Raw genomic sequence first — 144,179 nt, 5'->3', positions numbered from 1 at the left:
AATTCTGCAGGGACACTGCAATATGCACACATTTAGAGTAAAATTAGGGAAGGCAAGGGAGGGGTTTTGAGGTTTCCTGGTCTAATATTTTGTTCTATGAATAAGTCAAAGGTGCAGAGATTATAAACGAGCATAATATGATGGCTATCTGAATAAAATATTAAAGAGCTTGCGAAAACATCGGACATTTAGAGTTAGCACCTAAAATGCTGATGATTAGAAAAAGATGTAAAACAATAAATTAAAATTCAATAAACATACTTAAGGTATTATCCACAGGCCAGCACAAACTGATGAATGTCTATTAAATGGAAGAGTTTGTGTGAGCCTATAACAGAAGGATAAATAGCTTAACCACTAATATTGTTTGGGAGGCAAACAGCAAATACTACTCCAAGCTAATAAAGACCGGATTTTGCTGGTCTCAAAGGCAACTAGGTAGAAGACAAGGGACAAAGAGAGGTGGAAATATGCCAAATTCAGTCTTAAAACATGTGTTTCTAAAGAGTTCAGGTTAACTACAATTATTCTACATGCTAGCTAAGCATCACCATAGAAGAAGGTTTCTTTCATTGTTCTCTTGTAAAAAAATAATTAGAAATACTAGCTCTTGGGAGCAGCTTAGCAGATACTTTTAAAATGAAGTTAAAAACCCCTTTTTGTTATCTGCACAATGAAAGATTTTTTTTTACATGGTGAAAATTTAGGCAAATAAGACCTAGCTATGTTATAGTGGCCAGTCTTAATCTAATATTACTGGTATGCTATATGGAACTAGTGCCCCCAGGTGGAAATATATTTCCATCTAAGTCAATAGATAACATCTGTAAGGTTCAAGGGAATTTGAATGGGCATCACTTGAGGGATGCATGCCCACTTCTAAATGCACATCCAGATTCACATCAACTATGAATATGGATTTACCCCGGCAGATTACCATTTTCTTTCTGAAGCAGAGTTCAGTTTTTAGCAGATCACTGGATTTCATAAGAACATGAGTTCTTCCTTATTGGATCAAACCAAGGAGACTTCATTTTCCATCAACAGAACAAAACTTCCTTGCCTTTCTCCTCCCATTTCAGTCCAATGACTGCCACAAAATGCTATTCTAAGGGGTCTACAGTGGGAAGTGGGAATTGGTGGCAATTGCCAAATTGGTTTTAATTAAACCTGTTGTCCACAAGTCTGCCATTCTTTTTCCAATGATGCCAGCCAGATGCCTCTGGAATTCTTTGAACAGGGCATAATGGTGTAGCCATTTCATGAAATTTGTTTCCACTGTTGGAAATGTCCAAACCTTCCAGTTTGCTGTAATGCTAGTTAGAAATATTCTCTGCTAGCAGTGCAAACAATATAAGTTCAAGACACATTGCATGTTGTTCCAGTCAGCACTGGCTTGCAGGAAAACATTTATGTTAAAGTAGAACTTAAAGACATCACCAATTGTTGAGAAACCATCTCCTATTTAGTCTCCTCCCTTGCCAACTTATGGTGACCCTATGAATGAAACAACAACAACAACATTTGATTTATATACCCCACCTTCAGGACAACTTAACACCCACTCAGAGTAGTTTACAAAGTATGTTATTATTATCCCCACAACAATCACCTGTGAAGTGGGTGGGGCTGAGAGAGCTATGGAGACCTGTGACTGACACAAAGTCACTCAGCTGGCTTGAAGTGTAGGAGTGAGGAATTAAACCCAGTTTTCCAGATTAGAGTCCTCTTGCTCTTAGCCACTACATCAAACTGGAAATATCCCCAAAGCTCAGATCTTGCAAACTGGAGGATGTGGCTTCAGGAATTAACCCCAGTTTCCCAGATTAGAGTCCTGCCACTCTTAGCCACTACATCAAACTGGAAATATCTCCAAAGCTCAGATCTTGCAAACTGAAGGACGTGGCTTCCTTTTGCTGAGTCAAGCCATCTCATTTTTGTCTTCCTGTTTTCTTATTGCCTTCTACCTTTCCTAGTATTATTGACTTTTCCAGAGAGTCCTGTCTTCTCATGATGTAATCAAAGTACAATAGTCTCAGTTTTGTCATTTTAGCTTCTAGGGAGAATTCAGGATTGATTTGATCTAGAACCCACTTACTGTCTTTTTGGCAGTCCATGGTATCCACAAACTCTCCTGCAGCAGTACATTTTAAAAGAATCAATTTTCTTCCTGTCAGCTTTTGTCACTGTTCAACTTTCACATCCATACATAGTAATGTAGACTACCATCATTTGGATTATCTTGATCTTGGTCCCCAGAGAGAACCGACCAATGGATATGCTTTTTTTCTGGTTGTGTTAGTTTCAAGACAAGAGGTTCTTACTTTGCTGCTCGCTAGTCTGTGTGTGGGGTTTTTTGTCCTAACCTGGATAACCCAGATCTCAGAAGCTAATCAAGTTTAGCCTTAGTTAGTAATTGGATGGGAAACCTCTCAAGAAGACCAGGATTACAGAGACAGGCAATGGCAAACCACCTATGTTAGTCTTTTGCCATGAAAACCCCACAACAGGTTGCTATAAATCATCTATGACTTGACAGCACTCTCCACCACCACCAGTGTTTCCTTATATATTACTAAGAGTTGTTCTTGTGGTAGTGGTGGGGTTGCTTAAGCAATTGCTTGCTGTTTATTTACTTGTGTTTTTTGTGAGGGGGAGATTGCTTAAGCAGTTTCTTGCTTGCTTGCTGTTTATTTACTTGCTACACTGTCCCTTGCTTCAGTTTGGTTTTGGTGAGATTCTCTGGTTTGACACTGGTTTGTGTGGAATTCTCTGGTTTGATGTTACTTCTCTTGCTTCAGTTTTGCTGGCTCTGTACTATATATGCAACTATTTAATCTAAATGGGAGAAATGTCATAGTGACTCTAGACATTGGTTGTTTTCTGTCTTCTCTGGTTTGATGCTGGGTTCCCTTGCTTCAGTTTGGTTCTGTTGGGCTTTGTTGGTTCAGCTTCCATTGGGACTTGCATAGTGACTTGCTTTTGGCCAGGAATATCAGGAATACCAAATATTTATAGATTCCTGATATCCAAATTGCTCCACAAAGAGAATGGCACCTGTCAGTTGGGCAATTGAGTATGCCGAGAGAGGCACCTGTCCTAAACTCCATCTGAACATGGTTGCAGAATAGCCCTCAACCAACTTGTCTTTATTAGTAGATTGGTCCTTTGCATGTTTGTGTTGCTTGGCCTTAGGGAGGCTGCAAAGAATTAGGATCCTGAAAATCATTGTGACACTGGATAGCTATTTAAAGTGGTGTGATGTTATACAAGACAAGTCAGTGTTGAGCCTGATGCAGGCAGTATGTAAATGACAGTCATCTACAGCATTAATTGAATGGGTCCGCTGCAAATCTGGTACACTGTTAGAATTGCCTGATTGCACCAATCAGCTGTGAAACTGATCTGGGAAAATACATTGGTCCAGACAAGATCTAAGAACTGAAAAGTAAAAAGCAGCATACAAAAAAGATGATTGGCACAATAGAGAAGAAACAGGCAACTGCACACACAACATTTATTAAAAACAATTTGAAAGTCCTAAAGAGAGTATTGTATATTAAGAGCAACTTCTCTCCTTAGCATTGCCACTTCTTGAGTTGTGAGTTGTAGCTGTCCCTTTTACCAGCAGGTTGATCTTCAGCTATTAACAAATGATGGTGTACATCCATGCAGTGAGAAGCTTCATTTGCTCATTCTGCCAGACAGAAAAGATCACTGATTATTTGCATATATTACTTATTTCAGAAGCATGCAAATTTAAATGCTCTGCTCATTAAGAAAAAAGTGCAAGAGGAGATCAAAGAACCATACACAACTAGATACTTAGAACAAAATAGGGGGAAACCCCAACTCTTTTTCATTTTACATATAGTGGACATTCTAACCCAGTTTATGTATACAGACTTCTATGTACCTCCTGTACCATAGGAAAAAATGGCTCTTTATTCAGAACAATTTCAGTACTTTGGACCTCCTCCCAAGCTTTTGTGCTTGGACAAATGTTGCAAATACAATGGTAACTATAGAGAAGGCACTTGTCCATAATACCTGTCAATCACCTAGGTACACTGTCCATTTATTTAGACAGCCATCAAAGCAATTTTCCTTTTGTTAGTTGCAGATGCCATACAAAAATCTACAATATCTCATTTGCTGCTAAAATATCTTATTTAGTACACTGTATTGTGGCTTCAAATTAGCCTTATTAAAAGTAAAATGTATGTGTGTGCAGGGGAGAAGGGAGTACAAAAAGGTGATGTTCTGAACTATGCCCAGTAGATAATGGCAATGCACTTAAGGTACACTGCTGAGCTTGGTGTCCTAGAGAGCTTTGTTAAACTTCCTTCAAGCACTGAGGCAAGGTAATGTTAGAACATGCATGCCACTATATCATGCTGTGGTTGCATTCAGCTTTGCCTTGAAGGTGCTGGACTTTGTCTTTGATGGTACATGAGGTGCAGTGCTCCACAATGTCACTTTCCAGGAAGCTAGTCCTGCAGCAAATGAATTCCTTTGTTTACATGTCTAGTAGCCCTGTGCTGCATTCACATGTGCCTTTTGTTTGCTGGAGCCAATACATTAAGCTTTCAACCAGAGCAGTATTTTTCATGATCATTCACATGATTCAGATGTTTTTGGACTAGAATTCTGAACCACAATAGTTTCATCGTGGTAAGAGTGCTACCTTGGGATGTTCTGCAGATGTCTATGTGAAAATATACCAACAGCTGATGCAAAACCATCTTCAAACCACAACATTGTTTTACCTTTATGAGTTACTTACCACACTGCAATCAAATATCACAAGACATCTAATAAACAATGAAACAGGATTGTGAAATAGGATTTGATTACAAAGAATTAAAAACAAGGCAAAAAAGTATCAGACACGACGTGTCAAGCAATGCAGAAAACAACTGCAAAAGTAGAAAACCATGGAGCGAGAGCAAGATAATACGTACAATAAACAGATAGCCCTATTACATTTATAGAAAGGCCCTCCTGAACAGTTCCATTTTATGTAGTTGGTAGAATGCCTTCCTAACCTCTTCCACAAGGCGAGGTCTACAACTGAGAATGCACAAGTAGCTATTGATCTTGCCCATTTGCAAGGCAGCACCTTCAGAAAGCATTGCTCAGGGGATTAAAGTTGTCATAGCAGAGCACAGCAAAAGAGGTAGATTTGAGGGTTTAAGGCCATGAAGGGCTTTATATGTGATAACCAGTAGTTTGACTTAAACCCAGTAACTGTTAGGTAGCCATTGTGTGACAACAGAATGGCAGTAATATGCATCTTCTGCCTAGCTCCCAATAGTAACTGACATCTGGCATTCTGCACCAACTGGAATTTCCAAGTTGTCTTCAAGGGCAGTTGCACATAGAGTGCATTACAATAGCCTTTTGCCTGATGATGAAGCAAAAGTCTTTAGCCATTGCCTGACTGCTGTGGTTAAATGGCTAAGAGTGAACCAGCTGAAACTGAATCCTGACCAGACTGGAGTCTTGAGAAAGTTGAGGTTTCGAAGGACACTGTACTTCATGTATTTAATGGGGTTCAGCTGACCCTTGCTGACTCAGTTAAAAGCCTAGGGGTGATACTGGACCCAGCCCAGCTGAGTTCCACTACCCCGTAGCCCTTGTTGCATGACAGTCCACTCAGCAGGCAATTGTTCAAATTGATAAGTAAGTGATACATGAATGCTGTGTTTTAACATAATCCATCTAAACATTCCCTAGTGATGCTAATGGCTGTGGATAAGTTTGAATTGGCACCATATTTGCACATGCTGAGTTTTGCAAAAAAACCCTATGCATACCTGTCTGGCAGGTGTTTGGTTGTTATCATGAACTAAACGGACTGAGTGATTGGCTCACATCTGACTGACATGGTTGAATGTGGTAAATTCAGTTGCTGAACTTTCATTCATGGTGAAATTTGTATCATTCCATAATGAACAGAGATACAAATCAAGATGATATGCCAGAACATGAGAAGTACTGTCTAATTGAATAAAACTGGTCCTGGCAATAGAGGTCTTTGTTCAATGAAACAAAAGATAACTGATATTTTGTCAAAGTCTTTCACAGCTGGAGAACGTTAGTTGTTGTAGATTTTCTGGGCTGTATGGCCATGGTCTTGACATTGTAGTTCCTGACGTTTCACCAGCAACTGTGACTGGCATCTTAAGAGGTGTAGCACCGAAAGACAGAATTGAGGGTCTTGATGGCATTCCTCTCCTTGAGTGTTATATTGCTGGTGGAAAGCTTTGCCTTTCATAGAATCCTGGCCGTCTCTCCTCTTATTTCCTCAGCTTCCTCTTCAGGTAGATGATAAACGCGCAAGGAGAGGAACGCCATCAAGACCCTCAATGAAGATCCAGACATCATTATTCACCAGCTGACAAAGGCAATGCCACAGTGATCATGAAAACAGAAAATTACAAAAGGAAGATTAAGGAACTTCTAGATCCTTCCACATATACAAAAAACTAAAATGAGATCCATGGTTGTTGTGGATTTTCTGGGCTGTATATCCGTGGTCTTGGCGTTGTAGTTCCTGATGTTTCGCCAGCAGCTGTGGCTGGCATCTTCAGAGGTGTAGCACCAAAAGACAGAGATCTCTCAGTGTCACAGTGTGGGAAAGAAGTTGGCAGGTAATTTATATCTACTCAAGAAGGTAGGGTTGGGCTGAGTCATCCTATAAGAGTTTCCCAGGGTGTGGAATGCTAATGGAGGGAGGGTTCACTGTATCCTAAGAAGGTTCGTTTGCATCTGGATTGGTGCTTGATATGCTAATCTTCTCTGCAGGGCTATTGTTGGGTATAGAGTATTTCATTAGCCTGGTGTTTTTCAGGACTGGAAACCTTGCTCTATTCATTCTTAACGTCTCTTCTTTCCTGTGGAAATTGTGCTTATGCTTATGAATTTCAATGGCTTCCCTGTGCAATCTGATGAAGTAGTTGGAAGTGTTTTCCAGTATTTTAGTGTCCTGGAATAGGATACTATGTCCTGTTTGAGTTAGGCTATGTTCAGCCACTGCTGTTTTTTCCGGATGGCCAAGTCTGCAGTGTCTTTCGTGTTCTTTTATTCTTGTCTGGATGCTACGCTATATGGTCCCGATGTAAACTTGTCCACAGCTGCAGGGTATGCGGTATACTCCTGCAGAGGTGAGGGGGTCTCTACTGTCTTTTGCTGATCGTAGCATCTGTTGTATTTTTCTGAATACTGCTTGAAGGTTGTGCTTTTTCATCTGCTTTCCCATCTGATCAGTGATTCCTTTGATATATGGCAAAAACACTTTTCCTGTGGGAGACTATTTTTCCTTGGTTGTTTGATTTATCCTTGGTTTAATTGCTCTTCTGATTTCATTTATGGAGTAGCCATTTGCTTGATGTGCGTGGTTTAGATGATTAGTTTCCTCATTGAGAAAGTGCGGTTCACATATCCGTCTTGCGCGGTCTACTAATGTTTTTATTATGCCTCTTTTCTGTAGATGGTGGTGATTGGAGTTTTTGTGTAAGTACCGATCTGTGTGAGTTGGTTTCCTGTAGACCTTGTGACCTAACTGAAAGTTTGCTTTGCAGATGACCAAGGTATCTAGAAATGGAAGTTTGCCCCCGATTTCTTTCTCCATGGTAAATTGTATGTTCAGGTGGATATTGTTGAGGTGGTTTAAAAACTCCATCAATTCTTCCTCACCGTGGCTCCAAATGATAAAGGTATCATCTACAAACTGGAACCAGACTGTTGGTTTGTGGGGTGCTGATTCTAGAACTGTTTTTTCAAAATGTTCCATGTAGAAGTTTGCTATAACTGGGCTGAGAGGGCTTCTCATGGCCACCCCATCTGTCTGTTCATAGAATTCGTTATCCCATTGGAAATAATTGGTGGTTAGACAATGGTGGAATAAGGCTGTTACATCCTCTGGAAAAATCTGATTAATAAGTGTGATTGTGTCTTTTACTGGAACCTTAGTAAACAGGGATACAACATCAAAACTGACGAGTATGTCCTGTGGATTTAGTTTCAGAGAAATGTTGATGAAATGTGCTGAATCTTTGATGTAAGGCATGGTTTTCCCAATGTGGTCCTGTAGAAGATTGGCCAGGTGTTTAGCTAATTCATATGTTGGTGAACCAATGGCACTCATGATGGGTCAGAGTGGGACTGAATCGTTACAAATTTTAGGGAGTCTATATAGTCGTGATGGCTGTGCTTCCATCTTGCATAGTTTTCTGTGCATGTCAGGATGAAGTGAGGAATTGAGATCCAACCTGCAAAATCACCAGGCTAACAAACACGCTGATCAGGAATTCCTCACTTCATCCCAACATTCTGTCTTTTGGTGCCAGTCACAGCTGCTGGTGAAACGTCAGGAACTACAATGCCAAGACCACGGCCATATAGCCCAGAAAATCTACAAGTAAAAGATAACTGCACCAGTAATACAGATCTTACATGGATTATCCACAGACTAACTATAATCTGCGAAGGAGGCCTAATTTTTATAGCAGCAAATCATATGTAGACCATGTATATCACTCATAAAAAATTATTTTATGTATGTATGTATGTATGTATGTATGTATGTATGTATGTATGTATGTATGTATGTATGTATGTATGTATGTATGTATGAGCCCCGTGGCACAGAGTGGTAAGCTGCAGTACTGCAGCCCAAGCTTTGCTCACGACCTGAGTTTGATCCTGGTAGGAGCCAGGTTCAGGTAGAAGGTTCAAGGTTGACTCACCCTTCCATCATTCCAAGGTCAGTAAAATGAGTACCCAGTTTCCTGGGGGTAAAGTGTAGATGATTAGGGAAGGCCTAACCACCCCATAAAAAGTCTGCCAAGAAAACATCGTGATGCAATGTCCTCCTTGGGTCAGTAGTGACTCGGTGCTTGCATAGGGGACTACCTTTACCTTTTTATGTATGCATGTAGATTTTTATACTGCCTCTCCCTCAAATGAGGCCCAAAGCAGTAAACAATTTTTTTAAAAAAAAATAACAATAAGTATTATATATTTAAACTAAAAACATCACTACAATTAAGGTGTCCTACAAGTACAACCAATAGTTTTTTTTAAAAAAAGAAGCCAATAAGTTGGCAAAGATTCCATGATATGAAAAAGTGTAACAAATTTTCCTGGGGGGAAAAGTCAAAATCTGACCTTTTGTTTTCCTACTTTATCTTTTTTTAGCCTCTGTTTTTTATCAGAAATGTCAAAATCACTATTGAGACCATTGACATAATGCTGAGTTTTTAACATTTTGACATTTCTGATAACTTTGGGACAGCTTTAAATATTTCAAACTTTGAATGAAATTTTTAAAAATGCAAAGACCCATTCGAGGCTGGCAGAGATCAATTGTGTCATGAAAGTGAATCAGCTCAGAAAGTACCGGGTCCTTCCCCGTATATGGGATATGAAGGGCATGCCTTCAAGAGACAGCTCATCCCCATATCATTAAATTACAGCTTGCTATGTGCTGCAATCCATCAAAAATAGAAAAACATCAGTAACCAAAAGTGCTGCTTTGGGGGCAGCAGGAAAAACATCTGGGTTTTTTTATTCATCTTTGAATTTCACTTCTTGAAACTTAAAAGAAGAGGTTGATTAACAATACATAATTTCAGATGAAGCAATTAAACCATTTTTTAACCAAGACTAAAGGAGAATAGACAAAAACAATAGCTCCTCTGGGACTACAATATGAAAAACAGCAAAATAAGTTAAGGGAGAATAATGAATACATGTAGCAACTACAATGATCATCAAATAAATGTTTGATCCACTTTAAGATCAAACTTAACTTAGCGCCTCATTAAAATACAGCACAATATTATTCCATTTTTAAATGAGTGATATCTGGTGAAAAAGGTACACTATTTTTGATCCTCTCTACTCATTATAGAATAAATACTGATTGTTTTCCATAAATTGTTCTAGGAAAATGCAACATAAATATGAATTGATTGTTCATTAACATAGAATATATTTTGCAATTAGATCATGCATTTGTCTAGAATAACTTGTATTTCTGTGTAAAAGGAAGCATAGCCCACTGCTCAAAGTTTTGGTGTTTAATCATTATTGTTGGATTGAAAATCTAAGTATTTGTTCTAACAAATCAAGCCCCAAAAGGCCATTTATTTTAATGGGTATGTTTTTACCCACAAAAATATTTTTTATTTGATTTGATTTAATTGTAGTCCACTCTCCCCACAACCAGACTCAGAGTGGATAGACAACATAATAAAATACATACAATATAAAAACTTGGTAGCAATCAATAAATGCACTATTTAAAACATCCTGATACAGAGTACATATTGCACCCCATTTCTCAACAACAGGGTCCACAGGGTGAGATCGCCAATGATCTAATAAATGCAGAGGCAGACACATATCCCCTCTCCAACTGGCTGGAGACTGGTAGGATGACCCACCCACCTCAACCATCATACACCTGGCAGAACATCTCTGTCTTACAGACCTGGTAAAATGATAACAGGTCCTTTTGAGTTGAGGCCTCCATGGACAGAGAGTTCTACCAGGTAGAGTTCTACCTTGTCAGGGCAGAGCTAATCTCTTTAGGATCAAGGATCACCAGTAGCTGTTTATCTGCTTATTGGAGCATCCTCTGGGGAATATAAGGTGAGACCAGTCCTGCAGGTATGCCAGTCCCAGTCAGCTAAGGGCTTTAAAGGTTAAAATCAAAACCTTGAACTTGATCCAGAACTCCATCGGGAGCCAGTGCAGCTGGCACAAGACAGATGTAACATGGGACTGGAATGGAGTCCTGATCAAAACACATGCCACTGCATTCTGGACCAGTTGTAATCTCTGTTGCAGGCCCAAGGGCAGCCCAGCATGGAGCATGTTACAGTAATCCAGCCTGGAGATAGCCATTGCATGGATCACTGCAGCTAGGTCATGGGTCGCCAGGTAGAGGGCAAGTTACCTGGCCTGATGAAGATAGAAAAATGCAGTCCTAGCAACTGCCATGACCTTGGCCTCCATTGATAAGGACTGGAGGCATGCAGGACAACACCTAGACTCCTCACTGCTAGCATTGGCACACGCTGACACAAGTGAGGAATGGGAGCCAGATTCCCAAACCCAACAGCCCATGGCCCAGGTGCAAAACCTGCATCTTCATGGAATTAAACTTCAGTCGACTCTGATTCAACCACCCAGTCACGGCCTCCAAAGCCCTGGATAGATCATCCAGAGCAGAGTTGGTCCATCCATCCATCAACCTTCCTTTATGGCTTTGTAATGAAAGGCAGCCCTAAGGTGAAAACAGACTAGTGTTCCAGCAACACTGAGGTATAACTTATGAGAGGTTTTCCCATTACATGGTGGTGGTTACTAGAGATGGGCATGAACCAAAATACAACCCCCCCCCCCCCACAAAACAGGCTGTTTTATTGGGTCGTATTTACAGGGGCAGTTTAAATGGCCATTTCCTCAGGGAAATGGCCATTTAAACTGCCCCTTTAAGGGACTTCCAAGGGCAGGTCCCTTTAAACTGCCCAAACCCCAGCCCCCCTACCTCCTAACCCCCCATCCCCAGCCCCACACTTACCTTGAGGACTCCTGTGGCCCACAGCATCCTCCCTCTCCTCCTGTGAGGGGTGGCAAGGCCATTTTTGGCTGTTTTCGGCCTCCTCTACCACTGCGCAGCCCCGCAGAGAGACAGAGGAGGGATGGAGGCACGGCATGGCCATTTGAGGGGCAGCAAGGCCATTTTTGGCCTCCTCCATCACTCTGCGGACCTGTGCAGGGGCGGAGGAGGCTGAAAACAGTCTTGCCACCCCTCGTGGGAGGAGAGGAAGGACCCCGCGCCTCAGGGGAAGGTAAGTGTAGGGCTGGGGCAGGAGTTGTTGTTGGGGGCTGGGGGAGTGGGGGAGTGGGGTGGGGGCTTCGGTTAGGGCAGTTTAAAGGGCCCTGCCACCAGAAGGTCCCTTTAAATTATCAGCGGGCAGTCAGTGGGGGGATCCCCCCTGCCATCCGCCAGCTGATAGTTTAAAGGGACTTGCTGCTTGCAAAGCAGGAAAGGGCCTTTAAACTGTTCCCCTGCTGCTGCTAAGTGGCCGGAAAGGGGCATTTAAACCACACGAACCAAAAAATGGGTCATAACTGGCCCCAGTTCCATTCCAGTTCGTGGGTTTTGGTCCATTAAAATCCACGAACCATGAATCTCATGGTTCGTTGTTGTTGTTTTTTGGTCCGTGCCCATGTCTAGTGGTTACACAAGCATCATGATGAGTCCAATCACAATCGTGGTCTTTTAACTTGGTATGTCAATGAAAATTACAGTGGATTCATCAACCATCTCCACAGGGCAGTGACAGTTTTTATAAACAGCACATAGTATAGTATGAGACTGAATCTTAAGGACACATTTGGGGAGTAAACTCCATTGAATAGACCTGAGTAGGATTCCAAGTGGACCAATTTAGGATTACTTTACTAGATCTACTTCTCAAAAATGGTTGGTTCCATTTGCTGTCATACTTTCTCAGAATCACTTCCAGAGTGGATGTACTTTGAGTTCACATTTACGGACTTGTGCTTTAAATTCCTGCAGATGAACACAACCATGCAGAGATTGCAGCATATGAATTAGCACTTCTATAGTCTGTAATCTGCCTGGAGTCCCAGAAAGAATATAAGTGAATATAAATAAATAAACTTTCTCCTACATTCACAAATCATCATAGGAAAGCTCAGCCCGTCAGTGTGTTGGCCCAGGATTGGGTGATGTGACCAACTTCCTTGGGGCTTCTTGTGCGGAGGGTTTTAGAACCTCTGAACTTGCCCGTAAGTGTGGGTCTTAAGTAAAGATGGGCACGAACCGCATTACAAACTTCAAAAACCCATGAAATTGGCGATCGTGCGATCACGATCCAGTGGTTTGTGATTGTCCATGGCCAATGAACCAGCATTTGGGAGACGCCTGGTTTGGTGTGTTCGGCCACAGTTCGGGAAGCCAGACAGTTAGGCGCCAGCAATCAATTCCCCTGGAAATGGAGATGGGGTAATGCCTGAACTCTGTCTGCACTCCTTCTGTCGCCCTGGAAACCCAAATGGAAGCCCAGCTTACCTTGATCAGCAGGTCTTCCTTCCAACCACAGAGCTGCAAAGTGGTTACAAGTTGGGAGAAGACACCCAGGGGAGGGAGGGGGAAGGGGTGTTCTGTAGCCATGGGCACTCCAATCTCATCCCTGCAAACCCTGATAGGCAGCTCTGATGGCCAAACACGGACCTCCTATGTTGCTCAATGGGACCTGTGCTTATAAATAGCCGTGGTCTCCCAGGCTGGGTTTCACTTTCTGCAAGCAGTGGAGTGGGACAGAGCTCTTACTTGCCACTTGCTAGCCTTTGGGGAGAGAGACTGAGAGTATAATTCAGCTTGGATTTTTGTGGGAGTTTCCTGGGGGCCTTGGATTGGAGAAGGTATAACTCCAAGATCCCTTTTGCAATCTTGTCCAAACTTGGGTGATGACTGTAGGAGAGCCTGCAAAAGACTCCCCGGGAATATGGGCTCTCTAAGTGCCACAGGGGCAAACCGGTTCTGCAATGGAAAATGTTCGTTGCGGTTCTCTATCTTGGGATCGTCGTCTGCACCAAACCACGAACTGCTGGTTCATTAAATTTTTTTGGTTCATGCCCATGTTTACTCTTAAGTATCTTGTTCTGCTAAATTGCTTATTGAGTTACTTATACCTCAAGTACTTCCTTGTTCTGCTCCTGTCTTGCTGTCCTTCCTGGAAGCATGAAGGCCACAAGAGCAAGGAACTGAAATTAAGCTAAATAGACCTCCAGGGAAAGTGTTGTAATGGTGATTTAATGAAGCAAGAGCTTCATTATCATGTCTGTAGCCCAGTGTCAAAGCACAAGGTGTTCATTCACTCTGCTCTCACAATGTATGGCACTATAAATAAGTAACTAACTAAAAAAAGTCTTACTGAAGCACTGATTTTCAGCTTATGAGTGCTCTCAAATTAAAAAAGAGCATCTAGATAAGAAATTTCAAGAGGGGACTTGATGCAAGATTGTCATTCTTCTGAGGGAATGGATCTTCCTTTAGGATAAAAAGAAGCTAGTCCCAAGGAGAATCTGTGTCCTCCTAACCCTTACTTCAGTAACAGAGAACTTACATTGACTTCTCCCTGCTATTAATAGTTAATCTAGTAAAATTGATAGCCACTGACAGAGGGAGGTAAAGGGGGGAGCAAAGGAGGGGGAATTTAGTCCAGGTTTAGTATGGTTAAAATAGTAGAGTTTGACTTTTCTGAATCAATTGGAATGATATGTTTGCTCAAGCCAAGAATGGTCAACTACTGAAGTTCTGGGACTTACTCTGTTTGGTTTTGAGACCAGAAGGGTACTTTGTTGCATAATCTGACTCCATTTTGAGTGCCCTCAAGCAGTAAGGGACTTATAAGTATCAAGGCATATATTTATTTATGTAGCTTATTTATAGCCTGCCTTTTGTACTCAGAATCAAAGCAGATTACAGAATAAAGAAAGAGGGGGAAATAATATCGTACAGTATAGGAGAACCAAACTGAATGACAATGTGATGTAGCATCTTGCCAATCATGGGACTTTTTAGAATGAATGTGTTTTTCTTGCAGGGGAAATAATATGTAAACTTTCTCTCAGATCTTGGTTAAAATTTGCTTGGGCTATTAAGGTCCAGATAAATTTGCTTCACAAGTTGAATCCAGGCCATGACATGCCATTTTAGCCATTCCTGATTTAAGCTGTGAAGACCCTGTTTTGCCACAGGTTTAGCAAAATGACAACAGTTCTTTTTGGATTTGCAAGCAATAAGTCACAAGGCAGGGTTTGTTGTAGCCAGAAAGGGGGGTTATTAAATATAAGCAAACAGAAAACAATGCTTTAACATACCAGCAATTTAACATAAGCAAAAGAAAGAGAATGCTTATGCATCAGCAGATCAATAAACAAGCACACAAGCAGTTCAGTACAATAAAAGGATACAACATGTCAGGAACTTGATAGTGAGTAATAGCAAACCACCTTTTCTAGGGTCCAGTCAACAGAGCTTTCTCTGATCCGGCTCACCCTCTGGCTCTCCCAGATATATAATAAAAGGGGGTAGTGTTCTTAATCTGCCATTGCTAACCTTGGGAGGCATACACTTCCAGTTTACTTGTACGAAAAAGAAAATAGCTCCTCATGGCATTTGGTTTGGAGACAATGGAAGAGAATTGTGCCACCTAACTCATTGAGATAATCTTCTCCATTTTCACTACTGGCCATTCAGCAGGGATGCAGCTGTTTCTGAATCTCCAGTTTACTAGTTAATTTGTTCACCCTAATTTCATGGATCTTTTGGCTAGTGGTGGAAGATCCAGCTTAGTTAGTAACTTAGAATTGCCACCAATATTCTAACACAAGATTTCAAGTGAATATTGGGGTTTCTCAAATGAAAAAAACTTTGGAGAAAGCCAAAAGAGTTCTAATAAAATTATCATAATTTCTTGAGGAAATTATCTTGCCTGTATGCTAGTAAGTCCAAGTATTCAGCTCAGGTGCTCTGAGCAAAATGACATATCAAGCAAATGGCTCAGTCAGCATTCAACCCAATGCAATACTTGCCTTGTGGCTGAAATGTGTTCTCTGTTACTTATCTGTGGTACTGAATAATGCAGAAGCCTCACACAAAGAGCACGGTATACATGTAAATTATTGCCTTGGGTTTCTTGAAAGTGCATTACTTCCTGTTTTTGAAATACAGTGCGCCTCTGCTTCTATAGTTATTTCATGCTGATCGCCCCTCAGTCTATCTGTTCCTGGTACATGACATCACGGGAGTTTGCCCTGGAAATGAAATCATTAGGTGTTCAGATTTTTCTCCCTGACTATCCATGGGCCATCCATTTTCATCACTATTTTTGTGCTGAGAACTGATTGATTCATACTGTGCCATTTTCTGCTCCTGTTAAAATCCATGGAAAAAGAATAAGACCCATTCACGCACATACATGCAACTTGTATATTGGGAGAGAGACAATAGTCAGCATGCTGTTTTTTTAAAACAGTAACCATCCTATATATTCTCTTTGCTGGCCATTTCCTATCTTTCTTCTATAAGCTGCTGAGATGATAAAAGAAAGAATAAAAATGGTCATTCTGTGAAATCATAGAACATTGAAAAGATCAAAGTACTGAAGTTTATAGTTATCTTTCAGAGAATATAGGAGGCAATGAAATTCCAATACTTCATTCCAGCAACAAAGATTGTAACAAGGACAGAAAAATAGCAGAACGTAAATCCAATCTTGTGGCTATGATTGTAACAAGAGTAGGATACAGATGGTGCAAATGTAATTCAGTTGTCTTGCAGTTTTTGAGACTGTAATCTTCTGGTTAACATCTATAAAATGTGTGTGTGGGGGGATCTGTTTCTACCATGTTCACAGTGAGGATATTAGCATGGGGAGCACATTTGTACAGATGTATCTGAGAATGAGCTTTGTGATCTTGGAAGTCACTTGCTTTAATTTCACTGCAACAATGTACTGACATGAAGCTGCCTTATACCAACCACTCCGCTGCTTTATAAAACCCAATATCATCTATTTTGATTGCATGCAGCACTCCAGAATCTCAAACACAGGTACTTTACATCATCTGCTACTTGGTCCTTTAGCTAGAGATGTTGGGGATTGAAGTCAGGATCTTTTCCAGGAAAAACAGATGTTCTGCTAATGAGCAATGATTCCTCCCCTCCATAAGTTAGCCTTAGAGTCTCTCTACACAAGACATCTTACATTGGAACGCCAAGTGAAAGATCTTACACTTATTCTCCCTTTGTGGATACACATGCATTGCTAAGAAGATAGAATATGCTTGAGCATAAGACCGCCAGAAAGTAAGTCACTTGAGGGTTCCAGAGTAAGATGTCTTGTGTAGAAAGACTCACAGACACCAAAATGCCTCATACTCCACTCCCCATTTGCAATATGAAGGGTATAATTATATAATTTGCCTAATAGACAAGAGTTGCAAGTAGTCATGCTGGTCCACAGACAAATTTCAGAACCAAAGTCTTATCTTATCTGTCATAAAACTGTGTGCATCACAAACCCAGTATACAAGCTTTTGACTTCAATGGAACTCTTCACAGAGCTGTTGTAAATGTTGTGTTTAGCATTGTTACTTACTTGTACTCCGCCTGTTGTATTCTTTCTCATTCTCTTTCTCTATTATATTTGTACATACAGTTACAGCTAGATGTGCACACAAACGGGAAAAAGAACCCGAACAAGCTGTTCATTGTTCGTTGCCATCCACGAACAATGAACAATGAACAGTAACAAACATGACCCTGTTCACTTAACGAAGTGAGTGAGTTTTTACTGTTAGATATATATACATATATATGATTATATCTTTTATGTATTTACCCATGTTAAATATTTAAAAACTGTTCATTTTATCTGCATTTTACTTGGTTGGTCTTGTGACCGTAATAAACCCTTTGATTGATTGACCCTGTTCACAAACATGGTTGTTTAAAGGGCCCGTTCCTCCCACGTGCAAGGGGCAGGCCCTTTAAACACCCCAACAAACTGACCTTCCCAATGTCCAATACCTCCCAAATTTTCAGAGGACATAGTCCTCACTGTCCTCTGAAGACCCCCCCCCGACAAGTTTCAGAGAGATTGCACTCCGTAAAAAGGCATGATCCATGTGTCCCTCCCCCCTTTGCTGTCATTTTCTCTTCAGTGGCAAAAACGGAACTGCCTGTTAGAAGGCAGCTACTTTGAGGGGTTACAAACTGACCTTCCCAATGTCCAATACCCACCAAATTTGCAGGGGACATAGTCCTCACTGTCCTCCAAAGACCCCTGCCCCCCCCCAAGTTTCAGAGAGATTGCACTCCAGGAAAGGCATGATGCAAGGGTCTCCCCCTTTGTTGTCATTTTCTCTTCACAGTGGCAAAAACGGGACTCTCTGCTGGAAGTACTTTGAAGGGTTAAAGCCAGAAGGAAAGCCAGAAGGAGTTCAGACAGAGTTCAGTCCCTGCCATTGACAGAGGAATTGATTGAAAGGCCCCAGACTGTCTGACAAACAGCTGACGAAGGCAACGAATGAGGCTTGTAACAACTATTTGTTCGTTTAGAATGGAGCCTCACAAACAGCTTGTTCGCGAATAGACGAATGTGCTGTTCATGGTTTTTTTCCATTCATAATGCTGTTTGTGCCTATGTCTAGTTACAGCATCCCAACTTATTATACCAGTATAATGTCTGGTGAGCAGAAAAAATCAAGTTGTGTGGGGTTTGCACAAAAACATAACTCTCATTGATATACCACCTCTTCAGAAACTTACCCAAGGTACCTTACAACTAAAACAATAAAACAAAATCATTAAAATCTAGTAATTAAAAGCAAAACAAAGGCATTGAATAAGGCAGTAAAAAAGCTGATGCCATTAAAAGTAGCCAGGACATAACAACAGAATAAAATATAAACTGAACAGTCTACGATCCATGTATCCAGCCCCTGACAATGTGCATTTTGGAATAACTGAAGTTATCAAGGTTTTCAAAGGTAGCCACACAGAAAGCACTTTATGATAATCTAACCTTGATGTGATCACAATATGGATCTCTGTGGCCAAATCATGCATTTCAGGGAAGAGACATAGCTAGCAGATCATCTGGAGCTGGTAGATGGTGCCACATGCCACAGAAGAAACCCCAAGAATCCAAATGTAGGCCAAGATCCAACAGCACCCTGAAACTACCAACCTGCTCCTTCAGGAACAGTGCAACCCCTTCCAGGACAGGATGACTCAGAATCTTTGAGCAGCATAAAAGAACTATTGACACTTCTGTCCTTAGCTAATAGTTCTTCCCTTGTCTTCAATTTACACTCTTTTTCCAAAAACACTACTAAGTCTCCCTAACAAGATCATTTGATTTATATACCACCCTTCAGGATGACTGAGGGCCAAGCTACAAGTGACGAATGACACTTGAACGGCAAGTGGATCGCGTGGAGGGCAAGTGAAGAGGGAGAAATACACTTGCTGTTCAAGTGTCATTTGTCACGTGTAGCTTGGCCCTGAGCCCGCTGATGCGGGGAGGGCGGAACATAAATGTAATAAATTAAATTAAAATTAAATTAACACCCACTCAGAGCAGTTTACAAAGTATGTCATTATTATCACCACAACAATTATTATCACCTGTGAGGTGAGTGGGGCTGAGAGAGCTAGAAGCTGTGACTGACCCAAGGTTACCCAGCTGGCTTCAAGTGGAATCAACCAGTCCTGTTTTGTTATCATTTCCTTTCTATAAAAGGCTTCTTGTGGTGAAATCCACAATGGTGTCTTCGGGCACAATCTTGGTTTGTACTTATTCCATATTCTCAGAATTGCTCCTCTTATATAGTGACTTTTAAAATCTGCATTGGCTTTTATCATACCAAATCGCAAGTCTCATGACCTCCTCTTTCAAGGCAGTCACCCTCTTGCAGTGAGTTGTTTATTATTATCTCCTGGATCCACTTGACCAACCCAGTCTGGCTCGATACACAAACATGGGTGAAAAATTAAGAATGAGGTGAGCCATGAAATGAACAAACACAAGCCAAGACTTGTCTGAATATATCTGCTGCATCAGACTGCTTTTACCCTTCGTATCATATTACATTTCCACAACAACAGGCAGAAATCCGCAGGTGGGGAAATTTATACTATCACATGATAAATTCGTGGGAAACCAAGAAGAATCCCTGTTTTGAAAGGAGAAAAGAGAATGAAAAGAACCGTTTGCTGTATCTTAAAAAAAAAATCCGAAAAAGAAATTCCACCTCCTGTAACAACCCAGATAGCCATGCTAGTTGTGGGAATTAACATTCCACACATCACTGAGTAGAATTGTCCACAGCAAAATCCAAAAACAAAAGCCGTGTTATGCCTTTTATGAAGACTATCCAAAATACAACAAAACAGTCAGTAAGTTCCCTGAGGCAAGCTAGATGTTTTAAAAAATACAGAGAGAAAAGGGAAAAAATGTTGCTCTTAAGGCCTTTTCTCTGAATCCTGTGTGGAATGCCAGGCAAATTTGAGCATAGGTTTCTTTTTGCCATTGACTTCCAAATGTGTGCCAAACTTTCCACACCACCAGGTAGCATTGCCTTTTCTGCAGAATAAACTATAAACTGCTCATCTATGCTGCCTTCATAATAAATATGTTCTTCCATGTAATGATCTTATTTCTGGTAAGCCTTTTGAAGTCTACTACTATACCTAGTCCTTGTTAAAGCTGCAATGAACAAGCACAAGGCTGATCTACCTGGTACTGTGCTCATGATAAACTTCATCAGGGAACATAAAGGTGATTAGGAGCTCACCTTATCTATTATCCAGGGAGTTTTAAAAAGGTATGGCCTTCTGGCAAGCATGGCTGAATATAAAATTCTCAGCACATCTAGTGTGTATGTGTGTATAAGTATATATATATGTATATATGTATGATCCAGAGAATCATATATATATGTATATATGTATGATCCAGAGAACGAAACATAAATTAGAATTTTTGAGATGAATGTCACAGGGAAAAGATTTTTTGCTACATTTCAGGGGAGGGGACAGAAGTAATTATTAATATTATGCAGAATTTAAAAGTAATATTCAATCATTTTGGCTCAAAAGTGCTAGAACTTTTGCTGCCTGAACCCTTTTGAAATTGAACAAGAATACAGGAAACACATATAAGCTAGCAATGCTTGGGGGATTTTTACAGAAAACTTGGTTGAAGGTGTTCAGTGCCTTGGGGACCATATTTGAGTGGAAAGTTGGCAAAGAAACATTTAAAACAAACAAACAAACCAAGTATTGAATCGTTGGTATGGACAATCAGCCATCTAAGTATCGATCAATTAACTAACATTTTCAGAGAAAGATAGTTTGCTAATGTCATTTGGAATTTGTTTTCAGATATGAAACAGTAATAGGTTAGCTTTAGAAGAAAGGACTTTGCCATATGCTTAGCTGCATATCATTATATTAACAACTTCACCCTGTGTGCTTAATTCCACTGTTTTCAAGAGCTTGTTAACCTTTCTCATTAGATTTGTGCTGTTAATTATACTTAACAAGGAACTTTTTAATCTATGCTTTTTATTTTCCTTTCATTAACTCCATAATTTATTTTAGGTGCACTTGTAATGCTATAACCACAGGCACTGATAAAATACCCTAGAGGGTTTAAAATGTACCTTATTTTGTCTTTAGAAAGATAGCCCTTTGGTTCTTCTGTCAGAACAATACATTTAGTTGATGCTCTCGCCATGTTTGATGTTAGCATTTGATTTTTTTTTCGTTTGAATAGGGCTTCTGAAAACGTATCACTATTAGTAGTGGAATGTCTATCATGACAGACAAGATATATGTATGGTGAGAGAGTATGAATGTTACAAAGACCCCCCCTGAGAAGACTTTTCTGCAGGATCTCCAGGACTTGCTCTAATTTTTTAATGATCCTTGAGTGACAGGATACAACTGGAACCCACCCCCTCTTGCCTATTGGTATCAGCACTTCCCCCTTCAACCATGCCTCATTCTCAAATTGCCCCTTCTCCTTTGTCTCTACTCCTCCTTCTCTAACCACACCTCTTGCACCTAAGGAGGACTGAGTAGGCTGGTGAAAGGCAGCAACCTGCTTCCTTCCTCCATTGGTGCCCAGTATTGGTAATGGCAGAAGTGGGCTCCCAGGCAACTTCCTGCCCTGGCAACTACCCAACCTCAACAACGGCTGAGGATATGTGTAAGTTCATGGGGTGTTTGATGACACCATTGGGAAAAGGGTGCTGAACAAATTCACTGATACCTACCTCATCTTGTGAGACAGAAGGAGATTGCTGGAGAGGGAAGAAAAAGGCACTCCCTATTATGCTTATATCATTAGAAGTCTCTCAAATTGTGTGGTATGCCACAGGGTCTTGTGAGAGTTCAGGCTAGAGGCAAGGTCTATAAATAGTGGTATTCCTGCCCAACCAAATGGTTACTTGGGCTAGGCAAGCAGCATGACTCATATTTGGACAGAAGAACAAATCATTCTTTATGGACAGATATTCTTTTTAAAATAATCCTCATTCACTTTTGGTTTGGCAATTTTTTTACCTTTCCTATGGTGTTCCTTGAATTGAATTTTCCTATTTGCTATTTAATTTCTTCATAAGTTTGGCAGAAGGATCAGTCTACATGTGGAAGAAATTCTACCTCTAAAGAGAGAATGGGAACCTGTCTGAAAGGTTCGTCCAAGATATAGCTGAGGTATAACTCATTATATCCTTGAGCTACACTTGGTGAGTTACATCCTGTGACGGAAATTCTGGTGTGAGGAAGATTCCTCCTGCATCTCTTTTGGTTGTGCCTTTACTTCACTGCCATAGACAACAGTCTCATTCATATCCTGCACATATTGATGAGAAGGGATAGAATTATACCCTCTTCTGGTCTTAACAGATCCATATATTCCTTTAATTAACTTGTGGCCTATTTAATTCCATTTATCCTCTCACCTACATTTCCACTGTTTCTGCCCAGCCTAACTTCTATCTTCTATCATACTGTAATGTGATGGAAAGTTGGGAGCTTACTTTTATATATAAAATGCTTTCTTTTTGTAGAGGGACACTGAAGTGGGATCAAGACATCCATGGAGAATGGTTTCACAAAGGAACAAAACAGAACAAAGAGGGACAAAAAGGTAAGTAAAGAACAAAAGACACCAAATTGGAATGTAAAAAAAGGAGCATATTTTTTAAAGGGATCAATCATTACTTTTTTAAAAAAGAAGAAATTTAGAACAATGTAAATGAGCTAGATACTTATCTGGCCCACAATGACAAAATGAAACGCACACAGCAGTGGGGTGGGCTTCCGTATATTCTTCACTTGATCATTATGACCTGAAAAAAGTACTCCTGATTATTATACACAAATTTGTGTGCCTGTATATTCTGCCCAGTTGAGAAGTGAACATACGGATGAAGTCAAGTGAGGAAGATAGAATTTGTTTATATAACAAGGAAGAAAGCACAGGTCAGGGCAAAAAGGTACCGCAAGAACCAGCTGCTCTTCCTCAGAGCTCTAAAGTAATGACATGAAATTTTATACCTTCGGATTCATTTGCAAAAATTACAATAAAAGATGCATAATTGGCTGAGAAGTTTACACTTATCAATGATCTGGCATAATTCCATTGGTCAATCGAACTTTGGGCTGTCCATTCACACATTGGTAATTATTTATCATATCAAAGAACATTCTAGCCATCCTTGACATATTAGTTCTTTGGGAGATGTGTGCCTTACCAAGTCCATAGGATGTCAGTTCTCAAAACAACCAAAGGTGATTACCCTCCATAAACCTGTCTGTGTACAATAGGGGGACTTTCTCTCATGACCATAATTTGATTGTAAATTACTGAGGATGTTTTGTTTTGACAGGTCTTGCCCTAATCTATTGTGTTTGCGACCTTGGTACCAAGGAAGGTCTATTAAAGACCCCTTTGTATTATGTATATGTATATGTATATGCGTGCATGAAGCTGGAATCAGATGCGTGTATATATTTGATTGTACTCTGTGTATCTGCTTACTGTGACCGTCAGAATATATTTGTTTACTATGCAAGCATGAATAATATGCAGATATGCTAAATGAAGCTGGCTAAAGCTATTCATATCTATTGGGATAGCATACGCTGAAAATATGTCAGAAATATGTGTCCCACATTATCATTGTTAGAAAAAAGAATGCCCTTCCTCCTTGATGGTTCACACAAAAAACACCAATATGGTGGCTCTGTAAATACAATTACTTGGAGCATGATTCATGTGGCAAGTTGTTTGCACTCAGATGATTATCACGCAGACCATGGCCTTTTCACCATGCCATCACAAAGTTCCCAAGAAGGGCTTTTTCATGTAAATGTCCAGATCTATGCAGTGAGCAGTTGCACACTAGGGTTGTTATGAGGGTGGAATTTCTTTTGCTAAATTTTTCTTTTTAGATATAGCAATTGTTCATCTTATTGTCTTTCAAATCAATTCCTCTTTCAATAAAGACAATACTTAAAAAACATTAAATGTAAATTTTAGTGCATACACTGCCCCTTCCCAAGGCTGGTGCAGGATGAGGGAAAGAATGAAAGAAAAACCCAGCTGGGCTGTAACTGTGGCTGCTTCCACACACATTGGATAATCCACTTTCAATACTCTTTAGAGAACATTTGAAACTGATTTTCCATGTGTGGAACAAAAAATCCACTTCAAAAGGATTGTGAAAGTGTATTGAAAGTGCATTATTCAACGTGTGTAGAAATGACCATTGATGCTTCCATAGCATTTTAAACTTCTGGCAATAGAGTTTACCTTAAGGCTGAGGAACATTCTCTTACTTTCCCTCATCCAGCATTGCTTTGCCTCCTGCTGCCTCCCCAAACCTGAAACATCCCTGAAATGCTGAGATTTTTTTCATTTTTCCTGAAATTTTGGGAGTGTTTTGGTTTGTTTGGAGTATTCCTGAAAACAGGCCGTTTCGGTCATCACTTCCATTCAGAAATATCCAAGTGCACACCCCTAGTTTGTACAGAGGGAGAAATTAGTTTGGAGGGTAGTTAATAATAATAGTATTGTTTATATTTATTAATGTTGTCTAGCTAAGCGCAAACATTGGTTTCTTATTTTCTTTACATGGTTTTGGGGCTGTATGTCTTGATAAAGGGCAAGTAGCTTTCAGAAACAGATAAGCTTACAAGACAAATGGGTTTGCATTTTGAATTTTTTTTTAGAAGGGTCAGTTGCCTTCTCTATAAAGACCAGAGACAGAGCACTGCTAATTGGGCTAATGAGTAATGGGATTAATAAATGTAACAAAGAGACTTTGTGGAGGACATTTACCTAGGAATGCAGAGCATGAATCCATTTAAAACATTATGTCACAATTATTGGTAGTGCAGTGGCTATTGAAAAAGAAACATATATGCTAGGAGTGTACAAAATACATTCTGATTTATTTCTTCTTTTATGTCTTCATTGCCCTTGGCCTTATTTGTCCATGCTGCTATTTAACCTGACTGATAGTCTACAGAATTATGTCATGATGTTAGATATACTTCCATTAGCAATAATAACTTGTGAATCACTAAACCCCTTCAGATTAAGGCAGTGATGGCAAATGAGGCTGAGGGCAGTGAAGGCAAAGAAGGGCAGAGCCACAGAGAACAGCACTTTAAAAAGGTGAATATGTGTTGAAAATGGCTGGTGCTAGGGACACTTTTTGACAAAAATGAACACAAAATGTGGCAAGTAGTTTTGGCTCAACTTTAACTCGTTCTTGTAATCTAATGGTTATCATAGATTGCCTTTTATTTCATTTAGAGATGTCACTGGAATTTGTAATAGGGGGTGTGCAAAACAAAAAATGAGCCAAGAGACTATACCAATGTGGATTATCCCTGCAGAAGTAGTAAATCCAAGAACAGAATATGCAGGGGAAGACCGGTTGACATATAAAGAGATTCTTGAGATAAAGCAGAACAATTATTTGCTTAAAGGCAATGATGAATTGCCATTCCAATATGGATGGTTTCAATATATGCAGATAAAAGATTTGTATGAGAAAGACAAAAGGAAAAATGGTTTTAGACTACAAAACTTTGAGATTGAGAATTGTTTGCTTCAAGGGGGGGAGAAAATAATTTCTAAAATATATAAGATATTATTGAAATGGTTTACAGAGGAGGAGGTTGTTAAAGTTCAGATGGTTAAATGGGCAATAAATTGTAATAGGGCAATTTCAATGGAAGCTTGGGAAAAGGCATGGAAAAATGTAGTTAAAATTTCAGCATGTACCACGGTGTGTGAAAATGTTTATAAAATGATGTATAGATGGTATTTAACACCGAAGAAGTTGGCCAATGGTAATAGTCAGATGTCTGATAAATGTTGGAAATGTAAACAGCATGAAGGTTCATTCTATCATATGTGGTAGACTTGTGATAAGGCAAAACGGTTCTGGGGGGATATAGTAAAAGTTATGTCGGATATTTTACAAAGGAATATAAATAAAACCCCGGAATTGCTGTTATTATGCATGAACCTAGAAGACTTTGATAAAATGGACAGAGTTATGGTGTTTTATATGATTATGGCGGCCAGAATGTGTTATGCACAGCTGTGGAAGACTCAGGAGATACCATCTATGGAAGATTGGATTTTGAAAGTTTTGAATATGGCAGAAATTGATAAGTTAACAAGGAAATTGAAAGAACAAGGAGAACTGGAATATACATCAAGTTGGGAAAAATTTAAGAAATATGTGGAGAAAAAGTGGGACATGAAGGGGAAATTGTGGTCTTTGGATAGTTGTTAAAGGGGAGATAGAAACTTACTTAAGGTTAAAAGGGGATATATTATTATATTTTACTGGATTAGTACAGAGTTATAGTATTATAGTATTATAAAGTTAAGAGTAAGTTAAGAATAATAAGGTTGTATAGGTTATAGGGAGTATATATGATATTTTAGTGATGTAATAGAAGTAATAGAGCTATAATATAGATAATAGATATTCAAGGAATAGTATATTACACATATATATGTATTATTATTTTTTTAGTTAGTATATGTACTTACTATATACTTATATAATTTTTATACTTTTAGTTTAGATAAGTATTATATTAAGATAGTTAAGATAGTTAAGACAAGTAAATAGACTAGATTAGTATGTATTATATAGATATATATTATAGACTTTAAGAATTTATATGATATATTCTTTAGCTTAAGTTGCGTATGGAAAACTGTTGGGAGTCACTAGAAAAGGGTGGGGGAAGGATGGGGAAAATGCAATGGGGTGGAAAATGTTAATGATTTTTATGTTTATGTTTGTAAACCCATCCCATTTTTTTTTAATTAAGTCTGTTGGTGGGAAGGGGGACTTACATCTGAGTAAACCTGTTTAGGATTGCTTCAGTCTTTCAGGGCTGTCTCTTTTTCAAACGTATAATTACTCCACCCTTTCAAAAACAATCCTGACTGTCCGCACATCAAAAAGAAAACTTATGGGGGGAACATACGTCTGTTGGGGGTGGGGGGAGGAATTCAGACAATCATTTTGCCTGCTTGCCTGAGTGCACTTGGGAAATGGAGAAGATTGGCAGTGAGAATGTCTAATTTTGCAGCTAAACACTGAGTATCAAAAGGAAATATTTGGATTCCCCCATCATTGTGGGAAGAAAACGACAAAGGAAACATAGCAGCACAGGTAACTCCAGAATGCAATGGTAATAATTCATAGGCGCTATAGAAAAAGAATACAGTGGACATGAAGCAGGATTGCTTTAATGTTGTTGCACTACCTGACTGGAGTGCTCTCCTGCTTGGGAGCTGCCCCACTGCTGCAGCCCCTTTGCAAGTCAGTCTCCTATCATAGTGTGCTCCTGCCAATACTCGCCTTCTACAGGGTCCATTGTTGTGTGCGTGTGTTATTGTGCTTGAGGAAAAACCTAGTGGATCGATGGTTCAGATTAAGAGAAGGACTAATGGTTGATGTGGTTTTTGGTTAAATCTTGTTTCTCCACTACCACCCCTTGAAAAGAACCGTGTGTGTGTGTATGCGCGTGCACATGCAGCCTCCTCACACTCATCTTGATGTCTTCCAAAACTCATGATAATTGATTAGATTCGAGACAGCAACACCTCAGTGAGAAAAAAATAGTAATGGTCTGATGTTGAAAAACCACATGGAAGAATGGCAAAGTAAACCACTGAAGGTAAAGTTGACAAGAGCAACTAGAAATGGTTAAGATAATAGAAAAAAATAAACAAAAGGACTTATATTAGCCACACAAGAACAGACATTAAGAATGAACTGTATGAAAGCAAAAATTGAAAAGACCATGAATAACAGCAAATGTAGACTGCATAATGAAGCAGATGAAACAGGTGACCATCTCATCAGTGGGTGCAGTGAGATTACACAAACTGACTACAAAAACTACCATAAGAAAGTGGCTGCAATGTTTCATTGGAATTTATGGGGAAAGTACAGGCTGTCATCTGCAAAATATTGATGGGAAAATAATCCCAAGAAAATTGTTGAAAATGAGAAAATTTAAATCTTGTGGCATTTCAAAATCCAAACAGATAACAAGTTAGAACAGAATAATCCAGATATTACTGTGGTTGAAAGTAAGAAGGTCACACTGTTCGATGTGGCAATCAAGATCTAAGATTTGAAGTTCAGCATCTCTGAGAGAAATATACAATGATTATTCCATTAGTGATAGGAGCACTAGGTGCAGTTTCTGAAGGACTAAGTAAACAGCTAGGTCATATGGACATAGACAAGGTAACAATGGATAGTTGCGAAAAGCTGCACAACTTGCAACATGCCACATACTAAGGTGATACCTCACTGACTCCTAGATTCTTGGATAAAATGAGAGTCAGTGAAGGAGCAAAATATTTGAGCTGAAACATCTGGTGGACTGTGACAACATAATAATAATAATAATAATAATAATAATAATAATAATAATAATAATAATAATAATAATAATAATAATACCGTTTATTTTGGGATCCAGTTCAAGGTACTAGTACATATCTTTAATTGGACCCTTCATGCAATGACACAGACGTACCTAAAGGACTGCATCTTCTCGCATGCTTTCCTGTGACAGCTTTGCTATCCCTAGAAGAGCCTATTGTCCGTGCCCCCTCTGTCTCTGGCACATTCATCAATATTTTTATTTAGTTTATTAAAACATGTTTACCCAGCCTTTCATCATAGTTCAAGGCAGCTTACAATAATAGATTTAAAACATTGACAATGAAAAGAAAAATAAACAATGTCCAAATCCCTCTCTCCCCCCTTAAAAGATGCCATTTCAACTTCCTCAAAATTCTGACAGACAAACAGGTGATTCTTGGCCTCTGCTATATATGGACTGCCAGTATCAAAGAGGTGGTGATACACCACCCCCAAAATCTTGTAGTTCCCTGATGCAGGGTAAAGTTGCCCTCCCACCCCAGCTTGTTCAAGTAGAACAAATATTGTTGGTTGCTATTTGAATAGCATTTTTCCAGCCAGGTGCAAGTGAAAGACAGCAAGTGCATAGCACACTGCTTGGAGTTCAAAAATACATATATGGAGATGAACTTATCTGGGGGGCCATTTTCCACTGGCTATGTTATATCCAGAATGGGCTCCCAACCTATCAAGGAGACATCCATAGTCAAGGTTATATTGGTAGGATAATGCCAAAGGGAACACCTTCTAAAGGAAAGAAACTTGATGGGATGATTCTGATATGATTGCTTTAGCACAGTTGACACCAGCTGAGTATAGTCCTTCATCAGCTTAGAACAGGAGGACAGGGTGGGGGTGGGGTATGATTTCTTTCACATTAGACTTTCTCTATTACTAGATACCATGTGGTTTTTTATTGTGTGTACCAGAGACATTGGGTACCAGAGACAGGGTAGAGATCCTGTTTTTGTACCATCCACCTAGCTTACCAACAGGGTCTCTTACTGAGCTGACAGGGGTGCTGACAAACTTGGTGCTGAGGCCCCCAAGGTTTATCTTCCTTGGGGATCTCAGCATGCCAAGGCTGCCTTGTTAGGTCACACTCAGGACTTCATGGCTGCCATGACAACCATGGGCCTATCTCAGATTATAACGAATTCTACACATAAAAAGGAAATACGCTGGACTTCCTCTTTTGCACTGAATAGCTTGCTGGTAATTGATTAGGGAACTAGTGGTTCAGTCCATGTTGTGGTCAGATCACTATTTTCTGAAGGCACAATTGAGCTTGCTGACTCCTCCCTGCAGGATCTGTGAACTGATTCAAATGGTCTAACCTCAGATATTAATGGATCCTAATTGTTTCCAAGTGGCTCTCGGGGATTTTGAGAGCCTCCCCAGTTACTCTGTGGAGGCCCTAATAGCTGAATGGAATGATGAACTGGCTGGGGGCATAAACAAAGTTGCTTCTTGGCATCCTTTTCCATGTTCTCTGAGGCCCACAGCTCCTTGGTTTACCATGGAGCTAGCCGATATGAAGCGGACTGGATGATGACTAGAACACCATTGGTGGAATATTCGGGACGAATCAGAAAGAGCACATCATAGAGCCTGTTTAGAGGCTAATGCGGTGGTAATGATGCCAGTGAAGAAGACTTCGTTCTCTGCCACCATTGTGTCAGCAGAATCGCATCCAGCTCATTTGTTTAAAGTGGGTGCAGGGAAAGGCTGCTGCCATTGTGTGAGGCCCAGCAGCTCCTCTCCAGACAGGGATAGGCAGCAGCAGCTTCCTTCCACAGCAAAATCACCTTATAAGATCACCAGACAGGACTTACAGGCCTGGACAGCAGGAGAATGCAGATCTTGTGGCCAGCTTTGGAGTGCTTGGCACAGGCCTTGTAAAGCCTCTAGAAGTTGGCGATTTTACCCTTACGTAGGGCTGCTTTAGTTCAAGGGGATTGCTTTCCATCTAAGTGCTTAGGGTTAACTTTTTTGCACTCCTGTACGTGTTCAGATGGGGTGTCCTCTGGAATTCAGTGGGCTGACCCCTCCAGTTTGTGTGCATAGTACAATCTGGTATGAGACAATGGAGTTGTGGGTTTCACACTCTTTAGCATAGAAGGCATTGGGGTCGTCTATTGAAGACCTCACAGGGAATGGACCCTTGCTCATTGCCTTCGTGCGTATAGGTATGAATGCTGCAACATGTGCCTCACTGTGGGATTTTGAACTTCCAGTCCTTTCTCACACTTTCTTTGCTTGGATCCTCTTATGCCAAGGAAAGGAGTGGCATGAGTTTGGAAGGCCAGACCAGGGCTCCGAGGGAGGAAATTTTCCGAGATTCATTGGCATTTGACAAACTCCTTTTGTTTTGGTATCTCAGCATTGGTAATGAAAAGCACTTCAGCCAAAGGATCACCTACAATTGCTAGGCATTTTGCCACGGAAATTTGTTCCATAGATGGGAAGGGAAGCAAGGATGCAGCAGCATTGATGGCAGTTAGGTGATATTTCAACCTCTGTTCAGTAGAGGGGGACCAGGGACCATCAACATAGCACTCATCTTTTTTTTTTTTTTAATATATATATATATATATTTATTTCAATTATTAACAAAACTGTTTACAATATGAAATACAACATGGGTAAATTGTTAAAAAACTACATAACAGAGAAGGGTAAAACATGGAAAGACAAATTCAAGTTGAATGATCTGATATATTTTGGATTATAGATTCAGGATTGTTTGGTATATTTTATTGGGAGGATATAGATTTAACATAGCACCCATCTTAAACAGGCCACCCCCATACTCTGAGTGGACCATGAGCCTCGTGCGTGTGTTTGTATCAGGAAGTGGTATGCTAATGTGTTGTTTTTAGACTGGTAGGAGCAGAAACTGGTAGCGGGGCCTAGGACATGGAAGCAGATGTTCTTTAGTTTTGCATGGGATGTGAGGAGAAGCCCATACCTGTTCCTAGGGGAACTGGAAGGACTTCGTTATACTCAACAACGCCTCGGTTGCTTTCTGCACTCTACAAGCTGTCTCTGCCACAGCTTTTTTTTTTTAAACTTCGGCAGCATGCGTAGAACAGCCTCCTGGCTGTAGGGGCCATGGCTTTGCGTCTCAGACCTCCTTGAGGATGTAGGGCTTTATCTCTGGGGCCACAGGCCATCCACAAGCATGAGAGTGGCCCCAGCTCAGTAGTATAGCATCAGCAAGGGGTGCAGACGCTTCCAAGCTCAGTCCTTGACACTTCCCTGGGAGCATTCCATGGGAGCAATGATGTTGCACAGGGTCTTCAGGACCTACCAGGTTTGGGGGTGGTCCAGACCAACCAATGCGGTTGTGGGGCATTTGTCTGTGGTCAGTGGTGGGGTCTCCTGGTGCCCTGTTTGGGCCACCATGGTTTGAACTTCTGTCCTCAGTGCAGGGGTCATCCTCTCATCCTCCCCCCCACCCCCCAGTGGTAATTTATTTCCATTTCTATGTTGGTTGAGCTGTCACAATTCTTTTGCTGGCACAGGGATGGGAAGGGATGTGCTGGGTGTGACTCAGCTCCCTCCAACCTTTTCATGTGTACCTAGGGTAACGTTGATCGCATTGCTGGGCTGGATAACCACTGGATATTCTATGATAGCCTATCACACCATACGGATGTATGTAGGCCAGGATAGTCATGTAGGGGTTAGTTGGGCCTCAGCTCTGATGACCCTGCCTTATGTCCCACAGGAATGCCGATTACCATTTTGGGAGTCAGAAAGATTTTTTTTCCTCCAGGCAAGATTGGCTGAGGGTTCCTTCCATTCCTGAATGTGAATGAAAGAATAAATGGACTTTATGCAATGAGTGATGCTGACTGCATCTCTTGAGGAAGAATATTTGAGGAAACAAAGTTCAAGCCGGAACTTTGTTGAGCTGCATGGCTTTCACAACTTGATTTGTTCTATTGACTGGCCCTTGAAGGTGTCTTTCTGAATTGTTCCATCAGCCTGTCAAGACCATCTGATAAGGAACAAGTAACAGGGAGACATTACAATGATCTATGGACTGTAATGAGTTTACTTACATGTAATCATCGGGTTGAGGCTGTGGAACTGGAATACATTTAACCTGGAAACAGAGTAGTGAAAGAAATGTTCTGAACTATGTTGTTGTTATATTGAAAATGGATAGAATGACATGTTTATTTCTGTTATAAGTTAGTATACCGTGAATTTTGCACCTAGCACTTTCAGTAAGCACTTTTAAAGTACATTACATGCAGGGCATTTTTTTCTGGGAAAAGAGGTTGTGGAACTCAATGGGTTGCCCTCGGAGAAAATGGTCACATGGCTGGTGGCCCTGCCCCCTGATCTCCAGACAGAGGGGAGTTTAGATTGTCCTCCGCACCACCCGGCGGTGCAGAGGGCAATCTAAATTCCCCTCTGTCTGGAGATCAGGGGGCGGGGCCACCAGTCATGTGACCATTTTCAAGAGGTTCCAGAACACCGTTCCATCACGTTCCAGCTGAAAAAAAGCCCTGGTTACATGGTTATTTGACATCAGTTTTATTGTGGTGGCCTTTTAAATTCCAAAAAATTGTCTGTGTATTCTGCTGCCTTGCCCTCATCCCTCTTGGCTTGGGTCCACAAGTGAGAAGCTGGCATGGAGGAGGAGTGCACTTCAGACGTTTAGGAGCTTCTGCATTCTACATGGCAGGCCTGCACAAATGCAGTATCCATGTGCGAGCACACGTGACTCTTCTGTAAACCCCAGTTACAGGTGAATGAAATCCTGTTTTCTAACACGTTCTAGGAATAAGATGCCTCTTTGCCTGATTCCCCTGGCTTACAAGGCCTGTATAACTCATGTGAATAATTTATAAAAAGTAAAAAAAAAAATCTGTTTGCTTTTCATTCTCAAGCACATGAGCATGCAATATACTTTTTTATAAAGTCATATGTGGAAGGAAGACTGCAGAGTGATTGCAGCAAATGAACAAAAAAGGCCACGAGTACAAGTAAAATAAATTTCAATTGCATATTTGCTGACAACATGTTGCAGTGTTTGCTCACTTCTAATGAACTTTACCTAGGCAACTGGCATAATGAGCTGCTACCGTTCCGTATCTTTTCATTAGGTGGTGATTGTGTAGTTCTGTATGAGTCTTCTGTCACTTTAACCTTCCAGTTCTTCTGAGTCATATTTGAAAGGTGCTGGAAGCTGTTTCTCCAGAAAAAAGCTTATAAAAATTAACAGTTCTACTTCATGCATCCATGCTTTATGTTACTTAATTTACTGACTGGTACTCAAACTCTTGCTTTTAACTAGGTATGTGCATTTAGAAAAGTTCCTTTGTGATTTTAGATCCAGAGCTGTTGAGTGAAATGTTTAGCATGATTGGGTAGTTTTCCAGTGGGGCATTGCTGGGTTGGATTTGAAATGTGTTTGTTTTTTCCATTCTTACGATTTTTGTGAGCATTGGTTGTTGTGGGTTTTCCGGGCTGTATTGCTGTGGTCTTGGCATTGTAGTTCCTAACTACAATGCCAAGACCACGGCAATACAGCCCGGAAAACCCACAACAACCATCGTTCTCCGGCCATGAAAGCCTTCGACAATACATTTGTGAGCATTCTTTTCAATGGGAAAGAGGAGGAATGACCAACCAGAGGCTTTGGGGAAGCTGTTTTTGAACTTAATGGCACAAAAATGACACAGAAGACAGTCTCCTCATTTAAAGAACCCCTAAGTTTCAAGCAGGTTGAACAAAAGGGTGCTTTTACTGAGCTCCAAGGCAGGTTCCACTCTGTGCAGCCACACTAAATTCTCTCCACTACTTCCAAAAATGGTTGTCAAGCAGCAGCCAGCCAGCACAAGACCTCATTCAGTATTAGGAGTCAGATCCCCTACCTCAAATATCAAATGCCAGCCTGGTAAGAGCCTGGGAAAATATTTCAGAAGGAGAGTGGCTGACTGCTTAATGGCCCCTTCCATGCCCTAGAGGGACCATAATTTAGGACAATGGGCCTCCGAAAAAACTCTTGACTAATCTCATCAAAGTCAAGCCTCACTTTCCCTCACCCATTTACCCAAATCAAGCTAACCTGGTAGCTTTTCCCATCCAGTACTCACAGGGTCATCAAATACCATTTACACCTGTAGTCTACCCCAGATAGACCCATCAAGCCTCTCCCAACTCATTATCCACCACCAGAAAACTCATCAAGTTATTATTTCTGGGACAAATATGTCAGCTTGACCCAGGGAGTCTTTAGCCACCAGTATGTGTCTGCGTGTGTGTGTTCTGGGACTCATATATATATATATATATATATATATATATATATATATATATATATATACACACCTCCAAATCCGTCTGGGCTCCTTCTCTTTGTGAAACACTGGTCATTTCACTGCTGCCTCTGCAAACTTCCATCTTTGAGACTGGTAACTTTAGCCTTCCTTGAAATTGATTTCTCCCCTTTCCTCCCTGATTTCCTCTTAGCTAGCTTCATATGTGTTCTGTGTGTGATCGTATATTTGCCCTTTTATTTCTCTTTTAATAAAACCCTTTCCAGTTGAACATCTGGCTGGTTTATTTCTAGAGTTCTCTAAGGGAAAAATCCCCATAAACATTGATGGAGAATGCTGGTTACTCCTTCTCACCTTGTCTCCTTTAAGCTAATCCCCCCCCCAACTAATTAGGAGACTGCCTATTTTGATAACACCAGCTACCAGCATTTTTTTTAAAAAGCCATTTCTGCATTCATTTAATTTCACTATTCTTACAGTGACTAACATTTTTTTTAATAAAAATTACCTTCCCATGGAAAACTCTGCATTTGCGTTCCTTCCTTGTTGTGGTTTGTTTATTTCTTTTCAGAAAGTGAGGATGGCTTCTAAAGACCTCTAAAAATCACCCAAGTTTCCAGGATATTGGACCCCAGGGGCCACTTTATGCCCCCCCCAAAGGTGCCCCCAGTCACTTACAATCTTAATTATTCCCTATGAGAATAAATTTATGCCAACAGAAAACAGAAACACCAACAAAACAACAGGAGAAAACAGCACCACCCCAAAACTAGCAAAATAAATATTAAGTAAAAGCCAAACCAAAGCACCCCCCAAAAAAGTCCAACCAAAGCTCCCCCCAAACAGCAAAAAAAAGAAAGAAAAAGAAAAAAACCCAAATTACCCACAATAGGATAAAACAGCCCCCCCCCCAGAAGAACAAGCAGTGAAAACTGAACACCAAATCAGACTTCTGTGCCAACAAACAGAGCCCCAAGTGGACCTGCAAAAATTAACAGCATCTAAATGCCAACCAACTATGCCAAGAAAATAAAGAAAACACCAAAAACAGGATAAAACTAAAGACTCTCCCAGAAGCTTAAAAGGCAAAATGAACAGTAAATATAACCAAGTTCAAAATCCAGAAACCAAAGCGCCCCCTCACAAAACCCAAACCAAAGCACCCACCCACACAGTAAAAAAAAGCAGTTTTAAAATGCAAACTAAAAAAAAAATCCCTCTCAGACACCAGGGTCTCTCCCTCTCAGATCTTAGGTTTTTGTCTCCCTCAAAAGAGAGAAAAACCTAGTGAGTCCAACAACTCTCAAACCAGGCAGCAGCAGTCAGCAGAAGTCCTCCAGGTGTAGCACATCTCAGCATAGGCAGCAGCAGCAGCTAGGAATCCACTCACTCCAGATCAGGATATAGTTGCAATCCAAAGCAGGCCAGAGTCCCAGACCACATAGAGATCCAGCAGCAGAAGCAAGCAGGTACAGACTGTCTCTCAATTTCCAGGCCAGAGCAAACTGGAGGTTGCTCTGAGGTGAGCCTTTGAATTTAGCTCCTTGCAGCAGTTTTAAAAAGGTGCATCTCCTTCCAGAAAATCCCATTGGCCAGAGAAGGAGAGCTCCTGCAAGGATTGGCCATTCCCTTCCCCCTCCCTTTTGCCTCTGCCTCACTCTCCCCTCCCATCTGGTTAAAAAAGGTGGGAAGCAGTGTTTCTTTGCTGTTTTTTAACAAAGGAACATCAAGGCACCACCCAGCTGTGATTACTGAATTTTAGCAAATTTTATGAAATACATTTGATAAACTTAGATTTGGTATTATGAATTTATTTGGTATGCTGAATCAAAGTTTACTGAATGTATTCAGTAATATAGAATTAAGTTTGGTAATACCAAATTTTACCGAATCAGGTACAACTCAGTATTTTTTACCAAATTCTGAACCAAAATTGCACTCCCCTACATCAAACATTTGCATGGGAATACGCAAATCCTACCTATCTAGATACTCCTCAAATTGATGGTAATATCTCAGCAATTTGATTCCTTTGTAGTCGCAAATATACGAAAGGATCTCCCCAGCATTTAACAGTGACATGTGAACATATCAGTCTCCTAGAATGAAACTTTTATTCCTTGCTTAATGTTTTCCCACTGGTATTTTTTCAAAACCAAGGGCTCAATATAACAGTTTATTTTATCTTCCTGAATTCTCTTTTGATCAATGAGAACTGCCTCAATCAATTTACCCAGAGCTGTTGCCTTTCCCACTTGTGTCTCCAGAAATCATTTAAATCATCCATTGATTTTCCCCCTCTTTAAGAAGGTACATTCTCATACCAAGCCATTATCAGGGAGATACCCAATTTGGTTCAGAATTTTTGGTTCCAGTCCAATCCCAATGGATGTATGTCCTCATCCCTCAACATCCAGGTACTTCAGGATATAAGTATAACCTCTAGACCATCTAAGTTCAAATACCACAGTGATTCTGCATTATCCTCCATCACAGAACACACCTTTTAAAGACCACTAGCCAATCTCTGGCTTCATGTCATTTTTCCTTTTTTGTTTTTCCATTCCATTCATGTCAGTTACATCCTTTGTATGAGCATTTCCTTACCTACTAACACTACTCAGATTCAGGCCCCTGGTATGTGGTCCCTTTTAAGAAAAGTTAGCCCATCTGCATATGTGTATGCACTTGACACACAAGGAGAATGCTCCAGGTGTTGAGGGAGAGCTCCTGTAGGCCATTTAGGTAATGGGGAAGAGACCTTAGACTTGTTCTTCTTTAGTGCTTAGGGCCTAGTGTAAAATATAAGAATTGTTGTTACACCAATTGTAAGCAGCAATCACAATGTTATGTTAAACATTTATATGAATGTATATCACAGATTAGGAAAGGTACCACCAAATCTAGGAGGATGTCAGTGTGGTGGATAAGAAATTCAAAAGCAAAATTATTCAAACCTCTAACAAAAATATGTCACATTAAAATTGACCTCTTCCAGAAAACTGGAAAGTAGCAAACATAACAACAGCTTTTAAAAAGGAGGTCCAAGAAATTATAGACCAGTTAGAATAACTCCTGTTCCATGTATATCAGTGGACATAGAGGAATAGTCCTACTGAGAAAGAATCAACATGGGTTCTTTAAAAAGAAATCCTGTGTCACCAACTTTTGAAGTTGTCTGAGAAAGTTAACTGCCTGTTGGATAATGATGATCCTATAGATCTGGGCTGAACTACAGCCTGTAGATATGCCATATTGGCGTCCCATAATCAGACCACCTAGAGGCAATCAGAATGCCATGTCCTGGTTGACAGAAGAGCTGAAAGGTGCCATGGAAACTTCTGCTGCATCTAGAGCTGGCATACAGCAGATGATTTTGAGCAGGAGGCAGAATGCCATCCACCAGATGATAGAACATTTATACAAAATACACCTTTCTGAAATATTATCGATTAAAAGGACTTAGATGGTAAAACTTGTTTTAAAAATGCAGTGTTTATTTATAACATCTACCACTGTGAGGTCATTGGGAGATTTGGGCTGGGTTGTCACCAATATACAATGACACTCAGCTCTGTCTCTTGCTTTCAGTGAACCTCTGGAAGCAGTTCTGCAATGGATGAAGGCCAAAAAACTAAAGCTTAATCCTAACTAGATGGAGTTTCCACAGATTGTTGGAAGGACTGGCCCAGGAGGATTTGAGGTGTCTCTTGTTCTGGATGGGGCTGCTCTTTCCCTAAAAGATCAGGTTCAAAGTCTGGAGGTTCTGCTAGATTCAGGCCTTCCATTGGATAAACAGGTGGTAGCAATGGCCAAGTGGGCCTTTCACCAGCTTAGGCTGGTGAAGCATCTGTATCCTTTTCTGAATAAGGAAGATTTTGCCACTGTGGAACACGCTATGGTACATCTACTTTAGATTGCTGCAATGAGCTCTGTGTGACTGTCTTTGAAACAACGATACAGAATGCTGCAGCCAGATTGTTGACTGGAGGGGGTCATAAGGATCATATCACTCCAGACTAGTTTAATCTTCACTGGGTTCCAGTCTGCTTCAGGGCCCAGTTCAAGGTGCTGCCGTTGCCTTTTGAAGGCCGATACAGCCTGGGAACTGCATATCATAAGAACCACCTACTCTCATATGAACCTACCCAGCCATTACAATCATTTTCAGAGTCCTCATCTCAGGTGGCCCCATCATCTGGAGATAGGCAGAGGGCAACTCAAGAAAGGGTCTTCTCATTTATGGTACCAAAATTATGGAATTCATTCCGTAGGAAGATTCATCTATTTTGCTTGGTCTTCTGACAGTGGATGAGGTCTTTCTGTTTCATCTGGTGCAGCTTTTCTTTCCTTCTTGCTTTAATTGCTCATTCTATATACATACTCTTCATAAATGATGGTTTTTAATTTCTCTTAATTGTTCACTGCCTTGAGAGCTCTAGTTTGACAGAAAGGCAGCATACAAACGTCATGTGTGTGTGTTATGCGCTCTCAAGTCTCTTCTGACCTGGCAACCCAAGGAATGAAAGACCTCCCAAACATCCTATCATTAACAAACTTGCTCAGATTCTGCAAACTGGAGGGTGTGGTTTTTTAATTGAGTCCAGCCATCTTGTTTTAGGTCTTCCTCTTTTCCTACTGCCTTCCACTTTTCCTAGCATTATTGACTTTTCCAAAGAATCTCATCTTCTCATGAGCGACCAAGTACAATAGCCTCTGTTTTCTTATTTTAGTTTCTAGGAAGAATTCAAGCTTGATTTGTTTGTCTTTTTGGCTGTTCATGTATCCACAAAATTCTCCTCCAGCACCACATGTCAAATGAATCAGTTTTCTTCCTGTCAACTTTCTTCATTGTCCAACTTTCACATCCACACATAGTAATGAGGAATTTAAAACATTAGTCTCATTGAAAACCCTATGGTGAGACAAATATTTTAAATAAACAAATAATCACTGGCTTGCTCATTCTATTTAGCATTCTGTTTATTCATTTTGCTGGTAAGCAGTGACTTCTAAGCAGTGACTCCCATTATGTATGAAACTTTGTTCATTGTACTGTGTTGTATACTGTTGAATACACAGAGAGTAATCCATAAAATCTGTTCAATGTGTTCATGAACTTTACAGTGAAAAATCAGCTCTCTGTTTACAACTGGCAAGCAGAATGTAGCTGAACTGGTAGGTTTCCAATAATCCCTAGATATGATAAGAGATTTATAAAATTATAAAATAGAGGTGGAGATGGTGTATAAAGATGTTTTTCATCCTTTTTATTTTTTCAGTACTATAACTAGTACATAGCCAAGGAAGTAGATTAATCAGGACACACAAAAGGGAACCCCTACAAAAAAAGGAAACCCTATTCAGTTCAAGAGTAATTAGTTGGCTGGTAATAGTTGGTAATTTAGTTAGGTTTAAAATGAGATTCATCAAATTCGTGAGGGATATGTCCATCCATGGCTGTTAGGTATGATGAATAGAGATGGGCACGAACCAAAATACAAACCAAAATTAAGCATGAACCAGGCCGGTTCGTGGTTCGCGGACCACGGTTCATCAGATCCCATTTCTGACGAACCGCCATGAACTTTAGGCTGGTTTGGTTGGTTCGTTTTTTTGGTTCGTCACTGCAGACAGCCTGGTGTCAATCAATCAGTTTCCTAGGCAACAGGGGATGGACTTCCTGCAGACCTTCTTCTGACCCGGAAGTGAACTTCTGCTGGCCCAGAAGTGACCTTCTGCTGATCCAGAAGTGGTGATTTTCTGGCCTGGATGTGACGTTTTCATGAACCAAACGAACTGGTTCATGAACCAGGGGCAGGTTCATGAAAGTTCATGGTTTGTGGTTCATGAAATTTGACGAACCACGAACCACATGGTGCAGTTTGTTTCCACTTCGTGCCCATCTCTAATGATGAATAAATGAAGCTTCCATATTCAAAGGCAGTAACTCTCTTAATACTAGTGCTGAGAGGCAGAAGAAAACAATGGAGGAGGCTTTAGCCTTCATGCCCTTTTCACAGGCCTTCAGTGGTATCTAATTGATCACTGGCTGAAACAAGATGCTGGACAAAATGGACCACTAGTATGATCCAGCATGGCTGCTTTTATGTCATTATTTCCCAATATATGTGTAAGCAACACTCTTTGAGAATTAGGTGATGATAAAGCAATTCTTAGGACAATAAAAACATTTTATTTATTCAGTAGTTCTTGGAGGATGTCCCAACCTTAATTTGTGTTAATTTGGACAATGTACAGAGTTACAAGAGAGTGGCCTTTTTATTATACTGTTTTCCTTTTAGGCTTCATAGATCAATAAATTATTGCTAAGTAAGCAAATAATGCATTATAATTTTGGCCATGTATATACTCCAAAGGTGGTATTTGTGCAATTACTATGTTAAGTTATTTTGTTGCAGTTAAGACCACTGATGATATAGAATGAAGTAATAAAGGAGAAGCACAACTCTTCACCCGTTTTCCAGCATTCCTAAAATGGGATCATCATATGGCTCATTCTCCTGTCCTCTTATTTTTGGATTGCTATAAAATCCTGGCAGTAACAAAATGCTTGTGGAAGAGATGTAGAAGAGTTAAGGATGCCAGCCTTCCTCCTTTGTGGAGGGGGGGGGGCTCTAACAGTAATTCCCTTTGATGCCAACTGGTGCCTGAGGAGGAAAGACCTGGCATGCCAGTATGCCAATGTCACTTCTAGATTAAATTTGAAGTGACACAAAAACTCTATGTTTTTTTCAAAATAACCAGTGTCCCCTGTGTCACTTACAGTGGCATCGGCACACTGGTGAAACACTGGTACACCAGGCCCCACTGCTATTGCTCCTAGGGGTTGCCAGCTGTAGCCTGGTCACCTTATATGAGCAGCTGATGAACAGAGATCCAAGCATCTCTTTGCATGATTGATGTAAGATTAAGTCTTGGATCTGAGCCAAAGTAATCACTGTGGTCTCTCAGTTGCAGTTCCAGGGGTTCTGGAATAATTCCATTCCATTACTAGTTTGTTCCAGGTGGGCCGATACAACCTGGAATCTGATCCATTTTGGGGTTCCCCCCCCTCATTTTCATGAGTTTCAGACTGTTGTGCATGTGCAAGGCAGGTATTGGCCACACATCCACAGATGTACGCTGTTCTTTTCAAGGAGGTAGGGAAATGAGGCTCTGAGGTAGCTGTTTTCACACTTAACCAAAGACAACATGAAACATTAGTCCTCCTCCTAGTCTAAACCATTGATCCACTGAGTTTTCCCTGAAGCAAATAACACACACAAACAACAATGGGCCTGTAAAAGGTGAGTTTCAGCAGGCAGGGTAGGGGCAGTGGGTCACTCTCAAGCAGGAGAGCACTCCAACCAGTGCAGTAACATTAAAAACAATCCTGCTTCATGTTCACTTATTTCTTTTTCTACAATGCCATTGTATTGTTGCCTGTTGCTGCTGTTTCCCTGTTCTTTGTAGTTTTGTTCCCACAATGGGGGCAAATCCAAATTCTTCCTTTTGATGTTCAGCATTCCGCTGCAAAATGGGAGTGTTCTTGCTGCCAATTTTCTCCATTGCCCAAGTGCAATGGAGGCAGGCAAGCAGGATGATTATCTGAATTCCTCCCCCCTCCCCTGTCCAAACAGACCTATGTTTTCCCCATAACTTTTCATTTTGCTGTGGGGGCAGTTTGAGACAGAAAGGGAAAGAGCCCTGAAAGGCTATGGAAGCAATCCTAAACAGGTCGACTTATATGCAAGATGCACACATTTGCTCTGTGCTTATTCCCTCTTCCCACCAACAGAACTAATTAATAGTGTAAGGTCTCTCTCCCCTTGGGATCTCATTGGTGAATGCTGTTCAGAAAAACAAGATGTTGCCATACAAGGTGAACCCAGCGCTTGCCTGCTGATGGAAAGTACAGAACAAAATGATACACTCAAACTTTTTGTTAGGAAGGAATAGTTATAATTTAGTTTCCTGGATTTGGTTCAGCATTTTGGAAGCTGCTTTAACAAAACAGTGATTTCCATGTGTATTTACAGCTTGTTTTTTCCCCTTTATGCACACCCCTAGTAAATTGTTTTAATATGCACCATCTGCAGTAATGTCATGAGTCTAGCTGTATAATTTAGTGAAGATACAATCATTGGTCTTATACCACATTGAATCACTGTATACTCTGGCTATACCATCAACTGTACTGCATTTGTACCAGTTAGGTTCTTTTCCTAGGCTCTAATGGCCCTTTGTTACAGATATTAAATCTTCTTTTGACTTTATCAGGTAGGAGAAACACTCCACTTCCAATTATCCAAAGCGTGATAATCCTTACAGCCCTGAAAATAGGTCATTGTGATTATCCCCATTTGCAGATTAGAGATGAATGAATATTTCCTGTTTAATTTATTTTTATTGTCATTTATATTTGGTCAGCCATTTCATATTTTTTCTATTGTTTTTATACATGCATATGCAATCTATTTGGTAGCTATATGTACATTGTATATTGTATTATTATGTGTAGTTTATAATGTATATTGCTGATTTGTTAATACACAAGTAATGTTGAGAAATACATACTTTTTATGAGGACAATTCAGTATGTGGAAACACAAAATGCCATGTGAATAAAGGTTCAATTCACACAAGGGGGAAATAGAATTGAAAGCAGGATCTTCAGGTTGAAACAGCTGGGGATAAGACATTCATAACCATCCATTTTGGAGATGAACCATATTAGATAGGAACATCAAGAAGACAAAAGTAATGACGATGGAGGAATTACACAATTTTAATGTTGACAATGGAGAAATTGAAATTGTTAATGGGAAGAAAATTAATTCATTTGTGCTAGAGGATGTGGTGCTAGAGGAGACTTTTTCCATTTCGATTCTGGGGAGATTCAGGCATCATTCAGTTCCATTACTGGTTTGTTCCAGGTCGGCTGGTGCTGGCTTGGAACTAGAGATGAGCATGAACAGAAAAAAAACCCATTTGTTGCCATCCACTAACAGGGACTCATGAACAACCATGAACATGGCCCTGTTCATGAACATGTTTGTGGTTGGCTGTTCGTAGGGGCCAGCAGGCTTTCCTCCAGCCATCATCCAAGTTTGGTCAAGATCTCTACTGCATCATTCCCAGAAACCTGACCTGAGCAGGCACCAGGAAAGGTACCAATAATAAATAAAGGTTGGCCCCAGAGCCTGGCAGCAGCCATGGAACCTGAGGGTGGGTAGATCCCTACCGCACCACTCCCAGAAACCTTACCTGAGCAGGCAGCAGGAAAGGTACCAATAATAAAAAAATAGCTTGGCTCCAGAGCCTGGCAGCAGCCTTGGAACCTGAAGGGGTAGATCCATATCCCACCACACACAAAGAAAATTCAAGCTCCAATGCACTCTCTCTATCAAAATGCCAACAGCAACTGTGTCTCTCCCTTTCCACTGTCTGCAAAGACTAGCCAGAGCTGAGAGCCCCCCTCCCCCCTGGTCTTTGCTCCCTTGTTGTAACAAATTTGGAGCTCCACACTTGAAAGGAAGACCTGCCTATCAAGCTAAATTGGGCTTAGATTGGGGTTTCCAGGGCAACAGCAGGAATTCAAACAGAGTTCAGACAATCCCTGCCTACGTTGCCAAGGGAATTGATTGCAGGTGCCAGACTGTCTGGCTTGACGAACAGCAATGAACAAGGCTTGCAATGACCACCCGTTCATTTAGAATAGGGCCTCACAAACAGCGTGTTCATGAACAGCAGATTGGGCTGTTCATGGGGTTATTTTTGTTCGTATTGCTGTTTGTGCCCATCTCTACTTGGAACTGATCAGTTTGTTTTTTTTCATTTTCTGGGTTTTGGCCTGTTGAGCATACATTTGTCACACATGCACAAATACACTCTTCTTTTCAAAGGGGTGGAGAAAAGGCTCTGGGGAAGCTGTTTTTGAACACAATGGCACCAACATCACACAGTAAACAGTCCTTGCTCTAAAGTTTGGGAGCATGCAACAATGGTGTTCTGTGTTTATAGACCTTGTGGAATGCTTGGAAAAGGCACACATCAAGGCGAGTGTTGAGCTGTGGATGCAAACACACACCGTTCTTTTCAAAGCAGGGAATGGGAGTTGGGGAAAGGAGGCTCTATTCACACTTAACCAAAAATTGCATCATCCCAAACCCCTTCAATCCAATGAGTTTTTCCTCAAGCACATGAAAAATCACACAATAATGGACCCCAAAGAAGGTGAATGTTGGTGAGAAATCTACTGGCATGCCAGCACATCATGCAAGCAGGAAAGTGCTCTATTGCCAATACGCGCAATGCATTTTTTAAAAAAAAAATTGAAACAGTTTTTTACAATTTTTATAACACCAAACACAACTAAAAATGAAACAGGTACCAATTCAGGTAAGTTGCATAACACACAATGCACAATGCATTTTTTTAAAAGAACTTTGCTTATGATAGCAGCAAATCCAATAAATTATTACCTGTGAGTCCTGCTGTTATGCCATGTTGCCCTTCTGGTTTTGTTTCCATGATGAGGAGTGAGCTAGATTAGTAATTTTAATCAAAAAAGCTCCCCAAACCAGAAGGGTTTCTGGGTAAGAGAAAATTCCTCCTAATTTTCCTTGACCTGCTATCTTTGGAGGACTTCTTAAGTTACAGTGAGTGGCCCTAAGCAAAGGAGAGCAGCAGCAGAAGGCCACTGAATGGGCTTTGGCCAGTGACACACATCTGGGAGGGACCTCCTCAGTGCAGCTCTCCCTTAATAATTACTTTTTCTTTCCAATTTTCACCCTAATCTGCATACCATGAGCCTTTGTGGCAGTCGGGAACTCAGAGGCTGCAGGAAACCCCCGCCCCCCATCTGTATGCTAGCCTTTCCTTGCATTGTGTGTAAAAATGCACAGAAAGGGATAGCAACACTGGCACTGGTGGCACCATGCCATCTGTTCCTCCCTCTGTGGAGCAAAGCAAACTTTTGATCCTTACAAGACTTGATTCACTAAATAGGGATATTTGCATTGCCCAGGAAGCACTAAAGGAAAAATGCACTCATATGGGCCAAGGGGCCACATTTCCTTCTGGCCAACGAAATTAATGCACAGGGCTCTGTCTCTCCTCTTTGATGCCAATTGGTTGCATGATGAATGGAGACAGACTTGCCATTAAGGAAAACAAGATGCTGCCAGGCGGCCTCCCACTGCTGCCTGGCCTGCCTGAGCAGCCTCTGCAAAGTAAGAACTGAAACAAAACACACAAACTTCTCAGCGGGGGGCGGGTGGGAGAAGAAGAGTTGTTATGGCCTCATTTCCTTATTTTGTTCCACTGTACTGGAAGCCATTTGAACAAGCCGAGCTGACGATTTCTGTGTGGATTTTTGGCTCTCTTTTTTTTGGGTTATGCACCCCACCCCACCCAGTTTTATCATACTTTGGTCGCATCATGAAAACGTATTGGAAAGCACAATATTTGTAGGAAAGGTGGAAGGCAGTAAGAAAAGAGAAAGACCCAAAGTAAGATGGCTTGACTCACTAAAAGAAGGCACAGCCTCCAGTTTGCAGGATCTGAGCAACACTATTAATTATAAGGTATTTTGAAGGTCCTTAATTCATAGGGTCACCATAATGTCAGAAGAAGTGACTTGATGGCGCATAACATACACATGGTGGGGAAAGGGAGCTGAAACTGAGAGTGTCTAGTCAAAGACCATTTACTGACCTCATCAGTGGGTTGTTATTTGAATCAGCAGCTTCCTGACTCTCATTCTCAATCACTACATTATTACAGACTTCCAAAACTTCACAGATTTCATTCCTATCCCTTCTGGTTCTCTGTATAGTCCTATGCTATAAACAACTGAACCACCCCACACTAAAAAAAGTCTGATGAAGTATAATATAACCCACCTCTGCCTGTTGAGATCTTACCAGGAAGTCTCATTGAGGTTGGTTTGCTTCTATGTAAGTGGTCTACTTGGCAGATATCAAAAGCTCATTAGTAGCAGCAAAGCTCTGAGAATTCTCTTTCTCTAGACATTGTGTGCTGAGCTCTTAAACAGTTGTAAGCTGCTTGTTAATATAGTTCTGTTCCATCAGGCTTTTGATGTTGCACCTTTTTGATCAGTGTATATACTGGCTGAGGTTTTTCTGTAAATTTGTGCTTTGTTGCTCTGTATGGCCGTAGGGAGTTGTAAGGATTCTTTTTTTTTTTGGTAGTTAAGATTTTCTTTCTTTGCTATAGTGTATTGTTGTGGGTTTTTTAATGCATGCACACACACACACACACAAACATACATATAAAGAGAGAGACAGAGTGCAATGTTTTGCACTCCTCTCTTGGGGAAAAATACGACATAAAATCTAAAAATAAATGAATCCAAACCCAAACTGAAGCAAATTCTTGTGCAGCCCAAAATCAGACCACAGATCAAATTATATTTTGAACAAGAACTCAGACTGTGGGCCCTTTTCATCTGAACATTTTCTGCTTATCTCCCTTGCTACCAGAAGCATTAGTTTTATGGTCTTGTGATTAATTTCCCCTTCGTTTGTTCCTCTTTGCTCTTCCTTTAGCCAAGTCCAAATTGCCTTCATAGAATAATATAAGGGCGGCATAAAAATGAATAGTGGGATCAAAATAATAAGCATGCATTCAGATAAATGTGCAAATTAGATAAAAGCTTTTAAAATGTACTTTGAATAGTTGAAAAATTGAACTCCAGTTATTCGTTTTTAACATTACCCTCCAGTAAACCTTTAAACCCTTTGCATAATCCTAGAATGTAATCTGCATTTTGTGATGAAGAGGCCCTGATGCGAAAATCAACTGCTTTGCAATTGATTATCTTAATTCTGAGCTAAAGTCCCTTTCCCAGCATCTATTTCTAGAAAAGTCATGGATCTTTCCTTTTGCCAGTCAGCTAACTTGATATTCCAGTAAACCTCGTCAGACATTCTGATTTATCTGCTGAATATATTATTTTTGTTAACTTTCTGCCAGTTCCTCTGGGAACTGTGTCACCTTCCTTGCAATCCTTGCACTTTTTAAAAAATGATGATTTGGGATCGAAATGCATGATAAAACTGAAGTGAACACTTGGGCCTCTATGGAGCACTTTAGAGTGTTTGAAGAATTGTGCTCATGCACACACACACTTTTTAATTTATATCCTGCATTTCTTTTTCATGGCAGTTAACAAAGCAGCATGACACAATGAAAGCTGCCCAATAGAAGGGTTTGGGTACCAGCCAGGCCAATGGAGAGGTACTTTGCTCTCTCTCTCTCTCTCTCTCTCTCTCTCTCTCTCAGTAAGCTGCAGAGAAGCTGACTTCTGTCTGGGGGGCAGAGGACAGTTAGAATCATAGAATCATAGAGTTGGAAGGGGCCATACAGACCATCTAGTCCAACCCCCTGCCCAGTGCAGGATCAGCCTAAAGCATCTCTGACAAGTATTCATCCAGCCTCTTCTTGAAAACTGCCAGTGAGGGGGAGCTCACCACCTCCCTAGGCAGCTAATTCCACTTTTGAACTACTCTGACCGTGAAAACGTTCTTCCTACTATCCAGCCGGTAACTTTGTGCATGTAATTTAAGCCCATTGCTTCGGGTCCTACCCTCTGCTGCCAACTGGAACAGCTCCTTGCCCTCCTCCAAATGACAGCCTTTCAAATATTTAAAGAGAGCAATCATGTCCCCCTCAACCTCCTCTTCTCCAAACTAAACATTCCCAAGGCCCTTAGCCTTTCATCGTAGGGCTCAGTCTCCAGATCCCTGATCATCCTTGTCGCTCTCCTCTGCACCCTCTCGATTTTGGCCACATCCTTTTTGAAGTGAGGCCTCCAGAACTGCACACAATACTCCAGGTGTGGCCTGACCAAGGCAGTATAGAGAGGGGCTATGACCTCCTGCGATTTCGACGCAATGGCCCCTTTGATACAACCCAAGATTGAATTAGCCTTTTTTGCCACCGTATCACACTGACTGCTCATATTTAGTTTACAGTCCACTCTTACCCCAAGATCTCTTTCACATATACTACTGCCCAGAAATGTATCCCCCATCCAGTATTTGTGCTTCCCATTTTTGTGGCCCAGATGTAATACTGTGCACTTGTCTTTGTTGAATTGCATCCTATTCACAGCTGCCCACTTCTCCAGAGTATTCAGGTCTTGCTGAATTTTAATTCTGTCTTCTTGGGTGTTTGCTACTCCTCCCAATTTGGTATCATCAGCAAATTTAATGAGCAGCCCTTCCACTCTTTTATCCAGATCATTGATAAAAATATTGAAAAGTACCAGGCCCAAAACCGAGCCCTGCGGCACCCCGCTGGACACCTCCCTCCAATCTGACGAAATGCCATTGACCACCACTCTTTGAGTGCGGTCCTCTAACCAGTTCCCTATCCACCAAACTGTCCTATAGTCCACTCCACAGTCTTCCAGTTTGCCCATCAGAATGTCATGAGGGACCTTATCAAAAGCTTTACTGAAATCCAGATAAATCACGTCAACAGAGTTCCCCCGATCCAGTAAGCTGGTCACTCGATCAAAGAAGGAAACCAGGTTGGTCTGGCAAGATCTGTTAGGAACAAAACCATGCTGACTTCCCCGGATCACTGAGCTGTCCTTCAGATGCTTACAGATTGATCCCTTTAAAATCTCTTCTAATATCTTCCCAGCAACAGAAGTCAGACTGACCGGCCTGTAGTTTCCTGGGTCATCCTTCTTCCCTTTCTTAAAGATTGGGATAACATTTGCTCTTCTCCAATCTTGTGGCACATCCCCAGTCCTCCAGGAGGCCTTGAAGATGATGGACAGGGGTTCTGCAAGTTCTCTAGAAAGCTCTTTCAGCACTCTTGGGTGCACCCCATCTGGCCCAGGGGATTTGTATTCATCCAATGCAGCCAGATGCCTCTCCACAACCTCTCTGTCAATGTCAATTAGCCACTCAGGTGTCCTGCCACATTTTCTACTATCTCTAGATGTGCCTGAGTTCTTCAGGGAAAAAACAGAGGCAAAAAAGTCATTAAGCCTGTCTGCTTTTTCTCTGTCCTGCATCAGAGTTTCTCCATCTACTCCCAACAGCGGTCCAATTGCCTCTTTTACCTTGCGTTTGCTTCGCACATATCTGTAGAAGTTTTTCTTATTGTAGCGAGCCCTTCTGGCCAGACCCAGCTCGTACTGAGCTTTGGCCTCTCTGATGGTTGATCTGCAGTGCCTAGTAACCCTCATATACCTCTTTAGAGGTCTGTCCTTCTCTCCATTTCCTGAACATTTCCTTTTTCTCCCTTAGCTTATTCTGGAGCTCTTTGTACATCCATATCGGTTTCTTGGAGCCCTTACCATGTTTCCGTCTTGCTGGGATAGTGAGGGCTTGAGCTTGCAAAAGCTCATGTTTGAGAAGGGCCCACCCTTCACTCGCTCCTTTCCTTTCCAGCACACTCCCCCACGGAATGACTCTCATCAAGCCTCTGAGTTCATCGAAGTTGGCCCTACGAAAATCTAACCTACAAGTCTGGCTACAAACTTCCTTGGCTCCCCACAGCAACTGGAATTCAAGGAGGACATGGTCACTTCCCCCTAAGGTCCCCACCACCTTCATCTCATCTACCAATTCTTCCCTGTTAGTTAATATCAAGTCTAGTATGGCCGAGCCCCTTGTAGCTTCCTCCACCTTTTGAAAAAGGAAGTTATTGGCCAGGCGGGTCAAGAAATTGCGTGATTTATGACACTTTACTGAGCCTGTCTCCCAGCACACATCAGGGAAGTTGAAGTCACCCATAATTACAAGGTTCTGATGTCTGGATATTCTACCAATCTGTTCAAAGAGGGCAGCATCCATTTCTTCTCGCTGGTCAGGTGGTCTGTAGCAGACTCCAACAATAATACCCTTTGTCCTTCCTCTCCTTATTTCTACCCATATGCTTTCCACCGGGCTGTCCGCCCCATTCTCCATAACTTCTTGACAATCAAGCCCTCTCCTCACATACAACGCCACTCCACCTCCCGGCAGATCCCCAAGCTAAGAGCCACAGGCCAAGAGCCCTTTAGCTCTCGCCCTTCAGCTCACACCTCTGGCGAGGAGGAGCCTTTTGTTTCAAAGGGTCACTCCCTGCCTAGCCCAGCAGGGCCCCAGGACACTAGGGGGCGGGGCTTGTAACCAAGAACAACAGCAACCAGCAGCAAACAACAGCAATTCACTCAGCCCCCAACAGCCCCACACAGAACTTAACCAGAACCACTCTCTAGCAAGCTACACAGAACCCACTCACCCTCAGCTTCTCACACAGTAGTTAGGAAAGGCAAAGGGCAAAAGGCAGAAAGACAACAACCCCTTACCTTCTAGCAGCAGCTCTCCACCATGTGCTCTTGCCTCAGCCCAGGTGCTTCTGGTATATTTTAGCTCTGTAATCTGTCCAGCAGCACAGTAAGATTATTTAATCTTAACAATTTTTATATTTCTAATTGAAAAGGGGGAGGGTTCAGTAAGTAGCTTTCCTTAGGCTACCTAGTGGTAGCTATTGTAAGATTTAAAGTGGGGGGTCATTACTAAGTCATTACAGTAAACCAAATCTCAAGTAAAATGAAGGCCAAGTTCACACATGCATGTTCATCTCTCAGTGACTGATAGATTGTGAAGAGGTTCACAGAATACCGGTGGGCTACATTGCAGCCGAGAGGTGAGGCTGAGGCAAAGGGCAAGCTACCTGGCAGTGGAAGTGTGGATTGCCAGGAGGGTAGAAAAGGAGAGTGCAGAAGGGGTTTGGTGTTGTGCCATCTGCCCTTTGTGATGGAATGGTGGCAGAGGAGGACAGACACTTTGGGTGAGTGTCCCAAGAGGTTGTCATGGGGAAAAGGTAATTTAACAAACTGAACAACTATCTACTGCTAGGGGCAGGGGATTCTCCTTCTTTTTTCTTAGTTGGGCAGGGGGGTGAATGACACTGCAGCTGGTGGGCTTACACTTGCCTTTAGGCACATTTGCTTGGCTCTCAATGCCCTGGTGGAGAAAAGAGATGCTAAATTTTGGGCTGCTGTGAACTCATCTTCTTGTCTGAGGCATCGCTGCCCCTGGAATGGGCAGGCCTTTTGTCTGCACATGTCGCGGCCAGCCTTATACAGGCTGCTGCCTCTCTGCCTGGCTACACAATGGGCAGCATTAGAGAGGGCAACCTCACATTTGTCCTGGAGTCTGATTGCCCTGCCTTGTTCCTCCAGCATTTCTAGGGGTGGGGGCTTTCATGCTGCCGCAGCTGCTCTCCAACAGCACAGCTTGGTGGCTGGGTGAGCCCCTTCATTTGCTTCTTGAGGGCCCTTGTCGCTAGGGGCAGGGCTTCCTGGCTCTGTGTGGGCTGCTGGGCCACACATCCAGCTAGCTGCCACTCCTCGTGTTCTGAGGGGGTGGTCCAAAGGGGATCTCTGGCTGCCTCTCTGACACACCCCTCTGGTGGCAGAGTGGTCTGGACTTGGGGCTGAACAGGCTGATAGCCCTCCTCCCTGCATCCCTTACTGGGGATGTGGGACAAGCTGTGGGCTTAGTTGGGCTGCTGCTGATGGGCATTGTGGCCCATGAGCCGACTCATACTCGATAGGCGATGCGTCCACTGGCTCTGCTGCTGTGCTTTTCAGGTGGGCAGAGGTGATGGGGTGCTCATGCCTCAGCACCTTCCTTCTTCACTGGTGCTGCTGTGCAGTCCAGGCACCTGGAAGAATCCTCAGGGTTAGTGGGAGCACTGGTGTGGCTGCTCCAGGGAGGTCAGGATGATGACGTGGCTCAAGGGCAGCAATCTCAGCTCTGGTCTGGGTGGTGATGGCATCATTGCTCCTCATTGGTGGCAACTGGGGTACTGCGGGGTGGCCAGGACCCAACCCAGAGCCCATCTGGGGACTGAGGGCCAAGAGGAGGTACCCAAAGAGTGCTTCTGACAGTACCAGGGCTTCAATGCAAGGGCTGGACATAACATTCACTGGCCCAGTCAAAGAGAGCCAAGGGACTCAGTCTCCCTTGCTGGGGCATGTTTTTCACCAGATTCCAGTTCACTGCTGTCTGGTGGGCTGTACTGAGGAATGTGGGTCTCATTCTGGCAGGACTGGGGCTGCCATAATTGCTGCAGAAGACAGATTTCCCTTGGCCCACATCCAATACAAAGAACATTGAGCTCCTGGGGCTTACAAAGGATACATCCATGGCTGGTCATGCTCTAACACCTGTGTCCTAGTTGCAGGTGCTATGGTGGCTCCTAGGATCAGATGGTCTAGCACTTGGGGCTGTGCTGGAGTGCTGCAGGCACTGTGTGAGTTGCATTGGAGACCTGCAGGTAGCAATTAAGGACTGGCAACACCCTTTTTGCTTTTCGCCTGGGTGGTCCCAGCCTGGTTTGCCCAGGTCTGTTTTGCCTAGGTTGGTATGCATACCGGTTGACCCTCAGGGGGCCAGAAAGGAATTTTTCCCCGTGGGCCAAGAGTTTTTTTCACCTTCCTCTTGACACAGGATGGGGATGACCAGGGGGGTGTTTGGGGGCTCCAACTTGACTGCAGCCATCAGGACATGGGAAGGAGTCAGGTGGCTCTCCCACTTTTTGTGGCAGTTTTGGGGGCATAGAGCCAGATCCACTGGAGTGAGTCATGCTAGCTAGGCAGCTCCCTCCTCCTTTCTATTGGGGTCCCCTTAAGGGATCTCAGGGAAGCCAAAGGGTATATGCCTTGGATGGTTGTTACTGGCTTCACTCTGGATGGCAGGTATGACCATGTTTGTGTGTGGATGGGTACTAGTCCATCTGCCGTCCCATGGTGCCCAGCAGGTGGGCTGGGGAATTCATGCCATCAAATGGCAGGGGGTATCTGTTACCCTTATGCCATGGCAATGCTCTGATGCTGTAATTAATAAAGTAGTGGCCTATTTTCAACCAATAATAGTGTATTGTGTATTTGTTGCCAAGGGGCACCAGCCTCACACATAGCTTATGGATACAATGATCTGGAAGGGGGATTTTGATCGAAAGAGCAGATAACAGCTATGCATTCTGAGTATACTATATCCTGATGTTAAGTTATGCGGTTGCCACATACTGGGTCAGACTACTGAATCACTGAGCCAATATGGTGTAGTGGTTAGAGTGTTGGACTAGGATCTATGAGACACAGGATCAAATTCCCACTCTGCCATGGAAGCTTTTTGATGACTGGGCTAGTCAGAGAGCAAGATCCATCCAGTAGCTCTAGGGTATAAGATTTTGAGAGCTGAGCTCCCTTTGAGAGTTACGATTGGACTAGATTTCCAGGCCCCACATGGAGGTTACAATACAAACCTCTGGGTCAAAATCAACAAATCAATGTTATGTCAGGTAGTACATTCATTCATGAAAATTGTTTACAACCATATACATAGTCATACATATCATACATTTGAATACATCTATACCACCATTCAACTGAATTTCAGACCGTGTGAATTCTTAGTCCATGTGTCAATTTTCCATGTAAGTAATTTTGATCTCACAGTGCATCAAGGTAGAATTATTCACCCTTAAGTATGTAGTTCATCTTTCTTCCAAAAAATTTTTTTTTCTCTCAGTGCACTGCAAGACATGAAACTCCCGACGTGATTGAAGGGATCGTGTGGAAAATCATCTTTCCTAAAATAAATCCAATTGCCTGCGGGTAGACACCTTACACACTTTTTTATGATTACTTGATAAGTAACTCTCATAAATGAGAAGAACACATGGGAGAGGGGGCCTGGCTGGCCTCCCTTCCCTCTGCCCAACAAGCCGCTTGCAAGAGTCGCTCAGCTTGTTTCACACCGTTTCCTCAGGGGCATTTATGTCTCGTTCTTCTATCCATAAACCTAAGAAAGCATTGAAAGTCGTCAACCTATTTGTAATAATTGCTGAGTAATTGTTTACATGACTTACACCTTGTCAAAAGTAATGCTTACCCAACGGCAAATCATGAAATCTCAGGTGCTTCTCTCAGTGCACTCACACGCGGTCTATGCCAATTAGGAACACCTGCCACACCCAACGATTATATACAAGACCGGCTACATTAGTTTAAAGTTACAGGACACGTTACAGCATACAGTAAATTTACAGCATACAGCCCTACCCTCATCTGTTGTTGTTAATTACAGGTGTCACAGAAAACATGACAAATTTTGTTCTAAGTTCAAGCCCCTGGGTATTAAGGTTTGGAGATTGTGAATCCACTCTGCTTCTCTTTGTAGGAGGTTTCTCTGCACCGCAGTCTGTGTACTCGCAGGGGACACATACAAGATAGTAAATTTAAATTCCGTCTCCTTTGTGTGATGTTCACAAAAATGCTGCACTAACAGTGCCTCCATATTCCTGTTCTTAATTCTGGATAAATGTTCCAGCACCCGTATTCGTACTGTTCTTGTAGTGCTCCCTACATACATCTTGTTGCAATTACATTTAATGAGATAAACAACCGCGCTTGTTTGGCATGTGGCAAAATGGGATACTTTTATGTTCCGAGTCCTACCTGCAATTTGGAACTCACTCCCTGGCCACATCAGTGAACAAACCCGACAATGGCCGCATGGAAAGTTACCAATCGGTAAGCTGTCATTTCTAATTGGTCCCTTCATTTTCACATGTACTAAGATGTCTTTAATGTTGCTCGTGCGTCTGCAGCCCACCCTTGGTGGATCTCTGCATCCCTCTATGTCTGACACCAAGTGCCAGTGTTGACGGATAATACTCTGAATCTCATATGATAAAGGTGTGAAGTCTAAGGAGATGGTTACTGCTTCCTGAATGTTCCTGTCCTTTTCTTTAAAGAGTTCCTGCCTCGAGACCCGAGCCACCCTTTCTTCTGCCTTCTGTATTACTCTATATGGGTAACCCCTATCTAAAAATTGTTGTTTGATCTTGGTGCAGCCTCTGGAAAAATCTTGGACGGAAGTGGAATTGCGCTTCAACCGAAGCATTTGACCATATGGTATATTCTCTCTGGTGTGGCGAGGATGAAAAGACCTAAAATCTAAATAGGAGTTCCTGTCCGTGGGCTTTTTAAACAGTCTGACCCCTATTGTACCATCCATGTTGCGATAAGTGACCACATCCAGAAAGCTGATGCAATTTAAATCACATTGCATGGTAAATTTAATATTGTTATCCAATTGATTCATCCATGCTGCAAAGTCACCAGCTTGTTCCAATCCCCTGAACAGGACATAGAGATTGTCAATAAATCTACGATAAATTATGATCTTATCATAAAAGGGGTTCATGGTGGGTTCAAAAACAAATCTCTTCTCCAAGTCTGCCATATATAGGTTTGCTATAGAGGGGGCGGCAGCACACCCCATAGCACACCCCTTTTGTCTGGAAATAGAACTGTGATTTAAATTGGAAATAGTTCTTTTTCAAAATGAGGTCCACTAACTGTAGCAAAAAAGGAGTGCTTGGAATGGGATCCTCTCTTTGATGCAGGACTGTTTCTACCACCATTCTAGCCCCTTCATGGGGGATGGATGTGTAAAAGGACGTAACGTCCATGGTGATGAAAACATAGTCCGGCTGCATCTCCTTACCCTTGATCAGTTGAATGAAAGTGCCTGTATCTTTTAAGAAGGCTGGCATCCTCATTACAAAAGGTTGGAGAAAAAAATCAATATAGGTAGATAGGGGGTCCAAAATGGAATTACACCCAGAGACTATCGGGCGTCCCGGAGTGGGATGGGTGCCTTTCTGTATCTTAGGCAACACATAGAACAATGGTTTTCTCGAAGTCTGGTTCAGTAACACTTTGTACGTCTGGTCTGAAATCTCTCCTGCCAATACTCCTTCATCTAGTACCAGCTTAATTAAATTAGCTATATGGCCAGTTGGTTGATGACTTTCAATGCTTTCTTAGGTTTATGGATAGAAGAACGAGACACAAATGCCCCTAAGGAAACGGTGTGAAACAAGCTGAGCGACACTTACAAGCGGCTTGTTGGGCAGAGGGAGGGGAGACCGGCCAGGCCCCCTCTCCCATGTGTTCTTCTCATTTATGAGAGTTACTTATCAAGTAATCATAAAAAAGTGTGTAAGGTGTCTACCCGCAGGCAATTGGATTTATTTTAGGAAAGATGATTTTCCACACGATCCCTTCAATCACGTCGGGAGTTTCATGTCTTGCAGTGCACTGAGAGAAAAAAAAAATTTTGGAAGAAAGATGAACTACATACTTAAGGGTGAATAATTCTACCTTGATGCACTGCGAGATCAAAATTACTTACATGGAAAATTGACACATGGACTAAGAATTCACACGGTCTGAAATTCAGTTGAATGGTGGTATAGATGTATTCAAATGTATGATATGTATGACTGTGTATATGGTTGTAAACAATTTTCATGAATGAATGTACTACTTGACATAACATTGATTTGTTGATTTTGACCCAGGGGTTTGTATTGTAACTCTTTGGCTGTTCCTTGGGCTTTGCCTGTTCTATCCCCCTCTCTTTGGCTTCCCATATGGAGGTTGGCAACTTTAGTCTCAGGCTTTCCTAGTCTTGCCACTGGAGATTGTTTTGAAATCCTTTTTAAAGAACTAAACCTCGGACCTTCTGTACACACAGCAAATGTCCTATCCTGGATTAATAGCCGTCAGTATTTGTTACTATTTGAGAGCTGTCATATCATAACAATCACTATTTGACAGAATATGATATGTAACAGTGGACATTTGACAGTATCCGACAGGAGGCCTGCAATGGCAGTCAGTGTTTGACAGTATCTGGCATGTCAGTATTTGAGAGTGTCTCTGTGGAACATTAAATATTTGACAAGATTTGGCAGCTGACATGTAGGAGTAGTAAATATCTGACATTTAGTAGTCAACATGTGACAGTACCTGATAACTGGCTCACAACAGAATTCAGTGAATCTTAGAGAAATTATTTCACTCAGTCGAGAAACAAAACTGGATAAATTTTGAATTATATTTTCAGATTTCAGTTATGGTCTTCAAGCTGTTAATTTTGGGATCAAATGTTGATATCAACCCCCACTTATCAAAAGAAGGACAAATTGGACACGCAGTCTTGTTTTCTTGGAATCACTGACTAGCTTCTGATATGAATTTTAAAAAGGCTAACAATAGATTGCTGTAGATTTTCTAATTGGCTACTACAACAGAATCAGTGTTTTTCTTGCTATCAAAGATATTATTTCCTATTTAATAGTATCTGAATCCCCCCATTTTTCAATAGCTAGAATTGTACATTTTAACTGTTGATTAGCCGGCTGTGTTGTGAAAATTGGTGTGGGGAAAAAACCCTCCCTGTGACATTCACTAAGTAATCCTTTTTCTTATTAATTGTTGTGGTTCTTGGATTTATCAAGAGATAATTTACCTTGTCAACACTGAGGCATTTTCTGTTTTGCTCCAGGATGCTCAAACTCCAAAGATGATCAATTATTTCCCAGCTAAGCCAATGACAAGCTTTTGGCTCAATTTTAGAATACTAAACCCTAGTAATCAAAGCTCTGTGTGTGTGTCTCAGGTAGGAAAGTAAAATTGACCTTAGCCGTGTAAGTTCTGAGTCTTGAACATAATCACTTATGTCATTACAGACAAGAAACTGGCCTGTCAAAATGAGCATGTTATAATCAAATTCAGAGGCTCATTTATTCTTAATGCTTATTTTGGTGCTTTAAAAATTAGCCTTATATAGAAGACCATTTTTAAAAATTGCTGGTCAAAATTCTTTATGCTTTCCACAAAATTCTTGGGATGTTCCTTTTAATCAATACCCCCAATATTCACCTTGAAACTTCAATCTAAGTTTAATTAACTCTAGTTTGTCAACTTTTCTGCCATCCCCAGCTTTTAGCCATTGTGACGTTTTTGGTTAGAGTGCCAGACTGGGTTCAAATGTGTTTCAAAGCCTCCAAGTAAAGACAAATTTATTATAGCCAGAAGTAGGATCGTAAAACCTGTGCCTGAGGGCCAAACTAGACGTGATATTTTATAGAGTGGGATCCGAATTCTCCAGACATGACTCTTTCTCCCACAGTCACACAGTAGCTGCTGGGAACATCCATTTAAAAATAAAGGAAAGCCCAATGGGGCGGCCCCGCCCCCCCATACCATTTTTCTATGATACAACACTCGAGGGCAATAATTGTCCTGTTTTTGCTGATGAAGTGCACAGAATGCTCCCCCACTCCCCCAGTGCTACTCTGGCATGGAAAAACAGCAGAGGAGAGGTTGAAGTCCCTCACCCCCTTACCCCATCATTCTGAGTCCAGTCAGTTTCTCCTTTATTTTTAAACTGACATTTCTCACAATAGCTGCTGGGTGCCTGTGGGCAGACATGTCTAGTTTGTGCCTGAGGCACTAAGGAATGCACACACATTTCCCAAACGTGATGTGGTAAGAGATGCATTTATTTATTTAGGAATTGTATATGCTGCTTCTCCAGGGTCCTGTTGGAGGCATCTTACAAGTAAAAGCAGTGTAATAAAATAATAAATCATCAATATAAAAGCAGGCCATTAAAACCAGCTAGGGGCATAAAATCAGCACAAAACAACCAAGGAACACCTTTAAAAATATCAGTAAAACAGACCTCAAACAGTATGCAGAGCATTAAAAAACTAAAAAGATTTTCTTTTTAGTTAAAAAAGATTTTAACTTTAGTTAAAAGATTTTCTAAAAAGAGATTTTTGACCTGTCACTTAAAGGACATTATGGAAGGTACCAGATGAGCTTCAAGGATGCACAGAGAAATGAAGATTTGGGCTTCTAACCTCCCCAAATGCAGTCATTGTGAATTCTCCCAGTGCTAACTGCACCAAATGCAAAATGAGTAGATTTCTCCATTTCCATTCCTTCTGTTTATTCATCTTAAAACCCACCACTGTACCAAATTCTTTCAGCGTAACCATTAACATTTCAGTTCCCTTTAGGGGATCTTCCAACACCAAATCATCAGCAAAGGCTAAGTCTCCTTTTTGACCTTTATCCCTCCAATTCTTTTATCTTCTCTTATATCTCTATTTAATACTTCAAGAGCAAGTACAAACAACAAGGGTAACAGTAGGCAGGCAGCCTTGTCTTGTACCTCTTCGTATTCCACATGATTTAGTCAACTCTCCATTTATGATTATTTGTGCAGTTTGAGGTGTATAAATCGATTTTACCCACTTTATAAAATTTTCTCCAAAATCTATATCCTCAACTATTTTAAACAAAAATTTCCAGTTTAAATTGTCAAAAGCCTTCTCTGCATCTAAGAAAATCAACACTGCTTGTTTTTCATTGTGCTTTTCAAAATACTCCAAAATATCCAATACTGTTCTAATATTATTCCGTCAACTGTCTTTTAGGTAAAAAATCCACTTTGTTTTTCATGAATAGTATCCTGAAGGATTATTATTAATATGTTTATTGCTTTTCCTGCCGAAGCCATAAGCCATGCCTGAAGGATTATTGTAAGCCTTCCAGCTAATATTGTTGTAAACAAGTTGTAGTCATTATTTAATAGTTATATTGACCTATAATTTCTTGTCTGATCTTGATCATCTTTTGGTAATAGTGCTATATTGGCTTCTTTCCATGTCTCAGGCATCTTACCTCCCTCTAAAATAGAAGTCATTGTATTTTGCAAGGGTTGTAGAAGTTCATCCTCAAAACATTTTTAATAACTTCCTGGGAGGCCATAAAGGTTCAGGCGCCTTGCCTGGTTTAATCTTTTTTTATAGCATCCACAACTTCTCTTATTTTTATAGGTCCATTCATATTTTGTCTTTGTTCTGTAATCCTAGGTAAGCACTGATTCTAATATATTCATTTTTCCCACTGATGTATCACAGCTCTTATACAAATTAGAATAATACTGATGAAATGCTTTTTGTATAGCCAGGACGTCTATTAATACAGTGTTTCCCTCTTGTATTTTCATTTCAATATCTTCATTTTCTTTTCTCTCTCCTTTCTCAGTTTATGTTACATTTCCCCAGTTTATTTGCAAATTCTAAAAGTTCTTTGTTTAATGTAATTCAGTCTTGTTTCCATTTTTCTTAAAGTTAGCATTGATAATTGTTGCTGTAAAATCTTAATTTGTTGCAAAATATTTTATTTCCTTGAAATTTCTTGAATTTTTCTTCTTTATTTTTTATTTCATCCAAAATATTTTGTTTTTTCTCCTGGTTTTTTCTCTTTAATTGAGCATTGTGTTTTATTAAATAACCTCTAATAAAAGTTATTGCATCCCAGACCACTCATAGCCATACTCTTATTCAAATTAATTTTGAAACATTCCTTTAATTTACTTTTACAATCTTTGACAGTTATTTCATTTTGTAACAGAGCTTCATTTAATCCCCATCTAAAAATACCCACTTTCCTTCTATAGATAGGGTTATGAAGTGAAAAAGTTAAAGGTAAAATCTCTAGTTTGGTAGCTAAGTCTCTTGATGTCAGAATCATATCTATTCTTGAAAAGGATATATGTCTTTCTGAAAAATATGTATAATCTCTTGCATTACTATTTTTCTGCCTTCACAGATCAACCAGTCCCAAATTACCCATCAGTTAAAAAAAATATTTGGTAGGTTACCCTGGAGCAGTTTAATATGTTTCTCAGAGCTCCTACCAATTTTTAGGGCAATCACTCCATTCCAATCCCCAATCAAACCCCAACTTTCATAATCCAGATTATGAAATCCAGATTATCTTCCAGTGAGGGGGAAATGAGGAGCTGACACCTCTATCAAGAGCAGAGAGGCATGACAGTTAATTACCGGTGAAGAGGAGCAACTCCATCAGGCCAAACTGCCTGAATTAAAGGTCAGATCATGAGATTACCCATATGTATTCCATAGGACTGCTTTCGAGGGGGGGAGACTGCTTTGGAGCAGGGGTTACTGCAGGGGTGGAGGTTGCTGTTGTTTTACTCCTGAAACAAGCAGCCTGGAATCCTGGGACCCAGCTGTGCTGAGAGCTGTGTATGAAGCCTTTAAAAGGACATTAAACTTCCCTACCCCTAAAGATGAAGAGAGATTTTCTCCAAAATAAAGACGCGATTTCTTTGGTGAGAAGCCCATAGGAATCAACATCGAGAAAAGTGCCTGTGTTGAGAGACACTTCTTACAGAATCAAACCCCTTTGTCCATTCTGCTTGAAAATTACCAAGTCTTTAGATTAGAGGAAAGACTATGTTCAATGCTAATTTGGTGCCATTATCTTTAAAAACAGGTGCACCAGACTCTTGAATTGATTCCCAATTGAAAATAATGATTCTAAAATTCTGGACTCTGAAAGAAAACATCGATTAATCTAGAACTGGCAATGTCCTTTCTGAAAATTAGCCATTTTGGTAAATTTCAGACAAGGAGCCATTCAGCAGCATTCTTATACCAAATGAATCATTAGTTGGATAGCTAGGTGCTTAGCTGTGCATGGAATAGCTCACTGCCACATGCATGTATCTCTGAAATGGGATATTTATGTTTTATGTGTTTTACCGAAGTTAAGGATCTTTGAGATAGCTGAGAACAAGCACTGCTCTGACAGCAAACAGACAATCTTAAAAGCATTTTAAATTATATATGGGTGCCAGATCCACCTGGAAAGAATGTTGGCTGAAGTGAAAGGATAACATCCAACTTTAGCAATGGATGAAATGCCCAAACAATGCTTCCTACACTGTGAGTTTCTGTTAACATTGCACAGTGAGTGTCAAAATCACTTTTGGATTCTGCTGTGAAATAGCTACCTCAACTTGAGAGATCAGAATGAAAGTTTGTGCAAGCAAGCCTCCTCTAAGTTGCAGCATATGGATTTTTCATTTTGATTGAGCTCTGGCAGATATGCAGAAGTTCCAGAGAGAATTGGGTGAGAGAATTATCTCAAGTGACAAATGCAACTGTCATGAATTGGCAAGCTGAGCCATGAAATAGACATTGGCTGAATAATTTCCAATCCCCTGTGATTTTCTTCTTTAAAAGTAAAATCAGCACAGATTAAGATTCAAAATACTTCAAAATTAGAGTGATTTCAGGCTGTTTGTTCTGAAAGATTGAATTTCCTGAACGTGAAATCAAAGCTAATAAATTTTAATTCCAATAACTAGCTGAAGCAGAAATCAGATTTCAAATATACATGAGCATTGATTAGGAGGATGTGATGAAAGTATTGTTTTCCCAATTAAGATAGTAAAAACTGATGAACACAGTCCCAGAAAGCACCACAGAGGTAAGAAAGAAGAGAGGAAGTATACAGTCTTTTTCTATCCTCTTGTTCTTCCTTTAATACACACCATTTTGAAATATTGAGCATCACCTTTTTAAAAACAAAAATGTATTTATTTTCATTTCATGTCATTTATTTGATTTTTTGTTCGCTCTCTCCATGGCAGGCTTAGAGTGGGGTAACAACCAGATTAAAACACATTAAAATATACATAAAACAGTTCATACAATGATAAAACTCACGTGGTAGTCCCCAAATATGTCCTTCCCCATTAACATTCAAGGGGTGGAAGGTGGAGAGACTAACCAATCTGATGGAAAGCTTGGAGCGAGTCACACTACCTGCCCCGCCCCCCAGACAGGAGGCTGACGGGGAGGCATACCTAACACCCCAGCCTCAACTATATGCCTGGTAGGACAACTCCATCTTACAGGCCTGATGAAAGGAATGCAGAACTCTGCATTTGCAAAATAGTTGCAGGCCACTGGCTTCCGTTTTTTCAGCGCTTTTTCTGGGAATGCACTTTCCACGCTCACAGAAAAGGCACCCAAAAAATGGAATCCAAATAGCCTGCAAACATTTTGCAAATGGAGACATTGCTAGCTTCTGTGAGTGGGCCTTCCCTTTAAGTGAGTGTGGAAATGGCCTAGATGAGATCCTGGGAACTCCATGCTTGGTGCCCTCCAGCATTTTTTTCCTTTGTAAATGTAAAGGCAATGGGAAAAGCAATTCAGATTGGAACCACAGGGTAGAGGGTAATTCTCCCCCTGTGCAATTTTCCTGACTTGAAATGGCCCCACAGATTCTGAAATGGCCCCAAAGCAAACTAAGAAGAGCAGAGCATTTTTTTTGGCACTACACAACCATCAGTGCAGGGCCACACAGCTTAGTGGTCCCACAAACTGGTAGCTATGCAGGAGCAGGTGACTGGTGAGCTGACAGATCATTGATGCTGCTGAAGAGTTCTAGCCAAGTGGCCCCAAAGTACTGGCAGAGTGCTTGCACTGGGATCTGCTTGCTTGTGGCCATCAACAACCTCTAGGCAAGGGGCCCACTAAGAACTTTCCCAGGAAGGTCTGCACTGATCTACCGACATTCCGTTAGTGCAAAGAATGGAACAATATCGAGAGTGCCTGCATATCTGCCCCAATGGGACAAACAGCAGCACTGTGAAGCCATTTCAAGTTTGAAAAACTGGGGAGGGGGAATAAGCCCCCTCTACACATTACAGTTTCAATCCAAATTAGTCGTCCCATTCAAACTGTGATTTGAAAAGAAAAACCTCTCGGGAGCTGCTGAAATGGGATTTCCAACATCTTCAATATACCCCACTAGATCTCCATATGGTGGTGGGGTGGTGTCACTAAATCCGATGCTCACTCCCTCTTCCCCTTTTATTTCTGTTAGCACACTTGCCTGCCATACTCAGTGATTTCTTTTACTGTGGGGGATGGGGGGGATAGATTGTAGGTCTGCTGTTCTCATACTATTTTCTCTGCTGTTGCTGTTCTGTACTCAGCTGTCTTATCTCAAGGCACTTGGGAACCAGCCGAATGACCGTCGTGCCTGCCTCTCTTTTCCTTCCAGCTTTCCCGCGAGAAACTGTGTGCCAAGACTGACGGGCTTCTGCTTGAAAAAGGGGAGGAGAAAGGAGGGTATAACTAACCCACTGCACCTTCCTCTGGTATTCCTGGCAATTATGTTGTACTGTGCTGTAATGGTATTAATCTCCTAATAAAGACCTTTAACTCATCCAACCTGGTTTGATGAAGTGAAGCAGTCTAGGAAAATCCCCTCGCAAGAACCTGACAATTCACCACTGTTAGGCAAGGATTATTTTGCTGTAGTTTCAAAGGAAATCCAAATTGATACACAGTTTTGCTGGGGGGTGGGGAATTCACATGCAGAAATCTGTTCCCAATCATGAATCACTTCTTATTTGACTGAGGAATATATGATTAACCTTTGCCATTTTTAAAGAGGCATGAAGTAATCCAGAGGGTGATTTGTACAGTAAGTACTGAATGAGTATCACTTGACAAATAAGGAACCAAACAATTGCTTTTTTAAAAAAAAATGTAGCTGTCAGATAAGAAGGAGTCTTTTCCATTTCTAAGATTATGGAAGTTCTTGAGCAGTCTAATAAACTATGACAGTACTGCTGACATGGAAGTCACAATGGTTCAGATTTGAAATGGAATGGTAAAAAAACCCTGAGAATTTGATCTCATCAAGCAAGCTAAGGTGATGATAGTTGTTTTTATTGTTACAATTAATAATCCTCTTTTTCCTTTTAGAAACCTCAGGGCTACTTTTTTTGGAGGGAGGGTCTCTCAGTAGTCTCCCATAAAGACCTGGAGTAAGTCCACACATCAGCCGATAGACTGTACACCTGCAACATGCAAGCTACCAAGTAGATGTGATCCCACACCACAATGACACTTGTGTGGACGGTATGACCAAGCAGAAGAGGCTGATTGTGTGGGTTTTTCTCACAAATGAAGCATACCAGTGGGAGATTTATATGGATGGCCCCATGAACATATGCCCCAAAACAGTGTGAATATGTTGGAGCAGTTCCTGTACTGTAAGGGGGAAACGTGGATGAATAGCTTGATGAAGTGAGCCCTCTTTAGCTTCACCTGGCTAGTGAATCACTCATACTACTTTTTTCTTTTTTGCTTTGTAAATGAGGGGCTTATTTGCATAAAATGAGTAGAATAGATTAAAATTGTCTGCTTGAAAGAATGCTAGACTATGAAGAATGCTTATGAAATATTTGCTTCCTTCTGTCAAATATTTGCAAAAAGAGTTCAGTAGCATGATGTGAAAATAGGATGAGTATCTTCTTTGGCGTTTTGTTTTTATGTGCAAAATCAGATTCTTATGTAAGCAAGGGCTATGTCTTGCAATGGCTGAGAAATATGAAGAAAACCACCTGCATGCTCAGGGCTCTGGCTTGTGTTTACAGACCCTCATCCATTGTTCCATGAGCACTCTGTCAAGATAAGCCCGTATCTTGGTGAGGATTTCTACTGGGTTATGGAAATGTGACCAATAAATTTATATAGTCTTTCCCATAAAATACATGGACATTAGACTTCCACAAATAAATCCTGGGCAAAATGTGGCATTTTCATGTGCGTAGACCTTGTGCCATCTTCATAGTGTCTAATGTGATTTTAATGCTATTTCTGATCGACAGTGCAGTCCTAAGAAGAGTTATGCCATTCCAAGTCCACCAGGTTTAAAAGGGGATACCCTGCTTAAGACTGCATTGTCAGTCAAGTGAACTAATTTGGAGTTTGGTCACTCACTATAGAATCTATAGCTTACAAAAATGTCTCCTGTAATATCAAACAATTTTTTAAAAAATGCAAGTAAAAACTCCTTGATTTCTCTATAAAACTATTCCTCCTTCTAGACTGTTTTCTGCTTTTGGGACCAGCTGCAGGGAAATTATGGGAGGGATGGGTCCCAGCCATCTACCACTTACCATACTGGGGGATATTTCTAGAATCTGGACCATCTCTCACATACATCATGAGAAAACAGGGTATTTGCTTTATGGATTTGGATGTTTCCGTTGTCAGTAGATATCCAAAAATAATGCTCATGAGAACACAGATTTAGTACTGTCAGTTCAGCACAATTAAACTGCAGTAGGAGATTGCTGGTCTAACAGTGAAATCCTAAGAAGAGACAATCCAGTCTAAGCCCATTGAGTAACTCTTCATAGGATTGCACTATAGTTGCAATAGGATTGCCATGAGCTTTCCTGTGACTGTGCATGTTCTGTTATAAACCTGGATCTTGCACTGCTGTCGTAAGCAGAATTCCATCTTTTTGACGCCAATGGATTTAGGACTAGAGATGGGCATGAACAGCAATACGAACTAAAAAAAGTCATGAACAACCCAATCAGCTGTTCGTGAACAAGCTGTTCATGAGGCCTCATTCTAAATGAACAGGTGGTCGTTGCAAGCCTTGTTCGTTGCTGTTCATTGCTGTTGTCAAGCCAGACAATCTGGCACCTGCAATCAATTCCCTTGGCAACCAGAGGCAGGGACTGCCTGAACTCTATCTGAACTACTGCTGTTGCCCTGGAAACCCCAATCTAAGCCCAATTTAGCTTGATAGGCAGGTCTTCCTTTCAAGTGTGGAGCTCCAAATTTGTTACAAGGAAGCAAAGAGCAGGGGGAGGGGGGCTCCCAGCTCTGATTTTGCAGACAGTGAAGGAGAGACAGTTGCTGTTGGCATTTTGAGAGAGAGACAGGGTGAGTGCATTGGAGCTTGAATTTTCTTCGTGTGTGGTGGGATAGGGATCTACCCCTTCAAGTTTCAGGGCTGCTGCCAGGCTCTGGGCCAAGCTATTATTTATTACTGGTACCTTTCCTGCTGCCTGCTCAGGTAGGGTTTCTGGGAGTGGTGTGATAGGGATTTTAATGGCTGGAGGAGAGCATGCTGGCCCCCACGAACAACAAACAACGAACATGTTCATGAACAGGTCATGTTTTTCAATGTTCGTTGTTTGTTGTTCATGGATGGCAACGAACAATGAACACCATGTTCATTTTTTTTCTGTTCGTGCCCATGTCTATTTAGGACTGCACTGTTAATATCTCCAGAATTATAAGAATACTTTTACAGCATCCTGTAGAAAAGGCTGGGAATGTGGCTTATTATTACCCAGAGGAATTAGCTATAATTGAGGTGAAGCAGAGGATGGGGAAAGCCCCCTTTCCCCTTGTAAATTTGAGAAGTGGATTAACTGATATAATTTAGGGTGGAGGGAGGAATGAAAAAGACATCAAACTCAAAGCATAACATAAACTCTATTTATTCACCAGTACTGGAGGGAAAAGGCAGGAAAAGAGAGAAAGAAGGAATTCTACAGGTGTAATTTTGTGTTAACTTGTCAAACATGTTTTCAAAACATGTTTGGTGGCTTATGGTAATGAATGAATGGGGATGCATTTACTATGGAGAACAGGTGTACAGAAAAGAGAATGGTCATCCCTTACCTGTCCCCTGATTCTCCCATGAAACTGTTCCCTAGGCCTTTGCTGTTATTCTATATAGGCATATTTCTGCTCTTGGAGTCAGCTGCAGTGCAACTGACCAGGGTGATGGTTGGATTGAAGGGGATAACTGATGAAGGATTAAGCACCCTTTCTCCTGCTCATTCTCTGGAAATTATATGAGCACTTCCAATTTGACTTGAAATTTCTTGCTGTAACTTAGCTTACAGTAAATGTTTAGTCTGTCTATCCCTCTATCTACTTGAGTTCCCAACATTCCCTCACACTGACCAGGAAAGCCCAGGGTGGATTATCTAGATAGGAGTAGCCGGGATTGAGGTCATCAGGTAGAGGGGAACCAATTTAGCCCTACTGCATTTGTCAAGCACTTGAGACAGTGGACTGGAAGGAGGAGTGGGTGAAGAAAGAGAGCCAGAGAGGTGATGTGGAACACCCATTGGAATATTTATTTATTTATTTATTTATTTATTTATTTATTTATTTATTTATTAACCGTATTGTCCAGTCTCCCCGCAAAGCAGGCTCAGAGCGAATCACAACCTGATTAAAACACAGTACAGTATGCAATAAATAACATATAGAGAAAGGCCGAATCAGGAGATGTGGGAGACAGAGAACCAGGAGTTGTGTGTATGAGGGCTGGGAATCAGGGAACCAGGGTAGGGGAAGAAAATTAGAGAGACTATTGAACAGGGCAGAAAACTAGAATGCAATAGGGAGATAGGTGTATCTGACCGGTGTGATGGAGAGAGAGCTAGGGGAATATAGAGGATGTGCAAGGGAAGAGAGAAAGCCCAAACCAGTGTGGTGTACTGCTAGAGTGATGGATAGGATCAGAATGACCCAGGTTTTATTCCCAGCTTTGCCACAGAAGCTCACTGGGTGACCTTGAGCAGGTCATCGTCTCTCAGCTTAACCTACCTCACATGGTTTCTTGTGAGGAAAAGGTAGAGGATAGAAGAATGATGTAAACCACTTAGGGTTCCCATTAGGGACAAAAGCGGGGTATAAACAAAGTAAAAATAAAAACAAATAAATAAATAATCGGTATTCCCAGAAGTGCTGGACTGATGGCTGGGTCACAGAATGGAGAAGAAAGACGCAGGCCTCCTGGCCTTTACCCCAGACAACAATCATGCCTAGGAAGTTCCCAGGCACTTTTTTCTCCTGGTTTAATAAACTGGAATTCAGTAGTGCTTGAATTTAACATTTCACAGAATCCAGACTGAGCAGATTTCCACATAGGCTTGGTACATATTTTGAGTTCGTCCAAGTAATGTGCTTTCTTTAAAAAAAATAAATTGATGGTCTGTGTCTGTAACCTATTGTGTTTAATAACACAGGCTTGTGTGCTGTATATTCAAGGATGGCTGTGCCAGAAAGGAAGAGAGTTTGAGGTCACGATCGGGGAATGTGCTGCTCTGCAATCAAAGCTAAACAAACTGTTTCCCCCTAAGCTTCACAGTGTTCAGTTGCTGATTGCCTGAGTGATTGGTCCCTTTCGACTGCTGATCCTTCTGGCCCTCACATTTTGCCACCCCATGACATAATTGCTCATGTATCCATTCTGCCATGATGTTACTGATTACCAGCTGCTTTCCTAGAAATGAAGAACTAAGAATCTAACATTTTAGAAGAGAGTTATTTCTGAAATGATTGATTATTAGGCTTTTTACTGAAAAGAAATATTTTTAAAAGTGGCTACCTAATATTTAATACTGTAGGGTTACAGGTTAGCTGTGGCTGTTAGCTTATAATAGTTTATACAAAAGCTTCTATAGAACAGAAAATTGTCTATGTTCATCACGTAAGACACTTGGGAGTCAAAAACTGGTTTTCTACAACCTCCACCATCAGAGCTGCTGGTCAGAGAAGGGAATTCCTACTGGTGATTAGAGCAAGGATACTATCAACACAGTACAGAGTCCTGGTGAGCCAGTGTGGTGTAGTGGTTAGTGCATTGGACTAGGTTCTGGGAGAACCTGGTTCGAATCCTTGCTCTACCATGGAAGCTCACTGGGTGAATTTGGCCCAGACCCTTCCGCTCAGCCTAACCTACTTCACAGGGGTGCTGTGAGGATAAAATGGAGAAGAGGATAATAATATGAGTCACTTTGGAAGGAAGACGAGGTACAAAGAAATTAACAACAACAACAACAACAATAGAGATAAAGATACTAATAATACCTCCTGGTCCTGGAAATCAGGTGACTCAGTGAAACAGATCCGGTGCCAATGTTTGCAAGAAAGCTAATAGATCTACTGTTTTCCTAAGTCTAGGTAACTTGTCACTGAGGTAGGCTATCAGATTTATTCCTCTGCACTATCAGACTGTGACTGACATTGTCTGCTAATTGTATTCTGATTCCCAGCTGACTCACTGCTGCAAGCCCATCTTCTACATCCCCACCACATGGCTATCTGTTCTAAGGAAATGACAATATGAAGGGATTCTGCTTCCAACATTTGTATTTTATTCTTTGACTCTTTTTGGTAGATGATGTCTACTAATTAATCAGTAGGATTTTTACTATATTTTTCTGTGTAGACTCTTATAGATAATTTTACATTCAGGTCCCCTGCAATCACATGAAAACAATTAGATGATTCTGGACTTTAAGAAACTGTATGCAGTTAATCTAAAACTGCAGAAAATTTAATTAGAACTCTTGGGGTATGATTAAATGATAACTTTTTGTATTCCCGTTGGCTTTAACTGGTCTGTGATGGCATATTTTGGCAGGGGGAGGTCTGAAGTGGAAACACCGCAGTTGGAAGGGAAGAGATGTCAAGGTCTCTTTCTATGAGATAGTTCTCATCCAGTTTTTTTGTGACTGTTGTCTCTAACATGGAGGTTGGACAGGAAGTATTCTCCAATACATTGTCTATGGAAACATGTGTCTCCTTCTTTTCTTTATTACAGTTTGTTTATTTTAAGCACTTTTGACCTGTACTCAACCAAACTTGATTAATGCTTCTGATAAAAAAAACTAAACAAGTAAAATATAAATAACTGTAAAAACAACAAACAAAACCTAGAAAGCAAAAACAGCAAAAAAAAGACCTTTAAAAACTCCAAGATTAGCAGCAGAACGCCTAGTAAAGCAAGTACATGAAATATTTAAAACCTGTGTTACTGAGAATCAAACTAGATATGAGGACATTTGTTGGTCTGACTTGGGGCCACTGCTGCCATAACATGGGCAATTTAAAAATGCTGTAAAGGACCAATCCTGATTGGGCTCACAGTGTGGTGGGACAAAGCCCTTCCCTCAGCACTTTTTGAAGTGCCAAAACAACTACACACACATGTTTAGTTTGGGATTTAGGAGAGCCAGAATTTAGGGGTCCAAAAACTTCTCCTGCCCCAGAATCAAATTAGAGTCTCACTGTCAGATTGTTGCTAAGGAACTGAAGTCTCAGAGGTTACATCAGGGAGTCTCTCTATATGAGATATCTTATACAGGGACGCTCAAGTGTAGGGAGATGCAATGTTAGCCGAGAAGCATAGTTTAAAATATATCTTTTAAAAACCATGAATACAGCTGTGGCACAAGCCCAGGGCAGCCACCACTGGAGCACAGGATGTGGTGGGCAGGCAGGGGACAATTTGCTGGCTCTCAACCAAAGACCTGGTGGAACATCTCTGTTTTACAAGCCCTGCACAACTGTAACAGGTCCCGCAGGGCCCAGCTCTCATTTGGAAGTGCATTTCACAAGGCTGGGACCAGGGCCGAAAAGGTTCTGGCCCTGGTCAAGGCCAGATGAATGTCCCATTCTGTTTATCTGCAGAATGCAAGGCCCTGCAGGGGACACGATGGGAGCAGTGGTCCCACAGGCATGCAGGTTCCGGTCTGTGAAGGACTTTAAACAGTAAAATCGGCATGGAATCCATAAGAGGAACTGCTGTTTGAAGTAACATGCAAAGATAGTTAGACAGAGGTGTGCACAGAGAAGATTTTCATTATAATATCTGATCTGGACTTGGAGGGGAAATATTTCTGGGTAGGATATTACAGGTTTGGGAGTAAAATTTGTGTTTTTTCCCCTTCAGAACCATTATTATCACTGGGAAATCTATTTAAGGGTATGGACAGTTGTTTATAAAGATAATGGCAGCAAATTTGCACAGAGCATAGTTCTCCCTCTAATCTAAATGTTTCCTAAATTTCAAGCATATTAAACAAAGTGGGACAATTTTAGAGACCACCAAATTAAGTTCCTCTCTATATAACCACACATTATTTTACAAGAAAAAAATCTTTCTCCAGCCCACAAAGAGGGAGGAAGGAGAAATGGGAAATGGCATCTTGGGATTGGCTGAAAGTGCTCTTTGCTTCTCCCTTGCAATAATGTGATTGGAAGTGGAAAAAGCACAGAGAGGAGACCGAATAGAAGAGGAGCATGACCACAGAAAAAAGTAGATAGTTGGCCACATGGGGAGTGTTGCAGTCTCTGGCCAAATTGGTTAGCAGGATCATCATGGTAGCATCATGGCTGTGACATGAAAACAATTGTAGCACCACTAATCCTTCTCCTAGTTTGTACCAATTTGTGAAGCGCTTCATGATTGATGCTATCATTGTTCAGGGAAAGAAGCAGTTGGGGCAGGACTTCAGACTGTAAAAGAGCATAATCTGTTTCTTATAACTTCAGCTTGAAACTGCTTCTTTTATAGAAAAAGCTATTTCAGAGTCTGCATATGAAAATTCCCACCACATTTTCTTTTGGTTACAAATAATTTTCTTTGAAGTTGCCACTTCATACTTGCCCCTGTGTGTTTGGAGCTCACCTCATATATTTGTGCTTTTGCCCTCAGTTCCCTCCTCAAGTCTCAAGCTTCATACCACATTTCTGCTATCCCCTACTTTCTCCCTATTCATTCCATCCCTTCTTTTCTAGAAGTAGAACTATAGTTTGATATGCTAACATAAAGATCACGGTTACCAGTTCAATGCATACAAGAAGCATGTAATTAAACTCGAGTTTGCTTTTTGAAGCAAGATGGTGGAGGCAACAGGGATTTTAACAGGCTGGGGGGAAAGACGCCTCAAGGATTCTCTGTTTGTAGGGATCAGTGCAAAGTGGTGAGCAAATTAGGTGCATAAAAATAGTTTAATTGAGCCAGAATATTAAGGTCATTTGATTTTATTATTACACATGCTGAAAGTTTCCTTCATTTGCCATGTAAGCTTAGGTCTTCTCAGTTTTCGTTTTTTGACACAAGGTAAATTTGGTTTTAAATATAAGTTTAAAAGAATTTGCATCCTTTTCAAAGGTATATTTAAAATCAAATTGTAATTTTAAATTTCATGCAACATAAATGTTTTATATCACAGCTGTCCAGAATCTAGTGCAGGGGTCCCCAATGTGGTGCCTGTGGGAGACATGGTGACTGCAGACACCTTTCCTGGTGCCCACTAAGTGTTATTAGAAAGTGGGTTGGGCCAAATTGGACTTTTGCAAAGCATGGCTTCTGATTGGCCATTGAAGTATTGATTGGATGTGCAGATGTTTAAAAACATTGCTTTGGCAGCAGTTGCTACTACTACAACACAAGAACCTTCACAGTGTGACTGAAAGTGCGCTGTGGTAGTTGGGTTGCCAGGTCCCCAACCCCTCAGGCAGAAGGTCGGAGGCCCAGCACCTATTTTCACCTTTTCCTGGCCCACGCAATAACATAACTTCTGGGAAGTGACATCATTGCATGGGTAACATGCTGCTCTGAGAATGTTCCCATGGTCCACAGGGGGCTGGATCGGCCCTGATTCAGTCCTAATTGGGCCCAAATCGGTCCAATTTGGGCCTGAATTGGTCCGAATCCAGCTGAATCAGGCCCAATTTGGGCTGAACCCGGCCTAAATTTGACCACTTCAGTGTGTGGGAGTGTGTCCCAGGAGGCACATTTCCCCCCTCAACAGCCAGGTAAGTGACATCATCGTGCAGGTAACGTGTCACCCTGGGAGTGCTCCTGCCATATTGTGGTTCAGCCTATCATACTGTATCAGGATTCCAAAAGTCTTGAAAAAGTTTGGGGATCCCTGATGTAGTGGATCTCCAAAATGAGCAGATATCTTCATGTAAATTAGGTGAGTTGCTGTTGCTTAAAATGAACAGTGAAGCCACTGCAGGTCAAGGCATTGGAGCTTTTGCAGCAAAAAGAGATGACTGGATCTGGATGAGGATATATGCTAGTTTGGTATAGTGGTTAAGAGCCGTGGGACTCTAATCTGGAGAACTGGGTTTGTTTCCCCACTCCACCACTTGAAGACAACTGGGTGACCTTGGGTCAGTCACAGGTCTTCCAGAGCTCTCTTAGCTCCACCCACCTCACAGGGTGATTGTTGTGGGGATAATAATAACATACTTTATAAACCACTTTGAGTGGGCATTAAGTTGTCCTGAAGTTCGGTATATAAATCGAATGTTGTTATTGTTGTTGTTATTAATTCAAACAGACATTAAAAGCCCACCCAATTAAAGGTGCGAGGCAATATTGTGAGCTTTAAGAATAATTAAAGTTGAATTATTCATTTAATTATTTAACAATTAGTTTTAAATTTTAATTTCATTAGTATGGGTACCCTAAACCATTTCCTTGTGGGTTTGCCTATGTTTGGAAAGACCTGCTTTGCCTCAAAGCCTAGATCAGTCATATCCATACCTCTGTCCCTTGCTTGCACACCAAGCATATATGAGAGATATTGTTCATCAACACCAGTCTCCTATACTTTTGTGTGGGTTCAGATAATGATGCTCAGAAGAGTTTCTAGCTTGAGCATTTGAACAGGTCAGCCCTCAGTGTCTGGTTTGGTCAGTTCAACCACAGATGCCTCAGCATGTTTGCCAAACTCATTAAGCTGAACCCTACCAAGACTTAACTAATCCTTCTTACTCTTTAGTTAGGGCCTAGCAAGTAGACTAGACCCATTTAACTACCTAATCCCCCTGACAGAAGCAGTGTGGAGGAGGTGAAAAAAGGGACAACTTTGAAGGCCATTCTGAGAAGAACTCAAATATTTTCTGCTTAGCCCTACAGTTAATCCCACACGGCTTCCGCTGAAAGGGAGAGCAGCTCAGTTCACTACAGCAGCAACTATGAGATGGAGAAGCCAAGGTTATTTTAAGCCCTGGAATGCCCACATTTGATTGGCTAAGAAAAGCTCTAGCAACAGGTGTGGCCAATCAAAACTGGCATTTTCACATGAAAATTTGGTGCCAGTATTAAAGGATTCCATTTAGGCTGGATCTTCCATTACTTTATTTTTACTAAGTACATTTTCTCCACTTTGACTTTTGCCAGCCCTAGAAAGGGAGTCACTTTGTTTTTCAAGAAGCAAAAAGGAACAATTTGTAAAAGATGCCGTTTAATAGGTTGTCCTTTTAAATGTTCCTGCCTTTTGACTGGGCTTCACAATAAATATTAAGCAAGAGGGACAATTGGAAATTTTCATAAATTACATATAAATAAAGGATACAATTAGATGATAAATTTATTGCAAGTGTAAAAGTTGAAGTACCCAAAAGCAAGCCAAATTACATTATGTGTTTTGCACATTGCTTTTGGATTACAACCAAAAAAACTATCACTGCAACACTCAGTCTTCATAACAGAAATCAGACCAACACACTAAGAAGCAAATCAGAATCATAATTCCTTATCGACCTGTGAAGATACTAGCATATAGGAAATTATAATCAGGACAGATAAATGTAAGAGGATATTGATGATATGTCCTTTTTAAAAAAAATCATCAGATTTAACTACTTAGAAAGTAGCAATGTCCTAATCAAAACAACTAATGTGTTCATTAGCATGTTAAAAATGCATGCACTAATTGCTGAACATATTTTTACTGTATATGCTTTAAATAATTTTGGACAGTAAACTCCTACATTGTAAGAATTATTGAACCTCATGCTCTGCTGGGTTTTGTTTGCATGCATGTGCTTGTTTCAATCTTGATCATCCCTTGGTGTCCTGTGTGCTACTTCCAAGTTATTTCTATAAATTGTTCATAGAGTAATTTTTGTTCCTCCTCCAGCCACCTGTTCAGCTAAAGATCGCTTCAAGAGGAATTCCCATACAGGAGCAAGTCAAGAATATTAAGGAGCTGTGGTAAATGTAGACGCACTGCACAGTGCAGCCGAAGGAATTCATTTTTAAGCATTTTTTATTATATCATGGGAAGCCATATTGTAGTCCTCCTTGACTCTCAGTGAGAAAAGCATAAATGAATTAAATAAAAGAATAGGTTGTGTATGGGGATTTCCATTTAAATGTATTCCTTTTTTGGAAGAGCAAAGACTTTGCGTGTACTTTGTGTATACATTTGGGGATGGAGGTCCACTAAAGACCTCCATCCCCAAATTTCAGGAGGACTAGACTTAATAACCTAAGGTCTTTCTCCCCTTGGAATCTGATTGGAGAATACAGTTCAGAAAACAAGCTGCTGCCATGTGAAGCAAGCTCAGTGCCTGCTTGTTGCTGGAAGGACACAATGAAACTTTCAAACTTTTTGGTGGGAGGGACTCATTAAAATTTAGTTACTCAGATTTAGGTACTCAAATGAGCCAAACCAGTAATTTCTGAATGTATTTTCTGCTCATTTTTTTCCATTATGCACATCCCCTTAGATAGGATTTCAACTTATCTTCTAAATTACTATTTTCACAACTGAAGTAAAAAGCAGCAATATTTCAGTTTTAGTTTTTAAAAAATCCTACAGTCCCAAATCAGGCATGAGAAGCATGCACACCACCAGTGTAAAAATGTTGTTATGGATACGGCCAGAAATATAGAGGAATAGTTGCTGGTTTTGACCAAAAAAATCATGGACGATGTTTCTGTTTATCAGAAACAGAGATGACTTCATTTCTCAGGTAAGCATGCAAAGTAGGGAGTCTAAAAACCCAGAGTAGTATAGTTGGAGGGGCTAAGAAACAAACACGTAACAAAATAATATGGCCTTTTGTAGATTAGAAGCAGTCTAACCTATATCAGGTTGAACACCAAGGACAAGAGCATCTGAGAATGACAAGAATGTCCAGACATCACACAAGTGAAGATATAGTTCAAAGATGGGGTAGAATGGTTGAGGGCAAAAAGATATGTATAAGAAAGTTGTGATCACTATTTTTAAATGTACTTTATTATAATAAAAAGTAGCAAGAATGAATTATCTATGTAGCAGTAATGGATGGTATAATTTTCTTTTGAGTTAGTAAGAGTTAAAGATGCCTATAGATCATCTTCATGCTTCTGTGCAGTCCCACAGGAAGAAAAATAGTAGAGTCCAGTAGCACCTTTAAGATTAACCAATTGTAATATAGCATAAGCTTTCAAGAACCACAGTTCTCTTCATCAAATGCATGCAGAGGCCACTGCAATCTGGAATTGGGTTTTTTTAAACAAAGTTTCGCTATATATGGTTCACATAGCTAGCTCAAGACAATACCAGAGCAGATGTGCTGAGCAGGAGTGCTTGATTCCCATCATGAATGGGTTATCAGGGAATTCTACATATAGTCTGTGTTTCTTCAAATGTGGATCTGTTCACAACAGTGGAAAACACAAAGGTATATAGGTTTTTTGCTCCCTGATGGGGAGTGACTAGACATGGGCACAGACCAGAAAAAACCTGAACCATGAGGTTCGTGGGGTTTCCACAAACCGGCACGGAACTGGCCCAGTTACGAACCAGTTCGTGGTTTGTGGGGTTTAAATGACCCTTTCTAGCAGGGAAAGGGGCTTTTAATTGTTTAAAGGTCCCTTTCCTACTACTTGCAAGGGGAGGACCCTTTAAACTATCAGCTGGCAGGCGGCAGGGGGGATCCCCCCTCGCCAACTGCCAGATGATAGTTTAAAGGGACCTGCTGCTTGCAAGCACCAGGGCCCTTTAAATGGCCCAACCTCCAGCCCCCCAGCCCCAGCCCCAGCCCCTCACCCCCACAAGCCCCAGCCCCTACTTACCTTCCCTCTGATGTTGGGGTGGTGGAGGCCTCCTTCACTGCCTGCGCAGCAGAAGAGAAGGCCAAAAATGCTGTTTCTGCCTGGCTGCCATTTGAGGGGTGGAAAGCCTGTTTTCAGCTTTCTCTGCTGCCCTGCGTGCCCACAGGGCTGTGGAGGAGGCCAAAAAGGGCCCTTCTGCCCCTCAAATGGCAGCCGCGGCTGTTTAAAGGGCCTTTAAAATATCTGCTGGCAGTGGGCGAGGGGGGATCCCCCCCCCGGTTCGTGGGTTTTTTGGTTCATATTTAGGTCCATGCCTATCTCTAGGAGTGACCCACCATCTGTAGGGGATGTGTTCCAGTTCAATTAGAATGCAACCTTATTTTATGCATTCCCACTGATTTTTTTGCTATCAGTGTTTTGTCATCTTCTGGGCATGGAGCAAGGGTCACTGGGTATGTGTGTGGGGGGGGGTTGTGAATTTCCTGCGTTGTGCAGGGGGTTGGACTAAATGACCCTGGAGGACCCTTCCAACCCTATGATTCTAAGATTTCATTAGTAGAAAAAGACATGAAAGATCATAAAGAATAGCACAGATTGCATCCTCATAACAGCATTTTGGCCCAGACAAATATGGTTTCTCAAATTTCTCAGGCTGTCCAAACAGAACTGCATTAGTCTCCCAGATGTACTAGACCTTCTTCACCATGGTGTGGTACTCCATCACAACCAGACCACACTTTGCCTCTAAGCATGGCACATTCTACCATGCCTTTAACTTATTCCCAGCGGTCCAGAAGGTGTTATTGAACACTAGGAGACCTTCCACTCTAAATTCTATGCATCTAAATGGGCAAGTTTTGCTGCATGGATTACTACAAAGGGGGATTGCCCTCTGTCCCTCACTCTAAACTATCTGTATGCACTTAAATTGGGTGACCTAGCCATGTCTTTGATTAAAGTGCATTTGGAAGCTATTTCTGCCTTTCTGATCGAGGGTAGGTTGGTCTTCTCTCACTACTCCTGCCACCAATTTCTTAGAGGTATTTTCAATGTATACCAGCTTGTTAGTCCAATTATCTCTCAATGGTCTTTGACACTGGTGCTGTCCCATATCATGTTAGCACTATTTGAGCCACTTGCCACTTGCCCCTATGACATGCTGTCTCTTAAGATGAGCTTCTTCATGGCCATTACTTCTGCTAGATGTGTCAGTGGGTTGTCAGCACTTAAAGCTATTCTCCCTACATTAAGTTCCATGAGGAAAAAGCCATTCTTTGACCTAGGTTATAGTTTTTGCCTAAGGTGTCATCTCACTTTCACATTACCTGTGTTCCTTCTAAAACCTCAAACTAAAGCTGAAAAAGCACTGCACACACTAGATGTTTAAAAGGCAGTAGCCTTTTATTTGCACAAAACATGGTTCTGTTATGGGGTTCAAAATAAAATTCAACAGGCCACTTCCCCCAATGTGAGGCTGCACAGAAGAAAGAAGATGAAAACAGAGTTGCATTTATTGTAACTGCTGTTCATCAAGTGTCTTCTGTACAGGCACGCATTCTCTCCTTCTTGCACCACTGTGAACTCTCTGGTAGTATTCAGCAACAGCTTGCAGAGTCTCAGGAAAATTGAAGGAAGTGATTGTTTGTCACTCTGAGCATGTGATCATTTACGTGTGAAAACAGGCTCTTGCATGCTTAGGAGAAGAGGCCCCTATCAGAGCTCTGAAGATACTAAAGAAAACTTTTCCAAGTGGCAGGCTAGCACACGCACAGTCCCAATGTGCACCAACACAGAAGACACTTCAAGAACAATGGTTACAGGTAAGTGGTTAGTGGTTACAGGAAAATGTTTAATGTTGTAACAAAGGCATAAAAAGGAAGCAAAGTTTATCTAATAATATTTCTTGTGTACTATACCCACAACAAACCAAACAAAAAAATGGTAGTAAGCATTTTCCACTTTATTTATTGCACTACAATCTTTTCCTTTTAAAATCTTTTCAACAAATGTTACATTTAAAAATTCACTTCATCAGTTTTTGGCATCAACATGCTTCACTTTATTCAAACATCCTTATGAAGCTCGAGTACTATGCTATTATACTACAAAACCAACCAAAAAACAACAACACCAAAAATGTTACATACCGTAACTGGATTTAAAATAGTTAAATACTGTAGCAAAGCTTGGGTATCAAGATAGTGATTTTATATACACACACTACTGAAGAGACTACAGAGTGTTTGGCTCTGCATATTTATTCTTCTTACTAGTCTGGCTTCTTGTAGATTGATAGCAGGGAGCTCTGGTAATCTGCTGTAGCCTTCAGTCCTCTTGAGTCATAATTCTATCCCTGGTTTAAAGAGTTGGAGTTTTGGCAAGAGCAGTCTGCTAGCCACTACACATCACTGCTCAAGTGAGCAATCTGCTCATGTAAGAAGTATAGATAGAAACATCAAATTCAAATAAGATTAATACTTCCCTTCTGTGAAAAAGAGAATTTCAATGCATTTTTATTCTTTGATATTACACATTCTTGAATGAATTAACTTTCAGCTGACAAAGAAACAGCACTCTAAAATGTGTTACCACCATTTTTTTCATGAGGACTGGAAATTGTTTAGACAGAAAATTGATAACTAAACATGCTACATGAGTGGAATGTTGAGTCCACATCTGTTGCAAACAACATACCACCTGATAAGAAAAGGAGTACAGATTTTATCCCTTAACATTCTCTACCCTAATGTAGTCATCAGAAGTGTCATTGATGCTGTCATATTTACAAGTCCTGCATTAAGATTTCCAATGACCTGACCTTATCAACCCGCAATAGCTTTGTCAAAAATGAAGAGAAATACATTTTCTCAGAAGGTGATAATGTTTAGGAATTACTAAAAGTATAGAATGTATAGAATTTTGTGTGCATTTGTAATGTTATCGTGTTAACACTCGACATGGGCACGAACCAAAAAAATTTATCGAAGCAGCAGATCGTGGTTTGGTGCGGACCACGATCCCGAATTCCCGAACAGCAACAGCCATCTCCCATCCCCGAACCTGGATCGTGGATCGTGGAAAACGCAGCGGGGCGTGCTGCTGTTCCCAGCCCATGGCTATTTATAAGCATGGGTCCCATTCAGCAACACAGGAGGTCTGTGTTTGGCCATCAGAGCTGCCTATCAGGGTTTGCACAGATGAGATTGGAGTGCCCATGGCTACAGAACACCCCCTTCCCCCTCCCTCCCCTGGGTGTCTTCTCCCAACTTGTAACTGCTTTGCAGCTCCCTGGTTGGAAGGAAGCCCTGCTGATCAAGGAAAGCTGGGCTTCCATTGGGGTTTCCAGGGAGACAGAAGGAGGGCAGACAGAGCTCAGGCATTCCCCTGCTCCGTTACCAGGGGAATAGATTGCTTGCGCCTGAGTGCCTGGATTCCCAAACTGAGCCTGAACACCACGATCCAGGCCTCACCTGACCTCTGGACCATTGGCCGTTGACAATCACGATCTGCCAGGTCACGATCGCACGATTGCCATTTTCGTGGGTTTTTGATGCTCGTAATGCGGTTTGTGCCCATCTCTAGTTAACACACCCTTAAATTGCAAACATAAATAATAGAATTCTGAAATATCACATGCTATAACATGTTTAGTGCAGAATTCTGGTTGTTACCCCCCCCCAACCCCTAAAGGATTTTACTAAGATATTAATATGTAATATAAACCAACTTTTGGTATATGGTTATAATAATCAAAATCTGAAAATCTCTTTGTTGTTTCCCTCCTAACATTTCTGTGGGCACAGGGTATCAGTTTTCAACAATCCCTTCATCCTGCTGCAGACCTTCAATCCCCCTGCTGTTCCATGAGTCATTTGTCCCACAGAAGCAAACTTTTAGCTAGAATTTTGAACTGCAATAGGTGGGAGAAGTGAGAAAGACACACTGAGCTGGTAGAAATTCTTCCATCAGCAATAATTTTAAGTGAGATCCAAGCCACGATATAGAATTAAAATTTATTAATTTCCAAAAATAAAAATTTCAAGCTGCATCATTATAAGACAGCAAAGAATCCACCCTCTACAGCAGGAATACACAATCTTGTGTGTTTTTGGAATTTGGGGAAGAGGTAGTGGGCATCAGCACAAAATGGCTGCCATAGGATGGTATAGCCAGGATCTGGGTCTAATCAGAATATGCTGAGAGGTTCCAAGCCAAGTGTTGGGCTGTGATGGAGGAAGCTAATTCCAAACTGGTGCTCCCTGAATGCGCAATGGTGGTTTCTGGGCCCTTATGAAGCTCCTCTTGTTTCAGTGAAGTGGAGGAAAGCCAGGTTTAACTCTTTGATTTGGAGGGAAAGCATGGAGAACCCTGGAAACACACTGATGAAAACCATGGTGTCCATGGGCACAACATCAAGGAATAACTGCTCTGTGGCAATACTAATACTACATGTGAATAAACATGTTTAAAGTGCTAGCACACTCAAATTTCCATGCCCATAGAGTACAAACATGACAGGAACTTTTTTTTTTAAAATTCTTTGTCTTGTTGCTAGCTTTCCATGTACAAGGAAATTTTAATGTGGATGCATTCAAATATTCCTATATGCATTCTAAGCTGATAGACATAACATGGATGAAGGAACAATATATATCTAAGACTATTGGGTGGTTCTTTGCCATGCAATCATTACCAGACATTCAGAAAAAGTGGTGGTAGCACTGGAAAGCTTCTTTGTACATGTGATTCCTTCATGTGTACATTATCTGAATGGAACAGCAAATAGTGTTACCTGGAATAGGGTTCCTTGTGAGTAAATAGGGGAATTAGCTGCAAGGAACAAGGCTATGAGAGAGGGGTAACTACGGGATAATTCTACCAGTATTTACAGCGTCTTTCCCCCAAAATAGCAGACAAGACTTGGTGCTTTTCAGGTCAAAGGGTATTTTTATGTGATGAAAAACCAATATACACAGAAAAGGCAATTAAAAATGGCTCATACACATACACACACACAGTCCTAGGAATGTAGCCTGAAATTGGAATAGAGGGAGGGAGGGGGGAAGTATATTTACCAATATTGGAGAATAGAGCAGTCCACAGAGGAAGAGAGCCTCAAACATCCAGCATTCTCGGCCAGAGAGAAACTTAGGGAAGTGGCCCCAAAGAAGCAGCACTTGGATCCAATAAGCATACACAGTTTGAATGGGGCAAGAACCCTGGTTCTTATAGGGCAAAATGTGTCCTGACGCTGAGTTTGAGATTTATCCAGTGGGTAGAGAACTTTGCACTTCTGTTCAATAGTCTGAAAATATACAAATGACAACATAAGGAAAGATAGGGTGAAAAATATTGCCAGACTTAATTGATCATTACTCATAGATGGATATTGCATGAGAAAAAAGCTAAGCAGGTTTTCCTGCTAATCAATGAGCCAAATCTTTTATACAGTATTAATTATGCACTATGCCATTTTTGAAAATACAACTGGAAGTTTAGGTTCATCACTTGAAGTTGCTGATTTAAAAATAATACATTGCATCAATGCTAATAATGAACATAGTTCATATGTGTAATGCATAATAACAAAAATTCACATGAAAAGAGATTCACAACAAAAAATTACTTAGTCGTTTAATGTGAAAATTGATTACACGCTATATACCAGATTGTATATAATCATTGTACAATAGACATAAGATTACTGTGTTTATGCATTTGTCAAATAACATGGCTACCCTGATAGCACAACTCTTCTGCAGTTCCTTTCTTGACTCTTTATAGGCAAACTGCAAATGTGGAAAAAGAGAAGATACAATGTGGCAGCACAAAGTTTCTTTCCTTGGTTAGGAACTAACAGTAATGGTGGACTTTTGTTCAGTGGCATCTGCCATGCCAATGGTGAAGGAAACAGTGCAAGTTTAGTTCTGTGTCTGTGTCTCATTTCAGAGTCAGATTGCTCATCACTCATCCCTGAAAAATATCCCAATAGCTCACCTGGGCCTTCAAGCTGATTTGAATGGATTGTATAGAAGCACTCCCACAAGTATTTGAAATTGCACTTTATGCACTGAGCAATTATTTCAGCAAAGAGGGGGAAAGGAGCAGAAGGAACATGTGTAAAATAACTTCAACGATAACATGAACCTAAATTGATAAACAGATTTTTATTTAAAAGTGCAGTTTTAATTTAATATTACCAGTTGACTGTTGACTTATAGTTTATTTATATGATTGACTGCTGAGAAAAACAGCAGCAATGATAGGTATGTGAGGGAGGGGAAAAACTAGGACTCTCATCATATGAATATGTGTATAGCATATGAGTGAAATATTTCTGATGGCCTTGTGTTCTAATGTACTGTTTGAACATACAAAGAATAAATGGCTGAACAGGTTCAAACTGTTCACAAACAGTCAAACTGAGAGTCTCTCTACACAAGATGAATTGCATGAGAATGCTCAAGTGAAGGGAGGTGCAATGTTAGCCAGGAAGCCAAGTTTTAAAAGACGGATTGGAAGGCTCTGTCAGTTTCACTTCTCTAGAGCAAGCAAAATTCGCTCCTCACAGGGTTTATTTATTTCCTTTTTGCCTCCCTGAAGGCTCTGTCAATTTCTCCTCCCCTTTGGGGAGGTGAAGAGGAAATAAACAATCCCTCTGAGGAGCGATCTTTGCCGGAAGAAACTGACAGAGCCTTCCAATCTGTTTTTTAAAACTTGACTTCCCAGCTAACATTGTTTCTCCCTTTACTTGAGCATCCTCATGTAATTCATCTCATGTATAGCAGCTCTGAGTGATGGGAATTCAGCTCCCTGTTTACCACTGATGAACAGAATGCAAGCCAAATCGGCAGGTGTTTGAGCATCCCAGCATCTAACTTGGAGCTTGGTGCTGGGTGTAGCCATAGTATGATGACTAATCTCTCTGTTGCAATTACTAACCTCTTGCATTGCCCATGCAAAAAATAATAACCCCCCCCCCAAATATCTGACAAAGACTCTTCTCCAGCATCTACCTCACCTTCTGTGCAAGGCTAAACAAGGAGAGGGCCTTCTCTGTGTGTGTATTCATGCAATATAGAAGCACACACTAAACATGGGCATGAACAGAAAAAAATGAACATGGTGTTCATTGTCCATTGCCATCCACAAACAAACGAACATTGACGAACATGATCCTGTTCACGAACATGTTCTTTGTTCATTATTCATGGGGGGCAGTAGGCTCTCCTCCAGCCATCAAGATCCCTACCACACCACTCCCAGAAACCCTACCTGAGCAGGCAGCAGGAAATGTACCAATAATAAATAATAGCTTGGCCCCAGAGCCTGGCAGCAGCCCTGGAACCTGAAGGGGTAGATCCCTATCCCACCACACACAAAGAAAATTCAAGTTCCAGTGCACTCACTCTGTCTCTCGAACAGCAGCTGTCTCTCCCTGAAAGCCAGAGCTGGGAGCCCCCCTCCCCCCTGGTCTTTTCCTCTTGTAAGAAATTTAGAGCTCCAATCTACACTTGGAAGGAAGACCTGCCTATCAAGCTAAATTGGCCTTAGATTGGGGTTTCCAGGGCAACAGCAGGAGTTCAGACAGAGTTCAGACAATCCCTGCCTAAGTTGCCAAGGGAATTGATTGCAGGTGCCAGACTGTCTGGCTTGACAAACAGCAATGTTTGTCAAGCCAGTAACGAATGAGGCTTGCAATGACCACCTGTTCGTTTAGAATGGGGCCTCACAAACAGCTTGTTTGCAAATAGCAGATTGTGCTGTTCATGGGTTTTTTTAGTTCGTATTGCTGTTCGTGCCCATCTCTAGCACATACACACAAGATGACCTTGCAAATAGTTTAAGAACAGTAAGATCACGCAGATCTTTGGGTGAATTCTTTTGGAGGCAAGATGTGCTGAATAAGCAAGAACCTGACTGACAATGTGGCTTTTAGGATGAAAATGTTCTTGAGCTAGGAGATCTGTGGCTTATAGATGGGAAGGGAAGAGATTACAAAGACTTTAATGGCCTTTTAAAAAGTTGAGTAAACAACATATGCAATTACTCTGTAGGGAAATACTGCTTAATTAAAATAGAAAGTAATTCTATTAACATATACACCTGCTGCTCATATGGTTCATTTCTTCCCAAAATAACTGAATTACTGAATAGAGATTATTCAGTAGTTCACCTACTTAGAACGGCTGTTTCAGCATTTTGTCGCTGTCCTCTCACTAGTGATTCATTGTTCATTTAAAAATAGTTATACAACATGCAGATAGAGATCAGTTGGGACTTGGCCGTCAGCTAAAAGGGCACAGTTTATCTTTACTGTTTAAGGCCAAAGCCCAAGATCCACAGCTAACGTACTTCATCTGTGGGAAAGCAATGCATATAAATTGCACTTTATATTCAGTGCTGAAGAAAAACTGCTAAACTCAAAGATTCTTCTGTAAGCCAGAGAACAGGGCAAACTCACAATGTGTAGGGGTCAGGGACCACAGCTTCCTCTACATTGTTATTTTCTAAAATCTCTCCACAGACCAAGATTAATTAAAGCCTTTGAAAGTTCTGAGCAGAACTAATTAATGAGTGCTCTTAAGCACTTTCAGTTTTTGCTATGATTATGCACTACTTGAAATAGCCTGTTCTGTGATTTTACTTTAATGGATTCTCATTGAGGATTGGTCTATTCCATTTCCATATCCCCGTGGAAACATGCCCTCCTCCCAGTGGTGTCTCACCATGCCAACTTGTGACACACAATGAAGACTGCCATGTCTGGAATATCTAGTGCTAGGCATGGTGAGTTACTACATAGAAGTGGACTCCAATAAGGTAGATTAGTTCTAAATCTGATCAAGAGGCCCACTGGATAAGAGCCAAGAAAACTCTTTGACCACTTGAAAAACTGAAATAATCATTAATCTCTAAAAACCTAGTCAAGTGATCCTCATTGTGGTTTCTGTGGTGCATGATGCCCACCAGTTTGCTTCCTTGTATCTGTTTGCTTCTTCACCATGTATTACAAACTTACCACTCAGCACCAACAATTTATATAGGTTTATAGTATATTAAAGTGCCAAGTGCTCAAATATATTAAAGTGCCAAGTGCCAAGTGCTCAAGAATATAATCAATACAAACAAGGCGGACGTCCAGCAAACGAGAAAGTCTAAAGTTTCTGATTTCCACTTGGATTGAGAGGAGGGAAGTGAATTGCGGTTTCGTATGTTTGCTGTCTGTTGACGCTCTTGATAAAGACCCGAAAGAGGAGTTAAGCTGCCCTGTCGAGTGTCAGGCGGCGAATTCTCGTGGCAAGTCCAGCAGCTTCACTACGTTGTCCCGTCAGTAAAGGGGTCTCCAGTACTTCAGACGGAGACTGCACCGGGAGTAGCAAGAAGGAATAATTACTTATACTTTAGACTTTCTCGTTGGCTGGACGTCCGCCTTGTTTGTATTGATTATATTCTTGAGCGCTTGGCACTTTAATGTACTATAAACCTGTATAAATTGTTAAAACTGTTGGTGCTGAGTGGTACGTTTGTAATATTGTTGGTCTTTAGACCGATCCGCTGTAGGTTTACTATTGACATTCTGTTACTACGCAGGGCGCCTTTCCTTGTTTTGGTATTGCTTCTTCACCACAGCAAAGAGCCTTTCCTATATTTTACCAGAACAAGAAGTAATTCAGAAGGCCCCAGGATGTACTTATTGCCTTTGCAACTGTAGGGATTGTCCCTTCAATATCCCTGTCATAGCAGGATGAATGGCTTGAAGCCTTGCAACTTTTTGCAAATGGCCCCCCATGGAAGATGGTTTTGCGATTCAACCCATCTTCCATAGCAACTATTACCCTTGCTCAAAGTTCTGGAAGTGCCCCCAGACTCAATAAGGTTGTGGACTACCAATCCAATGCATTATATTGGGCAGAGCTATAGCATACGAACCAAAAAGTCATCACTAGACTTGCATCTTCCTGGGGCTGGAAGATTTGTGTATTTTTAACACATTAAAATACACTGGCATTTATAATCGCTAACTGTTGAACCTGATCTTTCTTTTTAAAAATCTATGAAACAAATGATAATGATGACGACGACAATGACAATGACAACATCATTCAGTTTATATACCACCCTTCAGGACAACTTAATGTCACATCCTCATGACAATCACCCTGTGAGGTGGGTGGTGTTGAAAGAGCTCCAAGGGCGAAGCTACAAGTGACGAATGACACTTGAACGGCAAGTGTATTTCTCCCTGTTCACTTGCACTCCACTCAATCCACTTGCTGTTCAAGTGTCATTCGTCACTTGTAGCTTGGCCCCAAGAAGCAGTGACTGACCCCAGGTCCTGCCACTCTTAACCACTATACCAAACAGGAACAAAATGTCCAAACCTTAACCTACTTTGGACTCTTGAGACAGTTTCTATCTTCAGCAAACGAGAAATAAAATGATTTGCCTAAAATGACAGCTTTTAACCTTTTTAAATTGCAATAATTCATTTTCTGGGACTAAAACTGGACCCTTCATCATCAGATACTGTCAGAACTGGCTTGATGAGCTACACAGGATTATGGGTTCAAACTTTAGAGCCCTCTTCAGACCGGAAGGTGAGTAGCATCAGACTCTGGGACTGAAAGGCAGTATGAAGCATCTGGACTGTCTTGGCCTGGTAGCATACAATAGAGTAAGCATTGCTCTGGAGTGACCAATAAATAAATAAGCAGGGCAGTAGCATACCACAGTGGTTAACAGCACTACTGTAAAAATGAACAGGTCTTATGTAAGAGAGTTTGGAGGGGGTGGATTACTGTAACCAGCAGAACTAAGAATTCGGTTCACCCAGCAGCAGTTTCACTACTTTAGCCGGGAGCCAGCTTTTGCAGCCCCACCCAGAGGAAGAGACAGGCTCTCTTCCCAGGAATATGGGGTTTGGGCTGGGGGCCGGAGCCAAGAGCCTTTTGCAGGCGGCTCTGCTTTCCCCCGGCTGCAGTTGCTTCGCTTGCTCAGAAGGAAAGGAGCTCTTGCCTTGGTCTCCTCCCGAGTGGCGAAGGTGATCGCGGGCTGCATTGTGTCAGCAGCAGCGCTTCGGGCAGCAGCACGGAGGTGATTTGAGTCATCCTCCAAGGCGGTAGTTTTGTTTTGCAGTGATGGCAGCAGCTTTGTCTTGAGTAGCAGGGAGGCTGGCAGCATTTTTTGCAGTGTGTTGGGTGATGGCCTTGTTACTTGGAGCAGGAAGGCAGGCTGTTGCCGCTGTTTTAAGCCGCCCGCGGCAGCAGCGCACCACAGAGAGCACTTGCGGGGCAAGGGAGTCTTAGGCCCACTTGTAATTAGAGGCCTGTTTACAGGCCAGGGCCTGCTTTGGAGGCACCTGTGGTGGCATGGCTGATGGGGCTGGGGTTTGGTGCACCTTAGGCCCAGTTCAAGGCCATGGGTGGAGGATGCCCAGGTCAGACAGGGCCACGGGTGTTAAGGGCCCCAAGTCTAATTGCCCAGTGCCTACCCACAGTTTGCTCAGTAGTTGCATAAGCCCATCTCTTTGCTGGGCAGGAACAGGTGGCAAGGCCTGTCCTTGGCCTGCCTACATTTTGCCTGGCAGCCATTTATAAGCAATTGCTGATTCCGGGGCAGTTATAGGCGGGCTAGCCTATGTTAAGCTGGACTGAGTTTCTGTTGGGAAGCCATTTTGGTGGGTTTGTTCTCTTGGGCAGCCATTTTGGGAATCCTTGGGGAGATTTGTGGCACCACCTAGTGGGTGGCTGGGGAATTGCAGGGCTGAAAGCTGCAGTTTTGAAGTGGTTAAGAGGGCTGCAAATCAGCCCTTTTTATTTACTTGAATTAGTGGTTAATACGCAAAGTTATAACCTCATTTCATCATGCCTCCTAAAAAAGGGGGAGGTCCATCTAAAGGGAAGCAGCCTGCTAAGCAGCCTGCACCCAGGAAGCCCCCTCCCACATTACCTTCCTCGGACAATGATAATAGTGGTCCCAACAGACAAGAGATTTTGGAGCATCTTGCGGCACTTGAGAAGGCTAGAGTTGGTGCAGCGCCAGCCTGGGCAGCTGTTAAGACATGCCAACCCTCTAAGAAAATTTCTAGAGCAGAATTTCACAGGGATATTTTATCTCGTCTTTCTGCTCTTGAGGGTTCATCTAAAGTGGTGGCAGGAGAAAGTAGCTGCTCTCAAGCGTCAGATGCATCAAGTGTGTATACCGTGGACACTGAGCAGGAGTGGCTGACAGACAGTGGACAGGTGGCCATAGCGGTTGAGCCAGCTAGGCTGGAAGGTAAGTCAGCACCACTGCAGCGGGCTTATACTTGGCCTTGGGGTCCCTGGGGTCTGGCAACAGCCTCTGGGTCTTCAGGCTCCAAACCTCTGTCATCGCCACCAAATATGTCTGACTGGCCCTCTATCAGTCATTCTGGTTGGCCTGGGTACACCAGCGGTGTGTTGGGGCAGCAGCAGGCCCATGTGGCTCCTCACCAGGCTGGCTGGAGTGGCAGGGATTTTCAGACTCCCCACCTGCCAGCAGTTGGATGGCATTCTGCTTATGGCCCTCAATGGGGCCCCCTCCCATACAGGTCCCCTGCTTATGGCCTGGTTCCATACCAGGCATTGCCATTTGGTGATACCACCTTGCCCCTGGGTGACCACTTAACAGAGGCCACCAGGGATAAAATTGTAAAAGGGGAATAGGTGGAAGTCTTCACCCTTCTCTTCAGGGAGCTGGAGAAGAAGGATAAAGATGACCTGGATGAGAGGGACAAAGAGAAGATCAGGCGTAGGCGGATTGACCATACTTGGACGCATTGGTTACTCAGGTTTCTCATCTATGCCGGGGTATTGGCTAGGTCTCAGCCCTGGAGGGCTCTCCCCCTCTTCCAATACATGAATATCATCTACAGGGGATACATTGACTTTGAGGGGGTGGCTTGGTTGCGGTATGACAAGGAGTTTTGCATGCGTGCAGCCTTGAACCCAAGCCTTCCATGGGACCAAATTCACCAGCAGCTATGGCTGCAGGTAATGGCCCCTGCCAAATCTAATTTGGGAGACAGATCAGACTATGGTCATTTGATGTTCCGGTCTTCACAAAGTCTGGTACCCGCACCCCTGCAGGGCAGCAATCTTAAACATTCTTATCCTTCTAAGCCCATTGATTTCAATGGTGGAACTCTGTTTAGGATTGCACTGCTAATATAGCAAAAAGCAGTCCAGCAGGTGCCTTTCAGGTCAGGAAAATGGCATAGGGAGAAGGATTAAATGTTTTACTCTCCTGGTGTTGTGGTTCTGATCCAAACTGGAGCCTTTAAAAGAGAAAAATTGTATGGTACTCCATACATAGAACTTCCAGCGTCTCATCTTAACAACTTCTGCAGTGAGAAAAGCTGGATGCCACAATTGATTTAGAGAATATGCCTTTAAATCCAGCCTTTTTGAAATAATTGGAGGGAGGAATGGTCACCTTGGGGTTTTTTCCCCCATAATGCATAGAGAATTGGCTTTACAATTTTGTCTTTTTATCAGCATCTGATTTCTCTTGATTTTTTCCATTGGAGAAATATATCATGCCAATTGCAAAATTTTGGCACAATACAACAGAATGCAATAGAAAAATGGCTGTATCTGCAAATTAGTGAATATTTTCCCCAAAAAACAGCCAATTGACACTTTAAAGGCTTTTTTCCCTGTGAACAGAAAAGAACCTGGGACCAAAAACAACCCTATAATGTAACATTTTTCATATAGTTTATAAAACGTTCAACCAAAGTTGCATAGCTTCTCATCTCTTCTATCATGGGTTTTTGCATTTTAAACTATTTTGCATAATTTATTCTATCTCTACTAGTCATAGGAAGGTAGAAAGAGCTAACAAAACTTACCCAATACTGCTAGAGCAAGAGTCAGATCCAGTAGCAGGCACCAACTAGATTTCCAGAGTGTGATCTGGTTGGTCTCTAAGGTGCTACTGGACTTGAATCTTGCTCTTCTACCACAGACCAACATGACTACCCACCTGAAACTATCTTCATGGAAGGCACCACTACTGCTGGGTATCTTTTACAGAAAACCCCTCTTGCTTCTGAAATATTACCTGGTAATTCCTACACTGTTTCAAGACGTAAGAACTAGAAACTTCTAAAACAAGTTAAAGCTAAGTTTTTGTAGAACTAGAATTCTGCATCCAACACATCATTTTTTTCCTGATCACAGAACACACGCAGCCCTGCATATTACATGCCCATGAAGCATGAAATTGCAATGTGTTATGCTGAGGCAGCTGCCTATGACAATTTGCAATCAAGACATATGACCAAGAAATGTACAAGAAGATTGTTCTGGAGTAGAAGGGCATAGAAGCAAAGTGCAAAAGAAGCTATTCCCCCTTCTTACAGAGTGTAATTTAGACCACACCTGGTGGTCTGATTAGTGGCACAACACCGACACTAGCCCAGCTATATCTGCATTATGCTTTCACGTTATTGATGAGTCTCATCACCAATTCCGAGGCCTCCTGTTGTTCAGCAGGAGTGAAGAACAGATGTACATAAACATCTCTTTCCCTTGCTGACATTGCATTGCTGAAGCTGTCACATGTAGATAATGCCCACATTAAATTTGTTGGCATGATGCCTGCTGCCACTGACAAATTGCAGTGTATTGGGGCAGCAGTCATTGTGGCATCTGTATGATTACTAAGTAGCCTAGTTGTCTCTTTAGCCAGAGAAAGAAAATGGAGATTTTCACCTGTTTGAGTCATACTTCTGTTTCAACACTGTATTAGCTGAGGTTCTTTTTACGTGTAATATATATTCTTCACACTTACATTTACAAACCACATCAAAAATGCATTGTTGTTAACTTCTTACCAAAATTGCTTGATTTATAGAATAGGAGGCAAAATTGTGCTGCAGGTTTTCTCCTTGTTATAAAACTCCATCCATAAGATAGGAATATCACTTCATGTTTACTTTTTATTTATTTATACTCCACCTTTCTGCCCAATGGGGAACCACAGCAGCGTACAACATCATACTCCTCTTGTCCATTTTATCTCCACAACAACTTGTGAAATAATGAGACTGGGAGCGAGGGTACCCAGTGATCTTGTGGAATTGGGAGGGGATTAAACCTGATCCCCCCCCCCCCAGGATCCTAGTCTGGCACTCCTCATCACTATTCCATGCTCACTCTCACTTTGGCATTTCAGTACAGATCCATTTCCAGGTCTGGATTTGGGCAGTTTCTGCACAGAGTCCAATGTTAATATATAAAGGCATAGGAACACTCCAGTGTGCCTTCATTTTCTGGCATTGGATAGTGGTGGCATGTATGTGTGTGCCTCTCCGGCACTGCATTACGAGGGGTTCTGTGACTTTCCGTTGTAAGGTGAAAGCAGCTCGTACTTCACATAGCCACACAAGCCTGATTGCAGATTGGTTTATCATCCTACAGAGGCGATTTGGTAAACTATATTTGTTTTTTAGAATAGGGGTGGGGGTTTTTACAGTTTCCATACCAAAAGAAAACTCCATCCCCAACACTGACCCATATCTAACTTGCCACACACACACACACACACACAAATATGAGCTAAGACGAGAATAAATAACGATACAAATTTAAAAGACTGTCTCTCACAAAGGTATGTGAGATTATGGCTCAGTTCAGACATAACATGAAACCACCATTTATTGGACTTTGGTTAGCTTGTGACACCAGGATTACAGGTGATCACAATACGGGTCTTTCATAACAAATGCTAGTCATATCACTTACTGTCTGTAGCCAGGGAAAGAGCATTAAGCCAGGATGTCTGCATTTATATAATCTGTGAAAACATAATTAACAGGGCAATCCTAAAAAAAATTTAATGGGCTTAGACTGGAGTAACTCTTCTTAGGATTGAACTGTAAGGCTACTTGTTTAATTAAAACTTTTATAAGCCTACATTTCTCCCAGGCAATTGGTACCCACGGTACAGGTAATGGAATAAGAACCATATAAACCACAAGAAAGTTTTAAACCTCAAACAAGTAGAACAGCCCAGAGGCTCATTATAAATAACAGAGGTTAATGCATCAACTTCAAACCATGGTTTCAGACTGGTTTGAGAGACAGTAACTAGCCGTAGGTAATGGAGCTTTCTGTATTCAGACAGTTACACTAACAATATTTTGAGGGTTTTTTTAAATGATGGCTTTGCGTGATGTCTGAACTGAGCCTATGTTTGACTGAAGGACGCTCAGGGCTCAGAGGTACCTTCTTTTATTTCTGACAATTATATCTGCTTTGTTGTTTTGACATGTATACCAAATACAATGCGGGAATAATGAGGAAAATTGCCTTTTTTTGTAATCTCTAAATCTTCGGGTCATAAGAAGTTCTGTACCTAGTCCAGCATCCTGTCTCACACAGTGGCCAACCAGTTACTCTGAAGAGCCAATAACAGGGCATAGAGGCTGAGGCATTCCCCTGAAGCTGCCTCCTACTACCACAATGGCATGTGTCCTACCATAGGCTGAATGAAGTTCCTCCAACCTAAAAATCCTTTATATAACCTTGGAAGCCTTCCTGAAACTTAAGTGGCTCTTCTGTTCAAGGAAGACCCACATTAAATGGAAGATGTTTCCTGAAGTTGCCCAGACATTGCTCAGCGGACTGGTAGGATGCAAGATTCCTTGTGGGATAACTCATGTAGGTTACTGAAGTTTTCACTAGACTTCTTGGACTCTAATATGTCTAATTCTTTTCTCACTGCTTTTTTCTTGTGGGATTCACAAGACTATCTTCAGATACACTTCGCAGTGCCTCACAGGCAGTCTAACACTTTGGTGCACACATGGAAAAATTGCTGGCAAAAATCCCTTCATCATGCAAAGAATATGACAATGCAATCCCATGCATGTTTATCTGGAAGCGCATCCTATTTCATTCAATGGGATTTACTCCCATCTAAGTGTTTTGGGGATTACAGGCATGCAGCTTGATCCTAATCCTGTTCACTTAGAAGTAAGTGCCATTGAGTTCAATGGAAAATATGCAAAGGGATTTCATCTTTAGGTCTCTGAACACCAAAATATTCAACTCCCATTCTCATAGTGATTGAACAAATTCTTACTCTGGCTACGTAGACCTATTCTGGAGCAAAGGTAGCCCTGTTGATTTAGGCCATGTTTCCAACTGTGCCTAAAAAGGCCAGCAGTCATTTACAGAAGGATGGCAATAGGACAAGGGAATGTATCAGTCCCTCTTAGTACTCTCAAGTGAGAATCCGTAAGCCAAGTAAGTTTATCTTGGTGGGACAGTCTACAGTTGGCTGACCAATCTGAAATTGCACTATCCATCCAAGTCTTACTGAAATAAATGAAATGTGCACCAGTGGAGTGCTTGGCATATCATTGCCAGCATTTTTGTCCCATGCATAGATTACAGGCATCTGTCTATTGATATTTCTCTCCATATGCTCCAATGTGGACTCCTGGCAACATAAATGGTATGCTGGGCTAAAACGAGTCAACCAGATTACCACCCTGGGTTTGCTCCAGTCGGAATACAGGATATCAACCCAGTGAATATTCTTTTCCAAACTGCTCATCCAATTTTTTTTTTTTACCAGACATGGAGCAGGTGGTATTTTATAATCTTTTATGCACAGTTCTTTGCTGTTCATATGCAAGGGATACAGAGCCATTTGCTGGCTTTCGATGTACAATAGTGCTGAATAGGTTGTTACTCTTGCTTTTTTAAAAGTGATTTTGCTTTAATTCCTGGCAGGCAAAAAAAAGTGAATTTCCCACTAGTTTGGGCATTTTATAACTGGGGATACTTGGCCAACATGTTCCCTTGCCAATTTTGATTGAAAAAGAAATGAATGGAGGGTTGCATCAGAGTGATTGTTATGTTCAACTGCAAAAACAAAAGCTCACCTGGAAGGATTGTTTTAGCTGCAGATGCAGTTTTACCTTATTTTGCCAAAGTAATAAACAAGAGTGTTGGTTTGTAAACACAGTGCCAGTTTGTGTCATTTGGGGGCCAGCAATTCCCATCTTGTGCTACAGAAGTGGGTGCAGTTTCCATCTGCCATATGTGATGTGGGGTAAAGAATCCTGACATTCTATTCACAGATCTACGGTTATATCCTTTATTTAAGTAGGTTCTGTACCACCTCTCACCCGTAGGCAATTTCTGCAATAAAACATTCAATAGAAAGAGGCACAATGATGAAGCCAAACCAATGCAATTTAGAAAAAAAAACCCAACATTATTTCATTTGGCAGAAAATGGCAATATCAAATTATTTAAAATGTTCTAAAATGTGTAGTAGCAGATAAGAACACAAATAACATTAACTAGAGCTGCAGTTTAAAAACAGAAATGCAAAAGGCTAACCAGGGACAAAAACTAATAAATTAATTAACAAATCTTGGGAAATTTAAAAAGAATTATTTCCTCTGATGTCTTGAGCTTAAAAAACGTTTCAGGGAAATAAAAGTCGAGAAGGGGATTCAAGTTAGTGCCACTACAGAAAAGAACCTGTCGCTTATCATCACCCAGTTCAATTAAAGGGAGCGTGCAAAACAAGTCTTTAGATTCAGATCTTAATGTTTGGGCAGGTTCAGATGTGGGGCAGGTTCAGATGTGGGAGGGTACCTATGAAGTCCTCCTGTCATTCAGGTGCACAGTGGAAGGGAGCACACTAATTTCTCCACCACCAGAACTGAAGCAGCAATTTGAAAGTTAATGAAATTGTCTGTAGATTTGTCCTGTTTTAAGGGGAAAAGGGGAAAGGGGGCTAGGAAGGGAGGGGGATGGGAAGGGGCAGGGAGATGGAGTGAAAGATGGTTGGGAAAGGCAGAAGGAAGGCAGAAGAACAGAACAGTTGGATGGGAAGGGAAGAAGGGCCAGGTTGAAAAACAGGAAAGAAAAGACAAGCCATCAGCGAAGAAGGAAAGAAAGAGCAGGTAGAGGAAAACAATGAAAGAGGAGAAGGAGGCAATCCCCAAGAGATATATTAGGTGTAAAGTAGATAAAACACAGGAGAACATAATATACTATATCTTTAAAATTTAATAAATAGCATTTGTGCAGCCCCATTCAGATGTGGACTCCAGTGGTTGCTAGGGAGGGGGTGTCAGGGCTGACTCTAGGCTTATATGTACCTACGGGCATTCCTCATCTCCGTTTTAGCTACATTGTATGATTGCCTCATGACTGTCTCAGACAGCCTCTTTTTTATCTTCGTTTGTGCCAATGGGTCTAAAAGGAAATCAAAAGTGGTTTAACCCTATTCCCCTAACCTCCACAATGTATATTGGCCCACTGTAGCTGCTATTTGCCTTCATAGGGAAAATACATAGGAAATGTATATTTCCTGTAATAGAGTAAATAGCATCTTTGGTTGTTATTCATATACTTCAGGAAAAGGGGGCAAAGAAAATACTCCAACTCTTTAAAGCTTTCATAAATGGCACCCGTGAAGGGTTTTTTGTACTGAGCACAGGGAAGTCATGCTCTTCAGTCTCTGGAAATGATGGGAAGTGGAAGATTGCCCCAGAGGGCCTGGTAACATCACAGGGGCCTCTGAAGGAAACAAGGCATAACCTAGGCCTAGTCTTAGTATGTTCTAAATTGGTAACGCGATGTTTGGTGTGTGTATTTGCCATTAGTGTTGCAAACATTAACCTGCATTTTGTGAAATACAAGATTTTAAAAATAACTTTTTCATTGGAATGCGTTTTTCCACAGAGCTTTCTTATCCCCTTAGTCATTGCTGTCTTGCTAAAAGAAGTTGTAAAAGCTCTCTCTGAAGCCAGTACTTTGAAGCAGAACCATAAACACACAGATCTCCATTCCTTGTGATGGTTTGAAATCAGAAGGCAATGGTCAGCAGACACTACAAGCATTGTACCCATGAGTGTAATCTCAATTATCAGAATTTCCAGACTGAAAAAGGTCACATTAAATCATAATGGAATTCTTGAGGTGGATTGCTGAGGTGGCAAGTTACCAAATCAGCACAACAAATGAAAATGGTAACACTTATACATGAATAAATATGTAAAGTGAAAATCAAAGATTCCTTCCTGTATCATCTAGACCAGGCCTTCAAGAAGTCAATGGGTGTAGAGGAACATGAACGTGAGTGCTGGGTCCCTCTCCTCCTGCCGGGAGGGTAAGGGGACCTGGCAACCCTACTCCAGCACTCTTCCAAGCAGGAAATAGCAATTGATTCTAGAAATATTTGGGATCTCACAGGGGATTCTGGGAAGACCATTAGATGAAGCAGGGCATAACTTACTCATGCTCCAAGGAATCAAGGAGGGAGACAGTTGCTATTCTGCTCCCACCAGGAAATGGAAAATTGCCACAATTGGTGTCCAATTGGTGTGGGGCCTTCTGCTGGATTATGGACTTCAGAAAATACCCAAACATGCTAACTTCCTGATATCAACATTGGGTAGAACCCTTCCCCCCATCACACTTTCCCCAGTGTATATCAGCCCAATAGAACTGCTGTTTGCATTGATACCAACCATTTACAGGAAATACAAATTTTGTTTACAAATAGCAGCGAGGGGACTGAGTAACATCTGAACAAAAAAAGGGGGAGAAGTTAAAATTCCTCCATGGCTGGCATTAGCATGCTCAGGAGCAAGAATCTCCAGTGTCTCATCTAGTTTGGCTTTAATGTAGAAGGGGAAAGAAAGAGAAAGAGAAAGGGATAGGTGCCAGGCAATGAGGGGAGAGAGAGATGGGGAAGAAGAAACATGGGGAAAGGGGGCTGCCAGGTTCTGATAACTTTACATCTATATGAAAATGGTTTGGTTCACATGGTAAGTATAATGGAGCATGCGTGGAATGCTTGCCTGGAGAAGAGCTTTGTCTCCTGTCATCATGTCTATTTTGAAGGGATGTGCAAATGTTTTCAGGCAAATATAAGAATAAACCAAAGAAGTTCTATCTGTGTGTGTCAATGGAGTGTGAGAAAAGGACAAAAGAATTCGTTTACTTGCAGCCCAGAAGTGATTTTTCAAGGAGGATGAGGCTTGAGTTACCATGCTGTAAGCCCAGTTTACTCTCCTGAGTACATCTGTTTTATTACCTTCACCCAATATTCTGGGATCCATACCATTTCCCTAGACTGGATCCCACTTAACTTTTTCTTTGGACCTGATTTTGCCCAAAGTTTTGTCTATAAAGGCACCAGGCAGATGGTATAAACTCTGGGCATGGTGGCCCTAAATTTAAAGCTTTAGACTGCTGTGATGCATTTCATGCTAAAGGGAGTTGACTTATTGGTTCTTCAGAATAATGTCATGACTTAAAGAATCAAATTCTGATTTGTTAGATCAAGTTCAAGAAATAACATCAACTCTGTAAAGAGGTAATTAGAAGACACTCCTGACAGTCACTTCTCTGAAAGGGTTTTGAAATACAGTTGTGTATATGTCAGCAAAGGATTTAACAGTACAGAATCTGGTGCTGTTGCAATGAACTGAATGTCACAGGTCCATTTACTTGCAAATAGAAAGTAACAGCAGGTTAGGTACTGGTTTTGGTGCTTATTAATAGACTGATACTTTGTCATCAGAAACCTTGAAGACAGATGCCATCAAGGAAGCTGCCAGCAATGTAACAACGTAAATGTTACTGTACAATGAAACTACTTTAAATTAACTGTCGGAAAGGAGGAACACATGCTACCCTTGGATTGCACTAGGAGGGAAGCACTGCCACGCCTGTAGCTTTCTTCCCATTGAGATTTAATAGAGGACACAGTGTGTGCTTTCAATGATGCAAATTAAATGTGGTAGAATATAAATTATTTACATTTAAATCACATTTTAAATATTAAATGCAACAAGACTCATTATTTCCTCCGGAGGGCTAACCGTTTACAGAGCTTGACAGAGACTAACATTCCCGAACAAATGTTAATCCAAAATACTGCCATTTAAGATGATTTTACTGATGTTGAATTTAGAAGCATCCATCCAAATAATCTCAGAACTGAGCCATTTCAAAGTGTCCCTCTGCAGCATCTTAGCTTTTGTTGAATAGCCTGATTCATAGGCAAAAGCACAATTTACTTTCTACCTTGAAGGGAAGAAAGAAAGGTCCTTGCTGGGGGTAGGGAGAGAGGAGAACTGTGTTGCGCCCCACCCTCTCCTGTCAAACCAGAATTATATGAATATCAGAGCACAGTACTGTGTGTCATAAGGGAATCTGAATGGAAGCAGAACTTTACTAATCTCAATGGGAAGTACAAATAAGTCCCAGTCAGTTTGAACACATGAAGTTATCCTGAACTGAGTCCGGACCCTTGGTCCATAAAAATCAGTATTGTCCGTTCTGACAACTTTAAAGGATCTCAAGCAGGTGACTTTCACATCACCTACTATCAATCCTTTTAGCTAGAGATTCTGGAGATTGAACAGGGTACCTCTACATACAAAAGAGATGGTTACCATTGAGCCACAGTTCCACTCCCTGCTTCCTCTCCAATAGCAATTTGAGTGAAAGTCTATACACAGAACCATTTCACCCAGGCATGTCAAGCACCTTATAATGTATGGATGAACGGTCAGGAATCAAACAGTAGAAACATCTCAGTTCAATCACAATGCTTTGAAATGGAGTGAATTCACACATTTGGCTGCCCGTTTATACATTCTTTTGTAGAGTAATTTAAGCATTAAAAAAAACCAAATGGGAGAACACAAGAAAAAGGACAAGAATTTGATGCTGCATTTCCTGAATTTACCCAGATTAACTCAGATTTATCTGGGGATCTTTATCTAAGGCCCAATGTCAGGTTCTGGCAGTTAAATACCCATAGTACTCCACTGCACACACTCCAGCGTATGAGTTAAAGTAACTTTATTAGAGATCTATAAGTATCAGCATACTCAGACAAGGTCATTGGCAGAAGTGATATATAGGAGTTTGGAGGGGTCAATTTTAGGGAAAGTTTCCGCCTTTGGGATAAGGACGGTTGAGGTTCTGGCGCAAAGGGGTCAGGAGGGGGAGGAAGTGCTTTTGAGAGAGGAGGGGAGAGGGACTGGAGGAGAGAAGCAAAAATGAAGTCATTTTCAGTTCCCAGGCTCAGCCAGCCTTCAAGGATGCTCTCTTAGGAGGCTGTGAAAATGAAAGTAGACGCTACCATAGGCACCTGCGAGATAAGCAACTCCCAGCTAAGCAGACTATCAATAGGCAACTTCGTGTACTCTCAGAGGATCATTACCCAGCACAGAACACAGAAAATACTCATGGCAGATATGTAGACAAACATATGTGACACCCAGATCAGATCTGGGATTCTCAAATTTGATTAGGGAAAGCTGGATTTAACCAGAAGACAGAAAGCTGGCTTTTTAACCTGATTCCTGGACCTTGAACGTACACCCCAATACCTATGTATGAGCAGTTGTTGATTTTGTCCATTTGCAGGGGGACACCTGCAGAAGAACCTGTTCAGATGAGCAAAGCTACCATAGTAGAACATAAGGAGAAAAATGATCCCTTAGATATGGGGGGCCAAGGCCATGAAGGGCTTTGTATGTGATAGCTAAAACCTTGAACTGAGCTCAGAAACTGATGGGTAGCCAGTAGAAGTATGCACTCAGAAAATTTTTGTTTCAGTTTTGAATCTGGGGTTTCTGAACAAACTGTTTACAATTGTTGCTGTTTTCTGCATTGGGCATTGTTGGTTTGGATCTAATTCATTTGTGTTTTTGTTGTCATTATTATGAGTTTTGACCCCATTCTTTGCTATGAGGTATTTGAGGTTCTTTGGGGCAACTGCTTTTGCACTTAACAGCTCCAAAATCACACAGAACACAGTCCTTCCTCTAAACCATCAAACCACCAAGTTTGAGCACAGTCAACCTGTAGTCTTGGGGTTCAGTGTTTACAGATTCCCCAAAATGCTTGGGGAAATTGTTGAGGTAAACCAGTGGTCTTCCTGTCCTGGTGCCTGCAAAACTGGCCAGCCTCCAAAGGAAAAAGAGAAGCACATCTGGTGCCATCTTTCCTTGTCTTGGAGGTTATTGCTGTTATGATCCAAAGCAAAGAGGTTCTGTTCCCTTGCCAAGTGACAAAGGATGGGGAAGCGTTACTCTAATGAATTGGGGGGGGGGCAGTGAAGTGGTCCACCGATCAAGGGATGTTCTTTGGCAATGGAAGACACATACCCCACCCCAGTTACTGGAATGCTTCCTGGCTGAGTGACCATACTCACTTCCAAACCCAATGCTGGGCCAATACCACTTAAGTGTTTCCTGGTTTGGATTGGAATGCTGCAGGCGTAGAGTTCCACCTGGAACATGAATGGGAGCTTTGTCAGCAGATATATCTGTCACTTTTCACCCCAAACATATCATCTACGTTTGTTTTTTTCCAGGTGAAGAGAAGTTATGGGGAAATTACAACATATGTGGAAAACACACACAACATCTCTCTGACATACAATGTTGGTCAAGCAGATGGATGAGGATGTCTGCAGGGCAGTCACTGGATGATCTGTGAAGAGTCATCATCACCACTACTGGAATATCCAGGATTCTTCTCTTAGCAGCACAACAACAAAGAGTGAGGTGACAGAGCTCAGAAAGAGTCCATTACCTGTATCTCCAGAAGGAGGGATGTTTCTCTTGCCACTGATGCAGAATCTGTAGTGAGAAGGAATGTTGCAAGTTTTAACAGAACATGTGGCACAGGAAGCCTGTTACGGCAGAGCAGATTTGGTTAATGAACTGGTCTGCAATAAGTTTGAACAAAGGTGGAGTATGTGTCACAATGTGAACCTAAAGGAAATAACTGAGCTACAACAGAAGAAAATAACCAAAACTAGCCTCCTTTGGGGAGAGCTGGAGTGTATTTCCAACCTGTAGTCTTGGCCCACCAACCACATAGGCCTATGTTGTGCATTTTTTAAAGTCACGTTTTCAATGTGGTTTGTAAGGCCAGTCGTGCAGGTTAGGTTTTTCCTTGCCATGGAAAACTTGGAAGAGCATTCCCCTCTCATCCCAATGGGACCATCTTTGGTGGCTGTAGTGAATGACCTTTGTCTGAATGTAGATAGGTCCTCCTGGATCTATCTGTAAGCTTTGACACAGTAGATCGTGCTATCCTGTTGAGACATTTGGAGGCAGAGGTTATTCAGCCTCTATATAAAACCTTTAGGAGAACTCATTCGTAACTGTGAGACTGGATGTCATCAACATGAGGATATCACTTAGATCTATATCTTGCTATCCAAATCCCCTGGTGACACAGTAGAGGTCTTGAGTCATCTCCTGACAGCTGTGGTTAAAAGACTGAAAGTGAACAAATTGAAACTGAACCAAGGAAAGATAGAAGTGATGCTGGTTGGGAAGGTGGAGATATTGCAGGGTATTATGCTCCCCACTTTCTATGGGGTTCAATTGCTCCATGCAGACTGAGTTAAGAGACAAGCAGTTATTCTGCATTCAGCACAGCCTCTTCATAAAGGGTGCTGCTGGGGAACTAAAGAGAGGCGGAAAAGGATGAAATGTTAGAAGTAACTGGCAACTTAAATAGTTGCCACATGGTTGGGACCAGGTGACCTTCTTCACCTGACAGATGTTAAAGAGCTCAAATAAATAGATGTAAAATTGCCAGGCTTTTTAACTAAACTATGTAATACCATTAAAATCGCACCATGGAACATGAGGGAGGAGCAAATTTCTTTTTTGAAGAAGCTATTGGGAATATCAGATATTACAGATCTGTCAGTAAATCTCTGCCTTGGATAACCTAGTGGAAAGAAATATTCAGACCAGAATGATTAGAAATAAAGAAGAGCAGATCTTGCTGAGGAAGAACCAGCATGGCGTCGCTGAAGGGGAGCTTTACCTTGTCAACCTTTAGAGGCCAAAGCACATTAATGGGGTGAGCTATTAGGCATTATACTTTTAAAGGCTTTTCAAAAGTTACCTCCCCAAAGGCTACTATGTAAATTTAATAGTCATGGGATCAGAGTGCAGAGAACTGATTTAAAACAAATAAGAAATAGAAGATAGGAATAAGCACTAGGTTTGCTTCACTTCAGTGAATTATCTTTTAGTTGCTTTGAAAGTCACTTTAGCTGCTTGTTTGAATAGAACTTTTATTTAAATCAAGACATGATTCAGAGTAGAGGAGCGGTGGCATTTCTTTAAATCTGTAACTGCTAGATGATGGATGGACATTTTGATCAGAAAAATATGGTGTGCTTTGTCTCCCCTAAACCAAGAAAATGCCCTATTTTAAACCATACTTCACTAAATTACTTTTCTCCCAGTGATGCTTTTCTTATATAAATATTTAATAATTACAATGTATTTTAGTAAAGGTATTACAGTAGAACATCCCTGGAAGGAGAAATTATTGTACAAAATCATCTCATTTGAATGTAAGAAGTCAGTCATTTATGAGGGTTTTGTTGTCTCTCTCTCTTGTCTTTCTTCTCTGTCTTGACAATGTTACATTGGGAGAGGTTTAATAGTAAAAACTATCATAAATTGCAACTGGCACATCTTTGTAAATCCTAGGTTGGAAATGCAAAGATTTGTCTGTTATGACAGCAAATGGGAGGACTTTTTTTTTTACCCTGTATTTAAAGACACCTCTAGTCACAGGTCAGGATATTGTTCATACCAATACTCTAAGGCAATTAAGTCTGATCACTCTTATAACTGCTCCTCTGACAGTGCAATCCTAAGAACTCTTTCCTGGGAGTAAAATTCAGGGTTCTGGTATAAGATTCTGAGTAGAGATGGGCATGAACCAGGAAAATTCCAAACTGTGCAGTTTGTGGTTCATCACATTTCACGAACCACGAACTTTCACGAACTTGCCCCAGTTCACAAACCTGTTCGTTTGGTTCATAAAAACATCACTTCCAGGTCAGCAAAAGATCTCCAGAGAGCCCATCCCCGTGTTGCCTGGGAAACTGATTGATCAGCACCAGGCTGTATGCAGTAGTTAACTCAAATACAAACCAAATGAACCGGGCTAAAATTCATTACGGTTCATGAGAAATGAGCTCACATGAACCACGAACTGGCCCAGTTTGTGATAAACTTTGGTTTGTAATTCGGTTTGTGCCCACCTCTAGTTTTGAGTATACCTACTTACAATTGGTCTCTGAGTCCTGCATGCTGCTTGGAGGAGCAGAAGACAGAAGGCAATTTCTTGGGCTATCTATACCTGCATTGTCATCATAACCCAGGACCTGTTCCTTAGACCACTCCTCTCCTTGGCTCTTAAGCTCCTCAGGTGGCTCCTGCATCACCAGTAATGGTATTGCATCACTTCATGCCCTGATATGTTTATTCTGGTCAAGTAAGGGGGACCACAGGGCTGATGCCCAGTCTCTCAAGAGTCTATTATCTCACAGCAAACAAAAGGATTTTGTTCTGGATTAGTCTGGTCAGGCCTGATTTAGAAACAGGCGTGCACTTAAGAAACTCTAAGCAATTAGTTAGCTTTCCTATAACAAATCATTTTAATTCCTGGCAAGAGATACACCACAGATAATGTTTTAGGTTTGTTACTGGGTATAGTATGCAAGTAATACTGTCACAGAATCTCTGCTTCCATTCTAAGCCTTTATTATTACAACATGATTATTTATCATTCTTAATATCCACTCAATCAACAAAAAAATCACACTATCAGTTATAAATAGAGGTGTGCAAGAAAAAAGATTTGGATTTCTCACTTTGGAATTTCTGAAGTGGGAAAAAAGGTCGGAAATAAATGATTTCTGAAGCAGCAAGCTGATACAGAAATTGCTTATTGACCCACTTCGGAATGCTCTGTAAAGATTCAGAGCACACTGAAAAGCAACACTTTTCTTGCTGCTTGCAAGTGGTGGCGCTTTGCCCGCTGCGGAAGAGGCCAGGGAATCCCCTGGCCCCTCTTGCAGAGGGCAAAGAAAGCAGCTGGGTGGCAGGTTTAAACTTGCCACCTGGACACCAGACGCTCACTTCACCGGCTGCAGGAGAGGCCAGGTAATCCCCTGGCCCCTGGTGCAGTAGGTAAGGATGCAGCTGGGCAGCAGGTTTAAACTTGCTGCCCCACCACCAGGTGCTCACTTTGACCATTGCAGTAGAGGCCAGGGAATCTCCTGGCCCTTCTTGAAGTTGGTAAAAGAAGCGGCCAAACGGAGCAAGCCGGGGGGGGGTTGCAAAGTGCCCCTTTCCCTCCAGCTTGGAAGACACATGAAAAGGGGTGCTTTAACATTTAAACCTCCTCAGCTTGCTCCTCCAGTGCCTGCCAGGCAGCTGGAGCAAAGGGCAAGCCTATAGCACCCTCTGCACCACTCACGACTGGTGCAGAGGGCACTTTAAAGTTTAAATCCCCACCCTTCTTGCTCCAGCTGACTGGCTGTGCCCACCAGTCAGCTGAAGCAACTGGCAAACTTAAAAAGCCCTCCACACTGCTTGCACGTGTCATGGAGGATGCTTTAAAGTTTAACCTCCTCTTGCTCCAGCTGACTGGTGAGTGCAGCACAGCGGACACTAAAATTTAAAACTCCCCCTTGCAGAGTCCACCAGTCAGCTGGAGCAAGGGTGCGGGGTTTATATGTGCCTGAAACTTTCCAAAGAGACCTGAATTGCTTCAGAAAGCTTTGATTCTGAATTTCCAAATCGGGCCCGTGATGCTGGGCCTGATTTGGAAATCCTGAATCTTTACTATCAGGGTCCAGTTCAGGTATTTATCCCAAATTGGAAACCCAAATTGCTCACCCCTAGTTATAACAGCTATTAAAAAAAACATTTAGGAGAGCAATTACATGAGTCCAAAAAAGTATCTTACCTGAAGATAAGAAAGTCATAGGTAAGGATCCTCTTCTAGGAAAAAGCTGTCTATCAATTTAGCTTTTTATATTTATAGGGCTTCAAAACCTTCTCTTAACAATAGTTGTGTCTGTTTTGCTTAAAAGCAGTGCACATTCTTGGCCATCCTATTAACTTATAACCTTAAACACCAGTCAAGGTTATCTATATTTGAAACATCTTCTTAAAATACATAAAAATAGTTCATTCTTGCTACCTTGTATCTTAACAAAGGTTGTGTAAAATTAGGGATAACAAGTTCTCATAAATTTGAATATGTTTTGGACTTCCACCAATACATCTATCCTTAAGTAATATCACCAACTTCTGTGAAATTAAACATTCCTGTCATTCTCAGGGCCAAGCTACAAGTGACAAATGACACTTGAACGGCAAGTGTATTTCTCCCTGTTCACTTGCCCTCCACTCAATCCACTTGCCGTTCCAGTGTCATTCGTCATGTGTAGCTTGGCCCTCAGACACTCTTTGCACCTGGGTCTTAATGCATTGTATATATTGATATCAGTTACATGGCTCTTTCTAATCTACACATGGTCATACAACTGTGTTACTCCATTGTTTCATACCTCTCTCAAAGGTTGATCCATGCCACTGGCTGCAAACAAAAAGTACTCAGATATGTCTTTTATTTGGAAAGCAGAGAATTTATCAGCCAACAGCATGTTATTATTCGATGGATTTTCTCAGCAATAAAAACAGAAGTTACAGAATGAGAAACTGAAAGACATAAAAGCAAACCTGATAGAATGACATCTTTAGTAAACTACACAATTGTGTTGGGTGCAGTCTGTTTTCTACATTGAACTGTACAAATAACCAACAATTCCATTTCATTATATTACTTTTCTAAGCATCAAATATTCTTAGAAGATTAATACTGACACTCTCCAGAAATTGATAAAAACTGAGTTTATTCCACTGAAGTCACTGAGCTGAAGTAAAATTCTCAAAGCACCTTTACAGTGCAATCATATGCAGAGTTACATCTGTCTTAATCACTGAACTCAATGGATTTGTCTGGAAGAACACTGTATAGGAGTTCCAGTGTGTTGGCTACTGGCAGTGCCGTAAACAATCATGTAATAGTCATTCACATGCCCCAGGGGACCCTAAAAATATATTCCCTCTGGACTAGGACTAGCGATCTTTCAGGGTAAAGGCAGGTGTGGAGAAATACCCTCCATACAATAATTCAACCCAATAATTCAGCCATTGGGAATACACTTGGCTTATGAGTTGGAAGCCAACTGTTGACTCATAGCTGGCATGAAAGAGAGCCGCAGGGTTTGAACCACCAAGCCCAAGCACAGTGTACTAGATGTAGGAGTGAAGCAAGAGATACAGCATCTAGGTGGAGCCTCTAAAAGGTACTGCAAACAAAGAGTGCTGGATGTGGAAATTCACCCAGTAGGAAATACTCTTTGATTTGCTGCGGGTGGTTGTAGTTAGGGTTGTTCAATTTGGGATTCTGATTTCGAATAAACACCCAAAGCAGGCTCGATCTGTAAAGATTCAGGATTTCTGAATCAGCACCAGCATTGCAGGAAATACCAAATCAAAACTTTCCAAATCGATTTGGATGGCTTCAGAAAGAAAATGGTGGGCACACTCCTGAGTGCAAGCTCAGGGAACAATGGGGCTGGCTGGCCAGCCATCTCTGTAGGTGGTGGGGGAATTTGGGGGAGGGTGTCTGTGGTTCAGGTGCTCTTTCACAGGGACAAGCTCGCACTCAGGAGTGTGCCCACCATTGTGGCACCCTTGGGCTGTGCATAATTGCCCTGGGAAAGAGAGTTTAAAAGTTCCCATCACAGGGAACAATGGAGGATGGCTGGCCAGCCTGCTGCTGGGGTAGTGGTCGGTGTGGGAATGTTGGGGAGGGTGTCTTTGGGTCAGTGTGGGGCTGTGGGGGTGGATTTAAAAGGGGGACTGTTCCTGTGGCCATAGATGCCACATTCTGTGGGTTCCTGCTGTAGGAGATTTTCCCGTAACCGGAATCAATAGGAAGTGGCTGGCCACAGGACAGGGGAGGTTAGGTTTGGGGGAGGGTGTGTGTGGTATTTGGCAGTTTGGGTGCAGGTGGACTGTGGCTGTGGCCATTGGCAGCCCCAATCCCATGTGTTTCTGCAGTGTAGAAGTCTTCCCCACAGTAGAAAGACAAAGTGGTGTGACAGGAGAACCACCTTTGGGGGGCATAAAATGGCCTCCCAAAGTGGGATCAGCTTGGGCCTTGGTGGAGGGTGGGAGGACAGGTAGAAGATGGGACCCTGAAGGTTGGGGGCATTTTGCATGCAAAATGCAACCCCTAGCCAGACAAGCCAGTCTTATTTCCCCCATAGGAAATAATGGAGAAAGGGGGGGATAAGAGCAGCATCTTTGGGAGGCCATAAAATGCCCCCCCAAACTGAGATCTGCTTGAGCCTTGGTGGAGGGAGGACAGGTAGTAGGAGGTCCTCTGAAGGTTGGGGGCATTTTGCATGCAAAATGCCACCCCTAGCCAGACAAGCCTCTCTTATTTCCCCCATAGGGAATAGTGGAGTGGAGGTGGATAGGGGCACCTTCTTTGGGAGGCCGTAAAATGGCCCCCCAAAGTGGAATCTGCCTGAAACTTGGTGGAGGGTGGGAAGACAGGTTGGAGCAAGTCCCCTGAAAGTTGGTTGCATTTTGCTTGCAAAATGCCACCCGAAGCCACCTAGAAAGATGACTTGTTTTTCCCCATAGAGAACCATGAAGAGTGTAGGAGGATGGGGGTACCTTATTTGAGGGGGCATAACATGGCCCCCAAAGTCCAATATTTCTGAAACTTGGGGTAGTTAGAGGAGAGTTAGGAGAAGGTCTCCACCAAGTTTGGTGTGATTTGGACAGAAAATGCCCCCCCCCCAGACTCCCGGAAAGCCAGGAGAAGGTTTTCTTATTGAAAACAATGTCCGAATCATTTCGGGAATCTCTGTTTCAGTATTACCAAAATTTTTCGGTATTCAGAAAAAGTTTCGCTAATACTGAAAAAAACCGAAACGGCCCTGATTTGGTATTTTTAACCTAATTAGAATACCGAATTGCACACCCCTAGTTAAAATAGAGGTCCTACCTAAGACATTTTCAGACCATAACCCAGTATCCATGACTTAAAGGGGGAAAAGGGGTACCTTTAGGTGGAGATTAAATGAAGCTCTATTACAAAATGAAGGGACTATAAAAGACTTTAAAAATAAACTTAAAGAAAATTTTGAATTAAACAAAGGTACAGATATGAGAGTCTAGGAAGCAAGTAAAGCATATATTAGTGGTTACCTAATTCAATATAATGCCTAACTGAGAACAAAGAATCAAGAGAAAAAGCAACATATTTTGGAGGAGATAAAGAGCAAAGAAGAACTCGAGAGAGAACATATTAAGATCTTACAACAACAACTATCGATGTTAATGTCAAGAGAAATGGAAATTAAATTGAATTATGCTAAACAAAGAACATTTGAATATGCAAATAAGCCATGAAAATGGTTGGCTTATAAATTGAGAAAGGAGAGAAAAGAGAATGATATTGAAAATACAAGAGGCGGATAAGGCATTAACCGACACTGCAGATATACAGAAGGCATTTTATCAGTACTATACAAATCTGTATAAGAGTTGTGATGTGTCAGTGGAAAAAATTGATGAATATATTAATAAACAGAAGTTACCTAAGATCACGGAACAACAAAGACAATTTATGAATGTACCTATAACATCTGTGGGGAGGGCGGGTATAAATCGAATAAAATAAATAAATAATAAATAAATAAGAGAAGTGGGAGAAGCCATAAAAAAGAGTAAGTTGGGAAAAGCTCCTGGACCAGATGGCCTCCCAAGTAGCTACTATAAGTGTTTTTAGGATGAAATTCTTCAACCTTTACAAAAGACGATGAACTCTATTTTAGAAGGAGGGAAAATGCCGGACTCATGGAAGGAGGCCAACATAACACTCCAAAAGAGGGACAAAATCACACATTGACAAGAAACTACAGGCCAATATCACTATTAAATAATGGCTATAAGCTGTTTGCATTGATCTTGGCAGGAAGACTTAAAAGTATCCTACAGGACATTATTCATGAAGACCAAAGTGGATTCCTACCTAAGAGGCATCTAAAGGACAATGTAAGAACAGTATTGGATATTCTGGAATATTTAGAAAGACATAATGAAAGACAAGTTGCTTTGATTTTCCTAGATGCCGAGAGAGCTTTTGACAACTTAAACTGGAAATTTTTGTTTAAGATATTGGAAGATATGGACTTTGGAGACAATTATATTAAATGGACTAAGTCAATCTATACAACCCAGACTGCACGGATAGTTGTGAATGGAGAGTTAACTAAACCATGTGGAATACAAAGAGGCACAAGACAAATCTGCCCATTGTCACCTTTGTTATTTATACTGATACTTGAAGTTTTGAATAGGGACATAAGACAAGATGAGAGAATTCGAAGTGTTAAGGTGAAACAGGAGAACTACAAACTGAGAGCCTTTGCAGATGATTTGGTGTTGATTTTGGAGGACCCTTTGAAAGGAATTGAAACTCTAATGACAAAGTTGAAAGAATTTGGTGTAGTGGCTGGTTTTAAAGTTAATAAGCAGAAAACCAAAGTCTTAACTAAAAATATGAAAATACAAAATCAAATGAAACTTGAGAGCATAACAGGGTTTAAAGTTGAGAAAAGGGTAAAATACTTGGGTATTACTTTGCCAAATATGAACTGTATGTTATTCCAAAATAATTATATTAAGACTTGGAAAGAAATTAAAAGGGATATGCTAAGATGGGATAAAATTCAATTATCGCTGTTGGTAAGAATAGCTACAATTGAAATGAATGTCTTACATAGAATTTTATTCCTATTTCAAACAGTTCCTGTATTGACAACAGAGACACCATTTAAGCAATGGCAGAAGGATATATTGAGATTTGTATGGCAAGGCAAAAAGCCAAGGGTTAAATTTAAGGTTCTACAGGATGCAAAAGAAAGAGGAGGTTTGGGCCTCCCAGATTTGAGATTATATTTTGCAGCTAACTGTTTGGTTTGGATGAAGGAATGGATACTGTTAAAAAATAGAAGATTACTAGACCTGGAAGGGCATGATCTAAAATTTGGGTGGCATGGGTATCTATGGTATGACAAAGTTAAAGCCAATGCAGAGTTTAGTAATCATTATGTAAGGCATGCAATCCTGAGAGTATGGAATAAATACAAACTTAGGTTTTGTTTGAAAATACCTCTCTGGCTGTCATCGCAAGAAACTCATTTTAGAAGGGAAATGGTTAGTCCACCTAAATGGTTAACTTATCATGATTTATTGGAATTCTCTCAGGACCAAATTAAAATTAAATCAAAAGAGGACTTAGCAGCAGAAGGGCACAGCTGTCAGTGGTTTCCATATATGCATCTTCTGGAGAGATTCAAACTAGACAAGAGTCATTAATATGACTGAGAAATCTAAAACTGAATTTGAAATACCCCTTTGTACAAATGATGGGAAAATATGTGGACAAGAGGGCTGAAATTTACATTAAGCTCCAGTATTAAAGAATTTTTTTATAAAATGATGCATCGTTGGTATATGACTCCTGAAAAATTGGCTAGAATGTATAAGAGGGTGTCAAATGTATGTTGGAAATGTGCTAAACAAGAAGGGACATTTTTTTCATATGTGGTGGACATGTAAGAAAGCAAAGAGGTTTTGGTTGCAGATACAATCATCAATTCAGAAGATTTTGAAGATTAAACTTCAGCTGAAACCAGAGAATTTTCTGTTGAGAATAATGGACAGCCAGTTGGAAAAAAGTTTTAGAACACTGTTTTTATAATTTATTACAGCAGCAAGAGTACTTTACGCACAAAAGTGGAAAACTACAACATTGCCTACAGTGGAGGAATGGTTGACAAAAGTTTTGGAGTTTGCGTTAATGGCAAAATTTACTCAATTAGAGAAAGGACATTAGTTAACTTCTTGACTGAAAGGAAACTGTTAATAGACTTTTTGCATGAAATTTGATGACATCTGGATTTATGGATTAAGAAACAGGAACAATAGAAAAAAGAGGGGTTTTGTGACTAATTTAGAATAAGTGGGACTCTAGAAATGATATATACTTGTTGCGGAGAAAATCGGAACTCAAATTGTAGTGTAATTTAGGGAGTTTTTGTTTTATTTTTTCTTTTCCTCTTAATTTTATATTTAAGCTCCAGTATTAAGTACCGTATTAAATACAAATATATATATATATTGTTAGTGTGTTATATTTAGAACTGTGTGTTTTTTCTTGTTCTCTGTTTGTTGTTTATTGTGGTGTGGTACGTAGTTTATAGTATTAATAAAGAAAATTTTAATATAAAAAAGTGCTTACCTTTGGCTGGATCACATGGATTTTAAAGCCCTGTATTATTTATAACAACTAGGGCTGCAATATTACCCATTCTCTCCATGTTGTCCCACAAACTCATTTTACACTGTACTAAAATCTGATGTATACAGTTATTTCTGTCCAGATTTTGCTATGTTCATCTAACTTACAGATTCATTTCTGTGCTTAACCTTACTAAAGATATAGACTTCCAGGATGAGGCATAGAGGAGGGAAAAATCAAGACTGATGGTGAAACAAATATTTGCTTTGCTAGTGTATCTGTCATACAAATTTCAAAGGGAAGAGGAAGCCAGGCTCAGAGGTCTCTGCTGTTGTTGTTTTCCTATACATGTTGTAAAGGAACAGACTTGCAAGCCCCTTTTTCTTTTGGGCTGGTCCCCAGGAAGTTGGAAAACACTGTGGACATCTCAACACCCCATTAAGCAATGCTGCCCCTTTCCTTTACTCCCAGCGAGGGGGTTGTTCCAAAAACAAACTTATAGTGGATAGTAACCACCACCAGGGGTGTGCACCCAAAAAATATTCAGGTGCACAATCTGGAATGACTCGAATCCCAAAGCAGCGAGTTGCTTTGGGATTTGAGTGTTTAAAAGCTTCGGTATGATCCATAAAGATTTGGAGCACACCAAAGCTCAAAGGCATCCTTCTCATGCCGTTCTTGAGTGGCAGGAGATGGGGAAGGGGCTTTCAAATGCTGCATGCTGGCTTCACCCGATCTGCATTGGGTGAAGCCGGGCACGGGGCATTTCAACTGACAGCACCTCTTCTCCTGTCACTCGTGAGGAAAACAATCCAGAATGACCCAAATCCCAAAGCACCAAGCCCAGCAAGCTGCTTTGGGATTCGGGTGTTTAAAAGCTTTGGTATGATCCGTAAAGATTTGGAGCACACCAAAGCTCAAAGCCACCCTTCTTGTGCTGCTCGTGAGTGTGAGGAAATGGGGGGCTTTTAAATGCCCCACACAGCTTCACCTGATAAGCATCGGGCCACTCATCAGCGGCAGGAGAAAGGGTGCTTTGAAACACCCCACGGGAAGTGCCCATTTCCATGCTGTTTACAAGTGAGTGACACTGAAAGGGGCATTTTAAATTGCTTCAGATGACAGATGAATTAAGTAGCTGTAGGAGTTACCATATGAATTAACATTGGGCTTTGTGTTTCTGGATACAACCACCTCTTCCTAGGATTAATGCACATGAACATACCGGCACATTCTTGTGTGTAACACTTAGGTTAATCATAGCTCATAAACGTGCCACCTCAAATGCTATTAATTTCTTTCTTAATTAACAGATGGGATGGGGAGGCCAAAATGGCATCCCACAACGCCACAACTTCACTTCTGCCTTGTAACCAGAAGTGACATCACTGTGTCACAGGGCACTCTATGATTTCCCCCCCCCCTCAAAAAAATCCTCTGTGGTTTTTATCATAGAGTTTCATGGAAGTTCTAGAGCAGTGTTGGCGAACCTTTTTGAGCCCGAGTGCCCACACTGCAACACAAAACCAACTTATTTATTCCAAAGTGCCAACACTGCAATTAAACCTGAATACTGAGGTTTTAGTTAAGAAAAAACAACTCATCAGTTGTCCAAACTAATTAACATCTCTCTCTCTCTCTCTCTCACACACACACACACACACACACACACACTCACTCAGGAGCCACAAATGAAAGTAAAGCAAGTTAAATCAAAGCAGTTTGCCCTTCTTTACACCAGCAGCCCAGCTTGCAAGAACTCTCTCTCTCTCTCTCTCTCTCTTTCTCTCACTCACTCAAGAGCCACGACTGAAAGTAAAGTAAGTTAAATCAAAGCAGCTTCCTCTTCTTTAGAAAGCCAGCCCCAGCAGCCCGGCTGCTGCCTCCGCTTCCTGCTGCTAAAGAGACGGGCAGCAGGGAGGCAGCCTTGAGGAAAAGGAATCACATGGGCAGGGCCAAAACCCATGTGATCTCTGCTCAGAGCTACTGGAACGCTGTTCCAGGCGGTCCCCCTCCAAATGAGCCCTGGACCTAGTGATCGGCGACTTGGCTCGTGTGCCCACAGAGAGGGCTTTGCATGCCAGCTGTGGTATGTGTGCCATAGGTTCGCCATCGCTGTCCTAGAGCATCCTGTAATGTGGCTACATTGCTTTTGAAGTACTGTTTTGGTAAGTCTCTGCCACTCCTGCACTTGTCTGGCAACCTTATGTACATATATATGTGCTGTCAAGTTGCAACCAATTTATAGTGACCCTAGCAAGGAGCTTTCAAGGCAAGTGAGAAGCAGAGATGGTGTGCTATTGCTTTCGTCTCAAGTTTTCTTTGGTGGTTCCATCTCCAATAACAACCCTGCTTAGCTTCTGATGGCTGAGATCTGAAAAGATGGGGCTGTACCATGAGCTTGGCCCTCCCTTGGCAATCCTACCACATGGTTTTATCTCCTACATGGCTTCATCTTTGCAGATAATGGGCTACTCTAGATGGAACAATTTGTATGTCTCTAAACTGGATACATGTTTTCAAGCAGTTAACTTGTACGAGTTCCCTGCAAAACAGAGAAGTTCAGCTCTCTCGGTCTCTCACCCACCCACCCACCCACACACACACACACACACACACCTACGGGGATTACTTCAACGAAAACACTGCTAAAATTCTTAAACAGATAAGTAAATGTATTTTTCTTTGAACAATATCCCCTCAAGGTTACCAGCTAGCACTCTGAATATCTTCATGATTCTGGTTTTCAAGCTGTTCATGTGAATGATTTGTTTGTTTGTTTGATAGTGGTTTCTTAAATACTCACTCCCAGGAGATAGGAGTTGAATAAACACAGAAAGAAAGCAACTTGGAACAAATGATTCTAATTCTGCATGTTTATATTTTGCAAGCTACCATGGGCATTGTGTGAAGATGGGATATAAATGTTTTAAATATACGTGTCTAAATCTGTTAAATTCTGTGTGGTCCTCTTGATCTAAAATTTTGTTACTTTGTTCTATAATTAGGATGTTGTCATAAACTTATTGTGCTGCAACCTCGGATCAGACTGCCATCAGCCATCACCAGTCCCCACATAGATCTCCTGGGACCCCTCATCCCACAGAGATCCAACCCAAATGTTGTACCTTGATGACTTCACTTTCTCAGCTCCATCGGTGATTAGGACCCATGGAATTTCATCCCCCTATCCTTCCCTTTGCAGCTTAGAAGGCCGCAATATAAAGGTCAGCCAGTTCAGCTAGAGACACTAAACCTGTACAGGCTTGAGGTTATTTATCAAAATGTCTTTACTTGGAAGCAAACTGCAGGAAGTTACATTACTTGGTATTAGGGTTGCCTTGTTGGATCAGATGTAGGCTCATTTAGTCCAATATTTTATTTCAAACATTTCCAGTCAGATACCCCTCAAAGGTCACAAAATAAGAAAATGATGGTTGTTAGAGGGAACTTAGAAACAGACGATTTCAGAACACAGTGGTGAGTTATATTTTACTAATATAGCTGATGGTAAAACTTCCATTAATTTATCCTATCTACTGAACTGGTCCATCTTCTAGTCATTAATTCCCTAATTTTCAGTGAGCATAAAGTGTTGCTTTCCTCTAGGTTGCACACTTGCTTGAGACCTCTGGAGCTATTTGCTCTGTAATTTTTCTGCAGGTACACCTGTTCTCTGTCTGTAGCATAGCATACTGCAGTCTGCATTGTGTAATCAGAGATGCAAAAGGGTGGTGAATTCTGTTGTACCCAGGGCTTTTTTTCAGCTGGAACGTGGTGGAATGGAGTTCCAGCACCTCTTGAAAATGGTCACATGACCGGTGGCCCCACCCCCTGATCTCCAGCCAGAGGGGAGTTTAGATTGCCCTCTGTGCCACTGGTGCAAAAGGTAATCTAAACCCCCCTCTGTCTGGAGATCAGGGGTGGGGCCACCAGCCATGTGACCATTTTCTCCAAGGGCAACCCACTGAGTTCCACCGCCTCTTTTCCCAGAAAAAAAGCCCAGGTTGTACCTGTGATAAGCCAGAAGGCACTTTGGTTTCTTCAGGGGTCTATGTCTCTACAAAACTGAAAGGAACAACTCCAAGAACATCTCCTTAGAATATCTCTGTGCAATGACTGTTAAACATACTGCACTGTAGCATGAGTTTTCTATCAAGAGTACACTTCCCTGGGAACTGTAGCCAGTTTTTATCATGGTTGTGGACCTCTCTCTGCAAGAGTAAGATTCATATATCCTATTTGTAGGTGTTACATCTTAGATACATACACAAACCACAAACCTCTCTGTGTCTGAATCATTTTAAATAATCACAATTCTGCTTCAAAAGGACTAAAATGGTTACTAGTAGAAGATACACAAAGGAGAACACAGGGAAACTATTGTGAAGCATTTTGCCAGTTGCACAACATATCAGCTGTGTTTTGTCTCCTTCCTGTGTGAAACTGTAAAGCCTGACCATAGTCAGAGGCTCTTAGACCAAAAGGACAGGAACTGCTGGATAACGTCACGCTAGCTGGTCACCGTCTTATATTTCTATCTTCTTGTAATCTATAGGTGTAATAAATGTGTTTCCATTGTATTTTTATTCTGTTGGCTGCCTTGGAAGTCCTGATGAGGGCAAAAGGTTCGGGTGAATTTTGTTAATAAACAGGTAAAACCTGGATGTAGCCAGAGGTGGCAAGGGCCAAAGGGTTCTTCTTGCCCACATAACCAGTGAGAATGCTGGCCATTGGAATTAAATCAGTCACAGGATTTGCTTTTCTGGGAGGTGTTTTGCTTATTAATTGCATTCTGCTTGTTTGTGGTGTTTATTTACACTTTCTGTGAGCTGTTTTGGGTCCCAACTAGAAGAAAAGTGAAGTACAAAATTATCTACATAAATTAACAAGGAGGGTAAAGCTGACAGCTTTTTAGCAAATGTTTACCTTACAGGCAGGGCACTCCGGAAGGTATCTGAAGAAACGTCTCAATTTAGATTTCCCTGTGCCCTTTTAAGTTGATCTTGCTGAGATTCCCCTAGAAAGCTTATAGAGTCAAATTTTAAAATGACAAAAGAGTAAACATATGGTCCATGAAAGTCCCTCTGTGAAAGACTTAATATTCATTTCCTTTTTGTAAATAGAAACCATTGAAGTTGATCTCTTCGTCATCAAATAGGGGGAATGAAGCATTCCGTGAAACAATGGCAATTTAAAATGTGCAATTCTTTGAAGGTTTAAAACTGATAATATTTACATAAATAGTTATGCAAATAAAGCCCTGCAGAGACTGCAGCTCTTGCATTATTCAGATTATCCACTCTCAAAAGGCATTATCTCTATAAGTCCCTGCAATCAGAATATAAATATCCCAACTCAAGTGCATGAGGAAAGTCCAAGGATCAGAACAGACGGTGGGAAACCTGGTGCATGTGCTTTTTTTTTTATAAAAAAAGTACAAATTAAGGTACATTAAAAAGTGAATACTAAGGTAGAACTAGGTATTACCCAAATGAGAAATGATTAGGTTTTTGCTAACCAGGTGTTTGAAATGTTTACATATCTTGCTTGTAATACTCGTTTTCTTTCCATTTTGTGTGCTTCGTACGAGCGCATTGACGATTTGCTTATAGCTGAAAATGAGCAGTGTTTTGCACAAGCACAGCTGGCAGTGTTCACTAGTATGGTAGCTGCTTGTTGGCACATGCACACAACTTAGGTTATTTATGCTCAGTGTCACCATGGGCCTGTCATGCGTCAAGTAAAGTCAGCTCCATTTTAAGTCTGCACTGTTTTTGCTCATGAGCAATCAGTGGCATACATTTGTTGACAGACAGGTCAGTCTGAACTATCTTTGGATCTTACTGGATTGAGCTGCAGATTCCAAGCATCAAAGTATTTGTGATGCAATTTAAAACTCTGAATTAACATGAACGTGACTGGTTTTGTGAATCAGAAAGTCAAAGTAGGGCATTCCAGAATTCTATCAAGATATTCTATGCAACTTCCTCACTACACCAGAACTGAGACAACCAAAAGAAAGCACCTTTTGTCAATTATTTTTTTCCCCGTCAGTTTGGTTGAGCTTATAGTAAATGGAGAAGGGAACAAGGCCAGACATGGGTAGGCAGTGCAATACAATTTAGAACAGGGCAGAGAGTCCAGGAAAAATTGTTTGTACCACAGAGAGTTCACAGTTAGGTAGTAAGGTAATGTGGCAGATAAATGAACACTGAAGGAATGGATAGCATGGGAAGAGAGCAGCAGAGGTGTAAAAGAGCCATGCAGTCTGCAGGATGAGTACATTCTGAATAAATCAATCATGGCCCCAGGAGTTTCAAACACCTCAGCCTTAGCACAGAGTTTATCATTACAGTTAGATGTGATGAGGTGGATTAAGAATATATAACATCCTTACGATGAACAGTGAGCCGCAGCCCCGATAGCCCATTGATCTAAAGTGGGGATAGCTATATTGAGCTTTGAGCTTCTAACAATTTAATCTAATGGAAATGCTTGCTCAGTCTCTTGTGATTTTACCTCCCTGGGCATTTTAAGACTTCTGGCTATTTCTTTGTGCATGCCAACACCGTTTGCAAAACAACACATTTAGTCAGAGTTTCGGATTGCTCAGCCCTTAAATTCTTCAGTTAGCAAAATCCACAGAGGACTGTGCAAGGCACTCATTGAATTTTAAAAATTTGGCAGCTGCAATTCAACTGGCATCAATTTAATGCTTGTGCAGATTGGCAAGAACTATCTAAACCTCTCTTGCAATACAGGACTTTGAGTGTATTCATACACACACGCACAGACACACACACACACTCCAACTTTATTTTTGCGTTAGTGAAAAGACAAAGTCAAAACACAGAACTTGTGCCTCTCTGTCCTAGAATATGTAGAGTGATAAAATTGTAAGCCATCTTGTGTTTCCTTCAGTATCTCAAAATCTCAGCTATACTGAAATTTTGAAAGCATGCAGCTGTACTTAATAGATTAACCATTAACTACTTAGAATGTGATGATTAATAAACTCAGGAGACTTTCATTTGTTGACTACCCATAATATGATTTCAATGAAAAGCATCCCAAGAGCTATATCAGGCCAATAAATACTTAATAAATGGTCCAAGGGCATAGAAATTTTAAGGAATACAGTAGAGAAACTATGCTGAACCTAAGCCACTCTGGGATGCTTGGGTGGGATATTTCTTGGAGACTGTCTCTCTCTATATTGTTGTAACACAGCCACTAAAAGCAAGCATAAGGAATTTACCACTCACCACATCAGCATTGTTCCAGTTACTGAGAGGAACAACACTGGCCGCAGTCTTTTCATAACGGTGAAGAGAGCACTGGATACTTCACAACCAAATGAGTATAACAATATGGACAGGCATCCAGATGTGTATCGATTTTGTGACCAGATGTGCACATACTTTCCTGACCCAGATGTATGAGGGTAAGCATTCAATTGTATTTTAAAGAAGCAGGGGTACAGTCAGACAAAACATAATTTTTTAAAAGGACATTTTCTAACCTACTGGAATGTGATGCCGACAATTTTCAATTTGCAATATAAATAAAAATAATCCTATGAAATAATATAATTTTAATGTAATATTGTGAAGGCCAATATCAAGAGTAGCTGTAGATTCTAAAGCATGATTTATACTTACATTGGGACTGACAAGGGAAATTACTCCAACATGAAGTTAAAATACATTAATATAAAAAGAGGTTGGAGTGTAATATAATTAAATATTGCTCTTCTGATTGCTCATTGAAATATATTTCTCATAACCAAATGAAAGTCTCTACATTCTAAAACATAATACAATTTATTAATATCTTTCATTGTGTTTCATTAGGGTCTAAATTGTATTGAGCCATTACTATTATGCAAATGCCGATTGTAAAACTTGGTTCTTTTTTGGATGAGTTTTTCCTAACAAAAGATGTATTATCTTTATGGAAGCAATAAATTCAGCAAACCATGACACTCTATAGTACTACAAGGAAATATGTCTTTTCATTTGACTAAATGTAAATTTCTTATGAGAGACTGGAAATTTTTTTAATAGCAAACCAAGGAAGGAAAAGTGGGAAAGGACTAGTTGCCTTGACCAGGATGGCATTGAGAGAAATTAAGCTTCATGTTTTCAGCTCGCCAAAGAATTCCAAGTTTTATGCACATAGATAGCCAACTATATTTTGCATTAATAGATCATTAATCGTCTTTAAAGACATGCAGTTAAAATACATAGAGTAAATCTTAATCAACTCGGACCGCCCATTTCATGAAGGTATATTCTGATTTTTATGTTCCTCATTACTTTACAGCAATAGTCCTTTTATCCCTTCTATGAATTGTCTGTAAATTTTGAACAAATCATTAGTATTTTCAAGGGTATCAGGATAATATGGGAGGCATAAAATGGATAAATAAAATTGATTAGTTATAGCAGGTTATTTAGACACTTCCCATCACTTATTTTCTAAAAAGACCATTATAGACTTCTTGTCCATGCTTAAATGTTGTTCTATATACATTTCAAAGACTTTAATGGAACCTGCTATTAGCATCACCTACCAGAATCCCACTGCATTATCCATTTTGTAAACACTGTTAGGTAACACCCAGAATCACGCTCTTAACTATTTTAGGATTTTTAATTAGAGATGGGTACGATCCAAAATAAATTAATGATCCAGCCGAAATAATGATCCACACCAATCATCTCCCGTGCCCGATCTGTGGATTGTGGATCATGGAGGCCAAAGTGGGGGGCGCTGCTGTTCCAGTGCAGTATAGAACATTGTTATTTTACATGACTGCAGTGGCAAGATTTTTGTATGCGCAGAAATGGAAGACACAAGAAATACCAACTGTAGAAGACTGGATTTATAAATTGCTGTACATGGCGGAAATGGACAAAATGACAAGGGAACTCAAAGATCTTGACCTAGAGCAATACATTGCTGATTGGGGGAAATTGAAACATTTTTGGGGGAAAAAATGGGATGTAAAAGGAGAACTGTGGCAGTTTGAGAATTTTTAAAGAAAAGGGAGGATAAGGGAAGAGAGAAGGGATCTTACTATTTAGGGGGAATATAACTATAATCTAAGCTAGTATAAGGGTTAGGGGAATTTTATTTAGAATTAATAAATATATGATAATGAGAGCAGTTAAATAAATATATTAATGTGGTATATTATATATAATACATCATGTCAGAGGATCAGATTGTATATTATATTATGAGATTGTGTTATATTGTGTTGGGTGCTGTGCTACATTGGTGGCATGGCACACAGTAGGGGTTTTATAATACACATTATATTTGATAGAATATATATTTAAAAGAAATAGAATAAGTTTAAAATAATATCCTTGTTACATATTATACTACATTATACTGTTATGCTATATCGGAGGGTATAAGATGTATATTATATTGATAGTATACTTGATAGAATATGTGTAAAAGAATTAGATTGTGCTTAGAGTAAGGGATATTAAAGTAATAAGAAGGGTTAGGGGTTGGAAAGCTGTTGGAAGTCGATAGGGAGGGGGGAGGAAAAGGGTGGGGGACGGTTAATTAGACATTAAGGGAATGTATGTATTAAATTTGGAATTTATACTCACCAATAAAAACTTTTAAAAAAAACTATTTTAGGATTTTTAATTAGAGATAGGTACGATCCAAAATAAATTAACAATCCAGCCGAAATAATGATCCACACCAATCATCTCCCGTGCCCGATCTGTGGATTGTGGATCATGGAGGCCAAAGTGGGGTGTGCTGCTATTCCCAGCTATGTGGGAAGGTGGGTGCTGGCAGCGGCCGCCGGGCCCAGAGGGCACGGGGAGATGGGAACGAGCTGCCTCCCCTCAGGGGGCAGGGGGTCTGGCCTGTGTTTGGCCGTCAGAACTGCCTATCAGGGTTTGCAGGGATGAGAGGAGTGCCCATGGCTACAGAACACCCTCTTCCCCCTCCCTTCCCTGGCTGTCTTCTCCCAATTGGTGACTGCTTTGCTGTTCCATGGTTGGAAGGAAACCCTGCTGATCAAGGAAAGCTGGGCTTCCATTCGGGTTTCCAGGGCGACAGAAGGACGGCAAACACAGCTCAGGCATTCCCCTGGCTCCGTTGCCAGGGGAATGGATTGCTGGTGCCTGAGTGTCTGGCTTCCTGATCCGAGCACGATCGCCCCGATCAAGCCCCGATCCAGCCCCCCCTCTGATCGCTGCATTGTTGGCCATGGCCGAGCACGATCCACCAGGTCCCGATCGTGCGATCGCCATTATTGTGGGGATTTTTCGATCATAATGTGGATCGTGCCCATCTCTATTTTTAATTATCTGGATCACATTCACATGTCAAAATTAGATAGAGTTATAGTACAATCCTCATAGATATAACTCAATCTCACCTTTAAAAAAATAAGCTGATTTTGCTCCCCTCACACACATACTAGTGGGGATTGGGGAACCACTTCTCTGGAGTGCCATTCCATGTAACGGCACCTATTGCAACCATATGTTGAGCCTAATTATGATCTCTGCAAACAAGAAGCCTCACATCACAGCCCTGAAGCATTTGGGATAAGAAGTGAGCAAATATAAGCAACTCTGCAAGAAGAATATGTTCCTTTATATTTAACTATACATTTATACTTTAAGCTAAACCAAGGGCATAGCACGGTCCAAAAAATGCATCCTTAACAAAGTCATTTATCATCCCACCCTAGTTTACATTATAGATATATATAAATGGTATCACTACAATGTTGATCTCAATGATAGAAAAGTCTCTGTTCACCCACATAGACTTCACGGGAGCAGTTTTCCAATGGTGTTATTCCACACATCTTGCAGCATGTATGTGAACGCCACAATCTTGTGAATGGAATTGATTGCATGGTTTCCTCCCACTCAATCAGCGGCCACATAGCGGCCAACCAGGTGCCACCAAGAAGGCCAATAACCAGGGCACAGAAGCCAAAGTGTTTCCCTTTTGTGGCCCCATAACACTGTTATTCAAAAGGTTACTATTTCTGAGCATAAAGGTTCTGTTTTGTGGTTAGTTAGCCACCAAAGCACCTATCTAAGACCTTTTATAGTCATGTCAGCTTCTGCTTTTAATGCCTTTTAACTTAACATTGAGGTATTTATTTGGAACTAAGCTGTTAGCCAATAAAAAGGACAGAGTTTCATGCCTTGACTTTCTTGCCTTGTTGCTGAACTTGCACCGTGGTTTAACTCACCCACCTTCCCGTTCCCTTTTTGCAGGTTCTTTGTTGTTGGTGACACTCTCTTGCTCACAAACCCGGGGCTCACTCACAAGCTAGCTGTAAATACACAAGCGCCACCCTCATGTTGTAGCCAAGCACAGTGATTGGGACCCAGCTAATAAAACAGGGGCCGAATCCACACTTCCCTACCTTCCGCTTTTCATACGCAATAATCACACTGGATTCTATCCCGCACTGTCCCAGTCTGTGTTCACATCCCCTTTCTTACTACAGCAGCATTGCGCTCTACGTTGTCCACATCCCTTGGAGAATCATGCATTAGGGGGCGGGTTTAGATCTGCCATAGCCAATGACAACATCGTGTTTTTTTTATTTTAAACTAGATTTCCTCTATAGCAATTTTTTTGCTAAATTGCTATGGCGAGGCCACATACCCCTTTCAGTGATAAACTACACAATGAAGCATCGCACACTCAGGCCAAGAGAAGCAGTGTTTTCTGATAGTCATAGATCCCCAGGAGAGAACAATGGGTCACTGGGAAAGATTGTGGGAGGTTGATGCTGGCCACTTAGCACAGACTACTTATTTAACGCTAAAATGTTATTGTAGAATAGCGGATATTCGCTATAATGGTAATTTCAACATTTCTTTAAAAAAAAAACTTTGGCAGCCACATATTACCTAAGCAGTCCTTCGGCAGTAAAAAAATGACACAAATGAAAATGACGCCCCCGATGTCTCCACAGGCATGCCCCCCCCCCCGATGTCTCCACGGGCATTTTTGAGCGGCCCACTTCAGGGTGATATTGATGGACGGAATTGCACAATAGCGCTACGAATGCCCAGAAACGCTATAAACAAGGAAGTGAGGGTGGTTAAAAGGGGGCGGCCTCTTTGTGAACTGCTTCTATTTGTTCACATCCATGGCGAGAACTGCGCAAGAGAAGTGTTAGACAGCGCTCCAAACTCATCTGAGGCACAACGCAAGAGATTAGAAAGAATAGCAGGATTGAGGTAAGAGTATGTGAACGGCCCTCTGAGAAGCGCATAAATGACGGGGGGAAGTGGCAAACTTGAGACGTGTGGATTCGGCCAGGGTGTGTGTTATATTCTATGGCAACTGTACAATAGAAATAAGCAGGTAATGGGTCAGCTGGGGCTCTTCGGGTATCTCCTCAGCATTAAGACCTTTAAATATTTTCTGGACACTGGTTATACTTAATCTGTAGCATTTAGATTAATAACCCATCTACTAGATTTGTTTCAACTGCTACAGTTTCAGCTGCTGAGAGGATGCAAATGTAAATTACTAAAGGATTACCTCCTCAGTGCTGGGGGACAGAGTCAATGTAGATTTTCCTCATAACATTCTTTAATAACACTATTGTGTTTTAGCTCTTGAATGTGGCCAAGAGTGTGTCCTTCACAGCTGGGCAGATGACTCACTATACTTAGGGGCTCACCCTGAATGCCAGCTCACCATTAAATTAATTATAGAAGCTTCAGTTTATAGATTTGTATAAAAGAACAATGAGAGAAAAGCGGAAAAATCACTTGGCATCTGTTTGAGAAGCTGTGCTGTTTCAGTCCACTAAGCTTTTGAGCATTTAGCAATCTGATGGCTATAATATACCTGTACCCTGAGGTGGAGTAATCTGTTAAAAAGTGCAGAGAATTTTAGGGAAAATTGACACAGCTGTGTTTTGGATCAATGCTGCTATTCCAGGCAAAATTGAGACAACATGAGCTTAAGGCCTCGATTTCTGTAGACAAATTCCAGTCAAAATGTGTTTGTATGATCAGCTTTCAGATCTGCAGCTCAGTGCTGGTCACATTAGCAAAGCAGAGCTTTCTCTTCATTCAGGAACCCTGGACAGTATTTCCAGCTATACAAGTAAAATAGCTAATTTACTCTGAAAGGATATCAACTCTTTAAATACACACACACACACTGATTATATTAAATATATATATTGACTTGTTTCTCCTAAAGGAAGAATTGCTTCAAAAATTGGGGAAAATTTGGAAATCATACTGTTAACAAATCAGCCTCATACCACTGGGCTTGACCTTCTGTTCATTCCCTTAGCACCACAGTTTGCAACATGGTTCTCACCAATAGGTTTCTTGCCACCCATTGTTTCTTCCCAAAACATCTCTTGCTGAAAGAAAATAGTGACTTCTGGCTTTCCTCTGCCCCTTTGGAGCAAGAAGTTCTTCAAAATAACCCCAGAGGCATCCTCTTTGTAATTGCAGGGAACACCTGCTTGGAAACAGCTGCATCCATTGTAAGAACATGTTTGGACCACAATCTCCCAACACTCTGTAATTGGCCTCAGCACCTTATGGCATTTTCTAACGGCAAACCTGTTCCTCATTCTCAACATTCCAGAAGTGCACACAGGCTGAATGAGATTGTGGATATCTGCCTTAGCATATCCTACTATATAAAAGGCCAGAGCAGGTGGCAATACCCACCCACTGCCTTCACCCAGCTGGGATCAGGAGACGAGTAGGTAGCAATGTCCACCCTCCCACAATCACCCAGCCGGTATCAGGCACAGAGCAGGTGGCAATACCCATCCCCTCTTAATGTGGCCAGGATCAAGTGTGGAGCAGGTGATAATGCCCTCCCCCTGCCTTCAGCCAGCCAGGATCAGGAGCAGTGCAGGAGGCAATGCCTGCCCACCCTTCACCCAGCTGGGAACAGGCACAGAGCAGGCAGCAATGCCCACCCCACTTCACACAGCTGGGATTAGCCATGGAGCAGGCGGAAATGCCTGCACCCCTTCACCTGGCCTGGATCGCGTGCAGAACAGGAGGTAATGCCTGCCCCCTTCACCCAGATGGGATCAGGCATGGAGTAGGTGGCAATGCCCACCCCCCTGACTTCACTTGGCAAGGATCGGGAGTGGAACAGGTGAAAATGCCCACTCCCTCCTTCACTCAGCCAGGATCAGATGCAGAGCAGGAGGTAATACCCTTCCCCCCCTTTCACTCGGCCGGGATCAGACATGGAGCAGGTGGCAATGCCCACCCCCCTTCACTCAGCTGGGATCAGGAGCAGAGGAGGTGGTCATGTTGGTCCCTCCTATCTTCATCCTGCTGGGATCAGTGATGGAGGAAGAGGTAATGCCCGCCTGCCCGCCCTCCCTTTCTAGAGCCCATTGTATTTTTCCCCACAACGGGCTTTGTTGCTAGTAATAGAGATGTGTTAATGATCCCAGGTGTAAAGTTACTTATCCGCTTGTCTCAGCCATCCTTGTGTCCGATTCCATGAATGGAATTAGCAGATGCTCATAATGCTGAATTTGTGCCTAAGTATTTGACATGACATGAACCCCACACAACTATTGTAAGATTTAGTTCTGCTACAGGTGCCAAAGCAAATCTCTCTAGACTCTTAAATATCATTTAAGCAGTTAAGAAGAGATTCTGATGCTTTCCAAGACTCTCAGTAAGAATATCCCTGCTGCCCATCTAGCAAGATCACCTAATTTTGATCTTGTAAATCTGCACTGTCAGAACCCATTTCATCTTACTACGATGCTGGTAGCTCCATTTCTTTCTGCTTCAGGATGTGCATAAATCTTTGTTTCTCTTTGATCTGTATCCTCCTAAATATAAATTGTTCCAATGCCTGCTCTCTAAAACTGGTGTCAGATTAAATGTTAAGGTCACGCAGCATTCTATTTGAAAGCCAATTGTATTAGTTTTCTTGTTCTCTTGTTGAGTTTTAAGACACTGCATGACCTTTAATCTTGTCACCTTAGCTTCTGTCTCTATGGATACTTCTTCATTCCATTCGTTGGGGTCAATGCTCATTGTCAGGAAAATGTCCCCTTTCTATAGTAATGCTCATTCTCGATTTTACAAAAAAAATCTTTAGCTTCATTTATATATTCCAGTTTTTTAAAAAAAATTCTCACCCTCCGGATTCATATTGAAAAAACGTTTCTCTATGGAAAATGAAGTATGTATATGAAAGGGTACTGAGTATGACTAGTAGCAGTGGGAGGGTGTAGGCTCCCACGGCATCTTTCTAGCCACAGATATCAGCTTGGATTTCACATTAAATGACGCTGATGAAAGGGATCTCCGTCAATCCAACGGGACTGCCTGCCCTCCCATTGCAGTCCAAAATGATCCCCCAAATGATGCTCCTGGGAAACAGCAGCCTGTCAGGAGGCATAAGAGGGTCAAGAGCAAGGAAGTGGCAAAAAATGTCTCCTCTTCCATTAGCAGAAATCTTGCATAGGATTCAGCCTCTCTGATATAAACTCATATTTGCATACAGCAAGAAAACCTGAGAAGATACTGCCCTTGAAATAGACTTTTAAAGAAAAACACACACACATCAGATTTTCAAACAGGTTGACTACTTTTTCCAAAAAAAGCGCAATTATAGATGTGAAAATCAAAAGTGACAAATATTGAACTCAGCCTCAATTTGATCTAATTTCTATTCCGCAGCAGGAATTAACAGCCTTGTTTGTAACCAATACATAAAACCCATACTATATGAAGTTCAACAAATACCACTGACATTCAGTTTCAGCTACATTACATGTAAGGTATGGTAGTCTCTTTGTTTCTGTACCACTAAGGTAACTAGCCAGATGTGGGAGCTGCTGCTTTGCTGCAGCATCACTAGGCTAGAAGGCCTAGTGCATCTGCCCGCTCCACCATCTCAGGAGGTCAGTATGACTTGATTGGTCATAAAAGGTTTCTGACTAGTTCCTCAGTCTCAGTTGATCTCAGATTACCTATCTCTACTTACCTGTGAGCTGACTTGATTGTTCACCATCTTCCTGGCTTGAGTATCTGCTTTGTAGATTTCTCTTTGCCTGGCACTTGCAGATTTGGGGGGAAAGATCAATACTGGGACTGCAGGTTAGAACAAAGATTTGGACCATTTAGCTGCTTACCTAACACTTGTATCCTGTAATACATCACAGTAAATATTCTCATTATAATGTATGGACACAGTACTGCAGTGCGTGCATTATTTTATTGCTCAATACAATCCACCATCAAGCTAATTAGGTTTATTTCCCTTGCTGTTTTCCTGTGAGTACTTAACATAATAAGTTGCCTAATATGCATTTCTTATTTTCTTTTAACATGTATATTAGAGAGAGAACAAAAAAGGCAATGATTAATGTTAAATGCCAGAATAAAAATAATACTGCATTACCAATTCTGTGGATTTAGAGACCAGCAATATAAAATCAAAGACAAATTCATCAGCCCCATTCATAGTCATTATGAACTGTTTGAGATATTTTATGTTGATGCAATGAATATAAAAAGGTCTTAGAAGAACAACATTGCATTAGGTAGGGGTGTGCAATTCAAGTTTGGCATTCCTATTAAAATACCGAGTATTACCTGATTTGGTAAGGTTTTGTATTACTGAACTCAAAAGGGTTAATTCAGTAAACTTTGGTAAACTATTACTTTGGTAATAGTGGTTGGGATCTTCCTTTGCTGTTCCTTTGCTAAATCTGGCTGGATCCACATATCCCAGTGTAGCTCTAAACAGTCGGAACAATAACGTCTTCCTGGTGCGATTTCTGACGTCATCATGTCCTGAGAGCAGAATCTTGGAGCGATGACATCAGAAATTTCACCAGGAAGACACTATTGTTCCAACAGTTTACTGCTATGCCAGGACGTGTGGATTCAGCCACTGCTTCTTGCCTTTTTTACCAGATAGAGGAAGGAGGAGGAAATGAGGCAGAGGCAGGAGGGAGAGGAAGGAGGAAGGGAGGGGTGTGAGTGGCCAATTCTTGCAGGAGATCTCTTTCTCTGGCCAATGGGATCTCTAAAAGGAGAGTGCCATTTTTAAACTGCTCTGCAAGGAGTTACATAGGCAGGCTTACTTTGAAGCAGCTCCATTTTCAGCGCAATACTCAGGAGAGCTACTCCAGTCTAAGTCCATTGACTTCAATGGGCTTAGACTGGAGCAACTCTTCTTAGGATTGCATTGTTTGTGTGCTTTGGCTGCCTGGAGTGATCTGAGACTCTGCTTGCTGCTGGCTCTCGACTCTGTCTATGTTCTGGCCTGGGCCTGGCCTGCTTTGGACTCGACATAGACTGAGACTGGATTCTCCTGCCCAATGAACAGATTCCTGGTGCTGCCTGCTGAGACCTGCTGCTGTACTTAGAGGACTTCTTCTGCTGCAACTTGAGGACTTCTGCACCTGGAGGACTTCTGCTGCTGCCTGTTTTGAGAGTCATAGGCTCCTGGTTTCTTTCCCTCTTTGGAGACAGGGGTTTGGCCTTTTTTAAAAACTTTTTTTTTAACTTTGCATTTTAAAAAACTTTTTTCTGTGTGGGGGATGCTTTGGTTGGCTTTTGTGTGTGGCTTTGGTTTGAAGTCAGTTTCCATTCATTTTGCTGCTGCTGCTTCAGAGGCGGGGTTCTTTTTCGTTTTATCCTGTTGTGGGTGATTTGTTGTTTGGTGTTATAGTTCCAGTTAATTTTATTAAATTCTTCTGTTCTTTGGGGCGGGGGCTGTTTTCATCTGCTGTTGGGGCTTCGGGTGCTGTTTCTTTATAATGTTTTTTTCTGGGTTCTGTTTTCTGTTGCCATAAGTTTGGTTTTGTGTTCAATTGCTGTTGGTTGTTATTCTTCGGAGAAGGGAATGCTTCCTGGGGTTTTTGGATCAGGGCCATTCCCACACGGCTTACCTGCACCCGGAACGCTGTGCAGCATGCCGAAAAAACCGTGGAAGATCACGTTTTCTCTCGTGAGTTTTGTGCAATGTTGCGCAACATCGAACAAAACTTGCGAGAGAAAACACGATCTTCCGCGGTTTTTTCGGCATGCTGCGCAGCGTTCCAGGTGCAGGTAAGCCGTGTGGGAACGGCCCAGTTTAGCTTAAATTACCTAATTGTGTCTAAGTATACTTTTTGGGTATCCTGAGAAAGTTGTGAACTTTCAAAAAGTTTTTTAAGATAGGCTAGTTGTAGGCCTTGTAAAGCAAGGGGGCTGCAGCCCCCTTCACTACAGAGGAGGCCCACTGGTGACAGCAAGATGGTTCACAAGGCCCTCTTTTGTGAGGCAACTGCAGGAGTACCTCCCCCACCACAGGTGCCTGAGGCAAGAGCTGGTACTGAGCACAGGCCTGCTGCTAAGGCTCCCCCTCCTCCAGCTGTTGAAACTCTACAGTTGGGTAAGAAACAGCATGAGGAGTCTTTTGGGGTGGGCTTGGAGGACATGAGTTTTCCATCCCTCTTGCTCATGTCAGGGACCTGGAGTATGTTGGAGGAACTGGTGGAGGGGCTCACCATCAGTGAGCCTTCCCCATTTTCCTCTGAGGCCAGCAGCAGGCCTTTCAGGTCAAGACAGGAGGATAGGATATTGGAGGAAGAGTAAGAGATTGTGGAAGTGGTGATCTCCACATATCTACTCCTTCACCTTCAGCAATCTTCCTCTCCCCAGCTTAGACACAGTGAATCTGGCCTGAGCACCTCACAGGAGGTGTCTCCTGAAGTGCCCACAGCTGAAGAGCTGCACGGGCCCTTTTTGTTCTCCAATGTCTAAGAGCATTTCCAGAAAAAAGAAAGACCTTCTGTATGCACAGTGCCAGCACTGTAGGGCTTGGGTCAGTCGATGGAAAAATGTGAATCATCTCTCAGTGAGCAGCCTCAGGAACCACATGTGAAAGCACTATGCAGCAGTGCTTCTTCAGGAGGAGGGAGAGATTGGTACCACACAGCTGCCAGCAAACCAGCAGAGTTCATCCCATGACTACCTCTGGTGCTTTCCCTCCCAGGTTTCCTCTAGGGAAGAAATGTCAAGCATCTGTAGCAGAGACGTTTGATGTGCATGGCACTAGCGTGCCAAGAGGAGGGATCCAAAGGGCATATAAGCTCATCACTTGGAAGATCATGGAAATTATCACTACAGGCAAGCAGCCTTTCTTTGTAGTAGAAGCCTTTGGCTTCCAAGCACTGCTCCATCTATTCTGTCCTTGGTGCATGCCCCCTACTCGCACTATGCTGAGCAGAACCGTTGTGCCCTCCATTTACAAGGCTGCCAAGGAGCATGTAAATGCACAATTGTCTCATGCTGCCATCGGACATCTGGGCGTGCACTCAGTTGCAGCATGTGTACCTCTTCCTTACTGCGCATTGATGGCAACCCAATGACCAGAGTGGGGATGGGATGACCAATATCAAGCAGGGCCAGATGGGAGTTTGCCAGGCCAGCAAGGTTTTCGATGTGGCACACATGGTAGAGAACATCACTGAGTTACTGGACTGGGTAGGTGAGAGCAGTGTTCCCACGGGTACATGGAGTCTGATGGTCAGGGCTCATTTCGTAGAAAAAGAGCTGGAGGAACTCATTAGCATATGCCATGCCTCTTGCCATCACTGGAAGTGTGTCATTAGTATAACTGATTTGCATATGCCACACCCCCTGACATCACCTATTCTGGCTGTTTTGGACCCAATCCTGGCCACTCAGGGCCGAAATTCAGCCCAAAATGGCAAAAAGGAGCTGAAAATGGCTGAAAAGGCACCCAAAATGGTCAGGATCGGGCTTCTGATGAGCGGGAGAGTGATCCACCACCCATCAGAGGCCTGATCCGGGCCATTTCGGGCCCAATCCAGGCCGAAACGGGCCCAAAATGGCTGAGAGTCAGGTGGGTGGGGTCACCTGACATGTGACCTCTTTGGGGAACTGCCAGAACTGCGTTCCTGTGCGTTCCCCCTCGAAATGAGCCCTGCTGATGGTAATGCAAACATGAAGGCAGTGGCAGCAGGAGTGGGCCTCAATGGCATTTACTGTGCAGCCCACCAACTTCATCTTATGGTGAAGGATGTGCTTGGTCTGGGTTCTGATGAACCTGCAGAGGACCCTGCAACTCATGAGTTCCAGTGTCTCCTCAGGAAATGCTGGTGATTCATGAGTCACTTCTCATGCAGCATGAAAGCAACTCACCAACTGGGTGACCCAAATAATTATAGACCCATTAGCCTTTTAAGTATACTGAGCAAAATGTATGCTAGTCATCTGAAAGAAAAATTGAGTGAGTGGATTGAACCAAATAAGATTCTGAGGGAATAATAGACTAGATTTAGGATGGGATGCTCTACCTTGGACCCTTGTGTAGTTCTAGATCACCTTATTACTAAATATTCTTCTAATAACATCTCTTCTTTGTGTGCAGCTTTTGTAGATTTTAACTCTGCTTTTGATATGATACTTCAGGACCTATTATGGGAAAAGTTAAGGGGGATGGGAATTGAAAAGAGATTATTGGCCCTAATAAAGGCTTTATACAGGAACACCAAGATTTAGGTAAGGATAGATCCACAAGGCCACCTTACAGAAGTCATAAAAGTAGGGAAAGGTGTCAAGCAGGGCTGCATCTTAGTACCATCTTTATTTAACCCTTTTATAAACAATCTAGGGGAGCACTTAAGCTAGCAGGCATATGACACCGAGCTCTATATCTCTCTATCCAAATCCCCTGGTGATACAGTAGGGGTCTAAGACTTGAGTCATTGCCTGAAAACTTACTTAAAGCAAGCAAATTGAGACTGAACCCAAATAACATTGACATGATGCTGATTGGGAAGGCAGAGATCTTGAAAGACATGGTGCACTCCACTTTCAATGGGCTTCAGCTGATCCTTGCAGACTCGGTTAAGAGCCCAGAGGTTATACAGAATCCAGCATTGCTGCTACAGAAGCAAGTTAATTCAATTGCAAAAAATGCCTTTCACAAACTTAGTCTAGCCCAAAAGACTGCCCTATATCTTGACATGGCCAATCTGGCTACCTGGATCCACAGCATGGTAACATTGGGACTAGACTATTGTAATGCGCTCTATGTAAGTTTCCCCTCAAAGACAGCTTGGAGACTACAGTTGCTGCAGAATACCACAGCTCAATTATTATCAAGAGCTAGATGGAGAATGCATATTAATCCCATTTAGCTGTCTCTCCATTGGCTACCCATCAGTTACTATGCCCAATTCAAGGTTTTGGCTATCACAAACAAAGCCCTATATGGTCTTGGTCCCTCATATTTGCAGGATCACCTCTCCCCTTATGCTCCACTGAAGCAGCTTTGCTCATCTGAACAAGGTCTTCTGCAGGTACCTCCCTACAAATGGGCAGAATCAACAAATGTCTGTACACAAACATTTTCTGTCATAGCCCCTACTTTATGGAATAGCCTGCTTAAAGAGGTCAGGAAAGCTTCCACTTTCTTGGCTTGCTGCAAATGACAAAACTGAATTGTTTGGGAGGTCTTTCTTACACGGATGTGACAGAATGCACTTTAAAGAAGGTTTCTTGCATGCAGCACTCAGAGAGCGGGAATATGAGCCTGGAATACGAGCTTGATTGACAGGCGCTGCCTCCTTTCTGATTGGCCAGTCAGAACCAGCCTTCAGGATGAGAGTTGGTTGTTTACAGGATTTGGAGTATAGTGTGTACAAGAATCTGACAGGGAAGGTCAGACAGGTTCCCCTCTGGTGTGAGCGGAAAGCAATATTTTACTCTAATTGTAACATCATTGTTTTTAGGCGAATTCTAGTTATGACTTCCAAGTATAAAAGCCAGCACAAGTTGAAACCCATTTATGCAGATATGATAGTACTGGGGGGTGAGGTGTTTTTGACAAAAGTGATTGGGTAATAAGTGGAGACTCCCATTCAAGCCAAGTGAAGAAGGGTTATATCTTCTCAGGTGAAGAAGAATATTTCCTGCCCGGTTTCTAAAGGTGGGGTGGTGGTTCTGAGGAGAACCCGGGTCTATTGTAAAGAGAAAACAGTTTTGAACTAACATTAGGAAACCTGAGTTGTAAAAGGGAACTCTGTGAAGAAATATTGTCGCTGTAACCAAAGTATTAAACAAAACACATCTCACTGTTAAGAATTAAGAACATAGAAACTAAACTTCAACTATTTTACTTGTGACTTAAAGAGCATTCTGTCTACCAACAAATTTTACCTCAGCTCTTTCATTCCCTGCCTTTATTCCAGCCCTGCCTGTTTGATAAAGTTGTGTTTTATGTCACTGGAGACTATATTATTATATAGTCTCCAGTGACATTTCCAACATAGAGCCAGTTTGGTGTAGTGGTTAAGAGCGCGGGATTCTAATCTGAAGAACCGGATTTGATTCCTCACTCCTTCACTTGAAGCCAGCTGGGTGACCTTGGGTCAGTCACAGCTTCTACCTCTCTCAGCCCCACCTACCTCACAGGGTGTTTTGTTGTCGGGATAATAATAACATACTTTGTAAACTGCTCTGAGTGGGTGTTAAGTCATTCTGAAGGGCAGTATATAAATTAAATATCATCATTATAATTATAATTATCATTATTATTATTATTATAGAAGAAGGCTCCTGTTTTTCCTCCATCAAGTTTCTGAACTGGGCTAAAAAGCCAAAATTATAACTGTTTATCAGGGTGGGACACAAAAGAACTTTAAAACCACAAATTGAGACATGCTACTTGGGGCTGCTCAGCCAAAGTAGGTAAACTTGGATTTTGGAAGGAATATCTGCCTCAGGGTGGGAGAGTGAAGGGGGGGCATCATAACAGGTAATTGGACTGGATCATAAGGAAATGATTCAAAAAGATGTTTCAATAAAGGCTGTTACTCTTGTTTATTATGTCATGTCAAATTGCTAATTTCTGCAAACGATACCCTATTGTGCCCTGACCTGGACAACCCAGGTGAACCTGATGTCATCTGATTTCAGAATCTAAGCAGGGCCAACCTTGATTAGTAATTTGATTGGAGACTTCCAATGAAGACCAAGGTCGCAGAGGCAGGCAATGGCAAACCACCTCTGTTAGTCTCTTGCCATAAAAATCCCACCCAGGGTCGCCATAAGTCAGCGATGACTTGAGGGCACTCTCTACCACAATACCTTATTGTATTGTTTATCAAATGTCCCAGCTGTTGATCATATCAAATTATACTGTATAATCTACCTTGAATCTCAATGAGAAAGGTATAATATAAATAATGTAAATAAATAAATGAATAAAATAATACAGCTAGTAACTAAGCAGAGGTCAGGTGACTCTAAAGAGCCAATGAGGTCTCATCTGTCCTTATAAATCTGCTCTGGCCTGAACTTTCAAAGCAGTTATCCCTCTATGATTGCTTTCCACCTAGTCACCAGCTGTTTTATTAAAAATGTTTCTTTTTTTAAAAATGTAGCTAAATTACAGTGTAATGCTCTGCAGAGTTACTCCAGTCTAAACTCATTGAAGTCAATGGGCTTAGACTGGAGTAACTCTCCATAGGATTACACTGTTTGTCTTCAAGTAGCTTAAAGATAGCTCAAGCTACTTAAAGAAGAAAGTGTTGGACTCGATGAAGCAAATGCAGACACTTCATAACCCAGGTGTCTAGGTTAATCTTTTTTTTTTCAAATATGTCACTAGACACTAAAAATACATAGAACTGTTGAAATAAAATCAATATTTAACTAGACTTAATGCTGACATTCATAAAAAGCAGGTCTTCTTCACCCCAAAACAATGTTTACATCCCCTCCCCATCCTAAAAAAATGAGACTGATCATATATTATATCTTCCCCAGAGAGTGTAAAGCATGCTTAAGGGCAGTATTGTTTATATGGCTATAAAATTTTAAACACATCTTTTATCAAGTATAGTGCCAGCACGGAGGAAAATATTACACATTTAAAGGCCTTTTTCAATCTATAGTGCATGTATTCATTTTAATAGGCTCTTTTGAGGAGATTCTTTTGGTTTTATGTATACATGAGGGGTTGTTTTCCATAAAGGAGATGCCATTTGGAAGTACACTTTAAGAATCATCTGCACATGTAGAGAGACATTATATCTTACAAGCTTTACCCCACTTCAGACACCACAGAGTAAATTACAAGCATGAAATGTCTCTGTGTAAAAAATCTCCCCACAAATAGTCAGTCTACATGTCAGTGGGGGGCGGGGGAGGGGAAGATATGCAACAATTCTTTCCCTGAACTGTTCTTATCCTACATGAAACATAGAGTGGCATTCAGACATTAGCAATCTGATGAGGCGTAGTTCTAGGAAGAATGCATTGTGCAATTTTGCTTTCCCTTGCATACATTAATTTTTTTAAGTGATAATAGATGGCTTTGATCTAAATATGGAAAGAAATACTACAGCAGATAGCCTTTCCTCCTGGAAAAGAGGAATACCCTTGAAAATGGACTCATTTATACATGTTAAATATGTTCAGTTTTAATTCCTTACAGACTTGCCTCAAGGCTTAGGAAGAATAACAAAAAATGAAGTATAAAACGGAATCTACATGTACTCCAGTGGAGAGAATAGCTCAAGCTCACCTATGAACAGCATCGAACATCTAACAACAAAATGCCTATTAATGGGGAAAGTAGTTTCTTGGGTGAGAATTTGAGGGTTGATTCCCAGAATTGTTGAGCATTTGGTGCAAATCCACTCGAAACTGCACCTACCGGATCCTTGTCTATAATGAATTGATTGTATGTTGGCAATACCATACACAGCATAGGGATTTGGGCAAGTTGTTAACATGTAATTCATTAAAGATGTAACTGAGAAATTCTTTTCACTAGTTCTATAGAAACACTTTTGGTCTCCACAGATTTCTTCAGGTATTTCACCTGAGGAGAAACCTCAGGTGAAATACCTGAGGTTCAAGGAAACCTCAGTTTCATTGAACTGAAATGTAGCCCCTTCTGCACTGGGGACATAACTCCTCACTTTCTCTATAGTCAAGCTGAAAGGCATGTAATTGTCTTGCGTGTGGCCATTTGTTCCTCTCTAAAACTCGATATTAAAATCTTTATTTTTGATACCCAGATATTTAGCCACCTATACAATATTCCCACCTGTGCCAAAGCAAAATGAAAAAAAAAGAAATGGGGAAGAATGGAAATGAGGGGAGAGGGAGTAGCTGGCTAGATGAGAGTAGCCCATCACAATGCAATGGGCTGGCAGGAGGTGAGAGGGGAGAAACAGGGGGGAACACCAAAAACAGAATAAAGAGTATGCACAGGGAAACAGCCCACCACAAAATGGATTTTTTAAAGAAGTTGGGGTATAACCTCTTACAGAAAAGCGAGAGAAAAGCTGAATAGTGGCTGGAGTGACAATGAATGGTGGCAAATCTGGTGCAGATGATTGTGAAAAAACAGTGTGGTATGGGAATTGAACCGGTGAAATTGACCCATGCAGCGTTGAAAACCTGATCTCGTTGCTGGCCTAAGGGCCAAAAGGTGCATATAGCAATCTCCCAATTTTTAAAGTAAAACAGCTGTAAGAGGCTGCCAGTTTGAACAGAGAAACAACAAATAAAGGGAGCTACTTAACCATTTTCCCTCCAGACATTTTTCTAGTTCATACTACTGTCTCCTGAAGCTGATTTTCTTTGGATAGGAGGGAATTCAGTTGTGAGGTTCTTAACACATTTCCCACATAACATAGACGTTGACCCTAAATCAACAGGGCTTATATGTGCATGACAATACAAGGCATTGCAATGGTTATTTCTATGATTTCCTGGGACCAAGAAAGCTAAAGAATTGTGCTAAATCTTAACTCATTGTTCAGAGTGACGTGTGCCAAACACACAAATTGCATAAATGACTTTCTCAAATTTGCATTGCGTAATTTTTATTAAGGTAAGGTCACTGGATTGTCAGCCTTTCTATTTATCTATTCACCCACTCAGTGTATTTATTTACAACAGAGAGAATAAAAATGGAAATGTATTGAGAAACTTGCGAGGCAGATGAAATTTGTATGCAGGGTGTTTAATACCATTTCATGTTATGACCTTCACAAAGAAAAGAAAATGGACGTAAGCCAGTAGACATAGAAATTCAGAGTTACAGAGACACTCTCATCAGTACAATAAATAGCTTTGACTGTTTTCTCTTAAAGGCTGATTCTGCACACGTTAGATAATGCACTTTCAATGCACTTGAGCAATCATTCGGAAGTGGATTTTTTGTTTCACACACGAAAAATTCAGTTCCAAATGATCTCTAAAGAGGATTGGAAGTGCATTATCCAACGTGTGCGGAATCAGCCAAAGTGTCCAAAAAAATTCCAAAACTATGTTGTGCTTGTAATTTTCAAGATTTCTCATATGTAACAGCTATTTATCATTTATTAAGGTGTCCAAACATGACACCTCTTTCCTTTCTTCTGCTGCCATCAAGCCTTTATATTTTGTGGCCTCCTATTTTCCCCTCCATTTTCCATTCCCCTCATTTCCCCCTCCAAGATCAGCTTCTCTCTGCCATACATGTTTGGGTCATTTTTACAAAAAGGCTGAAGACAGCAAAAAAGGGGCATAATTGGTGTACATCCACCTTGATTACATTTTAGCTCACTGGAAAACAATCATAACTTCAGCAAGATCTGGATTCACTTGGCAACAGCACTTTCAGACAGTTCGCCAAAATTTCTCAATCAAGTTGTGTTCCTCCTATTGTATCATCTTCATCAATCTTATAGACTAACAGCCAAGTGCCCCTGATCTTGGATACTGATATCTGGAAACTGAAGTCATGAACAAACAAGGCAGATTTTCCTACACACCTGAAAAACACCCCAGATTTGCAAAAAAAAATCTGAAATCAAAAACAAAACAAAACAAATATACAACAGGAGGTTAAAAAACCCAAAATGATAAAAGGAGTACCTGTAGCTTTAACCAGATGCCCTCAGTGGCTGTTGCTGGTCAACCATAACAGTTCAGTCAGTATTCCAGGCCTGGTTTCTGTCAGTAAAGGCAGGGGGAGGGGGCAAGACCATTTCCAGAGCTGTTTTGGCCTTTGAGGAAGATTTATTGGGGCCAGGCCCAGAAGCAACCACCAGGCACGTTGATACCACATGACTTGCATAACTCACCCATGCCCAGTTGTTTGCTACTGTTCAATTAGCAGCACCCCTGCCAAAAGCCAGTGTAGTGTAGTGGTTAAAGTTTCAAAGTAGGGTGTTGGATACCCAGGCTCGAATCACCATTCTGCCATGGAAACTCATTGGTAGACTTTGATCTAGTCACACACTTTCAGTCTATCCTACCTTTCATTGTTGTTGAAAGGATAATACAGAGGCAAGGAGAATTCTGTAAACAGCTTTGGGTCCCTATTGTGGAAAAGGCTATATATAGACAAACTTAAGAAATATAGATTAAGGTGTTTAGTTGGTTTGAAGGACAGAAGGAAATACAAAAAGGTGAGCATATGGAAGCTTCCAGGAGGAGGGAAAGAGGAAATAGTGTGGGGAAGGGGATACAGGGGAAACTGAAGTACCCCATGCAAGTTCTTGCAGGTTCTTCACCATGCCACTGGACCCAGCTCAGCCGGCACCACACAACTGAGTTATAGGGGATAGACTGCCTGCGGGAGAAGGGGGAAAGATGAAGACAGGGGCATACAAAGGTGGGTGGGAAGAGAGAAGGAAACAGGAAAGGGGGGAGAAGCTATGGGGGCAAGGAAGGGAAAGAGGATGTGGTGGGGGAGGGAAAATGAGATGCCTCCTGTAATCCCTTGTGGGGCCCCACTGGTATATATGATTTTCAGTGTGGCCAGACTTGTGGATAATAAAATTTGGAAACTAGAGCCATAAACAGACAATATAAATCTTTCTATAAACTAAGCAGGGCTGGCCTTGGTTAGTAATTGGATTGGAGACCTCCAACGAAAACCAGGGTTGCAGAGACAAGCAATTGGAAGTCACCTCTGTTAGTCTCTTACCATGAAACCCCCTGCCAGGAGATCGCCATAAGTCAACTGTCATGTATTGACTTAGCTTCTGTCTGAACTAAGGCTCCTGAAGTCTTCATTACTATTGGTTATTTCCTGCTGGCAGCAGCCAATCAGTGCTGTATAATAAAGACCAATCAATATACTGTAAATAAGTTACTTTGTATATAGTTAATGCAAACTAAGGATTCTAATTATGTGTGCCTATTGGTTGTTGCTTGAAAAAGGGGAGTGGCTTGTGTGTATATAGTTGGCCCTGTTGAGCCTGTCTTGAGTCTATCTGTTTCCAGTCTTCAATAAAGCTGTTACCATGAGCTGAAATCTCAATATTCAATATCAACTATGACTTGAGGGCAGGATTTCATTTCATAAACCTGAAAACTGCCTCAGGCTTGCAGAAAAATCTAAAATCTAAAAAAGTGGTTAAACCCAGTAATAAAAGACAGACTTCTAGCTTTAAGAACTGTCTGCACTCAGGTGCCATTTCTAGGCAGCCACAATGGTATTGCTAGCCTTCAGGAAAAGGGGCAAGGCCATTTCCAGGGCTCTTTCGGTCTTTGAAGGAGGACTCACCAGAAAAAGCATGTCAGCAACCACCAGGTGACTTGCTACCATCTGACTTGCATGACTCAGCCAGGCCTGGCTAATTGCTACTGTTCAGCAGCAACCATCCCCTGAAAACCACTGTGGTGGTTAGAGTTTCAAACTAGAATCTGGGAGACCCAGGTTTGAACCATTACTATGTCATGGAAGCTCACTGGGTGACCTTGGGCCAGTCACACATTCTCAGTGGGAAACTACAAGTGACAGCTTCCCTAGGTGTCTGCTAATGCCATTTTTAACTGATTTGTAGTTTTTAACACAAAGTCACAAGGTCCCTCTTCAGAACAAGCACACAGTGGCGCAGTCCTAGTCATGCTGACTTGCTTTCCTCCTGCTTTTGCCTCCTTTCACAGGAGGAAGCCGGTGATGCAGCCAGCGACCCACCTCTGTCTCCCTGATGTTTACAGCTACCAAACATGTCCAAGGCACAAGGGACTGCTGGGCTGTTTGCTGTGCCTGAGGGTCTCACTTGACTATCTTCACTGTGTAAAAAAAGGCACAGATTCTGTATTGTGAATTGCCTTGTATTTCTTTCTTGTGAAAAGTGAAGTCAAAGTGTTCTTCGGGAATAGTGCAGAGTGATTCATGAGCATGTAACTATCCTGGAAAGGGGAAGTGCATTGGGAAAGCACCCAAATGGAAGCACAGATTCTGCCCAGCTTGCAGACTCTGCACAGGGTCCTGTGAATGTTGACAGCAATGGATTCAGGGAACTTACCAAACTGGAAGGAGCCGGGGGGGGGGGGATAGATGCCTTCAGTTCCTTGTGCCCACTAGTGCATCTACCCTGCCCTCTCTCTCTCCCTAGCTCCTCTACAAGGAAGTGCCACCAACGCCAAGTCCCTTCCTGCATGTGAATTTAGCACTAGGCTGGGAAAGGGGAGGCAAGACAGGCAGCTAGGGTTACCCAGGGATTTGCCCCCTTATCCACCAATTGCCGAGCCTTGTGTGCGCTCCCACCCCTTGCGCTGGCTGCAGGAGCATCCTTGTACTCCGATTTGGCCCCAAACCGGCCAAATCGGAGCACAGGAGCACTCCCGCAGCCGGTGCAACAGAAGTGACGTTGCCATGCACTTGGCATGGTGACGTCACTTCTGGAAGTGACATCATCACACCGCCGCAATCATAAGTTCCAGGCCCCTATCCTCCAGCTGAGAGGGAATTGGCAACCCTACAGGCAGCTCATGTCCACCTTATGATCAGAGAGGAGTGGAGAGGGGCAGCTGGGTAGCCATCTTCTCCCTCAGGTGAGCTGGCCAGTCAGCAAGCTCACTCAACTGGGATTGCCCTGCTGCATGCCTGTTCTAGAGGTCGACCTCACAGCTCTGTGTTTAAAAACTACTAATCAATTTAAAAGTGTGTCAGCAAACATGTAGGTTCCCTCTCAGTCTAACTTATCTCACAGGGTTGTTGCAAGGTAAAATGGAGAAGAGAATGATATAAGCTGACTTGGGTCCCCATTAGGAAGAAAGTGGGGTATAAATGCAGTAAATAAGTAATAAATATAGATGAACATGGGGGTAGTTAACTATAGGTGGGTGGGTGTGTGAGAAAGAGAGAAGGAAGTGGGAAAAGGTGAGGATATGGGGGTTGCCAGGAGGAGGGAAGGAGGAAATAGTGTGGGAAGGGGAATATGGGGGATAGTGAGGTACCCCTTGCAAGTCTTTGTGGATTCCCTACAATGCAAATAGACCCTGATAATGGTTGACACTGCACAACCAGGCCTCGGCCATAGTTTTCCTGGGTACAGGTTTCAGGGAGAAAGGAAGGCAAGCTGAAGACAAGAGGGACTAGGGATTCCAGTCCCCCAGTGGGGGTGGGGATCCCCTACTCCCAGCCTCTGCCCTCCCCCACTCACCTGTCCTTTGGGGGGGAAAGGTGAGGGAATAGGCCTCCCAGAACACATTCCCGGCACAGAGCAACAATGTCACTCCCAGGTGTGATGTCATCATATGGGCCCTGGGAGTGTTCCCTCTCTTTGCACAGGGCTGATCTGGGTCCCAAATGGACTGCTTTTTTAAGAATCAGCCTAGTGCGAATTGCGGGAATGCTCCTGGAGCCTGTGTGATGACATCAATCCAGGAAGTGACATCATTGCACCACACCAGGAATGCATGTGTGCTTTGCATGCTTGCAGGGAGATCTACAAGGTGAGTGCCAGGTGTGTCCCCCCCTCACTGGGAGGGTAAGGGGATCTGG

This window comes from Eublepharis macularius, chromosome 6 (assembly GCF_028583425.1).
Source record: "Eublepharis macularius isolate TG4126 chromosome 6, MPM_Emac_v1.0, whole genome shotgun sequence".
In the NCBI taxonomy this organism is placed as follows: Eukaryota; Metazoa; Chordata; class Lepidosauria; order Squamata; family Eublepharidae; genus Eublepharis; species Eublepharis macularius.
The sequence above is the reverse complement of the archived record's forward strand: the minus strand, read 5'-3'. Positions refer to the sequence as shown.